The sequence below is a fragment of the Oncorhynchus kisutch genome, linkage group LG26 (genome assembly GCF_002021735.2).
Source record: "Oncorhynchus kisutch isolate 150728-3 linkage group LG26, Okis_V2, whole genome shotgun sequence".
Taxonomy (NCBI): domain Eukaryota; kingdom Metazoa; phylum Chordata; class Actinopteri; order Salmoniformes; family Salmonidae; genus Oncorhynchus; species Oncorhynchus kisutch.
Window position 1 is genome coordinate 19,223,703 of NC_034199.2, and position 141,954 is coordinate 19,365,656.

At 42.9% G+C, this 141,954-nt stretch overlaps 5 protein-coding genes across 10 annotated transcripts in view; 4 read left to right on the forward strand and 1 right to left on the reverse strand.

Moving 5' to 3' along the window:
* Nucleotides 1-2,140: 2,140 nt before the first annotated feature.
* On the forward strand, nucleotides 2,141-8,566 carry dipk2b (divergent protein kinase domain 2B). The gene is made up of 5 exons (XM_020461922.2): nucleotides 2,141-2,634; nucleotides 3,441-3,705; nucleotides 4,802-4,975; nucleotides 5,472-5,766; nucleotides 7,465-8,566. Exons 1-5 carry the CDS (start codon nucleotides 2,327-2,329, stop codon nucleotides 7,857-7,859), a joined length of 1,437 nt encoding a protein of 478 aa, XP_020317511.1. The 5' UTR covers nucleotides 2,141-2,326; the 3' UTR covers nucleotides 7,860-8,566.
* On the reverse strand, nucleotides 8,333-93,621 carry LOC109871091 (lysine (K)-specific demethylase 6A). Of its 4 annotated transcripts, none has more exons than XM_020461919.2 (31): nucleotides 93,115-93,621; nucleotides 92,918-92,981; nucleotides 79,965-80,073; nucleotides 78,516-78,565; nucleotides 75,147-75,205; nucleotides 66,541-66,606; nucleotides 61,853-61,973; nucleotides 42,136-42,190; nucleotides 41,259-41,293; nucleotides 29,328-29,421; nucleotides 27,855-27,981; nucleotides 26,881-26,979; nucleotides 25,910-26,129; nucleotides 25,205-25,375; nucleotides 24,270-24,392; nucleotides 22,899-22,976; nucleotides 22,547-22,654; nucleotides 22,007-22,447; nucleotides 19,067-19,962; nucleotides 17,856-17,985; nucleotides 17,537-17,642; nucleotides 16,669-16,874; nucleotides 16,357-16,409; nucleotides 16,196-16,270; nucleotides 15,765-15,913; nucleotides 15,511-15,625; nucleotides 15,009-15,196; nucleotides 11,299-11,440; nucleotides 11,065-11,191; nucleotides 10,162-10,332; nucleotides 8,333-9,269 (listed from the first exon to the last, which is right to left on the reverse strand). In XM_020461919.2, the coding sequence occupies exons 1-31, from the start codon at nucleotides 93,282-93,284 to the stop codon at nucleotides 9,243-9,245; spliced, it is 4,575 nt and encodes a 1,524-aa protein (XP_020317508.1). In that variant the 5' UTR covers nucleotides 93,285-93,621; the 3' UTR covers nucleotides 8,333-9,242. The 4 variants fall into 4 exon arrangements, with proteins under 4 accessions (XP_020317508.1, XP_020317509.1, XP_020317510.1 ...); XM_020461920.2 differs by having other exon boundaries at nucleotides 8,343-9,269; nucleotides 66,541-66,585; XM_020461921.2 differs by lacking the exon at nucleotides 66,541-66,606 and having other exon boundaries at nucleotides 8,343-9,269.
* Nucleotides 93,622-93,671: 50 nt separating this feature from the next.
* fundc1 (FUN14 domain containing 1) lies at nucleotides 93,672-98,339 on the forward strand. Of its 3 annotated transcripts, none has more exons than XM_020461933.2 (5): nucleotides 93,672-95,610; nucleotides 96,122-96,188; nucleotides 96,527-96,602; nucleotides 96,869-96,997; nucleotides 97,187-98,339. In XM_020461933.2, exons 1-5 carry the CDS (start codon nucleotides 95,514-95,516, stop codon nucleotides 97,262-97,264), a joined length of 447 nt encoding a protein of 148 aa, XP_020317522.2. In that variant the 5' UTR covers nucleotides 93,672-95,513; the 3' UTR covers nucleotides 97,265-98,339. The 3 variants fall into 3 exon arrangements, with proteins under 3 accessions (XP_020317522.2, XP_020317521.2, XP_020317520.1); XM_020461932.2 differs by having other exon boundaries at nucleotides 95,283-95,610; nucleotides 96,122-96,281; XM_020461931.1 differs by having other exon boundaries at nucleotides 95,577-95,610; nucleotides 96,098-96,281.
* Nucleotides 98,340-98,634: 295 nt separating this feature from the next.
* Nucleotides 98,635-121,553, forward strand: efhc2 (EF-hand domain (C-terminal) containing 2). Its single transcript, XM_031806135.1, has 15 exons — nucleotides 98,635-98,755; nucleotides 99,106-99,294; nucleotides 99,437-99,587; nucleotides 99,787-100,010; nucleotides 100,380-100,631; nucleotides 102,986-103,093; nucleotides 103,661-103,799; nucleotides 107,534-107,699; nucleotides 108,606-108,748; nucleotides 108,962-109,158; nucleotides 109,244-109,377; nucleotides 109,599-109,793; nucleotides 119,044-119,136; nucleotides 119,228-119,330; nucleotides 120,224-121,553. Exons 1-15 carry the CDS (start codon nucleotides 98,714-98,716, stop codon nucleotides 120,359-120,361), a joined length of 2,274 nt encoding a protein of 757 aa, XP_031661995.1. The 5' UTR covers nucleotides 98,635-98,713; the 3' UTR covers nucleotides 120,362-121,553.
* An 18,384-nt stretch (nucleotides 121,554-139,937) lies between these two features.
* Nucleotides 139,938-141,954, forward strand: part of ndp (norrin cystine knot growth factor NDP) — a 23,060-nt gene continuing 21,043 nt past the window's right edge. The window contains exon 1 of the mRNA XM_020461972.2: nucleotides 139,938-140,482. The gene's annotated coding sequence lies outside the window, so the exon portion shown is untranslated. The remainder of the gene's footprint in view (nucleotides 140,483-141,954) is intronic.

Sequence of the window (141,954 nt, forward strand, 5' to 3'; positions counted from 1 at the left end):
GGCGGTCCTCATGAGAGCCGGTTTCATCATAGCGCTTGATGGTTTTTGCGACTGCACATGAAGAAACTTTTTAAAGTTCTTGACATTTTCCAGATTGAAGTAATGACTTAAAGTAATGACCGACTGTCGTTTTTCTTTGCTTATTGGAGCTTTTCTTGCCCTAATATGGACTTGGTCTTTTACCTAGTAGGGCTATCTTCTGTATACCCACCTTGTCATAGCACAACTGATTAGGTCAAAAACATAAAGAAGGAAGGAAAATCCACAAATTAACTTTTAAGAAGGCAAACCTGTTAATTTAATTGCATTCCAGGTGACTACCTCATGAAGCTGGTTGAGAGAATGCCAAGAGTGCGCAAAGCTGTCATCAAGGCAAAGGGTGGCTACTTTGAATAATCTAAAATCTATTTTGATTTGTTTAACACTTTTGTTGTTACTACATGATTCAATATGTGTTATTTCCTAGTTTTGATGTCTTCACTATTATTCTACAATGTAGAAAATAGTACAAATAAAGAAAAACCCTTGAATGAGTAGGTGTGTCCAAACTCCCGAGTGGCGCAGCGGTCTAAGGCACTGCATCTCAGTGCTGGAGGTGTCACTACAGACACCCTGTTTTGATTCCAGGCTGTATCACAACCAGCTGTGATTGGGAGTCCCATAGGGCGGTACACAATCGGCCGGGGTAAGCTGTCATTGTTTATAAGAATTTGTTCTTAACTAACTTGCCTAGTTAAATACATTTAAAAAAAGAAAATCGGTGTGCACTGTGGTGGTCCTGATGGTACATAGCAGAAGTGATAAAGACTGCTGATCATCAACCAAAGATACAGCCTCTGCATTGCCTGAAGCGTTATATGATGTACTTTATAATATACATAATATATATAATATACACTTATTAGCTTATTCTGGTTGAGAAACAGAATATCCTACATGACACCAATTCTTGCTCTCTCTCCATCAATCCAATGAGCATGCTTCTAACCCAACAAACCTTGTCCGTCACATTTTTCACCAAACCATCACTTCCACTAATTACTGTGGTTCCATCTGGGCTGGTGTAAATAGAGATTTAGGATCTTAATTTGAGCCAGTTAACTACAGCAGGAAAATAATCCTGCAGCAACAGGAAATGTGGACTATAATTAATGGGCATTTTTTGTAAGGGTTGATCCATTTTTTTTGTATCGGCAAATCAACTCTGGAAATTACACGTTTTTTAAATCCTTGAATACACTACAAGATTGCATTTTCTGCTGCACAACAAAAATGTCAGCAACAAGGGACTGATCAAATGAAGATCTTACATCTGTACTTGAGCTCAGAAATATAATGCTACCCCCCCCTGTACATCCCATTTCCTCTCCCAAAACATTGACATGTGTGTTATGTGCTGAAGTGTGTGTGACTCACGGGATATAAGATTTAAAACAAAGTGGAATGGAACGCACATCAGCTGAGTCACTTTGTGAGTAACACACTTGTAATACACCTTCAGCATTTAATAACTGCTTTGAACTAAGGATCTGTGCTTTCTTGAATGGGTGGTGGGTGTGTGTGTGGGTGTGTCTGTGGGTGGGTGTCACCACATCAGACTCACCATTGGGCGACCTCTCTCAAGCTTAGCTAGTGACACCTTCTGGTTATGCATTGGTTCTGCAGCCTACAACTAAGCCCAGGATGTTCATACTTAACTAAAGGTTCATTTTAATATCCAATATCTACAAGTACAGCAATACAACAACGTGGACCTAAGTGAACCTGGGCTGCAACACTATAGAATTTTCAGATAGAAATAGATTGTGTAAAACAGATAGGACTGTCGGCCGTGCATAATAAGGATTTGTAATGGTTCACCTCTGTGAGCGCTATGCAGTAGAAGCCTCCGGACCACTGGATTTCTAGGCTGGTCCCAGATCTGTTTGTACTATCTTGGTCATTGTTAACACTCAGGGCATCTCACCCACTTAGGTGAGTGAGGCTACAAGGCCTCCGGGTGTCAGGTTTGGACTGCCAACATTATGGAGGTAAGAGTGGTATGGGTGGGGTTAGGGGTCACGTGTTACAGGCTAGCTCAGGGTTGTGGCCAAGGTTGGAGGAAGCGCATCCACGGCAACAGGGCTATCTGCATCCTCCATGTGTTTCCTGTTGAGGTGCTGCTATTCAGGGTGGGTCGGAGAGACAGAAAGAGAGAAAAAGAGAGGGACATAGAGAGAGAGCAAGGAGAGAGAAAGAAAAGACTGACGAGGCCAAAACTGAGTTGTTTGTATTAAGTTTCTGTCTGAGAACGTATCAGTGTGAGTGTGTGTCAGTATGTCTATGTATGTATGAACGTATTTGTGATACGTGTATGAGGGTGTGCATGCAGTGCGTGGTCCTTCTCTCCATTCATCCCATCATGCCCCTAAAGCGATGTGATCCGAGGGCCGTGGGTTTTGTGAGGTTGACAGTGTGTGTGTTGAGTTGGCTGCTATGTGTGTGTTGGGCTCCAACAGTAGTGGAGGCTGCTGGTACTCCCCCTGCTCCCCAGCAGAAAGCCCTCAGCCTGCAGAGAGCCTTCCTGGGGCTGGACAAGTGCAATGCCTGCGTGGGGACGTCCATCTGCAAGAAGCTCTTGAAGGACCAGATAAGGTAGGCATGTCTGTCTGTCTTACTAAGAATCAATAGCTGGGTACAATAGTGCTGATTTTGCTCTTGCCTCTCAACTATTAAATACTTGTAAGTCCCTTTACAGTGAGCTCAGAACACAAGGGATTGCATGTATGAATGTCACAGTCTTAGTGAATTGACGGTGTTATGACATAGACATCTGTAATAGTCTGTGACCTGCTGTCCCAGCTGAATGGTTGTCAATCAACACCGGTGGTCATGATTCTGGGGGAAATCACACACAAACATATTTCCTGTGCACGTAGTACTGTATATTCCTAACACACTTCAATGTTACAGTAATGTGTGGCAAGAGTCCCTGAGTGTAACGTCTTAAGGAATATTATGACAAAACATTTTCCACATACAGTAGTTAATGTTGATACACCCAAAACACACGGCACGCAATGTCCCAAGTCACCTGTCAAACTTCTGCCATCTGCCAGAGAAAATGGTTCAACTTCCATTGTTTCCAACGGATGCCGTGCAATGGCCAGGAAAGATCAACTGAGCCTCAACTGTGATCCAAGACTAACATAGACTAACAAGACGAACATAGAAAATATCAGGGTAATACATTTGTTTTCTGATGATGATTTTTACCTTATTCTTATGACAAGCCACCATATCGGCAACTGTTCAAGTGTCCAACTCAAGGTTTGGTTACATTCTACACACTGCTTTTCCTCTAACATACAGTATTTCAAAGTATACTTTGGGTGCATCTAAATTGTCTTGAATAGCTTCCCCACCGCAGCTTGAATCACCCCCTCATCTCCCCGCCTCAGGTTTGATTGGTGGATGTCCCCGGATACCACACTCCCATTGGCTGAGAAGCAGAGTTTCCCGGGGAACCTTACAGATGATTCATTAAGCTGGCGTCCTGTGGTCTTGTCGTTCCTCTCCTCCCCCCGTCTGCACTCGTCCTCCGACCGTTCAATCTGTCGCTCGGTGGGACGGCAGGGTCCCTGCAGCATCGAGGCCGTCCTCAGGGTCACACCCAGATTCCAGAGCTTGAACCAATCACATCTTTTGCTGCCCCATATTGTGAAGGTACACATAGGTAGAGCAATATATATAGAGATATGTACACTATATATACAAAAGTATGTGGACACCCCTTCAAATTAGTGGATTTGGCTATTTCAGCCACAGCAGTTGGTGACAGGTGTATAAAATAGAGCACACCGCCATGCTATCTCCATAGACAAACATTGGCAGTAGAATGGCTTTCTGAAGAGCTCCGTGACTTTCAACGTGGAACCATCATAGGATGCCACCTGTCCAACAAGTCCGTTTGTCAAATTTCAACTAAGTGCTGTTATTGTGATGTGGATCGTCTATGAGCAACAATGGCTCAGCCGCGAAGCGGTAGGCCACACAAGCTCACAGAACGGGACCGTGCTGTCCTTGAGTTCCAAACTGCCTCAACATCAGCACAATAACTAATAATTAGTCGGGAGCATGAAATGGGTTTCAATGGCCAAGCAGCCACACACAAGCCTGAGATCCTCATGCGTAATACCAAGCCCCTTAGTTCCAGTGAAAGGAAATATTAACGCATAGCATACAATGACATTCTAGATGATTCTGTGCTTCCAAATTTATGGCAGCAGTTTGGAGAAGGCCCTTTCCTGTATTAGCATGACAATGCTCCCATGCACAAAGCAAGGCCCATACAGAAATGGTTTGTCGAGTTCAGTGTGGAAGAACTTGACTGGCCTGCACAGAGCCCTGACCTCAACCCCATTGAACACCTTTGGGATGAATTGGAATGCCGACTGCGAGCCTGCCCAACATCAGTGCCCAACCTCTCTAATGCTCTTGTGGCTGAATGGAAGCACGTCCCCGCAGCAATGTTCCAACATTTAGTGGAAAGCCTTCCAAGAAGAGTTGAGGCTGTTGTAGCAGCAAAGGGGGGGACCAACTCCATATTAATGCCCATTATTTTGGAATGATGTTCGACAAGCAAATGTCCACATACTTTTGGTCATATAGTGTATACTGTAAATGACTTAGGGACTGGTAGGGGTGTGAATAGATGTTAACAGGTAGAGGTGTAGATGGGTACAGATGTGCAAACAGGTGAGTAAACTTCAATATTCTGTAATGTGGCACCCTCCTGAAACCTTGGCTGTACCCCATCCAGGGTTTGGCACCTCCCCTGCTGCGCTGTCCCTCCCAGAGACTGCTAGACCGCGTTGTGCGCCGCTATGCTGAGGTGGTGGACGTGGGCAGTATTCAGATGAAGCACTTCTCAGAGAGAGACAAACTACGGCTGCTCTACACGCTAGCTGTCAATCAACAGCCTCTCATACTGCAGGTGGTCCAGAGACATATATAGATACTCACAGCCAGTTTCCCTGACACAGATAAATCCTAGGACTAAAAAGCATGTTAAAATGTAGATTCTCCATTGAAAGTGTTTATTTTTGCAAGAACTAGGAATAATCTGTTTCCAGGAAACCAGCCCTTGAGTGCAGGCATAAGTTCACTCTAGCATTCTAAGTGGAAAACCAGGAAACTTGTGGACATCGTTCTGTAATGGCTTTGGACGGATTTGGATGACTGATGTAATCAAGGTTGTTGGTTCACCAGTTACTGTATATAGCTTTACTTGAACAATACTGACAATAGAAAGGTTATAGCTATTGGTATCCTATAAATACAGACCATGGAGATTCTGATACACAATAAAAGCAGCAAAGACCTCAGATGACTGTGTCTGAGAACAGAAGGAACAGTTCCCCCTGTAGGTGTAACCCAAACAAACAACCCAGCCCTCGGTTTGCTCACCATGTTCCCCTCCTCATCACCAGATGTTCCCAGGCACCGAGGGCTGGCCATTCCCCCGCTACCAGGGCTCGTGTGGCAGGCTGATGGTGTGGGCAAGCTCCAGGCCTCTGTGGGGCCTTTATGGTTCCTCCAGGGAGTTAATCCAGAGGGTAGACGTGGCCTACCAGCTACTCCAGATCACCCAGGGCCTGGGCCACAACAGTCTGGGTTTCCTGCTCTACTACACCAGGCTAGAGGAGGATATGTTCGGCCTGCTGGATGACCAGCGAGTGTTCATCACAGATGCCAGCAGCATAGGGGTCATTGACCTGGAGCAGGGTGAGTGGAACAAATGGGTACTGGCTCTGTCGTTATCAGAGGATAGGGGGACTCCGCAAATATGGATGATGAGGATTGTGTTGATGACGACAAGGGGTTTCACGTTCCCAAAGAATTCAAAGCTCTTTTACATGGGGTTGGGCTATAACAGTGAAAATACAGTATATGTTCATAGCTGGGAGAGTCCGAAATAGTCAGAGATGTGATCAGAATAAATATTCATTTGAATATTCCTTAGAAGTATCTATCATTATGAGCTTATTGTGTGGCTTACACAAGCACGTCTGTCTGATCCACTGCATAGAAACAAATCAAATCAAAGTATATTTGTCACGTGTGCCGAATACAACAGGTAAACCTTACAGTGAAATGCTTACTTACAGGCTCTAACCAATAGTGCAAAAGGGTATCAGGTGAACAATAGGTAACTAAAGAAATAAACAACAGTGAAAAACAGTAGTGAGGCTATAAAAGTAGCGAGGCTACATACAGACACCGGTTAGTCAGGCTGATTGAGGTAGTATGTACATGTAGATATTGTTAAAGTGACTGCATATATGATGAACTGAGAGTAACAGTAGTGTAAAGGGGGTGGCGGGACACAATGCAGATAGCCCGATTAGCCAACACACAAGCAGAGGGAGTTTTCCAGAAACATCACTGTACTATCAAGGTTCAGTCTTTTAATCATTACCAGCCAGATGTAGCAGATACAGGAAGGATATTTTTTTACCCTGTTCCTCTTTTTAGAAACGGTCAATTAACACACTTCCTTTTTTTCCGTTCTGCAAATCATTATATTGGGGTCACAAACAACAGTGCTCTTATCGGACAAGTTTAGGTAGAACCTCCGTTTCAAAACATTTTCTCCCTATTGAACACAACCCAGGTTTCTTTTGTGAGCAATGGTGTCTCTTTTAGCTCTTATACTGAGATGCTGTGTGCTGTAACAGAATTGTAATTACCTACAACAGACAAAAAAGCTCCCTGATAATGAGAGTAGTGGAGTTCCTTTCTTTATGAAACAAAGACAATATATTCCACTGTATCAGATATACAGAAGCTCAGTGGGGACATTTAATGATGTCAGTTATCTTTGTATTGGTCAGGGTCCTTGCTGTGGCATCATATAAAAGATTGGATTGGAATAATGTGGGCAATAGGCCCACACAGACTAGGGAAATGTATCCCTATAACGACTGTCATCTCAGCAGTAAAAGAGGACTCAGTTGTTGATATTACAAACTAGGAAATGGATGCAGAGAAATCATACAGTATATGTATTAAAACGTATACACGGAGTATACCAAACATTAGGAACACTTTCCTAATATTGAGCTGCACTCCGACACTCCTCATCTAAAACGTTTTATTTTGCACCTTCTTTAACTCTGCTTTGTTGGAAACGGTCCCATAATAGGTTAACATTTCACTGTTAAGCCATGTTCATATTGGCAGTTTGAAGAGACTCAAATCCAATTTTTGGCATATCTGATATAATTTGTTCTTCATCCTGCAGTCTGAACCGACAGGTTTGAAAAACAAAACTTATTTGAGCATTAAGGCCTGCAGTGTGAACAAGGCTTTAGTCTACATCCGCATGTGACTAATAACATTTGATATCACCTACACTTATCCAGTGTTTTTAGTAAGGGTCAAAGCATTTGGATACGGTCACACTTACCCTCTCTCTTCCAGGGTTCCCCCCAGACCCTCCCTCCCAAACAGGCTCTGGCGGGGACATCTTCTCCTGCCTGGGTCAGGGTGCATCCCCCTGCCTTCGCTCTCCTCCCTGCAGCTCTGTCCGCCCTACCCAGAGCCTCACTCTGCTCTGCACAGCACTCCTGCCCAGACTGTTGCTCACAGAGAGGGGGGCCCAGCCAACCAGGCTACCCATGGAGGGTGAGGCAGAGGCGGGGAGGTTGGCAAGAGACGTGCCCCTGTTGCTGGGTGTGTGTGCAGACCCTAGCCAGCCTGACTGGAGGATCATGGCAGCAGTAGGATCTCTGATGGACCTGCTAAAACCCATGAGGCCCTGCAACCCACGCTACACCTACAGGTACCCAGAGTGCAGATACAACCAAGACTACTGAGAGCTGACAGGACTACAATACCCATACTACCCTGCTACAGCCATAGACAATGTTAAGTCCAAAGGTTCCCAGAGTGCACATATGAACTGTGATCCAGACAGTTGGTGGGACTGCAGAGCTTTGATATTAGACTGACAAAGGGACTCTGTGGAGTGTTGTGTGCTGGAATGACTATGCACTGAGCTGAATTGACTACGCACACAAAGGGGGTGGTGGTTCTGCACGGGTAGTGTATGTGAAGTCTGTAGTACTTAGCAGCTTGTAGTGCTTGGCTGTAGTGTAGTGCTTGCCGGCTGCTTACCTGCTTTAGACCTCAGCTACTTTCAGGTAGTGAACCGGTCACAGCAGCTCTGTACATCATAGGAGAGATGAACATGTAAAGAAGAAACATGAGAAGTTCCACATGTAAATAAACAACTTCTGTTCAATGACACATAAAACATCTTTCAAACAATAAAAGCATGTCAAGGAGGGTCTCTGCACAATGCTTTGCTAAAGCACTTTTATTCATTTAGAAAACAGGAGGGGCCGTGTATAAAATGACATGACTCCTTCAAATTTAATGGCAGGAACTCTGAAGAAAAAAAATTACAGCATTCCAACAAAGATTTTCAAGCAATAAATATGCATTTTATAAATAAGGGAAATTTACAACAAGATTAGAAATAAAATGAAAATCACAAATTAAAGTTTATTCCTTAAAAGTCTATGTGCAACTCATTTCTCTTGGTGACTTGGCTGTTTTTATCTCTCATTTTATTCCTTTCTTTACCTACAGAACCAAAACATTATTATGGTTCCAAAATAACAATAAAAGCTGTAAAAAATAATAATAAATCGCTCTAACTCTTCACATTACAAAATGTTGTTTTCTTATTATTTTCTTGCCCAAAGTAGTATCTATCTAACATACAAAAGACCAGCTATGCTAGGACTCATCTCAAGGGAAACAAACTTAGAGAAGGTATATATCAGCCCACAAACAGAATTAAAAAAGGAACAATTCTGCAAGTCAGTAGTCTGTGTGACGTTGTTGCCAGTTATAACATAATATATACAAAAAGTTGCCAGTCACTATTTTTTGTCCATTTTTGTGTGTTTTTCTAGAGAAGTTACAGCTGAGCCAGGCAGCATTGGAACAGTCTGGTGGCAGTAGCTGGCAGGAGCAATGCCCTCCCCCTTCAGTCCTCTAGGGGGAGGACACCTCTGCTCTGGGCAGGTTGCATAGACACACAGCTTTTCACACAGCTGCCTTGTGGGATAGCTACAGAGAGCAGTGGAGGACTGCTGGCTTACTTCCTGAATATCAGAAAAGGGTATTCTGGTAGGTTTCGGGAGTCCAGGGAGGATTCTTATTGTCCTCAGAACAACAGAATGTTACCGTCAAGAGGAGGAAGGCAGAGGAGCGGCCTGTGGAGGGAGAGAGAGGGACGAGATTCATTTTGGCTATGTAAACAGTTAAACTCCTAAAGCCTTACTAGTGAACTAGTACACTTTTACAAAGTGTGCATGATCATATACTCTTACTTGAATTAATGTGAATTCTGACTCACGAGTGTGTAGACTTACTACTTTCAATACTATCACATTTTAAGAGTGAGTCTTCTCTTCAATGATACCATATGGCAGTGACTTCAGTAATTGTGCAAGGAGCCAACATTCACTTAGGCTATCATTCCTCTTCCTCGGTCCCTCTGGCTTGTCAATATGGTGTTTATGTCCATTTATTTTCCCACTTGTTTATGCCTCCATCCTTGGTACAGTAGCTAGTTAGCTAGCTTGATTTGCACTGTTTCAGCATTTCTAAGCACACCACTCGACCAGGTATTAGATTAGAGGAAGAGAGAAGCAACATTAAATACTCCTCCTTGGTGGACTTTTCGGGAGATTAATGTAGAAAAATGTCATAATACCCGAACACTTCCCCTCTACATGCCTGTCACAGACTCAATGGCAAGGGAAACTTTGTGGGCCGGAACCAGAATTGATATAATGTTGCAAATTTGCTAGTGAGATCTCAAGACAGGTAGAGTAGAAGCAGAGTAGAGAAACAATGCGATTGAAAGACAACCTGAACAAACCTTCATGCATAGCCAATATGATTTATATAGGACATGTATTTATCAGGATATTTTCTGCTGGACAATTTATCCAGCAGTTTTTATTTGTCTGCTTCTATATATTTGAATGAGCCAAGAGTCGGCAATTACCAGCTAATGGAAACACTGGTGTAAACTATTTATGTGACGTGGTCATTAGCCTATTGGTCATCATAAAATCACTAGTGTCCTTGCTGACTTACGAGTGTGAACTGGTCGTAGACCTGTGTGAGGTCGTCCATCTTGTACTGCTCCAGCACCACAAAGTTGTCCAGGTTAGAGCTCCCCCTACGGGCACAGTCCTGACAGTGCACCACGTATGTCTTCCTGCTGTTGCTCTCACTGGTTACAAACAGCAGGTCAAACACCTCCACCTGCAGATGGAGGGAGAGGTGAGATTGTGAAAGGAGGTAGGCGTGTGCGCGTGTTCACATGTGTGTATGTGAACGTTTAAAGGTTGAAATGTTAAATCACTAACCAAATATTTTTTTTCTCCCCAAAAATGTTTAAATCACAGTGCAGTTATCACAAAACTACCACTAACAGCTCCCGATCATCATCACAAAGGGAAAACATTTTACAAATAGGCCTACCTAATGCAACAATGGGAGTCTGGGTGCGCAGCACACGTGTTTAGATGGAGCGGTCGGATAGAAATTGAGTGAGACACGTAACAGAGAGAAAATAGAATGTAGGGAGAAGAAATGTGATTACTTGGCTAGGTTTATTTTTTTTGTGAGTCGCTAATGCTCATACAAGAGGCTTTTTGCTCCTTGCCAGATAGTGGCTATGAATAAAAATGTGTTCTTAATTGACTTGCCTGGTTAAATAAAAAGGTTAAATCAAAATAACAAATGGAAAGAACACTAGAGTCAATATGAATTAAAGGTTGCTTTCGGGACAACATTACAGCTGCCTGAAGCAGATTCCAGATGGCACCTACTGTATGACTGCGGTAGAACTTCATTGCCCCAGAGAGGTCATACCACACAATACGAATTGACGTGGAATTTTAAGTAAACGTTCTAACGGAAAAACACTTTTTTTTATTGTTGCAGTTTTAAATTGAAGAAAAATTGTCTCTGTCACATCCCTAGTGTGTGTACCTCGCAGATGCTGCAATAATGTGCGGGCTCGTCCCTGGTCCTGCCATGCCACACCAGCTCCTTGCCTGCCGCCTGCAGCAGCTCCCGCAGCATCTGACACTGCTTCAATGTCCGCAGCAGACAGTACCTAGCAGAGACAGACAGACACGTACAGGGGTGAGCTGTGTGTGTGGTGAGAGAGTCTGTGAGCGAGAGAGAGAACGAATGACGTGTGTGTGCGCATGTGTGACTCACTTGATCATCTGGAAGAGCTTGCTGTCGGACACTTTGATGTTCCTGGCCATGTTCCAGGAGAGGTGTATCATGGGGACGATGGACTTCACGCTTTGCAGCTTATTCCACTCATATCGCTCTACCGCCAGCTTATACTGGTATGCTGGAGAGAGGGAGACATGGAAGGAGAGGGAATGAGAGAAAATGGGATAAATGGGAAAGAGGAGCAGGAAGAAGAGAATCAAATGACAATTCAATTTCAAACTTCAATATGTCATTGGCACAAGTTGACACTGTCATGCGCCTAGATTCCTGAAACAAGTCACGTGTCGCGAATTCCTACCTCACAGGAGAGGCAGAAATACCTTCTGGAACACGTGAACTTTCATATACCTTAATAAAAAAACGTGTATGGCATCTATAAATATGAATACAATTGTTATATTACGAGCCTAGTTGGTTTAGCCACGGAAAAAGGTCATGGATGGGCTAGACATGCTGAGAGATGAGTTCAGATTGGTCTGCCATGCAACATGCTTCTGTCTATAACATGAGCTGCTCAGTATGTGGAGGTAATCCTTTCTAACATGGCTTTTTTGAAAGGTATCACAAAGAACTGTGATAATGTTGCCAATGCTCTCCACTCTCCACTTTTCACTTACTGGAGGACTGAGTTTTGAAATCAGTCGAATGCCCATTGGAAGTAGAGTATGATAGCTAAGGAGATATAAAACACCTGTCTCTGGATTACATCTTCAAACTAAGTCCAACCATGGCATCCGTGACAGAGAGGGAGAAGCGTTCATCCATGAATACGGGTAAGAGAGTCTAGCTACATTTTCAGATATATATACGTATATATACATGTTTCTAGTTTTGCCAAAGTAGTTTTCATTGCAAGTTAAAGCGTACTGTTAGCTAGCTTAACGTTTGCTGACTGGCTCGCTAGCTAACGTTACGTGTCTGATCTGTGTAGTAATATTAGTCATATCTCAGAGCCATTTGCATTGCTAGCTAGCTAACATTGAACCTATTTGGTTAGCTTTAGCTACCTGTAGATTCATGCAGGGTAGTAACGTTATGAGTTGGGATTATGGTTAATTGTTTAGCTAGCTAGCTACATGTCTAAACAAAAGACTCCACTATATAAGTAACCATTTCACTGTACCGTTTACACCTTCTGTATCCTGTGCATGTGACAAATAAACAGATTTTATTTTATTTGATATAGTGTGTGTTTAGAAGAGACAGTAATGTGAAGAACAACATGACCAGCAATAAAGTCAAATTATGATATAACATTGGGCCAACGAGACAATGTCCTAGTTAGAAAGAATTATCCGGTAGAATACCTTGCTTTTATTTTGTCACACTCACAACCGTAAGCTATTTTCTGTAATTAGCTCAACCATTAACTTGTAATTAATGATCTTGTTGTGGATTTATTTTCCTGTAATAATTCATACAAATTAGCTAAAGTTAAGATGTTGTCAGCTATATATGGTCAGTATTTGAACTAGATAGCCAGCTAGCTAACAAGTTTGAAACTAACCAAAACATTGTTTGGAAAGTTGCTTTTAGTTGCCGAATTTGCTACATTGACATATTCTACAGCATTTAGAAAGTATTCAGACTCCTTGACCTTTTCCACATTTTGTTACATTATAGACTTATTCAAAAAAAATATTAAACTGTTTTTCCCCCCTAATCAATCTACACACAATAACCCATAATAACAAAGCAAAACGGTTTTGTTGTTGTTGCAATTATTACATTTACATAAGTATTCAGGTCCTTTACTCGGTACTTTGTTAAAGCACCTTTGGCAGCAATTACAGCCTCGGGTTTTCTTGGGTATGACGCTACAAGCTTTGCACACCTGTATTTGGGGGGTTTCTCCCATTCTCCCATCCTCTGAAGCTCTGTCAGGTTGGATGGGGAGCATTGCTGCAAAGCTATTTTCAGGTCTTTCCAGAGATGTTCAATCGGGTTCAAGTCCGGGCTCTGGCTGGGCCACTCAAGGATATTCAGAGACTTGTTTCCGAAGTCACCCCTGCGTTGTCTTGGCTGTGTGCTTAGGGTCGTTGTCCTGTTGGAAGGTGAACCTTTGCCTCAGTCTGAGGTCCTGAGCGCTCTGGAGCACGTTTCATCAAGAATCTCTCTGTACTTTTCTCCTCATCCTTGTCTCAATCCTGACTAGTCTCCCAGTCCCTGCCACTGAAAAACATTCCCACAGCATGATGCTGCCACCACCATGCTTCACCGTAGGGATGGTGCCAGGTTTCCTCCAGACGTGACGCTTGGCATTCAGGCCAAATAGTTTGATCTTGGTTTCATCAGACCAGAGAATCTTGTTTCTCATGGTCTGAGTCCTTTAGGTGCCTTTTGGCAAACTCCAAGCGGGCTGTCATGTGCCTTTTTACTGAGGAATGGCTTCCTTCTGGCCACTCTACCATAAAGGCCTGATTGGTGGAGTGCTGCAGAGATGGTTGTCATTCTGGAGCGTTCTCCATCGCAGCAGAGAAACTCTGGAGCGCTGTCAGAGTGACCATCGGTTTCTTAGTCACCTCCCTGACCAAAGCCCTTTTCCCTTGATTGCTCAGTTTGGCTTCCCGCCCAGCCCTAGGAAGAGTCTTGGTGGTTCCAAACTTCTCCCATTTTAAGAATGATGGAGTCAACTGATTTCTTGGGGACCTTCAATGCTAGAGACATTTTTTGGTACCCTTCCCCAGATCTGTACCTTGACACAATCCTGTCTCGGAGCTCTATGGACAATTCCTTCAACCTCATGGCTTGTTTTTTTCTCTGACATGCACTGTCAACTGTGGGATCTTATATAGGCAGGTGTGTGCCTTTGCAAATCATGTCCAATCAATTGAAATTACCATAGGAGGTCTCCAATCAACTTGTTAAAACATCAAGGATGATCAATGGAAACAGGATGTACCTGAGCTCAATTTTGAGTCTCATAGCAAAGGGTCTGAATACTTATGTAAATAAGGTATCTTGTTTATTTTAAATTTGCAAACATTTCTAAAAAAACTGTTTTTGCTTTGTCATTATTGGGTATTGTGTGTAGATTGATGAGGAAAAAAGTAATTTAATCCATTTTAGAATAATGTGAGAAACGGGAAGGGTTCTGAATACTTTCCAAATCTACTTTCCAAATGACATTGGATGACAATAGAATGTTTGATGTCACTGCAACAACTGTATACAGACATGTCGATCGTAGTATAAACCAGCCTTTAGTCTTGAAATCTTTGGTTGTTTAGTACATAGCCTGACATGAATCCTTAAAGAGATGGGTGGGGCTAAGGCTTAAGAGGGTGTGAATGATGCTGAATACGTGTAGACAAAGAAGAGCGCTCCAGTTGGTGTACCAAAACATTCAAGGTCCATTTTCTCAAAAGTGGGGTTACAAGTTTATCAACTTTCAAAGCAGAATGACTTTCCCATTGTTTCTCAACTATAGTGAATTATATATAATTTTCTAGCTTGGAGTTTCTACTTTTATCCAATGTAAAAAAACAAACATTAAAAACGTTGCTTACATAAGACCGAATCAAGCCGGTCAGTCATAGATCTCAATGTGTCAGTCCACGCCTATCAGCATCCATCCTTCATCTTTTAATGATGTCCCAACAAATTCTACGTAAAACCCATAAAATAACCGTGTATTCCCATATTAAACATATCCCTTTGTTCTCCATGTCCCTTCCTGGTCTTACCGGTGAGAGGTCCTACGTTCCAGGCGATATTGTTGCACCAGCCGATGGCCTGGACCCAGTGGACGGTGCCCGTGTTGAGCCACACCAGGTCTCCGGGACGCTGGATGAAGCGGTAGACGGGGACATCTGCCTCGTACAGGTCCTCCAGGTTGGGCCACCATGACCCCATCAGGAAGTTGATGTTGTTCCTGCAGGAGACACACACACACGTCCGACATTAGAAACAGAGGATGCACATGGACACTCGCTCATTCTCTGAAGACCCCTACTCATACTCTGGGTAGTTCATGAATACAAAAATAAAAAAATACATTTTTACATCGGCAATGAATGAAAAGTCGAGATATTCCCTTTCCTTTAATTAGTACCAAGTATACCACTTAAATCTGAGTTAAACTTGAGTTAAGACATCTCTAACCTTAGACTGCACTGGCTGTAAAGAGACAGAGGTAGGATATCAACTTTGAGTTGGGTTAGAGGTAGGAGATTTTTGTTGACGTACTTTTCACAGAAGTCGTTGATGATTCCCCAGTAATGTTCGGGGACTGCGAACCACTCACAGTCCCCCGGGCCAATGTTGATGTTCACTGAACAGAAATTATTGTTCTCCTGGTGACCTAGAAGACAAGACACAAATACCTTGTTAAACAAAACACGCGACAGTTACCACTAACAAACAGCATTATGTGTGTGGACCCATGTGTGTGTGTGTGTGTGTCTCTGCGGCATGTGTGGCTCTCGCTGTGTGTGTCTAACCTGGCGTCCTGCTCCCAGGGACCTTCATGTAGAGCTGGACAGTGTTCATGCCCAGGATGGTGTGTCCTACGTGGCTGAGCAGGTTGCCAGCAGACACCACTCTGGCAAATGCTGGCAGTTTACTGAGCTCCTGCAGCTGCAGCTTCCACCTGAAAGGAGGTCACAGAGCAAGGGTCAGAGGTCAACACTACAGCACAGACACACACCGCTCCCAAACTGAGGGACCCTCTTTATGATACCAATGCCCAGTCCTACCTAGGCCATACCCTTTCTGTGTTTGTAAATCTGAAGGGACTGGATAGGGGAAAGGACAAGGGTTGTTTTGGGACCATAACCATAATCTGGTTCATATAAAAATTGTCAAATGAAATACAAAACATCAGTGATCTGTTTCATGAACAAAACCACATAGTATTTGGTGGAACACTTACTTCCTCTCGTCAGACAGGTCGATGTTGGTGCCAAACTTGATGTGTTTGAAGGGCCCTTTCCTCCGCCGTGTCGCACTGTGGGATCATGGGAGATGTAGTTTAGACAGAGCAGAGAGATATCACACAATGCATGCCGACAGACAGACAGACAGGCATCTTACCTCTCTGCATTGGCTGCCTCTGCCTCCTGCTCCTTCTTCTTCTCATTCTCCTCCTGGAAAATGCATTTAATATAGGTATATTTTGAGCATATCTGTTCATTGAGTGAGTTCAGTAAATGGAGTGCAACAAACATTCTAAGCTGGGAAGATATTCTCTTTAAGTGACAAAACTATGTCTGGAGTGACCATGTGAATATTCAGTGACAACATACCACTCAAAACTGTGTTTCTATTCAACAAGGCCTTGTACTGACTTTGTTTGGAGATGATGGTGGTGGATTTGTGTATGTATGTGCATCTCCCTCTACTAACCCGTAGTGACTCCTGGAAGGATGAGGCCTGGTACTGGGCATACTTGGCAATGGTGGTGTGTGATTGGCTGCTCTGGCAGCGCCACATCTTCCTTGTGCCACTTAGGTCCCAGTTCTCGTCGGTGGGCTGAGACAGCTGGGTCCGTACCTCCACCAGGTGGTCTGGGTTAGCCTCCACCAGGGTCTTAGTGGAGAACAGACCCAGGTCTGAGAGAGGCAGGGGGGAGAAGGATGGGATGGAGGAAGGAGTGGAGGGAGAGAAAGAAGGGTAGAGGGAGAAGGGACAGAGTTGGAGAGGAAAGAAAATAGGGAGACAGAGGATGGGGATTGAGGGAAAGGGAGAAAAAGTGGAGTGGAAAAATGTTCAGAAGAACTAGCTTAATGAACTAAAAGTTATCCATCCAGTTATTAAGAGTGAGTTTCTAGTCTGTGTGTGGTGTGCTACAGCACAGTGATGCAGTTGCGAGCTAGCTGATGAAGTGAGGGAGCCAATAGCTTTCCTTGGCAGCCGTTGGCTACTTTACTCCGGATGCTATACATGTAATGACACTCTCTGCTTGCAGGTGGTGCTGTTGTCATACATGTTAAGTTGTTCAACACACAAACACACACATCCCCACCCACCCAAGCCTGTGAGAGAGTGAATGAGTGCAAGCACACACACCCTGACACAAGCAAATGAGTGCGTACAGACACACAAAGCTTTTCTGTCCTTAGGGGAGAAACATTCAAGTAAAATTCAAATGAGATCCCAATCAGGACTAGAACGATGACTAATGTTTGTTTTGCGAGAGTGTGTAAGCAAAGTGTAATTCCCCCAGCAGTAGTGTGTAACGACGGTATAGGACTACCATCAGTGTGTAACTCACCCAGTTTGAGCGCCCCGGCCAGTCCTCTGATGACGGTGACAGGGTTGGAGGGGTTGGTACAGAACTGATGGAGCGGAGGGAAGAACGCATCCCTCTTATTCTCCAGCTACAGACCACGGGAGAGCAACACACACACATTAGACGTTTGACTTGCAAACTAGACCGTTCTGATGAAGTCTAAGACCTTTACCACAGGGGTTTTCCTGGGACAGCGACGGACGCAACAAAAAGCTTCAGGATGAAAACCACATTTACTGTTGCAAGTAAAAAGTACAAAGTAATGAAATCTCAACAAAAACCCCCGTGGCTGTATACTCACGTAGATGCTGGGTGTGGGGGGGTTGAGTTTGTCCTTTGGCAGTGAGGGCGAGGGGGGCGGAGGGGGTCTGGGAGGGGGACACTTTTCTAGGAGGACACTGCTGTTGGACAGGCCGTTCTTCCCCAGGTTCCTAAAGACGTAGGGGGGACAGAGAGAGAGAGAACACGTCTGGCTGCTCAATGACACTGAGATGAACCATGCTTCAGCTAATAGCAGCAGCACAAGGCAACATAATGAGTCTGGAATCTAGACAGACATGCATGCATTGTGCAGCACAATTAAAACAGACCAGTGTTAGAACAGAACTGGAACCTGTACTTTGAGGCTCAGTAAGAGAAAGAACCCTATGAGTAGCGGTTCACCAAAGCTATAGTCATACACAGAGCAGTATATGTGCAGTAGAATAACACCTATGGCTCAGGTTGTGTACACATGGCTTACTGGTCAGGATCTCTACAGCCCTGTCAGTTACTGGACACCCCCTGTACACACCATATATACCCCTTTCGGAAACATTAGCCACCTACCTAGCACCTCTCCAACCCACTGATAGCCTGACCTACATCAGAGCACACTCCCCACACTCAGTGGGCCCCAAATGAAGTATTTGGCTGCCCAGACCAGAACTGAAACAGGCGAGGCTAAGGGCTAACTGGCCAATACGGCCAGGCTGGGCTGCTACAGCACCAAGACCTTCAAGTTGCAACTCAAACCAAACAGTCAGCAGTGGCCCCCACAGTAAACTCTAAATGACAGAGACGGTGAGTGAATTCTAGTTGACTCTAGTTCAGGGTATTCAAGTTGGGGTCGCGGGGGAATTGCAGTGGGGTCGCCAAAATTGGAACATTATTGTATGGGACAATATACAAGAACGCTAATAAAAAAAATAATAAATTGTAAATGTTTTTTTTATAAATATATATTTTATAATTATTTTGATAGATGAAAAAAAAATCAATTGAAGGTTATTTGTTGATATGCAGATTTTAAGGTTGCGTCATTAGATTTGGAGTCAAAGAAAAAAACGAGGTCCCTGCTGAAAAAGTTTGAACACCACTGCTGTAGTTGGTATGGCCTTTACAAGAAAAAAACACGACATTGCATTAAAACATGCAGCATTTGAAACATCCATCCCATAGCCATTGAATTCTTTCAAAAAAGCACACCAAAGGTTACAAATTAAATGTGACTGATGTGATAGAAGGTCCTACCTGCATGCTTTGAGCACCTGGCTGGAGCTGGGGTAGATGGAGACTGAGGACCATGGGGCCAGGGCCGGCCTGCTGTGAGACACCCCAGTGGGCTCTACTCTCACTGGGCTCCGAGAGTCCTCTAGCCCCTTACCGTTGACCTGTGGGGTAGTGGTAGCGGTACCGGTGGTTCCGCTGTTGGACGGGCTGCTGATAAGGCTGTTGGCTGTGAAGGGGTGGTGGTCGGCGCAGCGCGGGGGGGAGGGGGTGGAGGTGGACATGGCTGAGAGGGGCGAGGAGACCACAGAGCGTTCCGACAGGGGTTTGGGACCTCCGAGGTGGACACCCGGGTGGATGTTGTTGACCTTGATGTTATTGTCCATGGTGGCTCCTTGATTAACACCACCGTGATTATTATTATTATTATCATCGTGGTTAGTAACATCCTTATTACTGGCTTTTCCCATGAGCAAGGCTGAGAGCTGAGGATTGTCTGAACTGAGCGTGCCCGGAGAAGGAGAGCCGGGCTGGGATTGGCTCCACGAGCTGTCTGTGGTCACCGCCCCCTGCTGGATGTGATTAGCCAATCCCTGCATAGGGGCAGTGGTACCGGGACTAAGCGGTGTCCCTGTGGTGGTAGCCAATCCACTGCTGCTTCCTGAAGGCGTGGTCTCTTTGGTTTGGGCCACTGAGGTAGTGGTGGCGGAGTGGAGGGGCAAGGAGGGGAGGTGGTTGGGGGCACCGGCCCTCTGTGGCAAAGAGGAGAAGGAGGAAGAGGAGGCAGGGCAGGGCCCGGTAGAATGTCCGACCTGATTTAGAATTTGAGCACCGGATCCAGCGGCCTGGGAGGAGGATGAAGAGAAAGGGTGTTCTCCATTGGGACCTGCCGAATGTGAACCTGGACCTTTGTGAAGCCCCTGGATAGAGGGGGAGAAAAACAGACTGATCAGCGATGAGGGTCAAGACAGTTAATGAGATGCAAAACAAGAAAACGGAGTGACAGACCAAGTCAGAGCAAAATAAAAGGAGGTTGAGTGAAAGAGTGAGCAATAGAGAATTCACAAGATAGTAGGAATATGAATCTTTCCCTTTCAAGATGATCAATACACATCTAGTTAGATGCATGGGCAATGATGCGTTTCAGTTTTAAATGATTCGGTATGATTTAGAAAATGAATCGATGCGATTTGGTTTGATAACAGCTTGATTCAATGCACTTTTGCTGAATAAATACATTCACTTTCCATTACAAATTCAAATCTGCTGCTAATGGAGCTCATGAGCTGTCTGAGCTGGGTCAGTCTGCGCTGGGTCTGTCTGCGTCTCCCTGAATGGATTTGACTTCACACACCCCCCCATCTCAAAATGTAATGGTTTTGACCGTTTGGAAGTTTAGTGAGCTTCTTTTCTCCTCCCGCTTTGCCATGCAGTGCGCCTCGCAAAAGTGATTGCTCTTTATGAAACTATCAACTTTACCCTGCATGTCAAAAAATGACCATATACACCTGCTCTTTCCATGACAGACTGACCAGGTGAATCCTGGTGAAAGCTATGATCCCTTGATGTCACTTGTTAAGTCCACTTCAGTCAGTGTAGATGAAGGGGAGGATATAGGTTAAAGAAGGATTTTTAAGCCCAGAAACAATTGAGAAATGGATTGTGTAGGTGTGCCATTCAGAGGGTGAATGGGACAAGACAAAAGATTTAAGTGCCTTTGAACAGGGTATGGTGGTACGTCCCAGGCACACCGGTTTGAGTGTGTCAAGAACTTCAATGCTGCTGGGTTTTTAACACTCAACAGTTTCCCGTGTGTATCAAGAATGGTCCACCACCCAAAGGACATCCAGCCAACTTAGCACAACTGTGGGAAGCATGAGTTGACATGTGCCAGCATCCCTATGGCATCCCAAGGTGTTCCTAATGTTTGGTGTACACTGATTGTTTAAAGCAAAACAACCAAAACTATTGCGGATGCTGAACCTGAACAATCAAAATCTAATTATTTGTAAGCCCGGTTCAGCAGGTATCGCCAGATGAAAGTTGTGCCTCCGGTAGCTTACAACTGTCAGCGCAATAACACCATTTTCAATTGAGCAACAAGGCCCGAGCAGGTGTGGTATATGGCCAATATACCACGGCTAAGGGCTGTTCTTATGAACGACGTAACGTGTAGTACCTGGACACAGCCCTTAGCCATGGTATATTGGCCATATACCACAAACCCCCAAGGTGCCTTATTGCTATTATAAACTGGTTACCAGTGAAATTAGATCAGTAAAAATAAATGTGTTGTCATATCCATGGAATACGGTCTGATATACCACGGCTATCAGCATTCAGGGCTCAAACCACACAGTTTATAATAATCCATTGGTAACAACAACCTAGCAAATTACATTAGCTGTCACTCAACTAATTAAGCTTAATATCAAAAGCTTAATATCAAGCTAACCATTTCAGCATTTGAATGCTTAAGATGCCGCACAGATGTGCAAGATCAGGAAGAGGATGCCTACCTCGCGTTGGTCAGTGCACGAATCTGGGAACAGTGAGCAGTTTGACTAGGCTACTGATATTACCTATGGTTATTTGGCATGCAAAAAATGACTTGTAGATCAATGACTTAACAGTTATATGCTTAGTTTGAGACTGAAGAGGAGGCTGCATCAATTGTCACAAAAGATTAGATATTTTCAAAACAATTTAGTGAATCGGTAATTAGTAACATTTGAATAGATTTTCGACCGATGCATACTACATTTGGATCGGTTTGGTATCGGCGGACTGATGCGGTATTATCTTTAACATTTGAACTGAGGGCCAATGTGTTATGGTGAAATGTTACATTCTTACAAGATAGATACAAACAGTTGGCAAACAAGATAGAACAAGAGTGAAAGTGAGAGAGAGACAAAGAACTCGTCAGAATTAAAGAGAGACTGAAATAAAAAAGATATGTACCTGAGTGGAGTTGGTACGTTGCTGGCTCTTCCAGGCCTCCTCTACATTACTGGTACTATTACTGCTGTGACTGGCGTTGTTGCTGGTGGGGGTACTGGGGTTACTGGTACTAGTGGCATTGCAGTTGTGAGGTAGACAGTTCTGCTGTAGGTAAGGCACGTTTCCATTACTCCCGCCACCTCCCGGTAACATCCCTGCACCCGGTAGACCGGGAGTGCGATTATTGCCCACAGTTCCCCCCTCTGGATTGCCTAGCTGCCCAAGGGGACTTGAAGATAAAGGTGTGTTGGCCATTGGCTGAGCAGTACAGGGGGGACGGGCTGTGGTTTGACTGACGGGTGAAGTCCGGGAGAGGGGGTGAGGGGAGGGGAGGGAGTTTGGGGACAGCGAGGGGCCGTTGGGTAGGGTGGGCCGCAACTGTCCTGCTGCCTGCTGTCTCACCTAGCCAATTAAAGGGGTGATGGGAGAGAGACAACAGTTTGAATACTGTTTATAATAAAAATGTGTGGTGTTTGCTTATATGTGTGTGTGTGTCTGTACCTGATGTTGATGCTGCTGCATGAGGGAGAACTGTTTTTCCAGCTGGTCCAGAATCTGCATCTGTGGTGGTTTCAGACTGGCCCGGTTGGTCCGGAGCTGATCCAGGAGCTAGAAGAGAATGGAAAGGTACAGGCATTTAGAACCATTGATAACGATTTACATTCTGAAGTGTTTTGCTTATGGCTTTTTATGCTTACTATTCAGTACGCAAGTTGCTTTATACTGCAAAGTTGCTTTGGAGAAGGGCTGTAGAGTCTGTAAAATGACTCACATGTAACAAATACAGTTCAGGTCTGACTCATTTGATTAGAATCAGACACTGGTATGGTTTGATTGGAAGAGCAGAACCCACCTGTAATTTCTGTGGTGTTAGGTACCAGCTGGGGATCTGGTGTTGTACCGGGTGGTTTGTCCACAGGTCCACAGCACTCTGTGGGATCAGAGAGAGATACTTGGCAATAAAGCTTGTAACAATTTAGGCATAATTCCTATTTGCATTCATAAAGCTGGTATAGGGTCAGTTGGTGTGACAGAGATTTGGTTCTGGGTTCTGACATTAGGCTAGGTTAAGGACCAATGTTACCTCTAAACTGCGCGCAGCTGCCCCAGGACTGCCGCGCAGAAGAAATATCAGCCCGCGCAGAGAAGCACAAGATTGAACTTGACCTAACTTTCTAGTTTTCCCCCTTAGTTAACACCATCAACGTTTCCCTTTACTGTGAAAATTCTGATCGAATCAACACAATGTTAGCCACGTTCAATGCAACATACCGAAGCAAAACAAACTATGCAAGAGATTTTCTTGTAGCCAGAGCGCATTGGAGTACAATTATATTGCATCGACTCAGGCCCATATACAGACCGGTGCGCCATAACCAAACAGAGCTGCAGAATCCCTATATGCAAATAGACCATTGCCACATATGGATCTGTGCCATTTACTTTGAACTGGACTGTGTTTACAGCATGAGTGGTCATGAATAAATGTGCTTGTTTCGAGATCAAAGCAATTGCTGCATGTAGCTAGGTGTGTACATTTGTTCATATTCTTTGCTAATAAGCAAGTTATTAGCCCAGATATAGCTAATTTCTAGACAGCACTGGGGGAGTGGTTGCTTGCTACAAGAGCATAAAACATGTGCATTTCTAGCCATCTTTGAAAAGCAAGTCAGGTAAAGAGCTTTTTTACTGTAAGGGGCAGTGTTGTATTTTGGGGCAGGCTTGAATAAGTTAAGTAGCCAAAAGGCAGAGGGTAGCATCATTTGTCAGATTATCTAATAATAGTATGGGAATAATAATGTATTTTATTTTGAAAAGTGGTTTCTTCAACAACATTTTCAGTCACCGCCTTGTCTGAATGACAAGTGGATAAACAGGTTAATGTCTATCCCTACATGTTTTTCCCCCAAAAGTCTCCCCACATATTGGCTGCTACTGTAGACTGAATGATAGAACGGCTATTTCCATGTTAATATGTTATGGGATGCATTTTCTCCATAGTTTTTTAATGGTAGGCCAGTGATAGGCCTACATTATGATCAAATAGCCACAGTGGCCTTCACTGTTATAACTATAACTTAAAGCGGGTACAGCCTCAGTGTTCACAGTAAACGTGCCAGAAGTTGCACAGAATTTTCAATGTTCAAGTTTGCGCTCAGCAGACCTGAAATTTGCTCAGTGGCAAAAACTGTTTGAGGGAACATTGTTAAGGACTGAACCATACCTTAGCCGGGCTCGCGGTGCGTTTTCTCTTGGCGGGGCTGGCCTGACCGTCAGTGTGGCTGGGATGGGGGGAGACGTGCATTTGGCCCTGGCCTCCCTCACCACTCTGGTGGGACTTAGACGCCTGGGGGAGAGGCAGGAGAGGAGGGTTATGGGGGCGAGAGGGAGGAGGATTATTGGGAGAGGCAGGAAAGGAGGGGGAGGATGGTTCTGTTATTATGTGTAGAGGGTTTGGACTAAGAACAGATACCAAAACCCTGACGACAACCTTATTGATACGTCTAATCAGATATCTCAGAGCCAACAGTGTGTGTGACAGTCTTGTCTTTTTTTCTTGGCAGGAGGAATGAGATGAATTTGATATGGAACGTAAGGAACTTAAATATTTGGGTTACCACCGTTTGCCATCAAACCTTTGGTGCCAAGGTAGTTTAAATGTCAAACGGTCATCCAAGAAAAACAAGACATGGCAGGCAAGTTGAGTATTCATCAGATATCATTCAGAGTCACTAACATATAACAATTCCATATCAGAAGTTTCCATTCATTCTGTGCATGTCATATCAAACAGAGTTGATGGGTGAGTGAGAGTAGTATTGACTGATGACTTGTTCTGTTGTATTAGGAACCACACAGAGAATTTCATCTACTAAATCTACTATATGTGAGGTTAGTGTTAGTGAGGGCGATTCTCGTCTCAACTCCTTCGCTTTTTCTGCACTGATGCAAACGCTTCTAGACAGATGAATGCAAATATTGCCTGTGGGCATCCACTGTTTTTCACCTATCCTGAGTTTTCCAATCAGTGCCAATGAGAGGAGAGGAAAGGAGAAGACTATTGAGATGCACCAGGACAGGACAGGTTAGGCAGTAGTAGTAGTAGTAGTAGTAGTAAGGGTTTGTTAGCTGGGTGTTATCGGTCTCTAGTGGTCTCACCTGCTGCTGCTGTGTCTGTGACCCTGGGCTGCCTGCTGCAGTGTTCAGGCCCCCCTGTCTGGAGGTGAGCTCAGCGGGGATGGGCAGGCTCCACGCCTCCTCAATACTAGGAAGCATTTTAGTACCCTTCCCCCCCGCAAGACTACCTGGCTGAGGGTTACACAACTGAGCCTATAGGAGGAGGAAATGGCGTAAAGACACATTTCAGTACTGGTTTACGGTATGGTAGGACAATCCAGTGGCACTACGTACTGAGCACTTTGTGGAGTATAGTACTTTAATACTTTCTACTAAGGCAATCACTTATAGTATAGGTACTTGTACAAGAAATACGGCCTCTTCAGAGATGATATAAAGTCAAATGAAAAGAATCACTCAAAGAATGGTCAATGCCATGAGATTGTCTTTACGATTACTGATGAGAATGTGTAGTATCGCATCAATATGAATCAGTGTTCATATATCAATGAGTCAAACCAAAAATCACAGAATTACGTCACAGTTCGTAAAATAAACAATAAATAATTGTACAAAATAGAGCTCTTAAAACACTTGCATGATACACCACAACACAACAAAGCACAAAACAACCCAACACACACCACAACATTTAACAGAAAAGGGCCAGCTGAAATCTTTGGTTACTGGTTGGTTGGTGTGCATGTGTGTACATCTCTGCATGTGTATCCCTCCCTCCCTGCCTACCTGCAGCAGCTTAATGCGGTGTGTGAGGGCGGCGGTGTTAGTGCAGGACTTGCTGCGGGTGGCGTTGATGTAACACTTGATGGCGTCGTGCGGCTGCCCGCAGGATTCATAGAGCGTGCCCAGGTCCATCCAGGCGGCTGCGTGGCTGTGGTCCAGCTGCACTGCACAAATGTAGGCCTGCAGTGCATCCATAGGCTGGTTCTGCTGCTGGTACAGCACACTAGGGGAGAGAGGGAGGGAGAGAGAGAAAGTGAGAAAGAATGAGTGACCGGGGAGAGGGGGGCAGGGTTTTTAGTGTACCCTCTCCCTCGGGTGGCCACACCCAAAGTCTATCCATACTTCAATTCCTAAGGACCTCTAACTCCCTCTCTGCCTCTCCTGTTGCAGTGTGGAGCTGCAGGGTCCCCTAGGGTCCAAACCAGCCCCTTAGAGGGCCCCTGAGCTGCAGTGTCCCTTGAGACGGTACAGCACCAAGACTGTAGATATAGGCTAATACTGCTGTTACAATCCTATTGCTATGGCCAACACCCACATCCTCTCCAGTGTTTCCCCGATATGCATTTAGCATGATGGTAAAAAGTTTCAGTGTAAACTTCAACGATTAAAACCTTGACAGACAGGAAGAATCTAAAATTCCATAAATGGCATGGCATGGGGCCCCCAGTGATTTATTTATACTGCTTGAAATCACTCAGATAACATAAGAACACGGCATAAGCCATGGGAAAATGTGTAGAATTTTAGGAAACTAGCTTTAAAACTGCAAAATTGGGTCTCTGCATCCAAGAGGGCTTCTAAAACTGTGCCATTGGCCATGCCCACAGCCGGCAAGCCCCCTCCCCAACTTTGCCACCGCTGCTGAAAAAACAACCTGTGAAACACTACACTCCATCAGATTATCCTTCATGACTTCTCCAAGGGTCCTACAGCCAGACAGTTGAGTACACGCTGGCTGCAGTGTCAGGTCTTACCCTATGGAGCACCAGGTGTCAGCGCTGGCCTCAGACTTGTCAATGGACTGTCTGTAGGAGATGAAGGCATCCTGGACTTTCCCAATACTGGAGTAGCACCTGGAGAGAAACACACAACATGCTTGGTTACTTATCAACATGAGCATGAATACAAAGATACAGTTAGCGACATCATGGCAGAGACATTTCTACGTTGTCCGCTTGATTTTCACTGGGTAACACAGCCACAAAGTCAGATGCCGCTCCAGTGGGAGAAATCAATATGGCAGGTAAGTAATACTGTGAAACCCTATCATTCCACAACTGCTGCATATATTATGGACATTTTCAGAAATTCCAATGAAAATAAAATAGATACAATTTCCACATGTAGCACCCTCCACATGTATTGGTTTGGTTAAGCAGTGTTGAAGAGAACCTCCCCCGACAGTTTTTTGTATTCTCGTCAAGACCAGTATGTAGGGGATCTAGGCATTTCTTCCACACATGCTACTTTAGGTTAGCACTAGCCCAACCATGTCAACTGTACCCTAATGATCCATAATCAAATGGATCAAATAAGTCTAAGTCATAATACAATTGTGTGGATTAGCAGAAAGGCAAACTGAAATAAAAAATAAATACAATTAGAGCTATTCATCTGTAGGTTTCTGTGTAACAAAAATGAGCTTCCCAGTGAGAAGTGAGAAAACTGATCAATAATCACTAATCACTAATCAGTGTGATCAGAAAAGTAGACAACGAAGCTCTGAAACAGCTACTGTCTAGGCCTGTAGAATGTAGAGAAACAGGTGAGACTGGGGCTGAACCCAGTAGGAGAGAACAGACAAGACTGGTGAGCTTTTCTGCCTTATGGGCAGAGTACTACTCAATACACTGCTGTTGAACCTTACACACCTACTGGAGAGTAACTAGAGCCAGTAGAAATTCACTATGAAAGAAAATGTCAACAAAAGAAAAGGAAAGCCTCTTACCTGCCGAGGAAGTACCAGGACTGTCCAGAATTGGGGTCTGCTTCTAGCGACTTCTGCAGACACTGGATGGCATAGCTGTCCTTGGAGCCTTTGTCCCCTAACAGCTCCACTGTGTGATGCATCCAGCCTGGAGGAGACCAGACCAGGGGAGTTAGGAGGGTGGAGGATCCAACAACTGCCACCACTAGTCTGGGTGCAGGGCTAGCCTTCTGCTAGCTGGTCAACAGCACCACTAGCTAGCAGCACCCTACACTTCACTGTCTGCAATAGTAACTCTCACCACCACTGATCCAGCAGGTCTTTCTGCTAGTCTATTACCAAGGCTAGCTAGATCGGATAACAATGGTACAGCTGGAGTGACTAATATTACACTAATATTCACTATACACTGGTATAGTACTACACTGTCAGGCTCAGAGATACTGCTCTGTCTGTCTGGTGTGTAAAAGCTCCAGTCTCATAAACGGACCAAATGGCTTGTCTGTCTAGAGCTTTCTAAAGAAGAGGGAGGGAGAGAGCAGAAAGTGGGAGGGAGGGAGGGAGAGAGAGAGAGAGGGAGATTCCTCCTCCATACACACACCAGCCATGTCTTCAAAGGTCTAAACAAGTCCCCAGGGGCTCCCTCCCCTCTCCACACACACACACACACACACTTCCCTAAGGACGGGCATACACACAGACATACACACACTTCCCACTCGCTCCCCTCAACACCTGTGGCGAGCCTTGCTGGGAGGTCACCATGACAACCCTGGCAGAGCCGCCGTCAGTGCAGAAAGAGAGAATGGCCATCAGGGCAGAAAGAGAGAATGGCTTTACGACCGAGGGAACATTCTTAACCAGGGAGGATGGCAAGAAAAAAGACAAGAGCTGTGTGTTTGGAGAGGACGACATTGGAGAGGTGTGTGTCTGTGGTTGTGTGTAGCATGGGGGTTGGGGTACACAAACTAACACCTCCATAATGAGCTGTTGCATCGGACACTGGAGGATTGGGAGAGACTTGGGAAAACAGGGAAGGGAGCAGAGAAGAAGTGGAGATCTGGGAAAACTGTCCAGCTGGGAATACCGTGCACAACATATCCCAGAACACAATGCATGATGCAACCCTGTGTTATCAACCTTATACACCTGGTTCATATTAGTACCATCAACAACAAATACAAAGTACTATATCTTTAGCAATGCATTGTACACGGTATTTAACCTAGGTTATTTTGAAGGGGCACAAATGTGGTCAGTAACTGACAACTAAATATATAAAACACACCACCTATATAAAATGTAAAAGACAGCACTTTTCATATCAAAACCTTCCAAAAACAAACTAGGATACGTTTTTCAACATATTCAACAAAATCCAAAGGAAATGATAGGTTGTTAAGAAAATGACATGATGGGAACAAGTAATGCATTTTTTTTCAACAAATGACAGTCTGACAAAGCACTATATACGAGAGAGACTGAAGGACTTACCCAGTTGTTGCAGTGTAGTAGCCTTCACCTGTGCAGGAAGATTCTCTGTCTGTAGTAAACTCTCATATGCTTCTTTTGCTGCTCTGAATTTCTTCTGCAGAATGACAAGGAGAGAGAGAGAGAGACAGAGAGAGACAGAGAGAAGGGTTGATTTAGCCAGAAAGAAGGGTCAGTATGTTTTATGGTCTCACTGGTCGGACACAAAGAAGTCTGGACACCTCCTCAGACCAATCCAACAATGTGAGGCCTTTCAGACTGACCACACACACACACACACGACAGGGGGAGGGTCAGTCTGGGACAGGACAGGCCAGACTTAACACGTCGGACAGGTTTTAAGTGGTGTGTGTGTGTATGCGTTAATCATCCCACCTTCAGTTTTTATCTGGGGAAACCTGAGAAGCCACACTGGACAAAGATGTGTTTATTTTTCTAACTGACCTCGAGTCTGATCTAGTTGTGTGTGTGTGTGTAGTCTGGAGGTCTCTGTTCTTATCTTCTTTTACGCCATCACTAGAGCGACCTGCCTCCATGTCTGCAGCCTCGAAAGCCCTCGACACACACACACACGCACAGCAGTCTGGCCCTGGGCTCTTCCTGTCTGGCCACCATAAAACCCATGTCAGGGTAAACAAAGTTACTATAGGGCAATACACCCAGCACCAGGTTCTAATCCACCAACCATTACCAACTCAACATGAGAGATACTGTGTACCCTTTAAGGATGAAACAGTTACCGGTTTCACAATAAACCACGGTAAATTTCCAGACGATTAGTATTACAGTTACAAATTGTAATTATCATTAAAACCGTGTTTGGTTACCACGGGTTTGAAAAGCGCACAGTAAATACTGTCCAGCATCAACCAAAGTCAGCAAGTCTGACGCAGGCGCAGCATGCAACATGGGTTTTGTTTCGTGTGAAAACATGGCGGAAGGCAGTGACATCGGCTCGGGAGATTTTTCAGCCTTCTAAGAGGATCAAATCTGAAGTGTGGTCGTATTTTGGGTTTTACAAGAGTGCTGAGGGAAACATAATCGAAGATGGTCACCCTGTCTGCAGAACATGCAAAAAAAAATATTGCTGCAAAGGGGGCAAAACTTCAAATCTCTTGACTCATCTTCGTGATCACCACCCACTACTTTATAGCGAATCGAAGGTAAGTTAACTTTTATCTCAATGCATGTGTGAACTTTGAAATGGCAGAAAATGTCATGGTTTGTCTGTCTAACTTGCTAATAGCATGACCATAATGTAAACTGAAGCTTTCAGTGTTACCTACTCTTGTAAAAACACTACAGGTTGTTCTGCTGCTGTATGTGTCGTGTGTCTGCAGACTCTATTCACCCATTGCACACGATAACACGTTATGTAGTTCAGTCACCCAAACAACATATTTTGTTCATTTAAAATCCATCAGACGTCGACTTGGTTGTAAAAGTGTTCCAACAGGAGAAACACTATAGACTCCTCCTCCTATACAAGACTCATGTATTTATGTTGATTGTTGGGATCATTGCAAATACTATCACTGTCTTCTTAAAGACTCATTTGTATTTATGTAAATTGTGCATGGGGTCATTGCATGTACTCAAATGCAGCACAGAATAATAATAATAATAATAATAATAATAATAATACATGTGCTATTCCCTTGTTTACAGAGTGGGTGTGCAGCAGGCAAACCCAGTGACGCTACTGGTCCCTCCTCATCTACAGTTGCGACAGACACTCCAGCAAGTATTTAAAAAGGCAGGCTGCTTAGGCACCCACATCAAAAAAATGCTCAAGACCTCAGTGCAGCCCTTTCATATTACATTGCAAAGGACATGATGCCATTTCAAATTGTTGAGAGAGCTGGCTTTCTGAGGCTGATGAAGATTGCCGTGCCTCACTACAATGTGAATGCTGCTAATTTTCCATGTTTTTTTTATTTGACTTGCTTTACTTAAACTATGTGAAATTCAAATTCAAAATATATTTTTTTAGCCTCATCTATTCTGTGGCTGCATGAAATAAAAAACATAACGTTAATCCAGCAATTTACGTTTGTTTACTTAATTTTTGTTCCCCGATGAAACGGTAACATCCATTACTGTAGGTAGTTAGTGTTGTCACGATACCAGAATTTTGACTTCGATACCAGGTTTAGTATCACAATACTCTATCATGATACGTGATACCAAAATGATACCATGGAAAAAAATAAGGCATATTAGCCAGTCACACAATGGCACTTGATCCAGACAGATTTTTTAAATATATATATATATATTTTTTTACATCCAACATTTTTCAGGTGCTGCTATGTATGCGTTAATGAATCAATTATACAATCTAATTACATTATTTGAATAGTAAATCTCTATTGATTAACTGGGTAAATCAAGATGTAGCCTTATCCACAATACAGTTGAATGCATATTCAATAGGAGTGTGTACATGCATTTAGTTATTGAGCTTGTTTTGGCTGATTTCATGGGGCTACATACGACAAACAATCAGTTTCCCTTCCATTTGGGACTTATTTTGTACTGTTCAATAACATTTGCAAAGAAGTAGCTTATTTAAAAATTAATTTTCCAAGTGAAAGTCTTTTAAGGGAGTTTACGAGCACACTCGTTCGGCTAGGCGCCAGACAAACTGAAGCATGCTGATGCCTTAAGTGGATCAGGCATAGTGTGGCTATAATAAGGGGTCGGCTCACTGGCGGACCGGACATCCCCACAGCCCCCCCAAGGGGTGGGGGGTACAAGCTCTGGAGGCTCATGCGCCTGTCACCAATGTATATTTTAAAATGTAGTAAATCATTTTGACAGTAACACTGTAAAAGTAATTTTATTCATAAACATCTTTAATTTCCATATGTACTAGAAAGCTAAGTGTTTGCTTCAGGAATGTGATAAAAACTGCCCCAGGCCTTGAAAAATAAATAACTAAACTGATAGAAATTATAAGGGGAATATCAGCGAACAAATGCTATGGTCAAGGTTACGTCGGCGCCAGTGCAATGAGTGGAGCTTACTCAGGTTTTCAAAAGCTCATATCAGACCTAGAGCCTAATGCTTCTTATGTAGTTCTTTATGAGTTTAAGTTTAGAAAACAATCACTCCACAGAAGCGATAGTTTCAGGGATGGAAAGAAACAGCTTGATTGCCATAGCAACAACAAGGAAACTGGGCAGAAGCGAGGAGTACTTCAAATACAGCAGTACTGCAACATCTGTAATTAAGCCTCATTCTCCTTAATTGCTGGCCTCAACACATTAAGAAAATAGATTAACTGTATAGGAAGCTCTGGGGACAGGTCGTCTTGATACTGGACAACCAATAAGATGCAGATGCAAACAGATTATCATATTTAGCGGACAGTTCTGGTTTGCTTGAACCTAAAAGCGATTTGGGATTTTTGTTCATACTGGTGAATCGGCGTTTGAGTTGTGTGGTTGCAATATCAACAGTCCATTATCTCTGGTGTATCTTGGCATGCATCATTCAAGACAAAGTTTAAAATGTGTGCAGCGCAATGGACGTATAATGCACAATGTCTCAGGAAAGACTGTCTGGGTTGGCAATACTCAGTATAATAAACAGTCGGGCCTGCAAACCTGGACCTACAGGCTGTGGTGAAAACATTTGCACACAAAAAAAGAGGACTTCAGGAGACCCGGGGAGTCTGGAGTTAAATCAAATTAAACTTTTTTCCCTCATTGTTAGGCTATTTGATGTGTAATGTTTATAAAAAGTCTAAATTTGGGTGGTATCGAGATTTTCATATCGTCATACCTTCTCTCATCCCTGGATTTATGGTATTACAGGTTTAGTACTCGGGGCGCCAGAAAACGAAGAAAAAAATCCCAATTGGGTGTCTATTACCAGAATGCTAACCATATTAGCAAAAGTAATCGCGTATTTCCATGGAGGCTGCTAGCTAAATATGCTAACGAGCGCAAACGTAAATTTAAAATAGCAAAGAAAGGCAATTCAGCTCACATATATAGGTAGGACTACTGAATGTCATTTTTGGTGAGTTTGGATGTTTTACAAGCAAATATGAATGAGAGACATTGTGCAAATGAACAAAGTTTTGATGCATGCTTGTCTGAAGGAAGAACTGTGTACAGGCTGTGTCTGTGTGGAGTCTGGAAGAGAATGGGGGGGAAGGAGCAGACTGGCCAAGAACAGAGAGGAGACAAAAGGATAGCAGTGGCAGCTGTGAACAGAGAACTCATCCAAAGCGCGTTGACTTCTCAAACACGGCAGAAAGGTAATACAATATGATGCTGCGTCACCTTATGAATTAATCCATTTTGATAACGCAACCCCTAAGTTTAACCTGCTAGTTAACGCAGAAGTCTGCGTTTTTTACACAGGAAAAAAATGATAACGCATATGATACCGCTTTGTAAACGCAGATCTAAAATGCTTCTGACAGTGTTCTGGCTGAAGTGTAGCTACTTTTCTACAGTACTTATCTAGGTGTAGCCAGCCTTAAAGATTAACTTTAAGCAAAACATTAGGAAATGTAGCTGGCTACATTCTTTCTATGATAGAAATAAGAAATATGATGGTCATGCATTGTTTTCGCAAAAAAGAACTTGCTCCCAAAAAAAGATTCCAGGTCGCACAGTTAAATATTTAGGAACATATGCAGGGAAAATGTAAAGCCCTGTATGAGTAAAAAACTATAGTGAACCAGCAATCGTAATGTTTTAATTCGTTTTCTTACCGATGCACGATCGGTATTCTAACATTTGAAAACGTTTTCCTATGAATTTTAAGATGTGTTTAGGCCAGAGTTGCAAAGCTTGGTGACCCTGGTGATATTTCAGATGTTTTTATGGGTGACCTGGTTGGTCATTGAAGTATCCAGCTGCACCCCGATAATTCCTGGCCTAAATGGATGTGGACATTGTGACCACGCTCCAGTCTAGATACATTTTTCCTTGTTGTTATTATTATGAAACATGAGCACCATCTGATGCAGCTTCATATGAAATGTAATCTCCTTGGTGTCCGCATCATATAAATTACAGCAGAGGAGATGTAGCATGTACACAGCCATCCCTGTTTGTTTTTATCACATATGTACACAGGTGAAGTCAGAAGTTGGCTGATTTATTTTGATTTTCCCATGATTTCAAGCAAAGAGGCACTGAGTTTGAAGGTAGACCTTGAAATACATCCACAGGTACACCTCCAATGGACTCAAATGATGTTAATTAGCCTATCATTTTCTGGAATTTTCCAAGCTGTTTCAAGTCAACTTAGTGTATGTAAACGTCTGACCCACTGGAATTGTGATACAGTGAATTATAAGTGAAATAATCTGTCTGTAAACAATTGTTGGAAGAATTACAAGTGTCCTGTGCAAAGTAGATGCCCTAACCGACTTGCCAAAACTATAATTTGATATTAATAAATTTGTGGAGTGAAAAACGCGTCTTAATGACTCCAACCTAAGTGTATGTAAACTTCCGACTTCAACTGTAACATGGGCAAAGCTTCATCTGTCTGTGCCATCGGTCGCTGGAGGTATTGATCCTCTGGGTTGAGAATTGTTTTTCAATCAGAGGTGTTGAAAGGGTACTAGAGATGAAACGGTATGAAAATTTCACATCACAATTATAGTGACCAAAATCAGCACGGTTATCAGTATTATCGCGGTATTGTTAAAATGTGCTGGAGATTTTCAAAAAGTACTGATACACACACAGTCGGTCGACCGATTAATCGGAATGGCCGATTAATTAGGGCCGATTTCAAGTTTTCATAATCGGAAATCGGTACTTTTTGGTGCCTATTTTTTTTTACCCTTACTTAACTAGGCAAGTCAGTTAAGAACACATTCTTATTTTCAATGACGGCCTAGGAACGGTGGGTTAACTGCTAAGTTCAGGGGCAGAATGACAGATTTTTACCTTGTCAGCTCTGGGATTCAATCTTGCAACCTTACGGTTAACTAGTCCAACGCTCTAACCACCTGCCTCATTGCACTACATGAGTAGCCTGCCTGTTACGCAAATGCAGTAGAAGCCAAGGTAAGTCGCTAGCAAGCATTAAACTTATCTTATAAAAAACAATCATAATCACTAGTTATAACACATGGTTGATGACATTACTCGTTTATCTAGCGTGTCCTGCGTTGCATATAATCGATTCAACACTGGGGGATGATTTAACAAAAGCGCATTTGCGAAAAAAGCACAATCGTTGGACGACTGAACCTAACCATAAACACCAATGCCTTTCTTAAAATCAATACACAGAAGTATATATTTTTAAGCCTGCATATTTAGCTAAAAGAAATCCAGGATAGCAGGCAATATTAACCAGGTGAAATTGTGTCATTTCTCTTGCGTTTCATTGCACGCAGAGTCAGGGTATATGCAACAGTTTGGGCAGCCTGGCTCATTGCGAACTAATTTGGCAGAATTGTACGTAATTATGACATAACATTGAAGGTTGTGCAATGTAACAAGAATATTTAGACTTAGGGATAAAATACGGAACGGTTCCATATATCACTGAAATAATAAATGTTTTGTTTTCGAAATGATAGTTTCCGGATTCGGCCATATTAATGACCAAAGGCTCGTATTTCTGTGTGTTATTATGTTATAACTAAGTCTATGATTTGATAGAGCAGTCTGACTGAGCGATGGTAGGCAGAAGCAGGCTCGTAAGCATTCATTCAAACAGCACTTTCGTGCGTTTTACCAGCAACTCTTCGCAAGCACAGCGCTGTTTATGACTTCAAGCCTATTAGCCTAATGGCTGGTGTAACCGATGTGAAATGGCTAGCTAGTTAGCTGGGTGTGCGCTAATAGCGTTTCAAACGTCACTCGCTCTGGGACTTGGAGTAGTTATTCCCCTTGCAAGGGCCGCGGCTTTTGTGGAGCGATAGGTAACGCTGCTTCGAGTGTGGCTGTTGTCAATGTGTTCCTGGTTAGAGCCCAGGTAGGGGCGAGGAGAGGGACGGAAGCTATACTGTTACACTGGCAATACTATATAGTGCCTATAAGAACATCCAATAGTCAAAAGGTATATGAGATACAAATGGTATAGAGAGAAATAGTCCTATAAATACTATATTAACTACAACCTAAAACCTCTTACCTTGGAATATTGAAGTCTCATGTTAAAAGGAACCACCAACTTTCATATGTTCTCATGTTCTGAGCAAGGAAGTTAAACGTTAGCTTTCTTACATGGCACATATTGCACCTTTACTTCTCCAACACTTTGCTTTTGTATTATTTAAACCATATTTATTTGAGGCTAAATTGATTTTTATTGATGTATTATATTAAGTTAAAATAAGTGTTCATTCAGTATTGTTGTAATTGTCATTATTACAAATAAATAAATAGTCCGATTAATCGGTATCGGCTTTTTTGGTCCGCCAATAAATCGGTATCGGCGTTGAAAAATCATAATCGGTTAACCTCTACCACACACTGAAATAATTTCACCAGGTTTTATACTGAAAACCAACAAACAAATAAAATGAGTAGCACTATGCACTTTTTGTGTGCATAAACATTAAAATAATAACATTAAAGATGGCACCATGTGGCCATGAGAGGTAGAAGTGTCCCTAGTGCAGGTTTAAATGAACACAACCGTAACAAGAAATTTGTTGAGTGGTTGAAAAACGAGTTTTAATGACTCCAACCTAAGTGTATGTAAACTTCCGACTTCAACTGTAGGTAGACGATGTAATGACGCCACGAAAAATACAGCGCTACACAGAACAAAAGCAGAAAAATACTAAGCACACACTTCCAACAACTAAACAAGTTAAAGTCGAGCAGTCATTTGAAAGAGTAAGAACATTTCAGCAAGACAACTAAAAGGCAAAATCCATTAACCTTTTCATGTGTGGGTTCCAAACCTCTCGAACGCATTTTTATTTTCTATGAACAGTTTGAATTGAGGTGTGTTCCGCCTCATTCATTCACATAAAAGTTGTCCTTTCTACATTCGCGCACAATACATTTTTTAGACATTTCTGACCCGGACAAAATTCCCCAAGCACTTTCCAATTGTTTGTGCAGATCAAGTCTGCAGACATTTGAGCATCTCTCATCAGAACAGGATCTGCACACGTGTTCACATTTTCCGTCTGTTGCCCGCATCAGTCATTGTGGTTTTCATTACCAATAACTTTGGAAATGTGTGTTTCTATCAAAATAAGTGCCTTATTACGTTATAATAGTTTCTGGATGTCGTGTTATGCCGTTTCTACCACAGCTCACTATGTATGGAGCATAATATATTTGTGTATATTCCTTATGACCGCGGACACGCGAGGTAACGTTACTCATTTCATAACCTTTATGGTGTTATATTAAATCGTGCTTATGTAGCTAGCTACATTCTTCTATTAGCTCTGGAAAACAATGCTAATTGCATCAGAGAAGTATTAGCTTGTGTTGTATTTTGAAGCTACCCTGGACTTATGACTCCCAAGTTGCGCAGCGGTCTAAGGCACAGCATCTCAGTGCTAGAGGCGTCACTACAGACACCCTGGTTCAAATCCAGGCTGTGTTTCTATGAAAGTAAGTGCATTATTATGTTAATAGTTTCTGTATGTGATTTGCATGTGAACTGTATGTCCAATTACAAAAAAAAACCTTGTTCAGTAATCATCTCACATGTTAGTTGGCAGTGAAATACATTCATCTGATTTCCATCGATCAGATGGAAAAATATCTTCTTATACCACTTGGTCGTTTTCCGAGTGCATTCCACAAAGCTGTTTATCATGTCCGCCTTATCCACTGCCCACATTTTGAGGTTATAGTCAAGCATGCAGTCTAGTTTGATTTCTCTCTCTCCCGTCAGGTGGTCCACCTTCCCTGTGGCCGACATGATTGCTGTATAGACAGTGGAGAGGACAAAGACGTCTCGTTTGTCATGCCACTTTACTGCCAGCTGTTGACCGTTCTCCTGGAACTCCACCTCCCCTCTCTGCATCTTCTTGCATCCAAATGCCGGCATCCTTTCCTGTTCGACCTGACTGTGCCACAGGCCCCTGTGCTGTTGGAGAGCAGATGCTGGAAGAGTGTGGGACTGCTGTAACAATTGTCCACATACAAAGTGTGTCCCTTGCTGAGATGAGGAGCCAGCATGGTCATCACCACGGACCCGGACACCCCAGGCCCCTAATAATGTTGGATGTCAGTGGTGGACCCTGTGTAAACTATAATGTCCTGGACAAATCCTGTCTTCATGTCGCACATGACAAAGAACATGTCCCCAAACCTGTGCCTTTTGGAGGGAATATATTGACAGAACGCCAGCCGACCCTTCCATAACATCAGGGACTCATCAATGCATAGGTCCTTGTATGGCACAAAGACTCGACCAAATGCTGATGTCAAGCTGGTAAGAACATTTCTTATTTTGTATAAATGGGGTCATTTAGGATGACAGGAGCATTGTTGACAAAATACAGGCTTCACAGCAGAACTAGGAAGCGGTCTTGGGGAAAGAGGGTGGCAAAGTATTATCCAGTATTCTCTTAAGGAGTTCTACTTTACTATCTCCATGAGGATGGTCACCAGGAAGGTATACATTTTACTAATTGTGCTTGTCAGCCATTTAGCGAGTTTCCCACACACGCCTGGCTCTCTCTTCTCTTGTAGCTCCAAGGCATAGCGATTGGTCTCCTCTACTATCTCTCCCACCAGCTCCACTGTCAGAAACAACTTGAAGCGCTCTGCCTCAGATGGAAATGGCAAGGGGCGTTGCACTCCAGACTGGGACTCAAAGCAAACAGCAGGGCCAGGAGGGGTGAAATGGCTGGCAGCCTTCCAGCTACCACAGAACTCCTGTACTTCATCCACTGTCGGTCTGCCTCCACCACCACCAGCATCTTCAAAGGGATCTGGGACTTCATCCGTGGACAAGGAGTCCTCAGATTCACGGTTCTCAATGGCTACAAGGTTGGGAGGCAGCTCCTCACTGTCAGAATCTGATTCCTGACTTTCATACCCATTGTCATTAAAAAATTCTCCAGAATTTCCGCATTTGTGAGTTGTCTCCTTTTGAAAAGACATTGCTGATGCTGCAGCTTATCTCACTAGCCTCATACATACAGTGGGGCAAAAAAGTATTTAGTCAGCCACCAATTGTGCAAGTTCTCCCACTTAAAAAGATGAGGCCTGTAATTTTCATCATAGGTACACTTCAACTATGACAGACAAAATGAGGGGGAAACAAATCCAGAAAATCACATAGGATTTTTTATGAATTTATTTGCAAATTATGATGGAAAATAAGTATTTGGTCAATAACAAAAGTTTCTCCATACTTTGTCATTGCCAACAAAGGGTATAACAGAGGTCAAACGTTTTCTGTAAGTCTTCACACGGTTTTCACACACTGTTGCTCGTATTTTGGCCCATTCCTCCATGCAGATCTCCTCTAGAGCAGTGATGTTTTGGGGCTGTTGCTGGGCAACACGGACTTTCAACTCCCTCCAAAGATTTTCTATGGGGTTGAGATCTGGAGACTGGTTAGGCCACTCCAGGACCTTGAAATGCTTCTTACGAAGCCACTCCTTCGTAGCCCGGGCGGTGTGTTTGGGATCATTGTCATGCTGAAAGACCCAGCCACGTTTCATCTTCAATGCCCTTGCTGATGGAAGGAGGTTTTCACTCAAAATCTCACGATACATGGCCCCATTCATTCCTTCCTTTACACGGATCAGTCATCCTGGTCCCTTTGCAGAAAAAGTTTCCACCCCCATGCTTCACAGTAGGTATGGTGTTCTTTGGATGCAACTTAGCATTCTTTGTCCTCCAAACACGACGAGTTGAGTTTTTACCAAAAAGTTATATTTTGGTTTCATCTGACCATATGACATTCTCCCAATCTTCTTCTGGATCATCCAAATGCTCTCTAGCAAACTTCAGACGGGCCTGGACATGTACTGGCTTAAGCAGGGGGACACGTCTGGCACTGCAGGATTTGAGTCCCTGGCGGCGTAGTGTGTTACTGATGGTAGGCTTTGTTACCTGCTCTCTGCAGGTCATTCACTAGGTCCCCCCGTGTGGTTCTGCAATTTTTGCTCACCGTTCTTGTGATCATTTTGACCCCACGGGGTGAGGTCTTGCGTGGAGCCCCAGATCGAGGGAGATTATCAGTGGTCTTGTATGTCTTCTATTTCCTAATAATTGCTCCCACAGTTGATTTCTTCAAACCAAGCTGCTTACCTATTGCAGATTCACTCTTCCCAGCCTGGTGTAGGTCTACAAATTTAAACCAATTTACATGGCACAGATTGCACTTTTACTTTCTTCTCCAACACTGTGTTTTTGCATTATTTAAACCAATTGAACATGTTTCATTATTTATTTGAGACTAAATTGATTTTATTAAGTTAAAATAAGTGTTCATTGTTCATTCAGTATTGTTGTAATTGTCATTATTAAAATTATATATATTAATCGTAATTGGCTTTTTTTGGTCCTCCAATCAGTATCGACATGGAAAAATCAGAGTCGGTCGACCTCTACAGCACAGCAAGTAAGTGAAATAAATAGGTTTAGATTATTTTTACTGGTAATGGGGACATACGTAAATGCCAACAAAATTACTTTTTTGGTCCGTGTGTGTGTGAACTATTTAACTGTACTAGAATGCTTAAAAGGCGCAACATTTTAAAATATCGGTATAGTTTTTTTGGGCAAGGGAAATATTGGGTATTTGTATCGGCCAAAAAAGTAATATCGGTGCATCCCTAATAGAAATATATAGATTTATAATTACTAAGGAGAAAGAAGCCATTCATTTTATGGGGCATACTCAACCGACCCACCACCAATATGTAGCACTTGAGGTAAAAACCTGGCTGCTACAGCAGTGCAGCCTTTACTACCAGCACTAGAGAAGAGGAGGGAATAAGGATGGATTTCTTACCTGAATCTCATATAAATGAGCGATGTGGAACTGAACTGTGAATAGAAAAAGAGAGAGCGAGAGATATAAACTGATACACAGGACAGGAGAATAATCACTTACATAGGGTGCTCTCTCACATTTTCCCTAGTGATGCAACCAAAACAGAAGCTACAGCAACAACTGGTAGAAATTCATGATTGAAGAAAAACATGTTTTTACAGAGAGCTATAGCAAATTAATCCATGTACTGTTTTCTGTATCCCTGTGGGGAAAAGATGGGTGCAGACCAAAGTAGTCTGCATGGTGTGTGGTTACAGATGGGAGAGGGGGAGGTTAGGTCCCCTGTGTGTGTGTGGTGTGTGTGTGTGTGTGTGTGTGTGTGTGTGTGTGTGTGTGTGTGTGTGTGTGTGTGTGTGTGTGTGTGTGTGTGTGTGTGTGTGTGTGTGTGTGAAACATGTAAGTGTGTGTCAGAGTCTCAGCTCTGCCGAGGTACTTTATGCCGATCCCCCCCTAATGCTGTCTCCTAGGCAACCCAGTCTTAGGCAGGCATTCGGAGTGTGTGTGAGTGCGTGCGCGTGTCTCCTTGACAACCCCCGGCTCAGGCAAACGGGCTGTGGGGAAATGGCATGACAACTGGGAGGAAATAATCAAATTATAAAAATATCCAGCCGGCATTCTGTGGCCTTTCCTTTATGTGGTTAATACTGAGAAATGGTCAACTTGACAATGTCATATTTAATAATCCAGCAACACATCAGCTCGCCTACCTAACTCAACATGCTGGGAGAGAACAGGAGAGAGAGGTAATGAATTGGGGTTTCAGTGATGGTACCAAACAGGAGAGGAATGCTGTTTGTGCATGCAGAGAGAGAAATGGGGGTGTAATGTTACTTACTTTCAGCTTTGGACAAAGTGCAGGGGTTGGAGTCAATCAAAGCCAGTTGAAAATGCTGCAGAGAGAGAGAGAGACAGAGAGAGTGACAGAGAGAGTGACATAGACAAGAGAGAGAAAAACAGAGAGAGAGAGACAGAGACAGAGAGACAGACAGAGAGAGAGACAGAGAGAGAGAGAGAGAGAGAGAGAGAGAGAGAGAGAGAGAGAGAGAGACACAGAGACACAGAGAGAGAGAGAGAGACACACAGAGAGAGACACAGAGAGACACACAGAGAGAGACACAGAGAGAGAGAGAGAGTCATGGTTGGAGGGTTTCCATGCAACTTTGTTCCTATATGACAAAGGTTCAGCATTTTACACGAAAGACACACACGTCTGGTTCCTCCAGGCTGACAAACGTCTGCTTAAAAAGTATAACGTGAAACTGATCCAATGGATGGTCTAACGGGGCAACAGACAGAGTGCATACACAAAGACAGGGTTGCCAATGGCAGTGGTTGTCAAACCTCTCCATGGGGACCCCCAGACATTTCACAATTTTGTTGAAGCCCTGAACTAATCAGCTTCACCTAGTCAAGGGCTTGATGATTAGTTGTGCTATAAAAATAAAAATAAAATCAGGTGTGCTATAGCTGTGGAATAGTTCAAATACATAGAACGGCTGAGGGTCCCACAAGGAGAGGTTTGAGAACCCCTGGCCTATGGGACTAGCCTCCAGGATCCTGCTGCAACGTCTCCTCAACTCTCTGTGGATGATATCATTTTCCCAACTCCCCCTAGTCTAGCGTTTGTAAATCTGAATGAGACTGGATAGGTGTAATCAATATTGCGATAGCCTCACCTAACCTTCCAGAGGGCTCCTCGACATATAATTTTTACCTATCCAGTCTCTTCAGATGTGCACCCACCAGGTGAAGGGGAGGCTAGTCACTCAGACAGACACACCAGCAGCAGACATAGCAGAGCAGCAGCCTTTCACTGCAGCAGAAAGCAGCCCTTTAAACACACACCACACATACCTCAACGACCCCATTACACTGCAGCAACATGACAGAGAAGGGGAGAGAAACAGGGAAGGGGAGGGGGATAACAGAGGCGACCTGCAGAATGTCCTCATCCTCCTCCAATCCTTCATCTCACCACATCATATGTCCATTCATCTTATCCAAGCAGACATTCCTTCTGTTCATCCTTAGAAGGACAGACTTAATCCTCCCTCTACCCACACTAGTAACTCTCTGTCTGTCACAGATGACAGAACTCAGGAGCAGCCTGGACACTAATGCTCACGCTTGGCGGATGGGAGTTTAGCCTGGATGCTACTGCAAATGTTAACTTGTGGCTAACCGTTAACCCCACCCAGGGTTCACAGAGAGATTAACCCAGAACACAGAGCCAGGTGGTAGGTCATGGCCACCAAGCTTTCCAGTAGGGAAGCCAAGTCTACACTCATTGCTTTGGGACAGGATGGAGATCTGAATCACTTTGATCCTCATCCTGCACTGTCGGGTGACACCTCAGCAACAAACGGCCCAATCCCAACTAATAATCCCTGCTAGTCAGCCAAGCAGAAAGCCATCTGCAGCAGACAGTCTAGTCAACCAGTCAGTCAGTCCAGCCAGCTGGTTAAGAGCAGTAGCTCCCCCTCCTGTACTTGGGGCAGGCAGCAGGCCCCAGTCTCAACATGTAGTCTATACTGGTTTCAGTTGCTTGTTCTGGTGGCTGCAGCTCTTAGAGCAATTTGCTAACCCTGATGTCCTTGCCGTGTCTGAATCCTGGCTCAGGAAGGCCACCAAAAATTCAGAGATTTCCATACCCAACTATAACATTTTCCATCAAGATAGAACTGCCAAAGGGGGAGAAGTTGCAGTCTACTGCAGCGATAGCCTGCAAAGTAATGTCATACTTTCCAGGTCCATACCCAAACAGTTCGAACTACTAATAAAAAAAAATACTCTCTCCAGAAATAAGCTACAGACCCCCCTCAGCTCCCAGCTGTGCCCTGGCCACCATTTGTGAATTGATCGCCCCCCATCTAGCTTCAGAGTTTGTTCTGTTAGGTGACCTAAACTGGGATATGCTTAACACCCCGGCAGTCCTACAATCTAAGATAGATGCCCTCAAGCTCACACAAATCATCAAGGAACCCACCAGGTACAACCCTAAATCTGTAAACAAGGGCACCCTCATAGACGTCATCCTGACCAACTGGCCCTCCAAATACACCTCCGCTGTCTTCAACCAGGATCTCAGTGATCACTGCCTCATTGCCTGTATCCGCTACGGATCCGCAGTCAAACGACCACCCCTCATCACTGTCAAACGCTCCCTAAAACATTTCTGTGAGCAGGCCTTTCTAATCGACCTGGCCCGGGTATCCTGGAAGGATATTGACCTCATCCCGTCAGTTGGATGCCTGGTCATTCTTTAAAAGTAACTTCCTCACCATTTTAGATAAGCATGCTCCGTTCAAAAAATGCAGAACTAAGAACAGATATAGCCCTTGGTTCACTCCAGACCTGACTGCCCTCGACCAGCACAAAAACATCCTGTGGCGGGCTGCAATAGCATCGAATAGTCCCCGCGATATGTAACTGTTCAGGGAAGTCAGGAACCAATACACGCAGTCAGTCAGGAAAGCAAAGGCCAGCTTCTTCAGGCAGAAATTTGCATCCTGTAGCTCTAACTCCAAAAGGTTCTGGGACACTGTAAAGTCCATGGAGAACAAGAGCACCTCCTCCCAGCTGCCCACTGCACTGAGGCTAGGTAACACGGTCACCACCAATAAATCCATGATTATCGAAAACTTCAACGGCTGGCCATGCCTTCCTCTTGGCTACTCCAACCTCGGCCAACAGCCCCCCCCCCCCCCCCCCCCCCCCGCAGCTACTCGCCCCTGCCTCTCCAGGTTCTCCTTTACCCAAATCCAGATAGCAGATGTTCTGAAAGAGCTGCAAAGCCTGGACCCGTACAAATCAGCTGGGCTTGACAATCTGGACCCTCTATTTCTGAAACTATCCGCCGCCATTGTCGCAACCCCTATTATCAACCTGTTCAACCTCTCTTTCATATCATCTGAGATCCCCAAGGATTGGAAAGCTGCCGCAGTCATCCCCCTCTTCAAAGGGGGTGACACTCTAGACCCAAACTGTTACAGACCTATATCCATCCTGCCCTACCTTTCTAAAGGCTTCGAAAGCCAAGTTAACAAACAGGTCACTGACCATCTCGAATCCCACCGTACCTTCTCCGCTGTGCAATCTGGTTTCCAAGCCGGTCACGGGTGCACCTCAGCCACGCTCAAGGTACTAAACGATATCATAACCGCCATCTATAAAAGACAGTACTGTGCAGCCGTCTTCATCGACCTTGCCAAGGCTTTCGACTCTGTCAATCACCATATTCTTATCGGCAGACTCAGTAGCATCGTTTTTTTTGATGACTGCCTTGCCTGGTTTACCAACTACTGTGCAGACAGAGTTCAGTGTGTCAAATCGGAGGGCATGCTGTCCGGTCCTCTGGCAGTCTCTATGGGGGTGCCACAGGGTTCAATTCTCGGGCCGACTCTTTTCTCTGTATATATTAATGATGTTGCTCTTGCTGCGGGCGATTCCCTGATCCACCTCTACGCAGACGACACCATTCTGTATACTTCCGGCCCGTCCTTGGACACTGTGCTATCTAACCTCCAAACAAGTTTCAATGCCATACAACACTCCTTCCGTGGCCTCAAACTGCTCTTAAATGCTAGTAAAAACCAAATGCATGCTTTTCAACCGTTCGCTGCCTGCACCCGCACGCCCGACTAGCATCACAACCCTGGATGGTTCCGACCTAGAATATGTGGACATCTATAAGTACATAGGTGTCTGGCTAAACTGTAAACTCTCCTTCCAGACTCATATCAAACATCTCCAATCTAAAATCAAATCTAGAGTAGGCTTTCTATTCCGCAACAAAGCCTCCTTCACTCACGCCGCCAAACTTACCCTAGTAAAACTGACTATCCTACCGATCCTCGACTTCGGCGATGTCATCTACAAAATAGATTCCAATACTCTACTCAGCAAACTGGATGCAGTTTATCACAGTGCCATCCGTTTTGTTACTAAAGCACCTTGTACCACCCACCACTGCGACCTGTATGCTCTAGTCGGCTGGCCCTCGCTACATATTCGTCGCCAGACCCACTGGCTCCAGGTCATCTACAAGTCCATGCTAGGTAAAGCTCTGCCTTATCTCAGTTCACTGGTCACGATGGCAACACCCACTTGTTAATTATTTACTCCATGTGTAACTCTGTTGTCTGTTCACACTGCTATGCTTTATCTTGGCCAGGTCGCAGTTGCAAATGAGAACTTGTTCTCAACTAGTCTACCTGGTTAAATAAAAGGTGAAATAAATAAATAAAAATTAGGAAGCATGTGAAGGAAGACATGATCTGGACCTCAAGCCATCAGCCCTGGTCTTGGGAGAGCTACAGGCTTTTGTTCCAGCCCAGCTTTAACTAACACACCTGATTCATCACAACCTTCATTAGGCATCAGGTGTTAGTTCTGGGTCCCCAACCGATTGTGTTTCTTTGTTCATGTATTTGCATAATTTTTTAAAACTTATTTTGTACAACTTTGCTGCTCCCGTCTCTTATGACCGAAAATAACTTCTGGACATCAGGACTGCGATTACTCACCACCGACTGGCAGAATCCTTTTTTTCCTTTAACGAGTCTGACGAGCCAGACACAAACAATATACTGCTTTCTCGAGAACAGGCCCAGATCCCTGTGATTTGCGTGGAGAGGAGGCGGAGAAAAGGGGGCCAAAGGGCAGGCTGCCTTCTGAGAATTCGTAGGCGATCGAATAAATGCCCACTTCCTTCCATTCTGCTAGAAAACGTGCAATCTTTGGAGAATAAAATAGAGGACCTACGCGTAAGATTAAGCTACCAACGGGACATTCAAAATTGTAACATCTTATGCCTCACGGAGTCGTGGCTGAACAAAGACACTATCAACATACAGCTGGGTGGTTATACGCTCTACAGGCAGGATAGAACAACGGCGTCTGGTAAGACAAGGGGCGGCGGATGATGTATTTTTGTAAATAACAACTGGTGCACTATATCTAAGGAAGTCTTGAGCTACTGACAATTTTAATTTTTTTATTTCACCTTTATTTAACCAGGCAAGCTAAATAAGAACAAGTTCTCATTTGCAACTGCGACCTGGCCAAGATGAAGCATAGCAGTTCGACACATACAACAACACAGAGTTACACATGGAATGAATGAACAAAACATACAGTCAATAATACAGTAGAACAAAAGGGAAAAAAGTCTATATACAGTGAGTGCAAATAAGGTCAAATAAGGGAGTTAAGGCAATAAATAGGCCATGGTGGCGAAGTAATTACAATATGGCAATTAAACACTGGATTGGTAGATGTGCAAAAGATGGATGTGCAAGTAGAGATAATGTGGTGCAAAAGGAGCTAAATAAATAAATACAGTATGGGAATGAGGTAGATAGATGGGCTGTATACAGATGGGCTATGAACAGGTGCAGTGATATGTGAGCTGCTCTGTTAGATGGTTCTTAAAGCTATTGAGGGAGATGGGAATCTCCAGCTTCAGTGATTTTTGCAGTTCGTTCCAGTCAGTGGCAGCAGAGAACTGGAAGGAAAGGCGAACAAAGGAGGAATTGGCTTTGGGGGTGACTAGTGAGATATACCTGTGTGCTACGAGTGGGTGCTGCTATGGTGACCAGCGAGCTGAGATAGGGCGGGGCTTTACCTAACAGAGACTTGTAGATAACCCGTAGCCAGTGGGTTTGGCGACGAGTATGAAGCGAGGGCCAGCCAACGAGAGCGTACCTGTTGCAGTGTTGGGTAGTATATGGGGCTTTGGTGACAAAACGGATGGCACTGTGATAGACTACATCCAGTTTGCTGAGTAGTGTTGGAGGCTATTTTATAGATGACATCGCCGAAGTAGAGGATCGGTAGGATGGTCAATTTTACGAGGGTATGTTTGGGAGCATGAGTGAAGGAAGCTTTGATTTTTGATTGGAGATGCTTAATGTGAGTCTGGAAGGAGAGTTTACAGTCTAGCCAGACACCTAGGTATTTGTAGTTATCCACGTATTCTAAGTCAGAGCCGTCCAGAGTAGTGATGCTGGATGGGCGGGCAGGTGCGGGCAATGATCGGTTGAATAGCATGCATTTAATTTTATTTGCGTTTAAGTGCCGTTGGAGGCCACAGAAGGAGAGTTGTATGGCATTGAAGCTCGTCTGGAGGTTTGTTAACACAGTGTCCAAAGAAGGGCCAGAAGTATACAGAATGTTGTCGTCTGTGTAGAAGTGGATTCGAGAATCACCAGCAGCAAGAGCGACATCATTGATGTATACAGAGAAGAGAGTCGGCCCGAGAATTGAACCCTGTGGCACACCCATAGAGACTGCCAGTGGACCGGACAACAGACCCTTCGATTTGACACACTGAGCTCTATCAGAGAAGTAGTTGGTGAACCAGGCGAGGCAATGATTTGCGAAACCAACGCTGTTGAGTCTGCCAATAAGAATGTGGTGATTGACAGAGTCGAAAGCCTTGGCCAGGTCGATGAATACAGCTGCACAGTAATGTCTCTTATCGATCGCGGTTATGATATCGTTAAGGACCTTGAGCGTGGCTGAGGTACACCCATGACCAGCTCGGAAACCAGATTGCATAGCGGAGAAGGTACGATGTGATTCAAAATGGCCAGTAATCTGTTTGTTAACTTGGCTTTCGAAGACCTTAGAGATGCAAGGTAGGATAGATATAGGTCTGTAGCAGTTTGGGTCTAGAGTGTATCCCCCTTTGAAGAGGGGGATGACCTTGGCAGGTTTCCAATCTTTGGGAATCTCAGACGATACAAAAGAGAGGTTGAACAGGCTAGTAATAGGGGTTGCAACAATTTCGGCAGATAATTTAAGAAAGAGAGGGTCCAGATTGTCTAGCCCGGCTGATTTGTAGGGGTCCAGATTTTGCAGCTCTTTCAGAACATCAGCTATCTGGATATGGGTGAAGGAGAAATGTTGGGGGTTTGGGCGGGTTGCTGTGGAGGGTGCCGGGCAGTTGACCGGGGTAGGGGTAGCCAGGTGGAAAGCATGGCCAGCCGTAGAGAAATGCTTATTGATATTCTCAATTATAGTGGATTTGTCGGTTGTAACAGTGTTTCCTAGCCTCAGAGCAGTGGGTAGCTGGAATGAGGTGCTCTTATTCTCCATGGACTTTACAGTGTCCCAGAACTTTTTTTGAGTTTGTACTGCAGGATGCAAATTTCTGTTTAAAAAAGCTAACCTTAGCTTTCCTAACTGCCTGTGTATATTGATTCCTAACTTCGCTGAAAAGGTGCATATCACGGGGGCTATTCGATGCTAATGCAGAACGCCACAGGATGTTTTTGTGCTGGTCAAGGGCAGACAAGTCTGGAGTGAACCAAGGGCTATATCTGTTCCTGGTTCTACATTTTTTTAAATGGGGCATGCCTATTTAAGATGGTGAGGAAGGCACTTTTAAAGAATAACCAGGCATCCTCTACTGTCGGGATGAGGTCAATGTCGTTCCAGGATACCCCGGCCAGGTTGATTAGAAAGGCCTGCTCACAGAAGTGTTTTAGGGAGCGTTTGACAGTGATGAGGGGTGGTCGTTTGCTCGCAGACCCATTACGGATGCAGGCAATGAGGCAGTGATCACTGAGCTCTTGGTTGAAAACAGCAGAGGTGTATTTGGAGGGTGAGTTAGTTAGGATGATATCTATGAGGGTGCTCGTGTTTACGGATTTGGGGTTATATCTGGTAGGTTCATTGATAAGTTGTGTGAGATTGAGGGCATCAAGCTTAGATTGAAGGATGGCCGGGGTGTTAAGCATGTCCCAGTTTAGGTCACCTAGCAGCACAAGCTCAGAAGATAGATGGGGGGCAATCAAATCACATATGGTGTCGAGGGCACAGCTGGAGGCAGAGGGTGGTCTATAACAAGCGGCAACGGTGAGAGACTTGTTTCTGGAAAGATACATTTTTTGAAATAGAAGCTCAAATTGTTTGGGTACAGACCTGGATAGTAAGACAGAACTCTGCAGGTTATCTTTGCAGTAAATTGCAACACCGCCCCCTTTGGCAGTTATATCTTGTCGGAAAATGTTATAGTTAGGAATGGAAATTTCAAGGTTTTTGGTGGTCTTCCTAAACCAGGATTCAGACACGGCTAGGACATCTGGATTTGTGGAGTGTGCTAGGGCAGTGAATAAAACAAACTTAGGGAGGAGGCTTCTAATGCTAACATGCATGAAACCAAGGCTTTTACAGTTGCAGAAGTAAAAAAATTAGAGAGCCTGGGGGAAGGAGTGGAGGTAGACACTGCAGGGCCTGGATTAACCTCTACATCACCGGAGGAACAGAGGAGGAGTAGGATAAGGGGACGGCTAAAGGCTAACAGAACTGGACGCCTAGTACGTTCAGAACAGAGAGTAAAAGGAGCAGATTTCTGGGCACGGTAGAATATATTCAATGCATAATGTACAGACAAAGGTATAGTAGGATGTGAATACAGTGGGGGTAAACCTGTGCATATAGTGATATTGAAAGAGATATTGTCTCTAGAAATAGCATTTAAACAAGGTGATGTCACTGCATGTGTGGGGGGTGGAACGAAATTGTTAGCCAAGGCGTGTTGAGCAGTGCTAGAGGCTCTACAGTGAAATAAAACAATAGTTACAAACCAGAACAGTAATCGACACGGCATGGTGACGTTAGGGAAAGGCATGCATAGCCGGGTGATCATACAAGTCCAGTGCGTGGCTTCAAGCAGCACAGGGCTAGCAGGCTAACAGAAAGGCCTTAGAGGGATGACGCGACGGAGGGAAGTCTGTTGTGCCCCCCTCATGCAGTTACATCAGTGGATGGATCAGCAGGGCTCCGTGTGGTAAACCAGGCCAATTGGCAAAATATGTATAGTGGCCTCTTAAATATGTCCGAAGGGCCTCTTAAATCAGCAGTCCAATGTGCTTAAGATAGCTAGCAGACTGCAGATTAGCGGCTGTGCGTTCAGGGGTCGTTAGCTGTTATAATTCCAGGTGGAAAAAAAATATGAAAAAATATCATAATAAAAATGTTTATAACAAAAAAAATTGGTTCAGAGCTTGCGGTAGGAATCCGGAGATATCGAGAAGAATAAGGCTGACTAGCTCTGGTTTGAGTCACGCTGTACAGACTGGCGAGAGTTGTCCGGGATAAAGGTAGCTGATGACCGCTAGCAAAGGATAGCTGACAGCTAGCTAGTGACTTCGGAATGTATTCGATGGGCCTCGTAAGCCAACAGTCCATTGTGCTCTAGACAGCTAGCATTCAGGGGGCGTTAGCTGCGAAGGTCGGAAGGTGAGAAGGTTCAGAGCTTGCGATAGGAATCCGGGGATATGGAGAGAAAAAATAGGTCCGGTATGCTCTGGTTGAATCGCATTGTACAAACTGGCGAGAGCTTTCCGAGCTAAGGTTAGCTGATGACCGTTAGCTGGCTAGTTTATGTTGGAGAGATTCCAGTAAGAGGGGAAGAAAAACTTTAGAGAAAAAGCAGGTCCACATCACATTGGGTGAGGCGGGTTGCAGGAGAGTATTTTGAAATAAGGGTTTAGAAAAATATAAAAAGATATGAGAAGAAAAATATATAAAAATATATATACATGGGACACGACAAGATGAAGCACAAATACGCCTGACTGCTACACCATCTGGATATTTAACAATTACAAATGACAATTACAACAATACTGAATGAACACTTATTTTAACTTAATATAATACATCAATAAAAGCAATTTAGCCTCAAATAAATAATGAAACATGTTCAATTTGGTTTAAATAATGCAAAAACAAAGTGTTGGAGAAGAAAGTAAAAGTGCAATATGTGCCATGTAAGAAAGCTAACGTTTAAGTTCCTTGCTCAGAACATGAGAACATATGAAAGTTGGTGGTTCCTTTTAACATGAGTCTTCAATATTCCCAGGTTATTAGTTATTACTAGTTATTATAGGAATTCTTGGACTATTTCTCTCTATACCCTTTGTATTTCATATACCTTTGTCTATTGGATGTTCTTATAGGGACTTTAGTATTGCCAGTGTAACAGTATAGCTTCCATCCCTCTCCTCGCCGCTACCTGGGCTCGAACCAGGAACACATCGACAACAGCCACCCTCGAAGCAGCGTTACCCATGCAGAGCAAGGGGAACAACTCCAAGTCTCAGAGCGAGTGACGTTTGAAACGCTATTAACGCGCACCCCGCTAACTAGGTAGCGATTTCACATCGGTTACACCAGCCTAATCTCAGGAGTTGATAAGCCTTTGGTCAGTAATATGGTCGAATCCGGAAACTATCATTTAGAAAACAAAACGTTTATTATTTTATTCCATCTAACGGATGGTATCCCTAAGTCTAAATATTGCTGTTACATTACACAACCTTCAATGTTATGTCATAATTACGTAAAACTCTGGGAAATGAGTTCGCAATGAGCCAGGTGGCCCAAACTGTTGCATATACCCTGACTCTGCGTGCAATGAACGCAAGAGAAGTGACACAATTTCACATGGTTAATATTGCCTGCTAACCTTTCTTTTAGCAAAATATGCAGGTTTAAAAATATATACTCCTGTGTATTGCTTTTAAGAAAGGAATGGATGTTTTTGGTTAGGTACACGTTGGAGCAACGACAGTCCTTTTTCACAAAAGCGCACCGCATCGATTTATGCAACGCAGGACACGCTAGATAAACGAGTAATATCATCAACCATGTGTAGTTATAACTAGTGATTATGATTGATTGATTGTTTTTTATAAGATAAGTTTAGTGCTAGCTAGCAACCTACCTTGGCTTCTTACTGCATTCACGTAACAGGCAGGCTCCTCGTGAGGCAGGTGGTTAAAGCATTGGACTAGATTGAATCCCTGAGCTGACAAGGTAAAAATCTGCCGTTCTGCCCCTGAACAAGGCAGTTAACCCACCGTTTCTAGGCAGTCATTGAAAATAAGAATGTGTTCTTAACTGACTTGCCTCATTAAATAAAGTTGTAAAAAATAATAATAATAAAATCTGCGTACAAAAGGCCCTTGAAATTATCGAAGACTCCATCCACCCTAGTCATAGACTGTTCTCTCTGCTACTGCACAGCAAGCGGCACCGGAGCACCAAGTCTAGGTCCAAGAGGCTTCTAAACAGCTTCTAACCCCAAGCCATAAGACTCCTGAACATCTAGTCAAATGGCTACCCAGACTATTTGCATTGCCCCCCCTCTTTTACACCACTGCTACTCTCGGTTATCATCATCTATGCATAGCCACTTTAATAACTCTACCTACATGTACATATAACCTTAAATAACCAGTGCCCCCGCACATTGATCCTGTACCGGTACCCCCTGTGTATAGTCTCGCTTTTGTTATTTTACTGCTGCTCTTTAATGATATGTTACTTTTATTTCTTATTCTTATCTGTATTTTTTAAAGCTGCTTGTTCGTTAGGGGCTACTAAGTAAGCATTTCACTGTAAGGTCTACACCGGTTGTATTCGGCACGTGACTACTATTTGATTTGCATCATGTTTTCTACAATGTCTTCTCGCCATCTCATCAGCCTGTAACTTGGACACACGTACAGAGCATAGCTTACTGCATTAGAAAGGACATACTGTACCATACGCAGACACTGACTTTTAGTCTCTACTGGTAACGCAACACTGGAAAATGGAGGCAAGAGAATGTAACCCAAATCAAAGCTCATGCAGCAAGACCAGGCACAACACCTCATCATAACATGGTGCTGCAGACAGAGGTGGCAGTCTAAAATAAACATAAGGTGTCACACACAGTTAAGAACCATCGGCCTTGCAGTAGAAGCGGTCAATGTCAGACATAAAAATCAGGGCAGCTCAGCCAACCTCCCTCCCTCTCACGCCTCAGTTAGGGCTGACAGGGAGTGAGCCACTGCTAACACACACAGTCATTACTGTCACACACACACACACCAACTGAGAAGTGGGAGATTTAACTGGGTCAAACACACACATATCTTCAAAGCCACACACACCTAATCAATAACATACACACTGGTCATCGAGAATATATCACCACATCAAACACAAATGTAATACATTACCATACATGCCAAGCCTTTTGTGCGGTTGCAGGAACTCCCTTAAACGCCATTACATCCTCCAGCAGCCCTCTTCTTCTCTCCCTTTCCCTCCCTCTATAGCTCTCTATCGCTCCACTACCAGGCAGATAATGCAGCAGGATTGTCAGCTTGCCTTTCCTCCCCCCTCTCTCTCTCTCTCCACTCTCTCCGTTCTCTGTGTCACTGATTCCTATTGAGCAGACGGCAGCACTAGAGAGGAGAGAGATGACAATAACTCCAGGCAGGCAGGCAGACACCCTCTCTCCTCTTCCTCCCCCTCTCTCTCGCTCTCCTCCAGCTGAGAATCTACTCTATGGTCACACAGGAAGGAGGATTCTCATCACCTGACTAATATACACCAGTCAATTACTCTCATCCTCCCTTTCACTCTCTGGGTTCTGCCTTTCTCACAGCTTACATTGTGGGGTAGGTGTGAGTTGTAGGTACAGTAACAGCTGTTGGTAACTGGCAAGACATAAATTCTATGCAAAATGGCTGAGTGTTTCCATAGGTTGGCTCATTGATTCCTTTTACATGAAAATACTAACAGCATTTCTAAACTGTTACTATGGCTAAGCCTTTTCTCCATCCAGAAAACGTACCACTGCCTTCCTCCCTCGTCCCCCCGCTCTGTCATGAAGGAGGAAAAGCAATTGTCGCTAAGGCCGTATGCTTTGAGGTCTCCACCCCTCCCTTCTCTCTCTCCTCCTTTACACGCTCATCACTCAGCCTCCCTTCTCATTCCTCTTTTCCCTCTACTCATACCCTCTCCATCTCTCCTCCCTACCCTATTATTTTCTCTCTCCCTCTCTCTGCTCACACCTCCTCCTCCTTCTCTCCATAGATAACTGGGCCAGTGTGTGTGTGTGCACGCCTGTGTGGCTGGCAGGGTGCCGTAGAGCTCAGTGGGGAGTGTATGTGACTAAGGCAAGGGAGGACGTGCAGCACGTGTGAAGCCTGTTCAGTTGAATACGGCTTCTTGTACACACACACAGTCAGCAGCCAATCAAGGGCAAAGCAGGGCAGGACCAAAAACACTAGACACCTGGCTCTTTCCCCTCCTCTCCCAGGGAAGGGTGTCCATCCTGGCCCATCTCACCAGTCTGAGAGAACCCATCCTGTGTACAATCTCCCCATGGCTCTTAGTCTCTCAAGACAAAAAGGGTTGCCTCCCACAATGTAGGAGCTTAACATGTCTGTATGTATACAACGTTACTTTGGAATAGAGGAAAGGGCACAAATAGGAGCTAGCAAGATTGAGATCACAGATGTTATATTTAATGAGTGCCTTTCGCAAGAGTCTAGTTTGCATGAGCTTCAGCAATATACCATATAACGACCGTATGATTTTAGATAGATAGATGTTATTGTGAAGTGTAAACGTCTAGGAGCAACAACGGCTCAGCCGCGAAGTGGTAGGCCACACAAGCTCACAGAATGGGACTGCCGAATGCTGAAGTGCATAACGTGTACAAATTGCCTGTCCTCAGTTGCAACACTCACTACAGAGTTCCAAACTGCCTCTGGAGACAATGTCCGCAAAATAACTGTTCGTCGGGAGTTTCATGAAATGGGTTTCCATGGCCGATCAGCCGCACACTAGCTTAAGATCACCATGCTCAATGCCAAGCGACAGCTGGAGTCTTGTAAAGCTCGCCGCCATTGGACTCTGGAGCAGTGGAAACGCGTTCTCTGGAGTGATGAATCACGCTTCTGCATCTGTCAGTCTGATGATGATGCCAACTGTAAAGTTTGGCGGAGGAGGAATAATGGTCTGGGGCTGTTTTTCCATGGTTCGGGATACGCCCCTTAGTTCCATTGTTGGGAAATCTTAATGCCACAGCATACAAGCATTTCGCTACACTCGCATTAACATCTGCTAACCATGTGTATGTGACCAATACAATGACATTCTAGATGATTCTGTGCTTCCAACTTTGTGGCCTGACTAATGTCAGGCCTGGCCATGCTGCTGCTCCAGTTTCAACTTCCACCTGACTGTGCTGCTGCTCCAGTTTCAACTGTTCTGCCTTATTATTATTCGACCATGCTGGTCATTTATGAACATTTGAACATCTTGGCCATGTTCTGTTATAATCTCCACCCGGCACAGCCAGAAGAGGACTGGCCACCCCACATAGCCTGGTTCCTCTCTAGGTTTCTTCCTAGGTATTGGCCTTTCTAGGGAGTTTTTCCTAGCCACCGTGCTTCTACACCTGCATTGCTTGCTGTTTGGGGTTTTAGGCTGGGTTTCTGTACAGCACTTTGAGATATCAGCTGATGTACGAAGGGCTATATAAATACATTTGATTTGATTTGATTTGTGGCAACAGTTTGGGGAAGGCCCTTTCCTGTTTCAGCATGACGTTGCTCCCGTGCACAAAGCGAGAACCCTACATCAATAGTTTGTCGAGATCCGTGTGGAAGGACTTGACTGGCCTGCACAGAGCCCTGACCTCAACCCCATCGAACACCTTTGGGATGAATTGGAACGTTGACTGCGAGCCATGCCTAAATCGGACAACATCAAAACGACCCTTGAATAATTAGCGTAAACAATAAATCAACCGTTCCATTTTGGCAATTGCATTCACAAATTCATGCAATTGTTTTTAGTCTTTGCTGTAATAAAGGTTTAACCAAAACAAACTAAAAACTATTGTACGCTGAATTTATTTAAATGTTGTTTACATTGTTCCAAATGGTCAGAGAAATTATATTGTAATCTATCAGCACCTGTTTGGGACACACAATATGCAAGCAGCTTCTTATCTTCTCTTACTTGATCTCCAGTATTTTCCACAACTAGTCAAATTTATTCTACACATATGACTCTCCCTTTAACTCCTGAGAAACCAGTAAACCAGCCCCGTTTCATGGTAAAAAAAGAATTCACGTCCTCTACATCCATTTTGCTGTCACGCGTTATGGTGTTCAGAGCTTGTTATAACCAATTTTTTTTATGTGATTATGATATGCTATAGGTCCGGCCCTATCGATGCATACACGTGTCACGTAAAGAGAGCAAAGGTCAAGGGAAAAGGGAATGTTTTTCCTTAACAAACGAGGCATTTTGGTAACAGAACTTTTCAGTCAGAAATTATTGTAATTGTGTTGCAGCTTCAGCAACACGATAAACATAATGTTCTGTGGTGGTCGCTGCAGCAGGTATGAGAGAGGGACAGGGCGATAAACACTGTTGATGTTCTGTGGTGGTCGCTGCAGCAGGTATGAGAGAGGGACAGGGCGATGAACACTTGATGTTCTGTGGTGGTCGCTGCAGCAGGTATGAGAGAGGGACAGGGCGATGAACACTTGATGTTCTGTGGTGGTCGCTGCAGCAGGTATGAGAGAGTGACAGGGTGATAAACACTGGTGATGTTCTGTGGTGGTCGCTGCAGCAGGTATGAGAGAGAGGGACAGGGCGATAAACACTGTTGATGTTCTGTGGTGGTCGCTGCAACAGGTATGAGAGAGTGACAGGGTGATAAACACTGTTGATGTTCTGTGGTGGTCGCTGCAGCAGGTATGAGAGAGGGACAGGGCGATGAACACTTGATGTTCTGTGGTGGTCGCTGCAGTAGGTATGAGAGAGGGACAGGGCGATGAACACTTGATGTTCTGTGGTGGTCGCTGCAGTAGGTAAGAGACGACGGGTGCTAGTCACAGTCACTCGCTGGTCATTTATTTTATTTTTCATTATTCTTTTTTTACACAACACAGCAAGTCTGTGATCGGCACAACCAAATCAATTGCAGTAGGACGCCATCTAGTTATTTGTGTCTCTTAATTATTTAATCAAACAGTGGGCTTATAGCATCAGACAAGCTCAGTGCATATAGTTGATTTGATTAAAACACATAGGATGCATCTATATATGGAAAAATACCTGTTTAAAATGTTCAATCAATCATTTGGTCGAGAGAACAGACCGTCACCAAAGATATTTTTTTAGTAAGGGACAGCTTAGTCCCCGAATAAATAAATAAAATCAATGTCAACTGAGTTGTTCTTTCGACCAATCGATTAGTCTACATTTTAAGACGTGTATTTTATATATACTGAACAAAAATATAAACGCAACATGTAAAGTGTTGGACCCATGTTTCATGAGCTGAAAAAAAAAAGATTACAGTAATGTTTCACACACACAAAAAGCTTATTTCACTGAACTTATGTGTACACATTTGTTTACATCCATGTTACTGAACATTTCTCATTTGCCAAGATAATCCATCCACTTGACAGGTGTGGCATATCAAGAAACTGAATAAACATTAGATTAACCTGTTGAGTGTAGGGGGCAGTACTTTGATGTTTGGATGAAAAGAACGTACCCAAATGAAACTGGCCCAGAATCTAGAATATGCATATAATTGTCAGATTAGGATAGAAAACACTCTAAAGTTTCCAAAACTGTTAAAATATTATCTGTGACTATAACAGAACCGATATTGCAGGAAATCCAACCCGGAAGTGCTGTTTTTCCTGAAAGCTCTCTGTTCCAATGCCTACTGTCTCTCTATTTCAAGGGATATCAACCAGATTCATTTTCCTATGGCTTCCCCATGGTGTGAACAGTCTTTAGACATAGTTTCAGGCTTTTATTTAGAAAAATGAGCGAGAAAGATCACATTGCGTCATTGGATGGCTGGGTGCCAGCAGCGTTTGCATGCTCGAGCAGCTTGGAGCAGACATTTTCTCGCTCTCTCCAATTGAAGAAGCTACAGTCCCAGTTGAAATATTATTGATGATATATTGTAAAAACAACCTGAGGATTGATTATAAAAAACGTTTGACATGTTTCTACGAACTTTACGGATACTATTTGGAATTTTCGTCTGCTCGGTCTTAAGCTCTCGAGCCTGTGGATTTCTGAACATAACCTACATTTGGTTGGCGCGTTTTTGGATATAAAAATAATCTTTATGGAACAAAAGGAACATTTATTGTGTAACTGGGAGTCTCGTGAGTGCAAACATCCGAAGATCATCAAAGGTAAGCGATTCATTTTATTGCTTTTCTGACTTTCGTGACCAATCTACTTGGCTGTTAGCAGTTTGTAATGTTTTGTCTACTGAGAGAGATGTCCTTACATAAACTCTTGGTATGCTTTCGCCAAAAAGCTTTTTTGAAATCTGACACGCCAGGTGGATTAACAACAGGCTAAGCTGTGTTTTGCTATATTGCACTTGTGATTTCATGAAAATTAAATATTTTTAGTAATTTAATTAGAATTTGGCGCTCTGCAACTCAGCGGATGTTAACGAAAATGAACCCGGTAACGGGATGGGTGCATCAAGAAGTTAAACAGCATGATAAAAACACAGGTGCATCTTGGGCTGGGGTCAATAAAAGGACTCTAAAATCTGTCATTTTGTCACACAACACAATGTCACAGTTGTCTCAAATTGAGGGAGCGTGCAATTGGCAGGAATGTCCACCAGAGTTTTTTCCAGAGAATTTCATGTTCATTTCCCTACCAACATCATTTTAGATAAGTTTTTCTGTCTGTAATAAAGCCTTTTTGTGGGGGGGAAACTCATTCTGATTGGCTGGGCCTGGCTCCCAAGTGGGTGGGCCTATGGCTGCGCCCCTGCCCAGTTATGTGAAATACATAGGGCCTAATTTATTTATTTCAATTGACTGATTTCCTTATATAGACTATAACTCAGTAAAAATGGTTGCGTTTATATTATTATCCAGTACACATAGTTAAATAGAACTATAAGAAATTTAAGATTTGTCCAATTCTATCCAGCTCATGGCTCCAGCTATGCATGTGTTTTGCTAACTTGCTAGATGTCAAGATCAAGGTTCTTTGGTTACAGCAGAGATATTCAGTCTCGTCCTGGATCAAGATGCCTGTTGCGTAAACAGTTTTGTGCATAAAAAAGTATATATTTTTGGAAATAGCACCCCTTGTGTGCACATTTAGTTATACAGCATACCCCTGTATGGTACAAAAACACCCAACCCTATTGTGGATAGCATTTTTGTGTCTCGGTGTCCAGTATAAGGAAGTTAGAGGTAGTTTTGCGAGCCAATGCTAGTCTATGGATATTTTCTAGCATGCTAACTTCCTTCATACTGGACACAGAGACATAACATTTTTATACACAAGTCGGACTTAGGGAAAGTAAAATCCCAAAGTATCCCTTTACTCCCAGACATAGTGCTGTTGCTGCCCTAGGTCTGGGACTTCAGAGAGAACATGGCTCCTCTGACCTCTTTCAGTAGCACATGAATCAGACACAAACATGTGTATCCATCCACAGCCAACCCAGCTATGTAGTGAAGCTACAACAGGTATTTACAGTAAGTCACAATCTAGTACTGGGAAGTATGGGAGCAAAGGAAACAAAACATGAGGCGGACTGTATTTCTTGAGGAAAACAGTCAAAATGTTGGAAAACAAAATGCCTTAGGTTGTCACCCAGAGTCACATTTGTTTCACTTGCAAGCTATTGCACATAATATTTTACAAAAGTACGATAAAGGGCCATAGAGAAAAGTCTGCTTCTTGTTTTCTTTATTGCCAAGGAAAATCTGGTATTGTAGTATCGCGATACGGGTATCGTGACAACACTACTGTCTAGGGTGATGGAATTCAACATGCTGGGAGGGAAAGCTGCAGCTGAAGTGGCCTTATTTGGACAGATCCCTCAGGACTATGACCATTAGCAAATATACTGCATGCAAACCATAGTTATAGCCTTGGCTGGCTGTAAAAGACTACTCAGAAACAGTCAAAAGCAGACAGACTACTACAGCTAACCCTTCTATGAGCTCTACTGGGAATAAGAGCACACCTATCAAATGCACACACCTAACACCTATCAAATGTATGGCAGCTCCAACACTGTCTGGGTCAGAAGCCCTCAGGTTGGTGTGTGCATTTCTCTGTCTGGTCTGGACAAAACAAAAGTATACATTCACAAGGGAATAGAAACAGAGAGCCACCCTGGCTTATAGTGTCAATGGCACAACACAGGTCTACACACCCACCAAACAACACACTATTCTTACACTTAATCCAGCAGGGAAGATAGCCTGTCTCATATTTTACCATAGGGTCATAGAGGACCTGCTTTGAACAGGTAGAAGAGAGGCTGCTAACCCCATTAGTTACAGAGGGCGGGGCCTGTTGATATTTACATGACATTTCAGTCATTTAGCAGACGCTCTTATCCAGAGTGACTTACAGTAGTGAGTGCAATGATTTTCCTACTTTATTCATACTGGTCCCACGTGGGAATCAAAACCACAACCCTGGCATTGCAAAGGCCATGCTCTACCAACTGAGCCGCAAGGGACTGGGGCACTAGGTCACTCCTGGTCCGGGAGGGCTGCTGTGTGTGCAGGCGATGTCCATAGGGGTGTGTACAGTGCTAGCTATGCTACATACCTAGGCTTATACTGTGCTGTAGCAGCAGTAGTACCAATAGTAGTAGTAGAAGCAGTTGTACTAATAATAGTAGTACTAATAGTAGTAGTATTAGCAGTACATACCTTTAGACTTGACTCATAATCGGTGTTGCCTTTAAACATGAGGCCCAGTCTCATGTGGATCTCCGTGGCTCGGGAGAAACTGGGGTCAACATAGAGCACTTCCTGAAACGCTTTTATCGCCCTGCACACACACAGAGACACAGGAGGAGAGGGTTAAACATAGGGTGGAACAAAACACGACACATAAAAAAAAGACTTTCATTCACAAAAGCAAAAATGTGTGGAAATAACCTAAGGGTGCTTTTTTTCATGGGATAAAAATAGAGCGAGTAGCTATGGCAAAGAACTAAAGGACTGTTGATTCTGAATGCTAGAGCATCCCTGAATTGTGTGGGTGTGTGTGAGTGAAAGAGCAAGCACCGCTGTCACCAAAATTACCCTCACCCACAACCACCCCGATATAAACCCAAAAAAATAAGACACCCCATATAGGCTACAAAACAAACATACTCCACTCTACTGCTCCACCCCTCTCCAATACAAATACACACATCTTACAAATAAACACCAACTATAACAACGTACACAAATAAATACACTCACAGTGCAGTTGTGAAAACAAAGGCTATCGTATGTCACCACGGAGGTCTGCCACAGCAAGAGAGACTACAGTAGAAACACTGATCTCACTGCTGAGGCTGCCTGTGCACTGCTCGCTCGCACGCACGCACACACGCATGCACACACACACGCTGCTGTGCTGAAGCAAAGCACTCTGAACCCATTGGCCTCTCTCCCCCTCCTATCCCTGTTCCAATCCTTCCTTCCTCCCGCTCTCGTTCATTTGTTCCCTCCAGAGAGCTAGGCGCTCCAGCTTCTCTAGGCTGGAACAGATTGGCAGAGACACAGAGCAAACGGCAGACAAGCTAACAGAGAATACCTTCTACAGGACAGACAGATAAGAGGCAGAACACTAAACAATACCAAGTGTTCTCTGACTGAACCCCAATTATACCAGAGTTAAGCTATTAGTGACAAAGTCGTGTTGTATTATGAATCTGACGTAGGCCATATAACCCACTGCTCTAGCCCTGTAGCTCTCCAGGAACAATGTTGGTGACTAGGACTGGGAATTCCCAGGGAACTAACGATAGATTATAACTATACTTTGGTGCCGATACGGCATGTATTGCCATACACGGGGCTGCGCACAATTGGCCCAGCGTCGTCTGGGTTTGGCAGGGGTAGGACATCGTTGTAAAAAAACATTTGTTCTTAACTGACTTGCCTAGTTAAAAAAATAATAATAATAATAATTGCAATTCGATACTGTGATGCTATTGCGATTTGATGTTCCAAACATATTGCTCACCATGTCTGCTGCAGAGAGATAAGAGAGAGAACTACTATTGATCAGTCATGGCAATAAAAAGGGCTGAAAACAAAAATGGTGCAGGTACAGTCAACTAGCGAAAAAATTATATCCCGATATGTAACTGTCAATTTTCCCCCCATCTCTATTGGTGACCACTTCTCTGGCCCGATGAGGTAACATTACATCTTTCAGCTCTGAATTCCTCGGAAGTCTCTATCTGGTGATGTAACATGTCCTACATTGAGGGAGAAACCCAAATGACCCACTTCTCTGTATCCCCTCCTCCCCCATGTGGAACTCCCTTCCCCTGGGAGTGAGAAGGGCTATACTATATACAGTACCAGTCAAAAGTTTGGACCCACCTACTCAGTCAAGTGTTCTTCTTTCTTTTTAGTACTTTCTACATTGTAGAACAATAGTGAAGACATCAAAACTATGAAATTACACAAAAAAGTGTTAAACAAATCAAAACATATTTTGTATTTTAGATTCTTCAAAGTAGCCACCCTATGCCTCTTGGCATTCTCTCAACCAGCTTCATGATGTCGTCACCTGGAACGCATTTCAATTAACAGGTGTGCCTTCTTAAAGTCAATTTGTGGAATTTCATTCCTTCTTAATGCATTTGAGCCATTCAGTTGTGTTGTGACAAAGTGGGTATACAGAAGATATCCCTATTTGTTAATAGACCAAGTCCGTATTATGTCAAGAACAGCTCAAATAAGCATAGAGAAATGACAGTCCATCACTATTTTAAGACATGAAGGTCAGTCAATCCGGAAAAGGTCAATAACTTTTAAAGTTTCTTCAAATGCAGTCGGACAAAACCATCAAGCGCCATGATGAAACTGGCTCTCATGCGGACCGCCACAGGACAGGAAAACCCAGAGTTACCTCTGCTGCAGAGGATAAGTTCATTAGAGTTACCAGCCTCAGATTGCAGCCCCAAAAAAGCTTTAGACTTCTCCACATCAACTGTTCAGAAGAGACTGCGTGAATCAGGTCTTCATAGTCAAATTGCTAGAAAGAAACCACTACTAAAAGGACACCAATAAGAAGAAGAGACTTGCTTGGGCCAAGAAACACAAGCAATGGGCATTAGAATGGTGGAAATCTGTCCTTTGGAGTCGAAATTTGCGACTTTTGGTTCCAACCGCCGTGTCTTTGTGAGACGCAGAGAGGTGAACGGATGATCTCTGCATGTGTGGTTCCCACCATGAAGGATGGAGGTGGTGGTGTGATGGTGTAGGGGTGATTTGTTGGTGACACCATCAGTGATTTATTTAGAATTCAAGGCACACTTAACCAGCATGGCTACCACAGCATTCTGCAGCAATACGCCATCCCATCTGGTTAACGCTAAGTGGGACTCATTTGTTTTTCAACAGGACAATGACCCAAAACACACCTACAGGTTGTAGGTGGGCTATTGACAAAGGAGAGTGATGGCATGCTGCAACAGATGACCTGGCCTCCACAATCCCCCGAGCTCAACCAATTTGAGATGGTTTGGGATGAGTCGGACCGCAGAGTGAAGGAAAAGCAGTGCTCAGCATGTGGGAACTCCTTCAAGACCGTTGGAAAAGCATTCCTCTTGAAGCTGGATGAGAAAATGCCAATTTTGTGCAAAGCTGTTATCAAGGCAAACTGTGGCTACTTTGAAAAAATGTTAAATATATTTGGATGTTTTTAACCATTTTGATTACTAAATGATTCAATGTAGAAAATAGTAAAAATAAAGAAAAACCCTTGAATGAGTAGGTGTGTCCAAATGTTTGACTGGTACTGCTCAGTGATTTCTAACAAGTCAATTCATAAAATTTCTCCCTGCTAGAGCAGCTGGTCAACTGTAAGTGCTGTTATTGTTAAGTGAAAATGTCTAGGAGCAACAACGGCTCAGACACGAAGTGGTAGGCCACACAAGCTCATGGAACGGTACCGCCAAATGCTGAACACGTAGCTCGTAAAAATCGCCTGTCCTCGGTTGCAACACTGGAAGCAACGTCAGTACAACTGTTTGTTGGGAGCTTCATGGTCAAGAAACCACATACAAGCCTGGGGAAGGCCTTTTTCTGTTTCAGCATGACCATTTTTTATTTATTTTACTTTTTTATTGTACCTTTATTTAACTAGGCAAGTCAGTTAAGAACAAATTCTTATTTTCAATGACGGCCTAGGAACAGTCGGTTAACTGCCTGTTCAGGGGCAGAACGACAGATTTATACCTTGTACAATGTTCCAATATCTACTGGAAAGCCTTCCAAGAAGGAATGGAGGCTGTTATAGCAGCAAAGGAGGGAACCAACTCTATATTAATGACCATGATTTTGGAATGTGATGTTTGACGAGCAGGTGTCCACATACTTTTGGTCATGCCGTGTATGTAAACTTGGCAGGCTGACAGCACTGGAGGCACTCAAGGTCAAGGCAGGGGAGAAGAAAGGGGGGGCAAGGACCAGAACTAGGGTTGGTGTTGGCTAGCTTGTGTACACCTATCCAAACTGAAAAAGATATCCTGGTCAAAAAAGTTGCACTTAAAACAATGGAGCACTCAAAAGTGTGCAAGTATCTATTTACTGTTATAGATTAATGCCTCACAAGCTAATGGAATGGCTGGAGTTGACCGATGCAAAACACATTTCTTTTTAATAAGGCCTAAGCATCTCATCATGCTCGTGGTATACATTGCTAATGGATGGGCTCCCCAATGCAATCATTAAATCAAGCTATATTTATATAGCACACTTCAGATGTAGAATGCAACGCAATGTGCTTTACAGGGGGAAAAAACATTTAAATAATGAAAATAAATGACATTTTTACTACGCAACAAACATAAGGGGGAAAAAAAGAGGGACAAACTAAAAAACACAAAGGAAAAGTAAAGCTAAAAAGATGTGTTTTAAGATCACAGTTTCAGCCCTGCTCAGGTTCTCTGGCAGGCTATGCCTCTCCATGCCTCTTAGTCCTAGGCTTTGGGATAGTTAAAAGGCCAGTGCCAGAGGACTTGAGGGACCTACTGGGTACATAACTTAAAAGCATGTCTGACTTGTATTTAAAAACCCAATAGAAGAACCTTAGATCTAAAACTCAGGCAGCCAGTGCATTACCCATTACCAATAACACTTTTTGGAGAAAAGCAAAACAAAAATAGCCTGATCGGATGGCTTGACTGTTGGCTTTATAACATTTAGATCCAATATGGCTCCTAATCATGGCAGTAACATTAGCTGCATTATTCTTGATAAAACAACTAACACGTAGATGCATAATGACTGCCTAGACAACATTTAGATTCAAGATGACAGCCAGTTGCATGAAAGACACATCCTCGCAGTATTACTCCCTATGGAAACTAATAGAGGGGGCCTACCTTCTCTGTCCTGCCTGGGCCTCTGAGGAGGGGGGCTGCACTGGCCTAGACAGGGAGAAAGGGGACCTACAGTAGTCAATATCAGGCAATGCCACAGACACCTAGCAGCACTACACAGCCTCAGCAAAGCACTTACTCAACAAGGACCCAAGTACAGTAATACATTCCCCATCACAGGTATATGGGGTAGGGAGGGTATTTAGTTACTACTCCTCTGGTGCAATGTAGGAAATAACTTTTGAGATTTGAATTATTCAGTTAGTAATTTATATAGTGGCACCTCTCCTACTAGCTGCTTGAAAATGGAAAAAAACAGTGTATATTCTCTCGCTCCAAAACCATCGTTTTAATTCCTTAGTCTAAGACGTTGGGGAGGGGGGTGCTAAACTGACATCTGGAATGGTTTTTAAAAAGGGTCATACTATGGATAATTTAGCTATCTGATTTGGAATTTTAAGTCAACTTTAAGTATAATAAAAAATTTAAAGATTGGGATAAAATGTAGATGTTTGGCCATTATTACTAAAGCCATAGAACGCATTGAATAACACATTCATAAATGGCAAAAAGGATAGCAAAAAAAAGGTTTTGAAATGTCTGTCATATATATATATATATGGGCTGGTTTGGGTGGCGCAGTGGTCTAAGGCACTGCATCTCAGTGCAAGAGGCATCACTACAGTCCCTGGTTCTGTATCACAATCACATCCGGCCGTGATTGAGAGTAAAATAGGGCGGGCACAATTTGCCCAGAGTCATCTGGGTTAGGCCGGGGTAGGCCGTCAATGTAAATAAGAATTTGTTCTTTTAACTGAATTGCCTAGTTAAATAAAAATTATATATATATATATATATATATATATATATATATATATATATATATATACATATATACACATACAGTGCCTTGCGAAAGTATTCGGCCCCCTTGAACTTTGCGACCTTTTGCCACATTTCAGGCTTCAAACATAAAGATATAAAACTGTATTTTTTTGTGAAGAATCAACAACAAGTGGGACACAATCATGAAGTGGAACGACATTTATTGGATATTTCAAACTTTAACAAATCAAAAACTGACAAATTGGGCGTGCAAAACTATTCAGCCCCCTTAAGTTAATTACTTTGTAGCGCCACCTTTTGCTGCGATTACAGCTGTAAGTCACTTGGGGTATGTCTCTATCAGTTTTACACATCGAGAGACTGACATTTTTTCCCATTCCTCCTTGCAAAACAGCTCGAGCTCAGTGAGGTTGGATAGAGAGCATTTGTGAACAGCAGTTTTCAGTTCTTTCCACAGATTCTCGATTGGATTCAGGTCTGGACTTTGACTTGGCCATTCTAACACCTGGATATGTTTATTTTCGAACCATTCCATTGTAGATTTTGCTTTATGTTTTGGATCATTGTCTTGTTGGAAGACAAATCTCCATCCCAGTCTCAGGTCTTTTGCAGACTCCATCAGGTTTTCTTCCAGAATGGTCCTGTATTTGGCTCCATCCATCTTCCCATCAATTTTAACCATCTTCACTGTCCCTGCTGAAGAAAAGCAGGCCCAAACCATGATGCTGCCACCACCATGTTTGACAGTGCGGATGGTGTGTTCAGGGTGATGAGCTGTGTTGCTTTTACGCCAAACATAACGTTTTGCATTGTTGCCAAAAAGTTCAATTTTGGTTTCATCAGACCAGAGCACCTTCTTCCACATGTTTGGTGTGTCTCCCAGGTGGCTTGTGGCAAACTTTAAACGACACTTTTTATGGATATCTTTAAGAAATGGCTTTCTTCTTGCCACTCTTCCATAAAAGGCCAGATTTGTGCAATATACGACTGATTGTTGTCCTATGGACAGAGTCTCCCACCTCAGCTGTAGATCTCTGCAGTTCATCCAGAGTGATCATGGGCCTCTTGGCTGCATCTCTGATCAGTCTTCTCCTTGTATGAGCTGAAAGTTTAGAGGGACGGCCAGGTCTTGGTAGATTTGCAGTGGTCTGATACTCCTTCCATTTCAATATTATCGCTTGCACAGTGCTCCTTGGGATGTTTAAAGCTTGGGAAATCTTTTTGTATCCAAATTCGGCTTTAAACTTCTTCACAACAGTATCTCGGACCTGCCTGGTGTGTTCCTTGTTCTTCATGATGCTCTCTGCGCTTTTAACGGACTTCTGAGACTATCACAGTGCCGGTGCATTTATACGGAGACTTGATTACACACAGGTGGATTGTATTTATCATCATTAGTCATTTAGGTCAACATTGGATCATTCAGAGATCCTCACTGAACTTCTGGAGAGAGTTTGCTGCACTGAAAGTAAAGGGGCTGAATAATTTTGCACGCCCAATTTTTCAGTTTTTGATTTGTAAAAAAAAGTTTGAAATATCCAATAAATGTCGTTCCACTTCATGATTGTGTCCCACTTGTTGTTGATTCTTCACAAAAAAATACAGTTTTATATCTGTATGTTTGAAGCCTGAAATGTGGCAAAAGGTTGCAAAGTTCAAGGGGGCCGAATACTTTCGCAAGGCACTAATATATATATATATATATATACACACACACACACACACACACACACATATATATACATACATACACACACTGTCACGCCCTGACCTTAGTTCCCTTTTTATGTCTCCGTTTTAGTTTGGTCAGTGCGTGAGTTGGAGTGGGCATTCTATGTTGTGTATTCTAGGTGTTGTATTTCTGTGTTTGGCCTGGTATGGTTCCCAATCAGAGGCAGCTGTCGATTGTTGTCTCTGATTGAGAACCATACTGTTTTCCCAATATGGTTTGTGGAAGTTGTTTTCTGTGTCTTACCATACAGAATTGTTTTCGGGGGTTCATTTATTTCTCTTGTTCTTTTGTGTCCGGTTATATTTAATTAAAATATGGACACTTACCACGTGTCCATATGCGCATTGGTCTGATCTTTCCTACTCCTCCTCAGAGGAAAACCGTTACACACACACACACACACACACACACACACTACAGTTAAGTTTTAGAACACCTACCCATTCAAGAGTTTTTATTTGTACTATTTTCTACATTTTATAATAGTGAAGACATCAAAACTATGAAATAACACATGGAATCATGTAGTAAACAAAAGTGTTAAAATCAAAATATATTTCAGATTCTTCAAAGTAGCCACCTTTTGCCTTGATAATAGCTTTGCACTATCTTGGCATTCTCTCAACCAAGCTTCATGAGGTAGTCACCTGAAATGCATTTAAATTAAAAAGGTGTGCCTGTTAAAAGTTCATTTGTGGAATGTCTTTCCTTCTTAATGCATTTGAGTCAATCTATTGTGTTGTGACAAGGTAAGGGTGGTATACAAAAGATAGCCCTATTTAATGGCAAGAACAACTCAAATAAGCAAAGAGAAACGACAGTCCATCATTACTTTAAGACATGAAGGTCAGTCAATCCAGAAAAGTGCGGTTGCAAAAATCATCATATGATGAAATTGGCTCTCGTGAGGACCATCACAGTAAAGGAACACCCAGAGGTCTCTGCTGCAGAGGATAACTTCATTGGAGATAACAGCCTCAGAAATTGCAGCCCAAATGAATGCTACACAGAGTTCAAGTAACAGACATCGCAACATCAACTGTTCAGAGAAACCATTACTAAAAGGCACCAATAAGAAGAAGAGACTTGCTTGGGCCAAGAAACACAAGCAATGGACATTAGACCAGAGGAAATGTGTCCTTTGGTCTATACTCCAAATTGGAGATTTTTGGTTCCAACCGCCGTGTCTTTGTGAGATGTGGTGTGGGTGAACGCATGATCTCTGCATGTGCATTTCTGTAACTCCTTCAAGACTGTTGGAAAAGCATCCAGGTGAAGCTGGTTGAGAAAATGCCAAGAATGTGCAAAGCTGTCAAGGCAAAGGGTGGCTATCTCAAATATAAAACATATTTTGATTGGTTTGACACTTTTCTGGTTACAACATGATTGCATTTGTGTTATTTCATAGTGTTGATGTCTTCACTATTATTCTACAATGTAGAAAATAGTAAAAATAAAGAGAACCCCTTCGGTAGGTGTCCAAACATTTGATCACACACACAGAGATAGAGAATGCATTCGTTAAGAATTCAGACCCCTTGACTTTTCTCACATTGTTACGTTACAGCCTTCTTCTAAAATTGACTAAATGTTTTTTCCCTAATCAATCTACACACAATACTAATAATAATTTATTCAAAACGAAACGACTGAAATCACATTTACATAAGTATTCAGACCCTTTACTTAGTACTTTGTCGAAGCACCTTTGGCAGCAATTACAGCCTAGAGTCTTCTTGGATAGAACGCTACAAGCTTGGCACACCTGTATTTGGAGAGTTTCTCCCATTCTTCTCTGCAGATCCTCTCAAGCCCTGGCAGGTTGGATGGAGACCGTCGCTGCACAGCTATTTTCAGCTCTCTCCAGAGATGTCCTGGCTCTGGCTTGGCCACTCAACAACATACAGAGACTTGTCCCGAAGCCACTCCTGCGTTGTCTTGGCTATGTGCTTAGGGTCGTTGTACTGTTGGAAGGTGAACCTTCACCCATGTCTGAGATCCTGAGAGCTTTAGAGCAGGTTTTTATCAAGGATCTCTGTACTTTGCTCCATTCATCTTTGCCTCAATTCTGACTAGTCTCCCAGTCCCTACCGCTGAAAAACATCCCCAAACCATGATGCTGCCACCATGTTTCACTGTAGGGATGGTGCCAGATTTCCTCCAGACGTGATGCTTGGCATTCAGACCAAAGTGTTCAGTCTTGCTTTTATCAGACCAGAGAATCTTGTTTCTCATGGTCTGAGAGTCTTTAGGTGCCCTTTGGCAAACTCCAAGCGTCTGTCATGTGCCTTTTACTGAGGATTGGCTTCTGTCTGGCCACTCTACAATAAATGCCTGATTGGTGGAGTGCTGCAGAGATGGTCGTCCTTCTGGAAGGTTCTCTCATCTCCACAGAAGTACTCTGGAGCTCTGTCAGAGTGACCATCAGGTTCTTGGTCACCTCCCTGATAAAAGCCCTTCTCCCCCGATTACTCAGTTTGGCCAGGCGGCCAGCTATAAGAAGAGTCTAAGTGGTGCCAAACTTCTTCCATTTAAGAATGGAGGAGGCCACTGTGTTCTTGGGGACCTTCAATGCTGCAGAAATGTTTGGGTACCCTTCCCCAGATCTGTGCCTCGACACAATCCTGTCTCAAGGGCTCTACGGATAATTCCTTCGACCTCATGACTTGGTTTTTGCTGACATGCACTGTCAACTGTGGGACCTTACATAGACAGGTGTGTGCCTTTCCAAATCATGTCCAATCAATTGAATTTACCACAGGTGTAGAAACATCAAGGATAATCAATGGAAACAGGATGCACCTGAGGTCAACTTCGAGTTTCATAGCAAAGGGTTTGAATACTTATGGAAATCTTTTTATTTTTACAATTTCTAAAAACATGTTTTCGCTTTGTCATTATGGGGTTTGCGTGTAGATTTATGAGGAACTTTTTTTATTTAATCAATTTAAGAATAAGGATGTAATGTAACAAAATGTGGAAAAACTCAAGGGGTTTGAATACTTTCCGAATGTACTGTATGTATGTATGTATGTATGTATGTATGTATGTATGTATGTATGTATGTATGTATGTATGTATGTATGTATGTATGTATGTATGTATGTATGTATGTATGTATGTATGCATGCATGCATGCATGTATGTATGTATTTTACACACACACACACAATTTTTTGGGGGTAGGCACAAAACTACACACACACACACATTAAACCTCTTTTTTGGGGGTAGGCACAAAACTACATTCATACATTCTTTTATTTTACCGGTAACCTTCAGACAAGTCCCGTGACTTCTGGGCGCAATAGAACAAAACGGAGAACACCATCATGTTTGTGTGAATCTCCCCGTTCCATAGAGTGGTTGTTCGTAGGTCAAACCATTTGGACGCTACAGACGTTTTCGTGAAAAGACCGTTCACCCGCAGATGCGAAGTGCGACACTGGCGGATTGAGACGCATCTAATGCCAAACTGATATCTCTAGCTTAAACTGAAATAATTTTATGGACATTTTCTTGTTATGAAACTTATAACAAATAACAACTTATAACAAATATTCGACTTTGGGGGGTTAAATACCAGCTTTAGCAGTGGGAGAAAACAGTGAGAGACAACGATGGCCGTGAACTGGATTACACACACAGAGCACCCACTGCAGTGTCAACAGCATCAAAACAAAACCACCCCTGTCAAGACTGTGTGCATGTGTGTGTGCACATGTGAGTGTGTTAGTTTGCAGAGAAATACACCCCGCCACACACAACAGAGCATATCACACTACATCCTCTTCCTCTCCCCACACTTTAACCTTTCATGACTATAACCTGAGCATGTACAGTCGTGGCCAAAAGTTTTGTGAATGACACAAATATTAATTTCCACAACGTTTGCTGCTTCAGTGTATTTAGATATTTTTGTCAGATGTTACTATGGAATACTGAAGTATAATTACAAGCATTTCATAAGTGTCAAAGGCTTTGATTAACAATTACATGAAGTTGATTCAAAGAGTCAATATTTGCAATATTTTTCAAGACCTCTGCAATCCGCCCTGGCATCCTGTCAATTAACTTCTGGGCCACATCCTGACTGATGGCAGCCCAGTCTTGCATAATCAATGCTTGGAGTTTGTCAGAATTGGTGGGTTTTTGTTTGTCCACCTGCCTCTTGAGGCTTGAACACAAGTTCTCACTGGGATTAAGGTCTGGCCATGGTTTCCTGGCCATGGCCCCAAAATATCGATGTTTTGTTCCCCGAGCCACTTAGTTATCACTTTTGCCTTATGGCAAGGTGCTCCATCATGCTGGAAAAGGCATTATTCATCACCAAAATCTGGATGCCCCAAACAATCGGAAAGGGGATTCAGAGAAAATTGCTTTACCCCAGTCCTCAGCGGTCCAATCCCTGTACCTTTTGCAGAATATCAGTCTGTCCCTGATGTTTTTCCTGGAGAGAAGTGGCTTCTTTGCTGCCCTTCTTGATACCAGGCCGTCCTCCAAAAGTCTTCGCCTCAGTGTGTGCAGATGCACTCACACCTACCTGTAGCTATTCCTGAGCAAGCTCTGTACTGGTGGTGCCCCGATCCCGCAGCTGAATCAACTTTAGGAGACGGTCCTGGCGCTTGCTGGACTTTCTTGGATGCCGTGAAGCTTTCTTCACAACGATTGAACCGCTCTCCATGAAGTTCTTGATGATCCGATAAATGGTTGATGTTGGTGCAATCTTACTATCAGCAATATCCTTGCCTGTGAAGCCCTTTTTGTGGAAAGCAATGATGATGGTACGTGTTTCCCTTGCAGGTAACCATGGTTGACAAAGGAAGAACAATGATTCCAAGCACCACCCTCCTTTTGAAGCTTCCAGTCTGTTATTCGTACTCAATCAGCATGACAGAGTGATCTTGTCCTCGTCAACACTCACACCTGTGTTAACGAGAGAGTCACTGACATGATGTCAGCTGGTCCTTTTGTGGCAGGGCTGAAATGCAGTGGACATGTTTTTTGGGGGATTCAGTTCATTTGCAAAGAGGGACTTTGCAATTAATGTGATCACTCTTCATAACATTCTGGAGTATATGCAAATTGTCATCATACAAACTGAGGCAGCAGACTTTGTGAAAATGTATATTTGTGTCATTCAAAACTTTTGGCCACGACTGTATACAGTGAAGGATTTCCTTTCCCTGAACTGTCACCAAAGTTCGTCATCCTAAATCCCCAGAAGCACCAACAGGCTCTAGTCTCACTGCATATAACATTTTCAAAGTTGGCTCATTCTATATTTGCTGTCAGCAGTGTTCAAGGCTATATTTGCTGTCAGCAGTGTTCGAGGCTATATTTGCTGTCAGCAGTGTTCGAGGCTATATTTGCTGTCAGCAGTGTTCTAGGCTATATTTGCTGTCAGCAGTGTTCTAGGCTATATTTGCTGTCAGCAGTGTTCTAGGCTATATTTGCTGTCAGCAGTGTTCTAGGCTATATTTGCTGTCAGCAGTGTTCTAGGCTATATTTGCTGTCCGCAGTGTTCTAGGCTATATTTGCTGTCAGCACTGCTCTAGGCTATATTTGCCGTCAGCACTGTTCGAGGCTATATTTGCTGTCAGCAGTGTTCTAGGCTATATTTGCTGTCAGCAGTGTTCTAGGCTATATTTGCTATAAGCACTGTTCTAGGCTATATTTGGCCTAAAAGTGGCAGAAGCAGTAAATGGCAACATTCTTCAAAAAACAAAACGTCATATAAAAACCATGACAGTACTGATAGGCTGAATGCTTGACTGACACAGTAATTCCGACAAGATAACAGGTAGCCTATTCCTCAACAGTCACTCCCACCCACAAGGGTTAAATGCAAACACACAGTAAAGAACATACAATAGCTAGACAAATGTATTGTATTACCACACAATTTCAGGACTAATTTCCACGAGGTCATTAAATGCTGAAATAGTGAAGCAAATATAAGTCTCTGGTCTCTAGCCAAAAAAATGCACTAGAGTGCAATGGAAAATACTCAGGATGTGCAGCTACTTACCACTGAAATGCGTTGTAATGGAAGTAAACCATACCAAGGCCATATAAAAAGGCAGCATTCTGAAAGAGGGGGAGAAAACAATGAGTGCAGAAACAGCACCAGAGCACTTATTTCTCAAACATCAATGTTTTTTTGGTTTTTTAAAGATGCCGTGACTGAACAACACTGATTACACACTCAAGTTTAAACAACATAGACCATGAAACCAACCAGAACCCTAATAACATTAAGTCCTGGTTGAGCAATCTCACTGGAAAGTATCAGAGGCTCAAAGGTCAATGGCTAACACGTAAACATCTCTCTGTGCCAGTTCCCTGTGGGGAGTCTGCGGGGGGTAAATCTGCTGCTCCAGTAAAACCTGCCCAGGTAGAGAAACATACCCGGTGAAACAAACCTACACACCTCAACACTGTCACTATATTACTGCACCAGATATGGTTTAGTTAACAGAGACAGAAACAGTAGCCCCCTCATCCCTGAAAGGATTCAAGTGCATTCTACTGTATGTCCATAGGGTAACTGGTAGAGTAGAAGCCCAAATACATACTTTGGTTAATTTCAAATGAGTCTGAAATTCACCTTTCAGGGGTAACTGTTGTGGCCCAGTTTCATATAACAAACTGTAGTAATAGTCAGAACTGAAACCGGTAGAGGTGTTAAATCTCTAACCACATCACCTCCTACTCAGACAAACACACAAATCAAGTGGAAAACCAATTGCACGTTCAATACCAATCAGAGGTAAATACTGCACATAACAACGCCATTCAGAGCGCTTCACTACCAAAACACGAGAGAGACCGTGAGAAGACTCACTGCACCATCTATGAAGCTTGGACTGAGGAGAGAGCAGGACAGGAAGGAAGGAACAAACTAATTCTGCTTCCACCAGCCATCAAAAGTGTTAAGTCTAGAAAAAGCTGAGAACAGCTGGGTTTTAGAAAACCCAGTTTTCTAAAACGCAGCTATTCTCAGCTCTTTCTAGACTTAAAGGGTGAGAGTGAGACAATCAGTGAGTTGAGAAACAGAGAGGAAGCATAAGTCAGAGTAAGGATGTTTCTGACAGCATGTTAGTCTATGCTACATATTCATTCATCTCATGTGCAGTTTGAAGTCGGTAGTTTACGTACACTTAGGTTGGAGTCATGAAAACTCGTTTTTCAACCACTCCACAAATTTCTTGTTAACAAACTATAGTTTTGGCAAGTCGGTTAGGACATCTACTTTGTGCATGACACAAGTCATTTTTCCAAAAATTGTTTACAGACAGAATATATTTCACTTATAATTCGCTGTATCACAATTCCAGTGGGTCAGAAGTTTACAGAAGATGGCTGCCTTTAAACAGCCTGGAAAATTCAAGAAAATTATGTCATGACTTTAGAAGCTTCTGATATCATTTGAGTCAATTGGAGGTATACCTGTGGATGTATTTCAAGGAATACCTTCAAACTCAGTGCCTCTATTCTTGACATCATTTGAAAATAAAAAGAAATCAGCCCAGACATCAGAAAAAAAATTGAAGACTCCACAAGTCTGGTTCATCTTTGGGAGCAATTTCCAAATGCCAAAAAGGTACCACGTTCATCTGTACAAACAATAGTACGCCAGTATAAACACCATGGGACCATGCAGCCACCATACCGCTGAGGAAGGAGATGCGTTCTGTCTCCTAGAGATGAACATACTTTGATGCGAAAAGTGCAAATCAATCCCAGCAGCAAAGGACCTTGTGAAGATGCTGGCGGAAACAGGTACAAAAGTATCTATATCCACAGTAAAATTAGTCCTATATCGACATATCCTGAAAGGCCGCTCAGCAAGGAAGAAGCCACTGCTCCAAACCCGCCATAAAAAAGCCAGACTACGGTTTGCAACTGCACATGGGAACAAAGATCGTACTTTTGAAGAAATGTCCTCTGGTCTGATGAAACAAAAATAGAACTGTTTGGCCATAATGACCATCGTTACATTTGGAGGAAAAAGGGGGAGGCTTGCAAGCTGAAGAAGACCATCCCAACTGTGAAGGACAGGGTAGCAGCATCATATTGTGGGGCTGCTTTGCTGTAGGAGTGACTGGTGCACTTCACAAAATAGATGACATCATGAGAAAGTAAAATTATGTGGATATATTGAAGCAACATCTCAAGACATTAGTCAGGAAGTTAAAGCTTGGTCGCAAATGGGTCTTCCAAATGGACAATGACCCCAAGCATACTTCCAAGGTGGTGGCAAAATGGCTTAGGACAACAAAGTCACGGTGTTAGAGTGGCCATCACAAAGCCCTGACATCAATCCCATAGAAAATTTGTGGGCAGAACTGAAAAAGCATGTGCGAGCAAGGAGGCCTACAAACCTGGCTCAGTCACACCAGCTCTGTCCGGAGGATTGGGCCAAAATTCACCCAACTTACTGTGGGAAGCTTGTGGAAGGCTACTAACGTTTGACCCAAGTTAAACAATTTAAAGGCAATGCTACCAAATACTAATTGAGTTAATGTAAACTTCTGGCCAACTGGGAATGTGATGAAAGAAATACAAGCTGAAATAAATCATTCTCTTCTATTATTATTGTGACAGTTCACATTCTTAAAATAAAAGTGGTGATCCTTACTGTCCTAAGACAGGGAATTTTTTACTAGGATTAAATGTTAGGAATTGTGAAAAACTACGTTTAAATGTGTGTGGCTAAGGTGTATGTAAACTTCCGACTTCAACTGTATCTGAGAGACCATGAGAGACAGAGAGACCCAGTTAAGTTCAGTCAATGTTTTAACCATTTCTTCCAGACTGCTCTCCCTCTTAGTTCAACCTGCCATCCTGCTCCGGTTTCAGCCCTTCCTTATGCTGGTCTCAAGCCCCAGCCCTCTCTCCCAGGCAGCTCCCTAACCCCAGCCCTCTCTCCCAGGCAGCCCCTGCCCCAGCTCCCTAACCCCAGCCCTCTCTCCCAGGCAGCCCCTGTCCCAGCTCCCTAACCCCAGCCCGGGATAGATCCCCCAACTCTCTCCCAACTCTGCAGCAGTGAAACCCAACACTGTCTGCCCCCATCACTGTCAAACCCCCAACACATCATTTCACCCTCCAATGGGCACCACTGCAGAGTGAAACTTTAACATCCATCCATCTCTTATCCACCCACACTGGGAACAGGGAGAAGCCACACCACCAGAGAACTGGTGGCTGGCCTGGCCAGGTCAAAATGTCTCACCAAGTTTGACCTATGAGGTGACCCAGCTACTGGAGAACAGCTGCCCTTGTCTAACTCCATTCTTTATTATCATCACAGTTGTTTTATGCCAAGAGAACCAGGGGTCATCAGCAGTCAACAGCTAGACGTACTTGGATACATGCTGTTTAAGTAGCAACTCACCTTCCAGTAGTCCGACTGTAAACTGTAGTATCTCTGGTATGCAGATAATGCTGAGAGAGAAAGAGAACAGTTACTGAAAACAAATACAATGGGGTTACAATAAGTTTACATTTCACCATCTCCATAACATAGATTCTTTCCATTCAATCTTGTGGTGCCACTACCTCAAGCAATATTGGACTGAATTTCTGCCCAGGGCATTAAAATAAACTGTTATTTGAGGTTAACACTCCCAATAAACACGCATTCCAAAAAACACACAAATGAAATGTTAAGAATACTAGAGAGACATCTTCAGGCAACTCCGTCAGACTTTTAGTCATAGAAAGCCTCGAGCCATCTACAGACAATGGCAGTGGAATTGCATAACGGAAGAGGAGAGAATGCTCAGACAATCAAGTGTGATAACAGAGAGAGCAGACCCCTCCACATTAGGTGCGTGAACATTTAAATGAAATTGAGATCTTTAACGCTAAGAAAAACCCATAACTGAAAGAAAAAAAAATTGTGTTTGTTTTTTCACAAAATTAAAATCACAGTGCACTGGTCACAAAACATATTTCCTGTGTTATAACCTAACTAGACGATAGGCTATGAAGGCCTGGAGTCAACACCGGGAGTCGACGTGCCAGGAGTGGAGGAATCAATTTTTTTGGAGTCGACGCTCCACCACTACGTTAAAAGTTGGAAAAATGGAAAAGAAAGGCAAGCAACAGCAGCAAAGTCCTGTATGGCAATACTTTGAGAAGTTAAATGAAGAGGAAATGCAAACTTTGAGATGTGGAAGTGAGGTACAGTAAAAGGTAGTACATGTGCAATGCTTAACCATCTGAAAGGGACCGTGAGACCTAAACCGTTGCTGACAGCAGTGCAGAAGCATTGTGAATTCACGTGGAATTTTATGGATTTCTCTTATCGTTTTAACCAGAAAACCAATAAGTAAATGGCTGTTTAAACATTAAGAACATTTTTACATTTCTTACATCCCTACTCCACATGCAAACATGACAGTCTAGTATATCAGTCTTTTTGTACGTGGTTTGTGGAGAGTAAGAGCGAAGGCGTGTAGTCTGGCTGGCGGATGCTGCTGCTTTAAATCCCAATGTCAAAATACTACATTCTGCCAAACATACAATTACAAAAGCATTGCTGTTACATTAAGGACAAAACTAAAAGGGCTGCAGTAGCCTAAATTGATTCGCTGAATGTCAGCTGCAATTCAGACATTTACAGCAAATTGGTACAGCTTAAATTCAGGATGTGATCAGTCAATCAACTCAAATGTCTGGTGTGGACCCTGTGTGTGTGTGTGTGTGTGTGTGTGTGTGTGTGTGTGTGTGTGTGTGTGTGTGTGTGTGTGTGTGTGTGTGTGTGTGTGTGTGTGTGTGTGTGTGTGTGTGTGTGTGTGTGTGTGTGTGTGTGTGTGTGTGTGTGTGCATGCATGTTCACCTTTTGGATAGTCCTGCAGGAGGAGGTTGAAGTGGCCCAGCTGGCAGAACATCTCTGGCTCTACCTTCCCTTCTGCCTTCAGGATGGCAGAGTCATAGCAGCTTACAGCCTGGAGAGAGATGGGAGAGGAAGGTTACATTTGAATCATTTCAACACCCCTTAGCCTATTAGACAGTGGCCTAAGGAAGGTCCACAACTTTCAGAAATCCACACCTAAATCTAGGCCTAAGTCTCCACAAAAAAAAAAAAACTTCTGTAATGCCAAGAAATAGTGATGATTGCAAGAGGAACTTCAAAACAATAACAGCCATCCAATCATTTACAAAGAGCAACACGCAAGTCCATCGCCTAACTTGAATATCACTGAACCATATGATTGATCCTCTCATAGAATAGATACAGGTATATGGCAGAGGATGACCCAGACACATACCAAACGAATGTCCTTTTCAGCGGCCAAACAAATCTTCCAGATAGTTAGAACCACAGTAAATCAAAAGAGGGAAGTGAGTGTGTTTGTACCCAGTTTTGCCGAGTGTCAAATGAGAGAGTAGCTCCTAGAAAACGGCCAGTGTGCTAGAGGCTGGAGCCTCACTGGGTGAATAGGAAGGACGCGCAACACAAGCTTGTCATCATCACCAGGACATAGCCTCGCCACTCAGCCCAAAGCATGTCATAGAACGAGAGCAGTCTGCCTAAGCCATTTCAAATCATTCAAATCCTCCAACTTGATATGAAAACGACATTTGCATTCATTAGATTTGTTATCCCAGTGCAGGAGCAATTGTATTCCAGGAACCTAGAGTAAAGCTGTGTTTATGTGCTCCTCCTTTAACCCAACATGTCCAGCGTCCACTGACACTGCAGAGCAGGTACTGTATTGACTACGGAGTAGAGGTCGACCGATTAACCTGTTGAGTGTAGGTGGCAGTATTTTGACGTTTGGATGAAAAATGAAACTGCCTATTTCTCAGGCCCAGAATATAGAATATGCATATAATTGTCAGATTAGGATAGAAAACACTCAAGTTTCCAAAACTGTCAAAATATTGTCTGTGAGTATAACAGAACTGATATTGCAGGCGAAAAACTGAGGAAGATCCAACCCGGAAGTGCTGTTTTTCCTGAAACCTCTCTATTCCATTGCATGCCTTCCCTCCATTTAAAAGGGATATCAACCTCCTTTCCCTATGGCTTCCACATGGTGTGAACAGTCTTTAGACATAGTTTCAGGCTTTTATTCTGAAAAATGAGCGAGAACGATCACTTTGCGTCAGTGGATGGCTGGGTGCCAGCAGAGTTTTGCATGCGCAACAGCTTGGAGCAGACATTTTCTCTCTCTCTCTATTGAAAAAGCTACGGTCCGGTTGAAATATTATCGATTATTTATTGTAAAAACAACCTGAGGATTGATTATTTAAAAAAGTTTGACATGTTTCTACAAATTTTACAGATACTATTTGGAATTTTCGTCTTCCCGTCATGACCTGCACGAGCCTGTGGATTTCTGAAAAATAAACGCATAGAGGTTTTTGGATATAAAAATAATCTTTATCGAACAAAAGGAACATTTATTGTGTAACTGGGAGTCTTGTGAGTGCAAACATCCAAAGATCATCAAAGGTAAGCGATCCCTTTTATTGCATTTCTGACTTTCGTGACAAATCTACTTTGCTGCTAGCTGTTTGTAATGTTTTGTCTGCTGAGAGAGATGTCCTAACATAAACGCTTGGATAGCTTTTGCTGTAAAGCTTTTTTGAAATCTGACACGCCAGGTGGATTAACAGGCTATGCTGTGTTTTGCTATATTGCACTTGTAATTTCATGAAAATTTTATATTTTTAGAAATTTAATTTAGCGCTCTGCAACTCAGCGGATGTTGACGAAAATGATCCCTCTAACGGGATGGGTGCGCCAAGAAGTTAATCGGAATGGCCGATTAATTAGGGTCGATTTCAAGTTTTCATAACAATCAGAAATCAGTATTTTTGGACACCGATTTTGCAGATTGTTTATTATTATATTTACACCTTTATTTAACTAGGCAAGTCAGTTAAGAACACATTCTTATTTTCAATGATGGCCTAGGAACGGTGTGTTAACTGCCTTGTTCAGGGGCAGAACGACAGATTTTTACCTTGTCAGCTCTGGGATTCAATCTTGCAACCTTACGGTTAACTAGTCCAACGCTCTAAGCACCTGCCTCTCATTGCACTCCACGAGGAGCCTGCCTGTTACGCGAATGCAGTAGAAGCCAAGGTAAGTTGCTAGCTAGCATTAAACTTATCTTATAAAAAACAATCAATCATAATCACTAGTTATAACACATGGTTGATGATATTACTCGTTTATCTAGCGTGTCCTGCGTTGCATATAATCGATGCAACGCAGGGGGATGATTTAACAAAAGTGCATTTGCGAAAAAAAGCACAATCGTTGCACGACTGTACCTAACCCTAAACACCAATGCCTTTCTTAAAATAAATACAGAGGTATATATTTTTAAATCTGCATATTTTGGCTAAAAGAAATCCAGGTTAGCATGCATTATTAACCAGGTGAAATTGTGTCACTTCTCTTGCGTTCATTGCACGCAGAGTCAGGGTATATGCAACAGTTTGGGCAGCCTGGCTCATTGCGAACTGATTTGCCAGAAACGTATGTAATTATGACATAACATTGAAGGTTGTACAATGTAACAGGAATATTTAGACTTAGGGATGCCACCCGTTAGATAAAATACAGAACGGTTCCCTATTTCACTGAAATAATAAATGTTATGTTTTTGAAATTATAGTTTCCGGATTCGACCATATTAATGACCAATGGCTCGTATTTCTGTGTGTTATTATGCTATAACTAAGTCTATGATTTGATAGAGCAGTCTGACTGAGCATTCAAACAGCACTTTCGTGCGTTTTGCCAGCAGCTCTTTGCAAGCACAGCGCTGTTTATGACTTCAAGCCTATCACCCTAATGGCTGGTGTAACCGATGTGAAATGGCTAGCTAGTTAGCAGGGTGCGCGCTAATAGCGTTTCAAACGTCACTCGCTCTGAGACTTGGAGTGGTTGTTCCCCTTGCTCTGCATGGGTAACGCTGCTTCGAGTGTGGCTGTTGTCGATGTGTTCCTGTTTCGAGCCCAGGTAGAGGCGAGGAGAGGGATGGAAGCTATACTGTTACACTGGCAATACTAAAGTACCTATAAGAACATCCAATAGTCAAAGGTACAGTGGGGAGAACATGTATTTGATAACCTGCCAAATCGGCAGTGTTTCCTACTTACAAAGCATGTAGAGGTCTGTAATTTTTATCATAGGTACACTTCAACTGTGAGAGACGGAATCTAAAACAAAAATCCAGAAAATCACATTGTATGATTTTTTTGTAATTAATAGAATTCTGTGAATAACACTTGTATCTTTTATCAATGTTTATTATGAGTATTTCTGCAAAATCACCGGATGTGTTGGAATCAAAACATTACTGCACGTAACGCGCCAATGTACACTGAGATTTTTGGATATAAATATGCACATTATCGAACAAAACATACATGTATTGTGTAACATGATGTCCTATGAGTGTCATCTGATAAAGATCACCAAAGGTTAGTGATTCATTTTATTGTAACGGTTTTCGTCGTCTGAAGAGGAATCAGACCAAAGCGTAGCGTGGTAAGTGTTCATGATTTTTATTTACACTGAACACTAAACAAAAATAACAAAGCGAATAACCGAAATAGTCCTGTAAGATGCAAAACACCTAGCTCTAAGGTCAGGGCGTGACATTTATCTATATTTCTGTATTTCTGTGACTCCTATCTTTGGCTGGAAAAATGGCTGTGTTTTTTTGACTTGGCGGTGACCTAATCATATGTTGTGCTTTCGCTGTAAAGCATTTTTCAAATCAGATACGATGGGTAGATTAACAAGAAGTTTCTTTCATTTGCTGTTTTGGACTTGTTAACGTGTAAAAGTTACATATTTCAAAAAAATATTTTTGAATTTCGCACGCTGCCTTTTCAACGGAATGTTGTCGAGGGGCTCCGCTAGCGGAACGCCTGCCCTAAAAAAGGTTCAAAGTAGAGGTTGACCGATTAAGATTTTTCAGCGCAGATACAGATTATTGAAGGATCAAAAAAGCAGATACCGATTAAATCGGACAATTTTAAAAAATGTATTTGTAATAATGACAATTTCAACAATACTGAACACTTATTTTAACTTAATATAATACATAAATAAAATCAATTTAGCCTCAAGTAAATAATGAAACATGTTCAATTTGGTTTAAATAATGCAAAAACAAAGTGTTGGAGAAGAAAGCAAAAGTGCAATATGTGCTAACGTTTCAGTTCCTTGCTCAGAACATGAGAACATATGAAAGCTGGTGGTTCCTTTTAACAGGAGTCTTCAATATTCCCAGGTAAGAAGTTTTAGGTTGTAGGAATTATAGGACTATTTCTCTCTATACCATTTGTATTTCATTAACCTTTGACTATTGGATGTTCTTATAGGCACTTTAGTATTTCCAGTGTAACAGTATAGCTTCCGTCCCTCTCCTTGCCCCTACCTGGGCTCGAACCAGCAACACAACGACAATTAGCGCGCGCTAACTAGCTAGCCATTTCACTTCGGTTACACAAGCCTCATCTCGGGAGTTGATCGACTTGAAGTCATAAACAGCGCAATGCTTGACGCACAACGAAGAGCTGCTGTCAAAACGCACAAAAGTGCTGATGGAATTCATATTTACGCGCCTGCTTCTGCCTACCACTGCTCAATCAGATACTTAGATACTCAGTCAGATATGCAACGCAGGACATGCTAGATAATATCTAGTAATATCATCAACCATGTATAGTGAACTAGTGATTATGATTGATTGTTTTTTATAAGATAAATGTAATGCTAGCTAGCAACTTACCTTGGTTTACTGCATTCGCTTAACAGGCAGTCTCCTTGTGGAGTGCAACGAGAGAGAGGCAGGCCGTTATTGCGTTGGACGAGTTAACTGTAAGGTTGCAAGATTGGATCCCCCGAGCTGACAAGGTGAAAATCTGTCGTTCTGCCCCTAAACAAGGCAGTTAACCCACCATTCCTATAGACTCCTTTTGCAAAGAGAGTCCTACTGGATATTCCGATTGGAAACCATGTCTCCAAAGGGGCATAATGAGGACTTTCCCAATAGCCATTTCCTGGGAACACCATCTGATTCATGTATCATTATTACAACCACTGTTGGGTATTGCAACATACGTTTTGTTTACGTGATTTGAATGGTTATACAGGTATAATATTCACACAATCAATGTCTCAATTATTTCAAGGTTTAAAAACCTGTCTTTAACCTGTATCCTCCACTTAATCTACACTGATTGAAGTGGATTTAACAAGTAACATGATTAAGGGATCATAGCTTTCACCTGGATTCACCTGGTCAGTCTCACGGAAAGAGCTTGTTTTGTACACTACATGTATATTGTATTTGCGTTGCCCCTTTCAACTTAAATATGTTTAAAAAACGCCCTAATTCGTGCTTGTCTTATGTCTATAAATATGGGTGTGGTAAACTTCCTGTGAAATGACCTGACAAAGATCCTAGCAGGGTGGAAACGTTTATTCATAAAAGGTACGTGGTGGAGCTTATGAGTGTGCAGGCTTCATTTCTTTTACAATGAACAAAAATATAGATATGCAACCATTTCAAATATTTTACTGAGTTACAATTCATAGAAAATCAGTCAAATTTAATTAATTAATTAGGCCCTCATCTATGGATTTCACATTACTGGGAATACAGATATGCATCTATTGGTCACAGATACCTTAATAAAAAAGGTAGGGGCGTGGATCAGAAAACCAGTCAGTATCTGGTGTGACCACCATTTACCTCATACAGCGCGACATCTCCTTCGCATAGAGTTGATCAGGCTGTTGATTGTGGCCTGTGGAATGTTGTCCCACACAATGGCTGTGCGAAGTTGCTGGATTTTGGAGGGAACTGGAGCCGTCTGTCGTAAACGTTGATCCAGAGCATCCCAAACAGGCTCAAGGGGTGACATGTCTTGTCAGTAAGAACTGGGACATTTTCAGCTTCCAGGAATTGTGTACAGATCCTTGCGACATGGGGCTGTGCATTATCATGAAACATGAGGTGATGGCGGCAGATGAATGGCACAACAATGGGCCTCGGGATCTCGTCACGGAATCTCTGTGCATTCAAATTTCCATCGATAAAATGCAATTGTGTACGTTGTCCCGTAATGCCTGCCATACCATAACCCCACCATGGGTCACTCTGTTCACAATGTTGACATCAGCAAACCGCTGATTATTTTGACCACGTGTCTGCCTGCAAGCGGAACATCTTTGCAAGTGTGTGAGTGTTTAGGCTACCTGCCCCTTCCAAGCATAGGCTACTGTACTGACGTTACAAAGTGATTCAGAAGACGGGGAGAGAGATTTTTTTAATTAGCTAGAGAAGAATGAACTTATTCAATGCTAATTAATGATACTGTAGGCCTAGTTGTCACACGTGTCACTTTAGACTCATTAACTACAAAAACCTTGTTATCTAGCTAGCTTAAAGGACATTCAAAGTTCTTCCATAGAAGTTGCTCCTCCTAGGTATAATTATGTGGGCCTAATTCAGATAATCTGTCAGAACAAAATGCCCAGCGCTTCAAGCCTCTTCCTCAACCCTCGCTCGCCCTCTTCCCACCTGCAACATTTTTGTCACATTTTGCGCAATAGGCTAGTGTAGCCTATCACGCATGTAAACAACTAGCTTGCCTACTCTATCCACACTGATTGGTGAAGTAATTGAATTAGTTAATGTAAAAAAATATATATATATATATAATAAATTAAAAACCTGGTGGATTTCACAGGTTAAAAAAGGAACCGAAAGAAGAAAAAAAGTTGTTTTATATTTTGGGGGTTCGAACCGGTTCAGCACTTTATTTTGCTGGTACGAACAGTGGAGTGGAACAAAACAAAAAACAATTAGTGGTTATGTTAAGATCTAAACCATTGTGAAATAATTTAGGTTCCAACCTCTGCTTTAAACACAGTGGTCCCCCAGCCAACCCTGGTCCTGGAGAGCTATGTGGTGGCAGGCTTTTGTTCGAGCCCAATAATAAACACACACCCAGGTTTAGTATTCAAACATCTGCCAAATGACCAAACAAAGAGAGTGTTAGTACAGTACTAGGGTTGAATGGCGGGAACCCGGTTACCGAGATTTACCGCCCAAAACGACTCCCTTTTCCCAGGATAAATAACAGCGAGAAACTGGTCAATTCTAATAAATTATTTATATGAACAGCATTGCGTGAAATGGAACTGTTAAATTACATGCCATGTCTAAATCTGGCTTCTCTATGGCCTCTGCATAATGAATCACCACTCAGGGTGGGGACAAAGAGACCATCTCAGAATGGAGCGCAATTCACACTTCATGTGTAGACCTAGGATCTCATCATGACAACTTTTTCTTGTGACAGGTAGGCCTACATTCGCTGCAACAGTCTACGATACAGTAATATAAAGACTGAATCGTCTAGATTAGACTGAAGCGTCTAATTTACCCATCTCCATCTGGCTTTTTGGGGTCACCTTGTTTTGTAATTAAGGAATTATATTTTTTGTATTGCAACTGCAGTTTTAGAAAAGCCTGTCACTTGAATATCGTTGTTTTAATATCAGTGCACGCGTGAGCACTCTCTCACAGCCTGTCTCTCCATCAACTCCTTTGAAATTTCATCCAGAGTTTCAAGTTCCTTAACAAACTATCATTGTCCAAACACACCAAGACAGTCATGAAGAGGGTACAATGCATTTAGCCCCTCAGGAGACTGAAAATATGTGTCAGGGGTCCCAGATCGTCAAAACGTTCTACAGCTGCACCATCGATACCATACTGACCGGTTGCATCACCGCCTGATATGGCAACTGCATCTGACCGTAAGGCGCTACAGAGGGAAGTGCGTACAGCCCAACACATTACTGGGCCCAAGCCTCCTGCCACCCAGGACCTATATACTAGGAGGTGTCAGAGGAAGGTCCAAAAAAAGAGTCTCCAGTCGACCAAGTCATAGATTGTTCACTCTGCTACTGAACGGCAAGCGATATCGGAGTTCCAAGTCTAGGTCCAAAAGGCTTCTACCCCCAAGCCATAAGACTGCTTAACAATAAATTAAATGGCCACCTGGACTATTTACATTGATGACACCCCCCTTTGTTTTTACACTGCTGCTACTCGCTGTTTATTATATATGCATAGTCACTTTACCCCTACCAACATGTACAAATTACCTCAACTAACCTGTACCCCCGCACATTGACTCAGTACCAGTACCCCCTGTTTATAGCCTCATTATTGTTATTTTATTGTGTTACTTTTTTTTATTACTTTAGTTTATTTAGTAAATATTTTTTTACTCTATTTCTTGAACTGTATTGTTGGTTGTTTCTTGTGCAATACGCTGGACTCTCCTTTAAAAAAAACGCTCCTTAGATATTGGAGTCCCATGCAGTAAAAGCGAGACAGGAATAGCTTGCTGGACATAATTTTCTTACCATTTCTTATAGAAATAGACTATTCAAAGTTAAATACAGCAGCCAATAGATCTCACAGGTAGTTTGAAAGAAGGCCTGGGAGGGGGCTTAGGGGCCATAGGTGCCTTGTACCGTACTGGCCTGAAGTCCTCGGAGAGAGAGGACAAAGAAATAAAAATATATACACACGTCACGGTTTGGATACACCTACTCATTCAAGGGTTATTCTATATTTTTACTATTTTATACATTGTAGAATAATAGTGAATCAAATCAAACTTTATTTGTCACATGCTCCGCATACAAGAAGTGGATACTTTTATTAGATTTATTTCACCAGGTAGGCCAGTTGAGAACAAGTTCTCATTTAAAACTGTGATCTGGCCAAGATAAAGCAAAGCAGTGCAACAAAAACAACAACACAGAGTTACACATGGGATAAATAAGTTTAGGCTTCACTGTGAAATGCTTACTTACAAGCCCTTAACCAACATTGCAGTTCAAGAAGAAAATATTTACCAATCAGGCTAAAATAAAAAGTAATAGTAAAAGGTAACACAATAAGAATAACGAGGCTATATACAGGGGGCACCGGTATCGAGTCAGTGTGCAGGGCAGGGGTACAGGCTAGTTGAGGTAATCTGTACATGTATGCGGGGGCGAAGTGACTGCATAGGTAACAAACAAACAGCAAGTAGCAGCAGTGTACAAAGGGGGGGGGGGGGGGGGGGGGGTTCTAAGCTGCCGGCTTGGGGGTAGATGCTGCAGTCTCTGAAAATTGTATGGGCTTTCCTCAGACACCGCCTATTATATAGGTCCTGGATGGCAGGATGCTTGGCCCCAGTGATGTACTGGGCCATTCGCACTACCCTCTGTAGCGCCTTACGGTCAGATGCTGAGCAGTTGCCAAACCAGGCAGTGATGCAACCGGTCAGGATACTCTCGATGGTGCAGCTGTAGAACCTTTTGAGGATCTGGGGGCCCATGCCAAATCTTTTCAGTCTCCTGAGGGGGAAAAGGTTTTGTCGTCCCCTCTTCATGACTGTCTTGGTATGTTTGGACCATGATCGTTTGTTGGTGATGTGGACACCAAGGAACTTAAAACTCTCAACCCACTCCACTACAGCCCCGCCGATGTTAACGGGGGGCCTGTTCGGCCCACCTTTTCCTGTAGTCCACGATCAGCTCCTTTGTCTTGCTCACATTGAGGGAGAGGTTGTTATTCTGGCACCACACTTGACAGTTCTCTGACCTCCTCCCTATAGGCCGTCTCATCGTTGTCAGTGATCAGGCCTACCACTGTTGTGACGTCAGCAAACTTAATGACGGTGTTGGAGTCGTGTTTGGCCACCGTTGTGAGTGGAATACAGGAGGGGACTACAGGGAATACAGGAGGGGACTAAGTACACACCCCTGAGGGGTCCCAGTGTTGAGGATCAGCATGGCAGACGTGTTTTTGCCTACTCTTACCACCTGGGGCGGCCCGTCAGGAAGTCCAGGATCCAGTTGCAGAGGGAGGTGTTTAGTCCCAGGGTCTTAGTTTAGTGATGAGTTTCGTGGGCACTACAGTACCTCCAACCACCTCCCCAAATATGCCCTAATAAAGGCTAGCCTACATGAAGCTTACCCTTTCTGCCTGTCCATCCATTGGCATGAAGAATCTAAAAAAATTAAAGAGTTCCTCTCTATAATAGGAACTAGTGCATACATGGTACGGTACAGTAACCAAACAAATCTTTCCAATTTAAGGCAACCCTTTTCTTCTCTACCTCTCTTTATGGAGCGGGTCCAGAGCAAACACTAGCGCTCTGTTTTCTCTCCTTAATTATCAGCTAAAAGCATGCCATGTGTCGAAGCCAAGAGGAGAGGGTTTAAATAAAAGTGGAAAAAGAGGAAGGTACCGTGTCGTGCTGGCTGGATCCCCAGTGGTCCGAATCCCATTAAGTGACATGTTTTTAGTTTCAGCAGCAGCAGAAGCATAGCTCTCTCTGCTCTGCATCAGCAACATTTCTACTCATTATATCAGACATTATTCATAACATCAAAGTCTCACAGAGTGACTCATTACCTAACCAGTCAAATAAATATGATTGTACCAGTGTTGCATTATGAAGATGACAGAGTTAGGTTAATGGTTTTCAACTTGGTTAATTGACTAAACAAAATCTCAGAATACATATACAAAAAGGAGAAGTACACCAGAAAGTAACAGGCCTACACAGGCGTAGTGTCTTTACCTGTATGTGTATGTTACCTGTGTCTTTCATCAGCCATGCGTCTATACATAGTAGTGTGGGGTAAACCGGTGGTCCACAAACCTCCCTTCCCCCCGACTATCTGTGACCACACTGGATATTATTTGAGCTTTTCGCAGTTGTATGATGGTGCAAGTCCAAAGTTAATGGGACATGTTCATATATATATCTATCACAAACACACAAACATGACTGCAAAGAGTAGTTCATATAAAGACGCCTCTTTTCAAAACAAAGTGCTTAGCGCGTGTATAGTCGGAGCGTGAGCTAGCTGGCCCCAAGTGTCCCACCAGTAAGAGGCCGAGCTCTGACATAATACTCATCTGCTGCAGAACTAATCTTGGATTTGTTTCTTAAAATGTATGACATAATATGGTGGCGACTGGAGAATCAAAAGAGTAAAAAAATTACTAGACAATCGGCAAACTACTTTGGTTGGGGTTGTGGTTATAGCCACATGTTGATGACACACTGGAGACATAGCTAGCTACAACCTTATCTAGCCTGTTTAGCCAGATACCTACTGATCCCTAGTGCAGTGGTGTAAAGTACTTAAGGAAAAATACTTGGAAGTACTATTTAAGTAGTTTTTGGGGTTGTTGGTATCTGTACTTTACTATTCCTTTACTACATTCCTAAAGAAAATAATTTACTTTCTACTCCATACATTTTCCCTGACACCCAAAAGTATGTTACATTTTGAATGCTTAGCAGGACAGGAAAATTGTCCAATTCACACACTTATCAAGAGAACATCCCTGGTCGGCCCTACTGCAGCTGATCTGGCAGACTCACTAAACATAAATGCCTCATTTGTAAATGATGCCTGAGTGTCTAAGTGTGTCCCTGGCTACCTGTAAATTAAAAGAAAAATGGTGCCGTCTGGCTTGCTTAATGTAAGGAATTTGAAATGTATACTTTTGATACTTACGTATATTTTAGCAATTACATTTACTTTTGATACTTAAGTATATTTTAAACCGAATACTTTTAGACTTTTACTCAAGTGAACGTTATTATATTACTGGGTGACTTTCAATTTTACGTGAACCATTTTCTATTAAGTTAACGTTCTTTACTTTTACTCAAGTATGACAATTGGTACTTTTTCCACCACTGGTGGCTAACGTTAGTTAATGTTACATTACACAAACTACCGACGGATAATCAAAACAGCAGCGAAAAACAAAACGTTTTTTGTTACTCATCTTGCTCCGATGCTTAGCAGTTAAATAATATCATGCTAATATATTAAATGTAGTTATATATATTAAATGTAGTTATATATATATATAAATAAATATAGTAGACAACGTAGCTTGCTAGCTTTATATGGACTAGCTAGCTAACGTTAGTTAGCCAACTCCTCTCCCACCGACCCCGCCATCTTGGGCTGATCCGCAGCTATTACTAGTGACTTATTACGTTAAATTAACAAAACAACATACCATTCGAGCAAACCGGACACCAATGACCTGGCAATATATGAGACAGGACATGTACGGTATGCTAACAGCAGCTAGCTAAGTATACACGGGTTATTCAGCTACACCGGACAGGACGCTCCTAACTTGGGCCGTGAAAACGTTCATGGTCGCGAGCTGTCCATCGTTGATTGCAGCGCGTGCATAATGTTACAACTTGCCAGGGCCACTATTTCAGCACCAAGTGAAGTTGGTGACATTGGGACGGACTTAGAATGATGATTTCCTGACCAACTTATTGCCTTCCAGTTAGAACCAGTCTTGTTTGTTCAGCTGTCAAAAGTGTGCAGCCACCGGCCAGCAATGCCCCCCAAGAATTAACATAGCCAGCAACATAAATTGTGGTAATAATATTAAGTGGCTTGCTACCATGTAATTCCAAAGCCAGGTCTGTGCTATTGTGATATACTATAAGTGCATGACTGGTGATAGTCAACATAAAACTATTCACACTTGATAGGGCATGATGTAATCTTCACTCACTTGCTAAATCCGCCTGGCCCCTTGCTAATGAAATGGGATTTTAGTTAAGTTTAGTAAATATCCAGCTTTCAAGCAGGGGTTTGTGAGGTCCCTGGCACTTATTCCAGATGATATGCAGGGATCAAGAGTGCTAGCGGAGACGGGCGAACTGGTCCTATCTGTGACATACCTTTAACAGTAAGGCCTTCGTTCTGGCGCCATCTTCATGAAGCCTCTGAAATCCAAACAGTGAACTGCAAAGTATAGGACAACACAGGCGGTTCCGTATTACTTTGGGGATATATACGTCGTTTTTTAAGAATTGAATGCACGAAAACTCAGCACAGAAAAACATATACAAAAGAAGTGCATTGTTAATTCGCGAACCTGTCAATTTTGACCAAGCTTTCTCTCTCCTGCGATGTTAGCTTCGGAAAGTCCTCTTCTATTTCATTCGCTTTTCCCGCCGCCATTTTATTTTCCTCATCACCAGCAGCGCCGAGACTTCGAGCAGTAGCAGAGGCAGCAACGTCGAGCGACACTCCGCACGATTTCATGAAAAAGCAACAGGGAAGCGGCGACAAACTCCACCAAAATATAATAAGAACGAAAGTACACCACCTTATCCAGCACTGAAAACGTAGCTTAGCCGAGTGATTGCCAAATCCTCAAGAAAAACAAGACCCGTCCAAAAAAGCCTTCTTCTCGCATGGTTGTACACAAAATACTACATGTATTAATTGCCAATTAATGCATGGAGTAGAGTTGATGCCGGATTTTACGATATGGCGTTATTTGGTAATATCATAAACTTCCCCCCACAGAACAGCTCAAAGTTGTTGTAATTGTCACACAGGCGAACGCACGCCGCCACCGTAAGAACGCCCTCTCCTCTCCGTAACCAATGAATGTATCTGTGTGTAATCATGTGACCTGATCAGACACACTTTTATAACAAACCATCAACTTCACGCATCTCCTCAGCTTCTTTGTATTGGTTTCCCGTGTTGTATTATGATTACTTTAACTGTACTTTGAAGTATATTATTGGTTAAGGTATCTGAGTGTTTCTAGTGCGAGACGGGGTACAGGTCAGCAAATTCAGTTGCCAAGGATCACGCTAAAGTGTTGCTATTTGATGGGATTGAGTTGTTATCAGCTTGTTATAACAGTGTAATAAGTGATTTACAAAATTATAGCACTATTCACTATTAGTATGGCTGTCATAGTTGTATCCCATTGTCTATTATCACTGTATGTATGGGTTCTGTTCCTATATTTATATCAAACAGATCCCTAATATATAGACTTACACTAAAATGTGTTATACTCACGTATAAACCTCTTATCTTAAAGTGTAATATACATTTTTATAAACATACCTATCCTATTCACTATGACTGCTTGATGCTAATAGGTTCACTTTAGTTTACCTTAACTGACAGCAAGCAATCTCTCATAATCAGCCCAAGACATTCCCCACTATCCGTTACCTAAAGTTTTTATGCATAGACAAGTATGTCTTCGCAAAATGCCATTGTAGGCAAGATATCTTCAGACATATGCCAATGGCCTAATGCTGGAATACTCATATGGGAGCTGACAAAACATGCCCATCACAACACAACAGGCCTTGGGGATTTCGGGCTGTTTTCAATGTTCAACTCATATGGCATAAGGTGAAGGATTGGGTATTGGAGGAAGAGCTGATCTTTGATCTGGTATATGGGGAGTCTTGATCCTGCTGTTCTTGTCTCCTCCAGAAGATATGGCTTCGTCAATCAGACATGATAACTCAGAGCATAGGTCACTTTCCAGTTTGATTGGAATATCCACAACTCTGCTGCCACAGATTGGCTGGGCTGTAAATATGTCATCACTGTCATGGTGGCAGAGATAGATGGCCACCTGTCACTGTGTTGGAACAGGAAGCAGTGAATTATGAGGGACAAAGGAAGGGGTCAAATCAAACTCCTGGTTTCAATTAAGCATAGTGGTTATCAAACACATAGGCAGCAAGCCCAATATTCATAAGCCTACCAAATCTGCTTATTATTTTACCCAAGATTCAACTCTACATAATTTAGCATTGTAGAAACACAAGAGAACTTTTGCACTTGGAGTCAGTCTGATAAAATGTGTCAGTTAAATTGTTTGGCTGCCGAAGGGATGAAACACAGACTCTGGATTTTGGCTTTTAATAAAAAATGAAATGATAACCGATCATGCAGTCATAGAATAGGCCTAGTTACATAAAGCTCACCCTTACAGAAAATCACATGATTTCAAGCGAAATTCCTCATGTGAAAATGTATTTTTGGATTACAACATGTGATGACGTTTTCACATGTGTAGTTTAATGTTACCACATTAACTTTACATTAAGTACCAAAGGCTATATTATTCATAAATGACTTAGATGATTGTAAATGTGAATGACAAAAAAATAAACATTAAAACATTCATCAGAGTAATTTAGGCTACAGACATCACTCAGCTATTATAGCTAGGGAACCGAATCTGCTCCTCAATCGCAGACTGAAGTAGCCTATTCTGCAGTGGCTTTCACTCTGTGCATATGTATAATTTGTATTCAAATGGGCACATTTTTGGTTAAAAGTTACCCTTTTTTTTTAAGTCAGTTTTGTTTTGTGAGGAAACCTAAATTCATGACAACTGCATTGAATGATAAACTGCATTGAGACTTTCCAATAAGGTTATTTAAGTAAGCATGATATTTTTATAATCAATGCATGAAATTAAAATGTTTGACTGTCTGACAAACTATGCAAACGACGTATCCCATGACCATCCTATCATGCCTGGGACAGCATTTGTCAACATACAAGTCAGAGCACTCCAAAATGGCGGATCGTGAAGAGGGTAAGTGGCCGCACTCAAACCAAAAACGACCTTTATGTTTCGATGTTTGGACAAATGATTGCATCTTAAATGTACTTAATCGAGCATTAAATCATATCCAAACGTACTCGCAAAAAAAACTGTTTGACCTATTCTCTCGGTCTCTGATCGCACTCCGGCGGTGTGTTTCCATGTATCAACGTCATAGGTTCTATGAAGATGATTATGATTGGCTAGTGGCTACAATAACGCTTTGCTACTTTACATTTTAGAATTATATTTCCCCACATACGCGGATTGATTCTTATGTCCAAATATGTCTAGAAATGTTAGATTCTATCCTCTTTTCCTCCTACATGATTTACATTAGGCGACTTTTTTGTAGACTCCTACTTAAGAAAACGAAACAGAATTGGCAATGGCATATGGCCAAATTAACCACATTTCTGATAAGGATAACAAAAAAATACTTGTACAGCTGCTAATTATTCTCCCTTTGTACATCAAGCTCAACTTTGTTTGTCTCCCCAAGACCCAGAGAATGAAGACGACACATGCGATGTGATCTACCTGACAGAATATGCCAGACGTCAACAATGGTGGGGCCGCCTATTTGGTGGGAACAATTCGGGTCCTATGTCTGAGAAGTATTCGGTGGCCACACAAATAGCACTGGGGGGAGTGAGTGGCTGGTATGTCATGCAGGCCCGGCCAGGGTTAATTGATTATGCTAAGCATCCTCAGGACTGTTCTTTAGTATCATGTGATTTCTCTCACACATGTTATTCAATGCTACTGTGCTTTCTGCATGGTATGGTCAAAATACAATGGTATGGTCAAAATACAAAGGCTTCTTCTGTAGATTATGCTTTTTTCCATGTATAGTGCAGAGCACTTTAGGGTGTCATTTGAATTTTGCATTGTCTCTCACTGGCAGGTGTGCAGGATATCTTTTCCAGAAGGTGGGGAAGATTGCAGCCACCGCTGTAGGAGGAGGATTCCTGTTATTACAGGTAGGAACTCAACACAAGGTTTTGATTTATAGTGTAAAAGTCTAAATGAGTTCTGTCAGCTGGCCACCCACTGCAAAGAGGAGCTTGGACTTGGATGCATCAATGAATAACACATCTGAATGTTTCATAAAGACATTTCATAGGACTGTCTGAATAACATTATTAACCACAATACTTATTGTCATGGATTACAGTACATTATGTTTTTGTTCTGGGTCTTTGTCATCCTGAAAATATAAACTTTATATTCCTATTCTAATCTCCAGATAGCCAACCACAGTGGCTATGTGCAGGTGGACTGGAAGAGAGTGGAAAAGGATGTCAACAAAGCCAAGAGACACCTGAAGAAGAATGCTGACAGGGCTGTACCAGAGTTTAACTCACTTATTGACCAGGTAGCCCACTGTAGCTGGTAATCATAACATGTCTAACATTTAATAATGCAGAATTTTATTCATCCTACAAGGGGCAAAGCAATGTGAATTTAACTACACCTATCAACATAATATTGACTCTGCTTACTTGTACATACTACTAATTCAATTGATGAAATGTGCATATTTATTTGTCTTTCTCTCTTGCAGTCCACAGAGTTCGTGAAGACAAACGTAATCATCACCAGTGGATTCTTTGGAGGCTTTTTGCTTGGTCTGGCATCCTAAGATATAAAAATAGAGACCTGCAGTTTATTAAGGCTTTTTTTTTGAGAGGTCTTGTCTGTCGTGCCCTTCTTAAATGGTGGTGGGAAAAACAAGAACAGATGCACAATATATCAAAATGAGCCAAAGTGTAATTACACAAACCACAAAAGGGTAGTGCACTTGTAAATACTCTGTCATGTGTACCTACAGTTACACAATACCTACCCATGTATCTACCATGTAAATGCTAAATGCTTGGTTTTAGTGCCACTTGAAACTGTAACCAAGATTTTTCTGCTTCTCTACCGAATAAACAAAACCATGTTTCTAGTCAGGCTTCAGCTCTGATTCAAGAAAATCGGGCATGACCTAAAAGGAGTCAGTGGGTCTTGTGGGAAATACTGGTCTACAAAACAGTTCATCAACACTCTGTAAGAGCACACAGGTGTTGTGATCCTGTACATGGGATCTAGTGGTCCTGCCCCACTCAGACTCATGTATTCATCATATGAAAAGATAGAAATATACACTCATTCAATTGCTTTGAGCGGGTGCTGGAGATCAAAGTGTGTACGTACATGTATGTAAAACGGATAGGAAGACGCCACACATTGCAATCTAAGCTGTATTTATTGAGATCGACCTTGTGGTCCATCAGACTCCCATGCATCCCGTAGAAGTATACGTACAGTGTACTGTTGCATTGGTTACAGGTACACACCTTATTGGGCTGTAATTCTGGACCTTATTGATTACATTTGGGTCCAGTTCTTTTCCAGTTCATTTGTTTATATTGTTATTTTTGTCAATAGTCCTACACCGCTAGTATACTCAAGTCATGCAGTGCATTATGTTGCTCAGGAAACTATGCATGACATGTCATTTTCATTGTATGCATTAATTCTTCAGTCACGTTATATTGAGTGATTTAGGATTACTATGACAATATATTATTTTGTCTTTACAAGCAGTGCAATATTTGCTTAGAGGTAGTGTAGCCTCTTCTCTTTCACAGAAAAGCTATTTACCTTTGTTATTGAATGACAGTGTTGTTGTACTTTGTGTATATATCCTTAATAAAAGACAATGCAGCAATCATGGTTTTCATTTTTAATTTCAGATGAAAGAATGTCTGTGTCCTTTCTACAGCTATGAATTTAGGGTGCAGTTAATTGCCTGTCCTACTATTTGAGTAAAATGACCTTAATCAGCCAGATTTCATCTTTCAAGTTAGTCATCATTATTATGTCTAGCTTGTGTATTATACATAAAATGTTACAATGTAGCAAAATGTTTCTGCAATATTACAATTTTCTTAGAATGTTGCAACCCTGGATTCTGACGCTGCACTGTTGCCGGGCAACGCAAGATAACAGCACGCTCCATGGCAACCTCAAACGGGAAGGACGAAAGAACTTCTCACGAGTTGGACGGAGGGAAAAGTATATTTATATCCCAATTTATGCCGCTATGGCACTGCCGATGCTGCCTGGAAATTCTCTCAACAAAAACGTAAGTTTTGTGCAATGTTTCCTGTTAAATTAGTGGATACATTTGAGATGATTTGGATTATTGACCCCAGTTAGCCTATTTTGCGAATTGAGACGAATAGAACAACGCATAGCTATGCTAGCATGCTCCCTAGCAGCATCGTCCATAGATTGTGCAAGTTCATTGCATTAAAATGCATTCCTGTTTGCTGCAAGAACCTTAAGAAAACACATGATGAATTTCTGCTTTTCTGACATTATCCTCTAAACTTAAAGGTTAAATAAAAAATAAATAAAGTCACAAACCATAATATTTTCTCTGAATATGGCTCTAGTCTTTACTTGACTGACTTGTGACATCCTTTCATCCAGTTGGGGAAAGACAAATTCCACAAGTCCCAGCATTTTGACTATTCCAACGGGGTCCGTATGATGGTGGGCTCAGGGAAGCCAGGAATTGGAGGGGAGTTGCTGTTGGGCCAGAAGTCTCAACCAAACTATTCTGTCTTCCCCAATGGAGAGGGCAGTGACACTCCATCATGGGTGGCCTTTGACAAGCAGGTCTGTCATTGAATGTTTGTTGTGCTTTCCAAATAATCTTTGAAAGGTGCAGTAGATTACAGACACAGACTGACAGACAGACAGACAGACAGACTGAGTTGGACAGACTGCTCCGTTCTCACCATCCCTCCCTCTCCCTCAGGTGCTGAGCTTCAATGCTTTCTTCCAGGAGGCTGTGCCTCAGAAGCGAGAGGAGAAATACCGCGTCAGGAAGTGTAAGATCTATTTCTACCTGGAAGACGACACCATCCAGGTGGTAGAGCCTGAATTAAAGAACAGCGGAATACCACAAGGTGAGGTATTTTAACCTAGGTCTTGAGCAGGTAAATTGCCGATTGAGATCTACCTGAATTTCTACCCCCTATTCAAACAGAAACCAGTACCTGCAAAAAGACGGATGATTACAGGAAAAGCCCTCTATGTTAAAGAGGTTTAACTATGACAAGATCTAAAAAATAAATAAAAAATGTAATAGTTTTTTCCTATTTTCAGGAACGCTGATTCGTCGGCACCGCATCCCACTGCCCCCTCCAGATGATGAGTGCTTCTACACGGTGCACGACTTCAACATCAACCAGCAGATGGTGCTGTACTCACGCACTTTCATGGTCACCGACTGTGACCCCTTCACCAGAAACTTCCTCAGGAAGATGGGGGTACGGCTCAACCCCCCCACCTCCATTCCCCTGGACCCCTACAGCAACCTACGACAAGAGGTGGGATTAGAGAGGAGGGGGAATAAGGGAGGGTGAGAGGGAGGAAAAGAAGGATAACAGAGAAGGTGACATTATGGATTTAGTGGTACCATCTTCTGTGTTGAACATAGTGCTTTGCTATTGATCTAATGCCAAGGTGCCAGCCTGAGAAACATGTCACACTGAGCAGAAACTACTCAGAAACTACAGCTCGCTACACAGATGCCACCTGTCAGAAAACAATGACTGACATCTATTTATCGGATATTATCATAATTACATGACGTCTATACATACAGACACTATCTGTAGCTACCAAGCTGTATACTGTAGACTTTATGTATTGATAAAATATACAGTATTATCAATAATCTGTCTGTGTATCCACAGATGGAGAAGAGTATGAAGCCGCTTCGTCCATACGAGAGGCTGGACACGCTCAAGCAGTTCCTGGACCACGACCGCAATGTGCTGCGGTTCTTCTGCCACTGGGACGACTCAGAGAACATGTTTGGGGACCCGCGCGAGCTTACCCTGCACTACTTCTTGGCCGATGACACCATAGAGATCAGGGAGGTCATCTACCCCAACTCAGGCCGGGATGCCACCCCCAAGTTTCTGCACCGTAGCAAGCTGCCCAAGGTTAGATGGGAAATGTGTGTACAAAGCAATGGTTCCCAAACTTTTTCACTCGGGTCGCCTTTTCCATAATTGGGGTGCATCCAGCACGAGGTGTTTTTTGTTGTTGCCATTGTAAAGCAAAGTTCCTGCTTTCTACACATTTTGTCATATCCTATGTGTGTTCATGTGATATCTGAGTGACTCAGACATTATAACAAAATCAATGGGCTACAAAACCTAGCAAAAAATGTTTTACTTGACATGGGCTAGTTGATCTGAACATTCCTGACAACTTACTGTATAAATAGCTCTCTAACGTCTGCAATGACAAGAGGAAAACTGCTGATGCACTACCGAATTTCGAAATTGCACCTTTAGCATTCTACTATTACAACTTTCAAGAGTAAGTTGAATGCCCGATTGAGTTTAAAAAAAAAACATTTTTTTAAGTAATAAAAAAAAAAAATCGTGCTCCCCACAGTTTGGGAACCACTGCCTTATTGGAGCAGAAAGCTTACAGACACTTTCCACTACCACACTGTCAGCAGAGTTGACTTTCAGTGTCAAGTTTCACACCCCTCATTGGCATAGGGACTGGCGTGTCACATTTTCTGGCCTATCCAGACAAATGATTGATTTGCTCTGCCTCTGAGCAATGGAACTCAGCCTGGGAGACTGCATAGGAGAGGGGACAGTCTAGCGAATCCAGCAGCTGAGTTTTTTTTATCTTGCTGTGATATTCTCAGACGGATTTAGAGCTCTCAACATGAAAAAAGGCTAAATTATTTTGTAGAATTGAAACACGACCACTTTGTTTTGGTCACAGAGGTACGAAATCACATTGTGCGAAAAGCTGAAGTTGTAACGAGTCTTCAAATATTTGAATGTTGTCTCTGTGTCGCTCAGAGGATGCTTGGCAGAAAATGCTCTGTTGTCAGTTATATGAAACGGGGCCAAATTTGTAGTCACTTAATATTCTAATATTTATTTTACAGTTATAATAAAGGTGAAATATTATATTAAGTTGTTTATAATTTGATTGTTACTCTTTTTAGAAAACGTGTCAGTAATTTCAAGCCTTATATTCATATGATTTTCTATATTTTTATAATATTAGTGTTATGTACTTGAGCTTGTGTCCTCAAAAGTGATTCATTTGAAACTATTTATACCATAAAGGTTAGTTACAAACCTTTCTAAAACTCTGCAGCATTACAAGTTAGTGTTTATGGCCATCCCATTAAAAATAATTACTTTTGGGTATGTCTATTTAGGCAGAAATCTACATTTTGCCTTAACGTTCAAGGGGAAATTAAAGGAAGGGCAGAAGATAGGAAATCTAAACTACCATTGTTTCGCTGCTTTGAAGCATTTGTATCAGGGGAGTGATATGTTTTGGTTGAAGTATAGTCATAAGAGGCAAGGTGCCTCTCTTCCTCTTCTGCTTGAATGGCTTTGGCCTCCGCCCCTCACAGAGCTCTCGTCCACTCTGACATGTCTGCAGTAACATCTAGCCTCCCTGAAGCATCTTTCCTCATCTCTTCTCTAGTCACTGTTCAGACACTAACTCATCGTTCCTTTCCAGTTGTTTTCCAGTGATTGTCATGCTGTTTGCCTTTCTATAAATGTCATCCTGAAAGGTTGCATCTGAACCTCCTAGCCAGTTGGACATAACGATTCTCCCCAGATACAAATTAAATCTGTCCCTCAAGACAAATGATGATGATTTGGTCAGTCTATGTTCTTTCTCTTTCTCCATGTTATGTTGCTTCCATGACCAAGAACCAGGAGGCAAGTACCAGCCAATCTGTGTGCTGTGGTTATGGTGGTGATTTGGTGTAGTGTGGTTTGGTTTGGTGTAGAGTGGTTTGGTGTAGTGTGGTGTGGTTGGTGTAGTGTGGTTGGTGTAGTGTTCGGTGTTGTGTGGTTTGGTGTAGTGCATGTGTGGTTGATGTAGTGTTTGGTGTTGTGTGGTTTGGTGTAGTGTGGTGTGGTTGGTGTAGTGTGGTTTGGTGTAGTGTGGTGTGGTTTGGTGTAGTGTGGTTGGTGTAGTGTTCGGTGTTGTGTGGTTTGGTGTAGTGTGGTGAGGTTGGTGTAGTGTTTGGTGTTGTTTGGTGTAGTGTGGTGTGGTTGGTGTAGTGTGGTGAGGTGAGGTTGGTGTAGTGTTTGGTGTTGTGTGGTTGGTGTAGTGTGGTGTGGTTTGGTGTAGTGTGGTGTGGTTGGTGTAGTGTTTGGTGTTGTGTGGTTTGCTGTAGTGCGTGTGTATGTGTGTTTTAGCTTGGCATGCGTGTTTCTATACCGTGTAAGTGTGTGTGTGCGTGTGTGTTTCTGACTCTTCTCCATTGGTGTGTTTTCTCCTCTGTTCTCTCCTGCAGCATTCTCCCAACCCCAAGCGTCAGCCCGGAGATATCACAGACCGTACGGTGCTCAACGTCTTTGGTCCAATGGGCCAGGGAGGACGCTACATCCTGGACAGCCTCAAAGTAGGTGCTGTTGATATTGAATGCTATACGGAAAATAAGCCTAGGGTTTATGTGACTGTAAGGGATGTTGTAGAAACAGCTGTTTGTTTCCAAAAGTTTTATCTCTGTTTCTTTGAGTGTACAGGATCAGTTTGATCCAGCATATTTTACTGCAACATGGGAGCTTACTCTCTCTCTCTCTCTCTCTCTCTCTCTCTCTCTCTCTCTCTCTCTCTCTCTCTCTCTCTCTCTCTCTCTCTCTCTCTCTCTCTCTCTCTCTCTCTCTCTCTCTCCCTCTCTCTCTCTCTCTCTCTCTCTCTCTCTCTCTCTCCTCTCTCTCTCTCTCTCTCTCTCTCTCTCTCTCTCTCTCTCTCTCTCTCTCTCTCTCTCCCTCTCTCTCTCTCTCTCTTTCTCTCTCTCTCTCTCTCTCTCTCTCTCTCTCTCTCTCTCTCTTTCTCTCTCTCTCTCTCTCTCTCTCTCTTTCTCTCTCTCTCTCTCTCTCTTTCTCTCTCTCTCTCTCTCTCTCTCTCTCTCTCTCTCTCTCTCTCTCTCTCTCTCTCTCTCTCTCTCTCTCTCTCTCTCTCTCAGACAGGTGCTGTCCATGAGCAGTTCTATAAGGACAGTGACCTGACTCTGGGGGGCATGGTCAACGTGTGGGGACGCAGGGTGGTCATCTGTGACTGTGACAACTTCACCAAAGAGTTCTACCGCTCCAAATACGGCATTGGTGAGACACACACACACACACGATGCCATATCCCACACCCAAGTCCATCACCTGCGGTTCTGGTGTATAACCACAGGGTGTCAGTATAACTATAATAAACTGTAAGTTTCGCTACCTTGACCATTCAAACTCAAGTACCCCTGTTTTGCAATGTCAATGTTATTTAGCTGTTTTCAGTGCCACTGTCAAGTATTTCCCATAATCTGAAAATGTTGTACATTTACCCTTAAATGCTCTCCATATCCCTAATTCAGATTGTGTCATTCAGATTTAGTGAAGGCTCCATTTGTGACCTGTTGGAGATTAAAATAACATCGTTATAATCATTTTATTATTATTATTATTATTACATTTTTTTATGCAATTCTCTCCATTGTATCAAAACCATGTGAGCCCTACAATAATCCCTGACAATCAATCAAATTGTGTTTATATACTTGTATGAAACACAACATTTACAACATTTGTCTCAAAGTGCTTTACAGTAACCAGGTCTGGATCAACAATGGTGGACTTGGGTGACAGAGTGGCGTTTGCAGCACTGACCTTATAGTTAACAAAGTTTTGGAATTATAGATTTCAGATGTATAACATTTTCCAGGTGCTCAAAGTGAGGATAACAGCCCCAGGCCTAACTGTCTCCCTGGTCCTGACCAACACTAGATACCAGTGATCGCCCCACCGCCACCAGCCATTTGGCCTCCTTGAGCGAGAAGCTTTCAAATGAAGCTGATATCAGCATGATTCATGCACTTGTGTTTTCGGCCACATATCTGACGCTTTGTACCATCAAAATGGTGTCCGCTATCTGTAGATGGGAGGGTTTGGGGGGGGTTTCAACCAGTCTGCAGTAACCAAACTCTTGTCTGTGGGCGTTAGACTGCCAGTCCACCCCACCCTGCCCCCCACCCCCCCCCCCCATGTGTTTTTAGGCTAGGTTAGGTTAGGCTGGCTATGGAGGGGTTCTCTGTATTAGTCACAGCCGATCAATGATGGAGAGGCCTGTTGGGGACCTCAGGGGGTCAAAGGTTATATAGGTTACTGTTACCCCTGTTGCCTTCTCTTTCCATCTCTACTCTTTCTCCTTCTTGCTCTTCTCTTCCTTCAACTGTTGTTGTCTCTCTCTATTGATCTATTTATCTGCCCCCCCCCCCCCCCCCCCCCTGTCTCTCCTTGTCTATATATACAGTGCCTTGCGAAAGTATTCGGCCCCCTTGAACTTTGCAACCTTTTGCCACATTTCAGGCTTCAAACATAATGATATAAAACTGTATTTTTTTGTGAAGAATCAACAACTAGTGGGACACAATCATGAAGTGGAACGACATTTATTGGATATTTCAAACTTTTTTAACAAATCAAAAACAGAAAAATTGGGTGTGCAAAATTATTCAGCCCCCTTAAGTTAATTACTTTGTAGCGCCACCTTTTGCTGCGATTACAGCTGTAAGTCGCTTGGGGTATGTGTCTATCAGTTTTGCACATCGAGAGACTGAAATGTTTTCCCATTCCTCCTTGCAAAACAGCTCGAGCTCAGTGAGGTTGGATGGAGAGCATTTGTGAACAGCAGTTTTCAGTTCTTTCCACAGATTCTCGATTGGATTCAGGTCTGGACTTTGACTTGGCCATTCTAACACCTGGATATGTTTATTTTTGAACCATTCCATTGTAGATTTTGCTTTATGTTTTGGATCATTGTCTTGTTGGAAGACAAATCTCCATCCCAGTCTCAGGTCTTTTGCAGACTCCATCAGGTTTTCTTCCAGAATGGTCCTGTATTTGGCTCCATCCATCTTCCCATCAATTTTAACCATCTTCCCTGTCCCTGCTGAAGAAAAGCAGGCCCAAACCATGATGCTGCCACTACCATGTTTGACAGTGGGGATGGTGTGTTCAGGGTGATGAGCTGTGTTGCTTTTACCCCAAACATAACATTTTGCATTGTTGCCAAAAAGTTTAAATTTGGTTTCATCTGACCAGAGCACCTTCTTCCACATGTTTGGTGTGTCTCCCAGGTGGCTTGTGGCAAACTTTAAACAACACTTTTTATGGATATCTTTAAGAAATGGCTTTCTTCTTGCCACTCTTCCATAAAGGCCAGATTTGTGCAATATACGACTGATTGTTGTCCTATGGACAGAGTCTCCCACCTCAGCTGTAGATCTCTGCAGTTCCTCCAGAGTGATCATGGGCCTCTTGGCTGCATCTCTGATCAGTCTTCGCCTTGTATGAGCTGAAAGTTTAGAGGGACGGCCAGGTCTTGGTAGATTTGCAGTGGTCTGATACTCCTTCCATTTCAATATTATCGCTTGCACAGTGCTCCTTGGGATGTTTAAAGCTTGGGAAATCTTTTTGTATCCAAATCCGGCTTTAAACTTCTTCACAACAGTATCTCGGACCTGCCTGGTGTGTTCCTTGTTCTTCATGATGCTCTCTGCGCTTTTAACGGACCTCTGAGACTATCACAGTGCAGGTGCATTTATACGGAGACTTGATTACACACAGGTGGATTGTATTTATCATCATTAGTCATTTAGGTCAACATTGGATCATTCAGAGATCCTCACTGAACTTGCTGCACTGAAAGTAAAGGGGCTGAATAATTTTGCACGCCCAATTTTTCAGTTTTTGATTTGTTAAAAAAGTTTTAAATATCCAATAAATGTCGTTCCACTTCATAATTGTGTCCCACTTGTTGTTGATTCTTCACAAAAAAATACAGTTTTATATCTTTATGTTTGAAATGACTGAAATGTGGCAAAAGGTCGCAAAGTTCAAGGGGGCCGAATACTTTCGCAAGGCACTGTATTTTCATTTGTTTAACACTTTTTTGTTTACTACATGATTCCATATGTGTTATTTCATAATTTTGATGTTTTCACTATCATTCTACAATCTAGAAAATAGTACAAATAAAGAAAAACCCTTGAATGAGTAGGTGTGTCCAAACTTTTGACTGGTACTGTATATACATACACTACCGTTCAAAAGTTTGGGGTCACTTAGAAATGTTCTTGTTTTTTTTTTTTGTCCGTTAGAATAACATCAAATTGATCAGAAAATACAGTGTAGACATTAATGTTGTAAATGACTATTGTAGCTGGAAACGGCAGTTTCTTTATGGAATATCTACATAGCCATACAGAGGCCCATTATCAGCAACCATCACTCCTGTGTTCCAATGGCACGTTGTGTTATCCAATCCAAGTTTATCATTTGAAAAGGCTAATTGAGCGTTAGAAAACCCTTTTGCAATTATGTTAGCACAGCTTGAAAACTGTTGTGCTGATTTTAAAGAAGCAATAAAACTAGCCTTCTTTAGACTAGTTGAGTATCTGGAGCATCAGAATTTGTTGGTTCGATTACAGGCTCAAAATGACCAGAAACAAATAACTTTCTTCTGAAACTCGTCAGTCTATTCTTGTTCTGAGAAATTAAGGCTATTCCATGTGAGAAATTGCAATGAAACCCTTCACAGAACAGCGCAAACTTTCTCTAACCAGAATAGAAAGAGAAGTGGGTGGCCCCGGTGCACAACTGAGCAAGAGGACAAGTACATTAGAGTGTCTAGTTTGAGAAACAGACGCCTCACAAGTCCTCAACTGGCAGCTTCATTAAATAGTACCCGCAAAACACGTTTCAACGTCAACAGTGAAGAGGCGACTCCGGGATGCTGGCCTTGTATATATAGTGTATATATATCTCTTTATCCATTTCTTTGTCCTCTCTCTCAGAGGACTTCAGCCCAGTACAGTACAAGGCACCTCTGGCCCCTAAGCCCCCCAGGCCTGTACCTCCCTACAATGGCTTTGGCTCTGAAGAGGACTCTCTGTGCTCCTGCCAGGGCCTGCTGCCCAAACCCCCACAGAAAGACTTCCGCAAGCTCATGGAGAAAGACAGGTGAGAGTCAAGAAAGCACCACTCAGGAGATACTACTTAGGATAGGTCACTACAGTTCAAGTCAAAACGCTGTAAGACATTGTCGTTTGTAACTTACCTCTCATAAGTTTTACTCTTTAAAAAAAATAACTTGATTCACTCCCCTCTGTATTTTATTTGGACAATAATGCTAAAATGTATAAATTAGGCTCTATACTCCAGCATTTTGGATTTGATATCAAATGTTTTATGAGGTGACAGTACATATCTGTTTTACCATTTAGAAAGGAATGCACTTTATGTGTCTAGTCCCCCCATTTGAAGAAGTCAGTATTTTGACAAATTCACTAATAGTGTATTAATATTGTCCAAAGTTTAGTATTTGCTCCCATATTCCTAGCACACAATGATTACATCAAGCTTGTGACTACAAACCTTTTGCAAATAAGAATAGAGGATGCTTCTGAACACTTCTACATTAATGTGGATGCTGCCATGATGATGGACAGTTGTGAATAATGATGAGTGAGAAAGATCATACCACACCAAAAAATGCTAACCTCCCCTGTTATTGGTAATGGTGAGAGGTAAGCTTTTTCCCTGTAACTTCAGTCAAATTGACAGATTACAAAACCAAATTTACACATTTCAGCTTCACTTCACTGCCTTACAGCCTAAATGGGAGAATTACATTGTAGACACTTGACAGTAATATGTATGCTTCTTAGATGCTGTATCTACTGTAAGTGTTTAGATATATGTTAACTCCTCCCGCTGTGTGTGTGTGTGTGTGTGTGTGTGTGTGTGTGTGTGTGTGTGTGTGTGTGTGTGTGTGTGTGTGTGTGTGTGTGTGTGTGTGTGTGTGTGAGAGAGTGCCTGCCTGCTTGTCTGCATGCGTGCGTGCGTGTGTGTGTTTCCCCCTACCAGACAGGGCCTTGAGAGCAATGTGCTGAGGTTTATGGGCAAGATGGTGACTGAAAATCCCATCGACAGAGATAGACTCTTCATAATCTCCTTCTACCTCAGTGACGACACCATCTGTGTGTACGAACCGCCTCAGAGGAACACCGGTAGGGACCGTTTGGCTAGCTAGGACCAGGCTATTAGTCGACACTTCTAGAATACCCATAAGAGACAAGTAGACATATTACTTTATTTAGTTTCTCTCCTCCTCCTCTCTTCTGCAGTACTTTGACAGGTTGAGATGACTTCTTCCACATATTCCACACATAAACATCCCCCTCTTTGCCCCCCCCCCCCCCCCCCCCCCCCCCACGCTCCAGGTGTGTTGGCGGGTAAGTTCCTTGAGCGTGGCAGAGTGAAGAAGCCTGGTCAGGAGCTGTTTAAGAGTGAGATGTCCCAGTATTTCAGTGCCCAGGACCTGTATGTAGGAGCCAGGATCAACCTCAACAACCAGGGCTTCCAGCTGATCGACGCTGATGAGTACGCCTTCAACTACATGGAGCAACACGCTGAGGAGGTGGGATGCACTTTCTCCTCTTCTTTTCTTGTTTCTTCTCTTTTTCTCTCTCCTCTCCTCATCTCGTCCTCTCCTCTCTATCCAGTTCCCAAGGGCTAACATGGGCTCCATTATCAGTAAGATCCGCTCCATCCCTGAGGACAAACAGAATGAGATTAAACAGTTCCTCACCCTCAGTGACCCTGGAAACACTGGACTGATCCCCTACGAACCCTTCAGGTAGTACACTCCTCTTTCTTCTCTCTCTAGACAGCCATTTACAGTATGTTTGGGTGTTTTCTGATTCAGATCTTCAAATCCAAAACAAATCCAGATCCAAATGAGATTGAGGCCAGGAACTAGAGCCCCAGTACCAAGATTTAGTAGTCATCAAACTATGGTGTTCATAAGCAGTTTATAAGCAGACCCTTGAAGCAAATGTTTGTGTGTGTGTTTGCCAGGGGCCTGCTGGTGGGTCTGGAGTGTGGTCTGTCCGAGCACGAGGTGATGATGCTCGGTCGTTGTTTCTGTGAGCGCCAGCAGCCCGAGGCAGAGGTGGGTCTCATGCTGGCTGTGGCTCAGGACCACCTACGCAAGAAACACTTTGAGAGCTTCTCCGACATGACCAGAGCCTTCACACACGAGGACCGACACAGGTAGGGAGTCATACACACACTCAGGCACAGACATACAGGGACGTGGACACACAGGTACACACACATGTACACGATTGGGGAGTAACGGATCACATGTTTACAGATACATGTTTACACATAATTTAGAAAAACTAGATGATTACTTCTAGGATTACTTTTAAAATCAGAAAGGATGTTTGCGTGAGTGTTTTCTGACACCTTTCTGTTTTCTCAAGTGCATTCGAATCAGCATAGAAAAAATTTGCAATTTTAAGTTGGTTCTGCCTGAGCAAGTCTGAACACAAATCAGAGACCACTATGAAGAACCACCAGGAGCAGGAATAGGCATTTGTAGGCTACAGTCAAAGCTATGCCTTCCAATGGTGCGACTGCTGTCAGCATTCAAAGATTATCCAACTTGAATAAACGCTCGGAGGTAAGGATGACATCAGTGTTGTAGTCTACGGCGATACGGATATCACTTGTTATTGATATCTAGATAGTGCATTGATGTGAATCACCATGCTGCTCTCTCATTTAGCTATTTGCACCTTACGGATTGTGGTTGTTGTGGATGGATGTTCATAAATCTAAACGTGTATTTGAACCCAATAATGGTTGAATTCAAGACATTTAAGTGGCCTATTAATCATTGTTTTTGTGACCAGGGGACAGCCAGCGAAAAATGCATTCTTGCTGCAGTGCGGTTCCCAGCCATATGGAATAAAAGTTTAAGAGAGTTCCTCCCTTCTAAACTCGCTCGTGTTGTGCTCCATACTGTCAAAAACAACTTTAATTTAAGAAGACCACGATTAGGGCTTTTATTGCTCAATCTAATTAGTGCTGATTCAGAAATAATTATTCCATAGGCCTACCACCTAGATCTGCTCATGCTCAAACTCGCACACTTATGATAGACTTCAACAGATGCAAATTACACTACCTGACCAAAAGTATGTGAACACCTGCTCGTCGAACATCTCTTTACAAAATCCATTAATATGGAGTTGGTCCCCCTTTGCTTCTATATCAACCTTCAGTCTTCTGGGAAGGCTTTCCACTAGATGTTGGAACATTGCTGCAGGGGCTTCCATTCAGCCACGAGCATTAGTGAAGTCGGGCACTGATGTTGGGCGATTAGGCCTGGCTCGCAGACAGCATTCCAATTCATCCCAAAGGTGTTTGATGGGGTTGAGGTCAGTGCTCTGTGCAGGTCAGTCAAGTTCTTCCACAGCGATCTCAACAAACCATTTTTGTATGGACCTCGCTTTGTGCACGGGGGCATTAAATGTGAAGCGCTCCAAAAACGCTTTTACTCATGTGAAATATCACTGTGATTATTATTATCTGACCCTGCTGGTCATCTATGAACGTTTGAACATCTTGGCTATGTTTTGTTATAATCTCCACCCGGCACAGCCAGAAGAGGACTGGCCACCCCACATAGCCTGGTTCCTCTCTAGGTTTCTTCCTAGGTTCTGGCCTTTCTAGGGAGTTTTTTCTAGCCACCGTGCTTCTACACCTGCATTTCTTGCTGTTTGGGGTTTTAGGCTGGGTTTCTGTACAGCACTTTGAGATATCGGCTGATGTAAAAAGGGCTTCATAAATACATTTGATTGATGGAAGTGTTCCAAAAACACATTTTCACATTATTTCACATGTGAAATGTCACATTTGAAGTGTTCCAAAACCAAGTTTTCACATGATTTCACATGTAATATCACGATAAGATTTCCAAAAACAAGTTTTCAAATGTGAAATGTTACATGTCAATTGTTCCCCAAAAACATTTTCACATGTGAAATGTTCCAAAAACACATGTTTTCACATGATATCACATGTGAAATTTCACATTCAACGTGTGAAATCATGGGATTTTCCACATGTGAAATCATGTAACATGAAATTACACTGTTAGCAATTGCTGTTCGTTTTGTGGGAAATATTTGTCATTGTGTTGTACATTTATACAGTAATATGATACTGTATTAGTGTTTTGCTATAGACAGTGCCTTCGGAAAGTATTCAGACCCCTTGACTTTTTCCACATTTTGTTAGGTTACAGCCTTTAAAAAAAATGGATACAAAAAAAATATATATCCTCATCAATCTACACACATCACCCCAAATGTCAAAGCAAAAACAAAAACATGCTAATTTATTCTAAATAAACAACTGAAGTATCACAAGGTAATCAGACCTTTTACTTTGGCAGCGATTACAGCCTTTGGCAGCGATTACAGCCTTTGAGTCTTCTTAGGTATGACGCTACAAGTTTGGCACACCTGTATTTGGGGAGTTTCTTCCATTTTTCTCTGTAGATCCTCTCAAGCTCTATCAGGTTAGATGGGGAGCGTTGCTGCACAGCTATTTTCAGGTCTTTCCAGAGATGTTCAAGTCCTGGCTCTGGCTGGGCCACTCAAGGACATTCGGAGACTTGTTTCCCGAAGCCATTCCTGCATTGTCTTGGCTGTGTGCTTAGGGTCGTTGTCCTCTTGGAAGGTGACCCTTCGCTCTGTCTGAGGTCCTGAGCGCTCAGGAGCAGGTTTTCATCAAGGATCTCTCTGTACTTTGCTCCGTTCATCTTTCTCTCTGAGAGTCTTTAGGTGCCTTTTGGCAAACTCCAAGCAGGCTGTCATGTGCTTTTTACTGAGGAGTGGCTTCCATCTGGCCACTCTACCATAAAGGCCTGATTGGTGGAGTGCTGCAGAGATGATTGTCCTTCAGGAAGGTTCTCCCATCTCCACAGAAGAACTCTAGAGCTCTGTCAGAGTGGCCATCAGGTTATTGGTCACCTCCCTGACCAAGGCCCTTCTCCCCCGATTGCTCAGTTTGGTGAGGAGGCCAGCTCTAGGAAGTCTTGGTGGTTCCGAACTTCCACTGTGTTCATGGGACAACCTTCAATGCTGCAGACATTTTTTGGTACCCTTCCCCAGATCTGTACTTCGACACAATCCTGTCTCTGAGCTCTATGGACAATTCCTTCGACCTCATGGCTTGGTTTTTGCTCTGACATGCACTGTCAACTGTGGGACCTTATATAGACCTTATATAGACAGGTGTGTGTCTTTCCAAATCATGTCCAATCAATTGAATATGAAAAAGAAAAGGAGAGCCACACACTCTAGGAGCTCAGATGCAATAATTGAATAACCTAATAACCAATGTTTCGACAGACAAGCTGTCTACATCAGGGTACAATCAATTGAATTTACCACAGGTGGACTCCAATCAAGTTGTAGAAACATCTCAAGGATGATCAATGGAATCAGGATGCACCCGAGATCAATTTATAGTTTCATAGCAAAGGGTCTGAATAGTTATGTAAATAAGGTATTTGTGTTTTTATGTTTAATACATTTGCAAAATATCTAAAAACCTGTTTTCGCTTTGTCATTATGGGATATTGTGTGTAGATTGATGAGGATATTTTTATTTTAATCAATTTTATAATAAGGCTGTAACGTAACAAAATTTGGAGAAAGTCAATGGGTCTGAATACTTTCCGAAGGCACTGTAAATACTGTCAATCGCAATGCACTTGGAGGTACGCTACTTTTTGGCCTGTCCTGCAATTCAACTTGGCATGCCTCACTTGCAATTACATTTAAACTTATAGGATACTTTAGATGGACTTATTATTTTATAGTAAGTTACCGGCTACTGGGTTACGGTGAAATGAGTGGAAACAACTTTTTTTTTCTCCCCAATTTCGTGGTATCCAATTGTTAGTCGTTATTGTCTTGTCTCATCGCTACAACTCCCGTACGGGCTCGGGAGAGACGAAGGTCGAAAGCCATGCGTCCTCCGAAACACAACCCAACTAAGCCGCACTGCTTCTTAACACAGCCCGCGTCCAACCCGGAAGCCAGCCGCACCAAAGTGTCAGAGAAAACACCGTAGGCCTAGCGACCTGGCCAGTACACCCTGCGCCCGGCCTGCCACAGGAGTCGCTAGTGCGCGATGAAACAAGGATATCCCTACCGGCCAAACCCTCCCTAACCCGGGCGACGCTAGGCCAATTGTGCGTCGCCCCATTGACCTCCCGGCCTGGGGGAAACAACTTTTAATGTAATTTCTAACTCTATTTTGTCAGTAAAATAACAACAACAAACTGTACTCAGAAATTCCAATTATGTTCAATGCTGTAAAACCAGGAATTTGTTTTCCTTATTGAATTGACTGGAACTTAAATGGAATTGACCTCAACATTGGTTAGCACACTTGGGACACAGCCACACTTGGGATTTGAACTCACAACTTCTTAGATGACAGCAAACTGAATTCCCTTCTTTGTCACCAGGTCTGTGACAATGACAGCGATCGACCACAGATTTATTGGCAAGAATACATTCCTCCACTTTGCTAAAAGTTTCCCGGGATCAAGTCAATAATTGTGTGATTATCCAACAACACCAAAGAAAGAAATAGCAGTGTTCAGGGACACATGACATAATTAAAAATAAAAATACTAGGCAAGTCAGGTAAGAACAAATTCTTATTTACAATGACGGCCTACCCCAGATTACGCTACGCCAGTTGTGCGCTATGGGACTCCCAATCACGGCCGGATGTGAGTCAGACTGGATTCGAACCAGGGACTGTAGTGATGCCTCTTGCACTGAGATGCAGTGCCTTAGACCACTGCGCCACTCGGGAGCAAAAGGCCTAGATTTAAGCATAAAAAGGCAATAGCCGACACCTACATAGCTGGTCCTTTGGCAGTGTCGGAGCTATAACTACGTTACGGTACCGTGTTGTTCCCTGGTGTACAAAAAGGTCAAGGATACAGAGGTACAAATAGGAACTCACATGGTATCGGTCGGTACCTTTTAGAGTACATGTGCAGATAATCTAGTATAATGGTACATTTTTCTACCCAATATTTTACATTTTAATGCTGCGTTCATAACCATGTGGGAGGTGGTCCTTTACCAGTTGTGAAGTCGTAAATACCAGTTGGATGCTTTCAACTTGTTGAGAAACACTGATTGGCTAATGGCCAACAAGCTGCGTAAACCATAAACTAAAAGTACAGGTATCATGCTTGTAAACAAATTATAGTGTTCAAAAACCATATTAATAAATCACTTTTTATTAATAATGTTTTGTTGTTGCATTTAACTGGCAAAAATACTGTTATAAAGGTAATTTCCTTAGTAGGTCATGTCAGAGGTCAGCATGTGAGAGAACGGGGAGCTCAGGATGACGGGCGAGTTTCCCACCAGCAATTACCAGTTTGAGGGCTGTTCAAGTGTATTTTTCCTAGTCATATGTGGTAAATTCCCACTTTCCACTTGGTTACAAATGCAGCATTAAGCTAGGAAACCATCACCAACTGGTTGTAGTTGATCACGTGCGGCATTCAACCAATTAACGAATTGATCATTTCAGTGTTCCAACTAGCATGTGAACGAGGCTATACTGTACTTTGAAACGTTGGTGGGGCAATGTGCTTGTGGGGGCTCATTAGCATATTTAAGGGCATGGTCTAAAATATGATGTATTTGTGCCAACCGTCAGTCCGAATGATGTACCAGTTTAAGTGGTTTTATCATTGTGTTTAAGGTTGAGTACCTTCTATGACATTTTTGTTAGAGCTTGTGCCAATCAAGAGCTGAGCTGTGAGTACTTGAATGGCAGCTGGTTCACAGGAAGTTCATGTTTAATTTTGACCTCAATGTCAAGTTGTTGTAAGTGGGTAATTGTAAAAAGAACAGTAACTTACTGTAACTAATCATCACACTGACTGCCCTGGTGGTATGGTAAGTATGCAAGTAATACAATAATATGGAGACTAGCTATTAAATATTGAGTGGCTCTTCTGTAGTGTGTGCACTTATTTCAGCCTTTAACAAGGCTACATAATTAACAGCTTTGCTTATGAACAGACTTCAACAGAACATATTAACAGAATACAACACAGCAGATTAACTGGGATGACATTCCCTTCCATGGGAGACCAAAAAGAGCTGGCTGAAAGCCACACCTCCAATAAGCTACACCTGCACTCTTCTGATAGGCTTCCCCTGCTACAGTATGCTGCCAATCAGAAAGTGATGCCCATGTTGTCAACAGAAGAGTCCGTGAATGCACAGTAGATCACTGGCATGGATTGCTAGTGGCAGCAAGTGTCCTGTGAGTTACTGGTAAAATTACTGTAAATATTACAATAACTTACTAAATAGTAATTTCCAGGTAAGAAATGAGAAATTCACATCAACAAGTTGCCAGGTCGCAGTTGTAAATGAGAACTTGTTCTCAACTGGCCTACCTGGTTAAATAAAGGTGAAATACTGGAAAATGCACAATAAACTATTTGCAGTGCAGCTCATTACTGACACGTTCTCTTACAAAGTTTGAAACATTGCTGCACTCCCAACCATGAGGTTGCAAGTTCAAATCCCCAAAGAATTCATGTGTATTTCACAATGTCGTGTCGTTGAGCACTGCTACTTTTACATTGGTGGAGATAATTGGACAATTATTTACTTGATTCTGGACAGCTTTAAGCAAAGTGCAGAAATGCATTCTTGCCAATAAGTCTGTGGCCCATATCTCTTTCATGCTCACAGATCTGGTGGTGTAGCTGCACTGTAGCAGGACATTTCAGGTTATTAGCAACCGAGAGGGTATGAGTTTCAATCCCATTTTGGCTAAGTCCCAATTGTGGTCACAGTACCAGATTTTACAGTAATTGAAATAAGAATACAGCAGAATACTGTCCTTTAGAAGTTTTTATATATATTTACTTCATTTTTTCTGCAACTTTAGGCAAAATGCAGAAGTGTATTCTTGGCAATAAATATATACCATATTTCCACAATGTCCACATTGCAGCATTTTACAGCATCATATTCATTTAGCTGTAAAATGCTGCTGTAAAAATACAGCATCGTATTCATGGTATCACATGTTTCACATGAAATCATGTTTTAACATGCTCACATGTTATCATGTGTAGTTCCATTTTATCGCATTGAGATTTTGCCTCCCCATGTTGTCCCATTTATTTCACATGAGATTGGGTTTTAACGTGCTCACATGTAGTTTTACGTTATCACATGTTGCTTTACATGTTGACACATGTTGTCACATGTTATCACATGAACTTCACATTATCATGATCAACATGAGATCACACAAGAAGAACGCTAACCTCCCCTGTTATTGTAATGGTGAGAGGTTAGCGTGTTTTGGGGGTATGATATTTGTGCATCTGTGACTTTCTCACTCATCATTATTTATGATTCATTCAGGACTATCCGTAATCAGGGTAGCATCCACATTAACTATAAGTGTTTAGAAGCATATTCTATTTTTATTTACAAAAAAAGTGACTCCAAAATGACACAATACATTATTTACCATTCATTTCTATTGGCACAAAATAATCAGAAAAACAGCCAAAACAAACAGCAAATGCATCCAACAAGTTGTAGAGTCACAAGCTTGATGTCATCATTGTGTGATAGGAATATGGGACCAAATAATAAAGTTTAAAAGTGAATGTACAAAAAGTTTACCTGATATAGATGAAAATTCCCTCAAATTAAAGCTGACAGTCTGCACTTTAACCTCATAGTCATTGTATAATTTCAAATCCAAAGTGCTGGAATAGAACAAATGTGTCACTGTCTCCATACTTATGGAGCTCACTGTACATGTATGGGTGTGCACACACACACACACACACACACACACACACACACACACACACACACAGTTCTTCCACACCGATCTCGACAAGCCATTCCTGTATGGACCTTGCTTTGTTCACGGGGGCATTGTCATTCTGAAACAAGAAAGGGCCTTCCCCAAACTGTTGTCACAAATTTGGAAGCACAGAATCGTCTAGAATGTCATTGTATGCTGTACCATTAAGATTTCCCTTCACTGGAACTAAGGGACGTATCCCGAACCATGAAAAACAGCCCCAGACCATTATTCCTCTTCCACCAAACTTAAAAGTTGGCATTATGCAATTGGATTGGTAGTGTTTTCCTGGCATCGGCAAAACCCAGATTCGTCCGTTGGTCTGCCAGTCTGCGTGATTCATCACTCCAGAGAACTCGTTTCCACTGCTCCAGAGTCCAATGGCAGCGAGTTTTAAACCACTTCAGCCAACGCTTGGCATTGCGCATTGTGATCTTAGGCTTGTGTGCTGCTGTCGGCCATGGAAACCCATTTAATGAAGCTCCCGACGCTCCAAAGGCAGTTTGGAACTCGGTAATGAGTGTTACAACCGAGGGACAAGACGATTTTTACGCGCTACGCGCTTCATCACTCGCCGGTCCCATTCTGTGAGCTTGTGTGGCCTACCACTTCGCAGCTGAGCCGTTGTTTCTCCTAGACATTTCTACCTCACAATAACAACACTTCCAGTTGACTGGGTCAGCTCTAGCAGGGCTGAAATTTGACGAACTGACTTTTTGGAAATGTGACATCCTATGACAGTGCCACGTTGAAAGTCACTGAGTGCTTCAGTAAGGCCATTCTACTACCAATGTTTGTCAATGGAGATTGCATGGCTGTGTGCTCGATTTTATACACTTGTCAGCAATCGATGTGGCTGAAATAGCCAAATCCACTAATTTGAAGGGTTGTCCACAAACTTTTGTATATATAGTGTATATACCCCATACCCACACACACAGAGCCACACAGGCAGGTACCGTCACGGCCCGCCATCAATCAGTTGGCCAGCGGCCCCAGATCCTTAGCTGCTTGAGTAGCAGCAATTAGTTCCAGCAGTGTGTGAGTGGAGCATTGGAACCAGATGATCCCCACAGACCTGCATATTATGTAGCAGTCACACACACACACACACACACACACACACACACACACACACACACACACACATACACACACACACACACACACACACACACACACAACACACACACGCACAGTAGAAATGTGGCATAAAGGAAATTGATAGCTAGCCACGCCACAGGGTCAATCAGCATAGCTTGTTTATGTGGCCATGTAGTTACCCTGGGTTAGTTTCAGATTTGTCTAAAATGTCCTCCCTACCCAATGCCCCTGTAATGAAGACGGTATGTCATAATGTCAAGGACTGGCTCCAGACTACTCAAAAGCACAGGGAAAACAACTGTGGCCTCTCTCACACACACACACACACACGCACATGCATATGCATACACGTGCACACACAGACACACACACTCAAGCCTTTCATCAATGATGATTTCTCATCTGTGCTTGCCTAATATCTGTGCTCGTCCGGTCTGGTCTGTGTATCCAGGACTGGTCATCTCTCCACCAAGGAGGCCAGGACCATCTGTAAGGCCTTCCAGCTGCCACTGGCTGAGGACCTGTTGAGGGCCCTCCTCAAGAAGTAAGAAATTAGATCTGAAAGAAAGAGGAGTAGCACTGGGAGTGGAATTGTGCTTATACATCAGTTCATCAGAGTCCTGTGGTGTGTCCAGGTTTGATGCAGGCTCTGAGGAGATGGACTACCATGCCTTTCTGGCAGGGATCAACTGGAGAGAGAACCCTGCTCCCCCTGTCCTGCCTGACGACGCCCTGAAGGTGAGAGACTCAGTGGGTCATTTAGCATGAGAGAGATTTAGCGTATGGCACAGAGCCAGCTAAAAAGATCCATCTGCACTTTTTATTGTTTATTTCACATTTCACTTGCTTTGGCAATGTAAACATATTTTTCCCATGCCTATAATGCCTCTTGAATTGAGAGAGAGAGAGCACTGTTTGTGAATCAGTCTCTTCGCGTGTGTGTGCATGCCCGTGAGCTTGTATGTGCGTGTGTGTGTGAGAGCCTGTGCGTCTGTATTGTCTCTGTCATTCTCTCTTTGTTCTCTAGCAGTGTACTTTCACTGGTTCCCACCTCCTCTCTTCCTCTTGCAGTCTAAAGCCCAAACTAGTCAGGGATCCTCTGGTGGGGTAAACTGCCTTTCTAAACCTGCTCCACAGACCCACGTGAGAGGAGTGACAATGGCTGCCGTGACTTTGCCTCTTCACGTCCTCACATTTTTTCTCACTCTGATAACATCAGAAGAGTTGCCTATTTCTGCTTAAGGACTTGCTTTGTGTTGATTGGCCCATCATCCAGGCTCTGTTATTTTCCTGATTGTCTTCTGCTGATGCCTGGGATTTACCTGTTTCTGCCTGGGACTCTTGTCTCTGTGGAGCTAACACACTGTTTGAACAATAATGCACATGCTTTGCACTATTTTAATGGCAATGCTGTAATGTTTTGTGAATGTATTTGGCGTGCATAGCCCTTGTCTACCTCCACATTCAGGGACGTTACTAGTGTGCCAGTGATTTCATTTTGTACATAACCTTTATTTAACCAAGCAAGTCAACTGTCATCCCCAATGAGGGCCTAGTCCAGTGTCTTGTCTTGTCTTCAGCCCTTTGTCTTGCTGTTGTTGAATTGAATCAACTTTATTGATTGTCCACAGGTCAACGTGGACTGGAGCAGGGAAGCCAGAGACCCAGAGGTGAAGAGCATCAACTACTCTGTCCTTCTGGAAGACGTGTTCGGTAGTGTCAACACCAACTCTAACCAACCCAACACTCTAACCAACCCAACACTCTAACCAACCCGACACTCTAACCAACCCGACACTCTAACCAACCCAGCACTCTAACCAACCTGACACTCTAACCAACCCAACACTCTAACCAACACTCTAACCAACCCAACACTCTAACCAACCCGACACTCTAACCAACCCAACACTCTAACCAACCCAACACTCTAACCAACCCGACACTCTAACCAACACTCTAACCAACGCTCTAACCAACACTCTAACCAACACTCTAACCAACCCGACACTCTAACCAACCCAACACTCTAACCAACCCGACACTCTAACCAACCCAACACTCTAACCAACCCAACACTCTAACCAACACTCTAACCAACCCGACACTCTAACCAACCCGACACTCTAACCAACCCAGCACTCTAACCAACCTGACACTCTAACCAACCCAACACTCTAACCAACACTCTAACCAACCCAACACTCTAACCAACCCGACACTCTAACCAACCCAACACTCTAACCAACCCAACACTCTAACCAACCCGACACTCTAACCAACACTCTAACCAACGCTCTAACCAACACTCTAACCAACACTCTAACCAACCCGACACTCTAACCAACCCGACACTCTAACCAACCCAACACTCTAACCAACCCGACACTCTAACCAACCCAACACTCTAACCAACCCAACACTCTAACCAACACTCTAACCAACCCGACACTCTAACCAACGCTCTAACCAACACTCTAACCAACCCAACACTCTAACCAACCCAACACTCTAACCAACACTCTAACCAACCCAACACTCTAACCAACCCAACACTCTAACCAACCCGACACTCTAACCAACCCAACACTCTAACCAACCCAACACTCTAACCAACACTCTAACCAACCCGACACTCTAACCAACGCTCTAACCAACACTCTAACCAACACTCTAACCAACCCAACACTCTAACCAACCCAACACTCTAACCAACACTCTAACCAACCCAACACTCTAACCAACGCTCTAACCAACACTCTAACCAACCCGACACTCTAACCAACCCGACACTCTAACCAACCCAACACTCTAACCAACCCAACACTCTAACCAACCCAACACTCTAACCAACCCAGCACAAGGACAGAGAGATAGCAAGGAGTACCAGCAGATCATCATCCTATGAACTCAATCACCTCTGTGTATATTTTCACTTTCAATTAAAGAACATGGATTACATTTGCAACCAATCATCTGCCCTTTTAACATGTGTGGGAAACGGTGTGTACACTTGAATTGTGTTATGTGTAAAACAAAGACCCTTAAAAACAGTATACTGTGTGTGTGTGTGTAGGTGTATGTGTGTGTGTGTGTGTGTGTGTGTGTGTGTGTGTGTGTGTGTGTGTGTGTGTGTGTGTGTGTGTGTGTGTGTGTGTGTGTGTGTGTGTGTGTGTGTGTGTGTGTGTGTGTGTGCACGTTTTACTATACTTGTGAGTACCAGAAGTCCTCATAAGAATAGTAAACCAACAAAAATTCTGAGAAGTGAGGAAATTTTGCCAGAACTCACTTGTAAAAATGCCATGTTAGGTTTAGGGGCTAGGGTTAGAATTATGGTTAAGGTTAGTGATTAGGTTTAGGGTTAAGAGTTAGGGTTAGGGGTTAGAGAAAATAGAATTTTGAATGGGAATCAATTGTTGGTCGCCAAAAAGTCCTCACAAGTATAGTAAGACAGCGTTTGTGTGTGTTAGGGAGAGGGCCTCAGAGACACTGTAAAAGATATGAGGCGTTAAACCAGAACCATATTTCTTCCGCAGGCAGACAGGCACACGCATTCATTATGATTACACTGGATCCTCTGTATCCCCTCTAAAGTGCTGAGTTGATAAGAGGGGAAATGGCCTGAGAAGGGATCCACCATGCTTAGGTTAAGCTTCTGGCAGGGCAGAGGCATCCACACTTAGCCTACAACCAGGAAGGCTACATTGCCTTGAGAAAGTATTCATGTTGTGCCACTGGCCTACACACAATACCCCATAATGTCAAAGTGGAATGATGTTTTTAGACATTTTTTTTTTATATTCATCAAAAACTAAAAGCTGAAATGTCTTGATTCAATAATTATTCAGCCTCTTTGTTATGGCAAGACTAAATAAGTTCAGGAGTGAACATGTGCTTAACAAGTCATAACAAGTCACATAATGAGTTGCATGGACACACTCTGTGTAATAACAGTGTTTAACATTTATGAACGATTCCTCATCTCTGTACCCCACACATACAATACGGTCTCTCAGTCAAGCGGTACATGTCAAACAGATTCAACCACAAAAACCAGAGGTTTTCCAATGCTTCACAAAGGGCAACTATCGGTAGATGTGTAAAAATAAAAAGCAGGGAATATCCCTTTGAGCATAGTGAAGTTATTCACTACACTGTGTATGTTTTCTCAATACACCCAGTCACTACAAAGATGCAGGCAATCTTCCTAACTTATTTGCCGTTGTGGAGGTAACCACTCAGAGATTTTACCATGAGGCCAATGGTGACTTTAAAAAAAGTTTCAGAGTTTAATGGCTCTGAAAGGAGAAAACTGAGGATGGATCAACATTGTAGTTAGTCCACAATACTAACCTAAATGACGGAGTGAAACAAAGGATGTGTACAGAATAAAAATATTCCAAAACATCCTGTTTGCAATAAGGCACTAAAGTAAAATTGCAAAAAAATGTGGCAAAGAAATGAACTTTATGTCCTGAATACAAAGCTTTATGTTTGGGGCAAAACCAACACATCACTAAGTACTACTCTTCATATTTTCAAGCATGGTGGTGCCTACATCATGTTATTGGTATGCTTATCATTGACAAGGACTAGGGAGTTTTTTAGGATAAAAAGAAACAGAATAGAGTTAAGTGTAACCGGTGTGAAATGGCTAGCTAGTTAGAGGGTTGCGCACTAATAGCTTTTCAATCGGTGACGTCACTGCTCTGCAAGCGCCGGCCGCAGCTTCTGTGGAGCGATGGGTAAATGTGGGAGGCACTTGTTGATGTGGTCAGTGTGTCCCTGGCTCTAACCTGGTTCGAGCCTAGGTTGGGGTGAGGAGTGGGACAGAAGCAATACTGTTACATAAGCACAGGATAAATATACACTAGGGTTGCTTAGATGACATTGAGTGGCCTAGTTACAGTTTTGACTTAAATCGGCTTGAAAATCTATGGCAAGACTTGAAAATGGCTATCTATCAATCAAGCAATCCAATTTATTTATAAAGGCCTTCTTATATCAGCTTATGTCACAAAGTGCTGTACAGAAACCCAGCCTAAAACCCCAAACAGCAAACAATGCAGGTGTAGAAGCACTGTGGTTAGGAAAAACTCCCTAGAAAGGCAAGAACCTAGGAAGAAACCTAGAAAGGAACCAGGCTATGAAGGGTGGCCAGTCCTCTTCTGGCTGTGCCGGGTGGAGATTATAACAGAACATGGCCAAGATGTTCAAATGTTCATAGATGACCAGCAGGGTCAAATAATAATAATCACAGTGGTTGTAGAGGGTGCAACAGGTCAGCACCTCAGGAGTAAATGCCAGTTGGCTTTTCATAGCCGATCATTCAGAGTATCTCTACCGCTCCTGCTGTCTCTAGAGAGTTGAAAACAGCAGGTCTGGGACAGGTAGCACGTCCTGTGAACAGGTCAGGGTTCCATAGCCGCAGGCAGAACAGTTGAAACTGGAGCAGCAGCACGACCAGGTGGACTGGGGACAGCGAGGAGTCATCAGGCCAGGTAGTCCTGAGGCATGGTCCTAGGGCTGGGGATATGTCTGGGGATACCCACAGACAGGGCCAAACAGGCAGGATATAACCCCACCCACTTTGCCAAAGCACAGCCCCCACACCATTAGAGGGATATCTCCAACCACCAACTTACCATCCTGAGACAAGGCCGAGTATAACCCACAAAGATCTCCCCCATGGCACAACCCAAGGGGGGGCGCCAACCCAGACAGAAAGATCACGTCAGTGACTCAACCCACTCAAGTGACGCACCCCTCCTGGGAACGGCATGGAAGAGCACCAGTAAGCCAGTGACTCAGCCCCTGTAATAGGGTTAGAGGCAGAGAATCCCAGTGGAGAGAGGGGAACCGGCCAGGCAGAGACAGCAAGGGTGGTTCGTTGCTCCAGTGCCTTTCCGTTCACCTTCACACTCCTGGGCCAGACTACACTCAATCATATGACCTACTGAAGAGATGAGTCTTCAATAAAGACTTAAAGGTTGAGACCGAGTCTGCATCTCTCACATGGATAGGCAGACCATTCCATTAAAATGGAGCTCTAAAGGAGAAAGCCCTGCCCTCCAGCTGTTTTCTTGTGACCGTAGCATACTTGTAGGTATGTACAGCAGGACCAAATCTGAGAGATAGGTAGTAGCAAGCCCATGTAATGCTTTGTAGGTTAGCAGTAAAACCTTGAAATAGGCCCTTGCCTTAACAGGAAGCCAGTGTAGAGAGGCTAGCACTAGCACTAATATGATACATTTTTGGGGTTCTAGTCAAAATTCTAGCAGCCGTGTTTAGCACTACCTGACGTTTATTTATTGCTAGCAATGATCAACAACCAACTTGACAGAGCTTGAATAATTTAAAAGAAATAATGTGCAAATATTGTACAATCCAGGTGTGCAAAGCTCTTAGAGACTTACCCAGAAAGACTCACAGCTGTAATTGCTGCCAAAGGTGACTGTATTGACTCAGGGGTGTGAATACTGATGTAAATGAGATATTATTGTATTTCATTTTCAATAAATGTGCAAGATTTATGGCGTACTGTGTGTAGATGGGTGAGAAGAAGAAAAATATTTTGAATTCAGGCTGTAACAACAATAAGTCAAGGGGCACTTTCTGAAGGCGCTGTATAGCCCTGCTGACTGTACCATTCTCTAACCCCAAGTGTTTCTTTCACTCCTGCTCAAGGATTTAAAAGTGTTGGGTTGTTGTAACCATGGCTGAGGTTTTCTGGATTTTCCACCATATTTCTCACACCTGTCCACCCTTACGGGAAAAACCACATGAATTTGTGATCATGTGATCCTATGTGAAGTTAATGTGATAACATGTGTAAACATGTAAAAACAACATGTCATAACATGAAGCTGCACATGTGAAAACATGATCTCATGTGAAATAAATGTGACAACATGGGGATACAACATTTCAACATGTGATATCATGAAACTACATGGGAAAAACTGACCTCTTCTGTCTCTTCTGTTTTCACATGTAAAGAAAACTGCACATGTGAAACAGTATATTTCAGGTGTTTTTTTGTAAGGGAAGTAATTAAATGGTGTGGGATTTTTAAGGTTAGTGGTAAATTTCACATGATTACTTTGTGCTGACATTCAATATGACCACACCTGGGATTTCAAGTCACAACCTCTGGATTGAGGGGTATACAGATCTTTCTGCAGTGCCACGAAGTCTGTAGCATTCACAGAAGTCACCTACAGATTCATGACCTATAATACATCTCCGCACTTAGTTAGTCTAATAGAGTTCAGCTGTTGAAATACATTAAACGTTGTTTCCACTCAGTAGCCGGTAACTTACTATAAAATAATAAACACATCTAAAGTATCCTATAAGTTTAAATGTAATTGCAAGTGATGCATGCCAAGTTGAATAGCAGGATGGGCCAAAAAAGTAGCCCACCCAAGTGCATTGTGATTGACACACGTTAAAATAAAAAACAGAAACAGCTTATTTACATAAGTAATCAGACCCTTCGCTATGAGACTCGAAATAGAGCTCAGGTGCATCCGGTATCCATTGATCATCCTTGAGATGTTTCTACAACTTGATTGGAGTCCACCTGAGGTAAATTCAATTGATTAGACATGATTTGGAAAGGCACACACCTGTCTATATAAGGTCCCATAGTTGACAGTACATGTCAGATCAAAAACCAAGCCGTGAGGTCGAAGGAATTTTCCATAGAGCTCTGAGACAGGATTGTGTCGAGGCACATTTCCGGGGAAGGGTACCAAAAAATTATGCAGCATTGAAGATCCCCAAGAACACAGTGGCGTCCGTCATTCTTAAATGGAAGAAGTTTGGAACCACCAAGACACTTCCTAGAGCTGGCAGCCCGGCCAAACTAAGCAATCGGGGGAGAAGGGCCTTGGTCAGGGAGATGACCAAGAACCCGATGGTCACTCTGACAGAGCTCCAGAGTTCCTCTGTGGAGATGAGAGAACCTTCCAGAAGGACAACCTCTGCAACACTCCACCAATCAGTGGACGGAAGCCACTCCTCATTAAAAGGAACATGACAGCCCTCTTGGAGTTTGCCAAAAGGCAACTAAAGGACTCTCAATATTTTCCGGTCTGATGAACCCAGAGTGAATTCTTTGGCCTGAATGCCAAGCGTCGTGTCTGGAGGAAACATGGCACCATCCCTACGGTGAAGCATGGTGGTGGCAGCATCATGCTGTGGGGATGTTTTTCAGCTGCAGGGACTGGGAGACTAGTCAGGATCGAGGGAAAGATGAACGGAGAAAAGTACAGAGAGATCCTTGATGAAAACCTGCTCCTGAGCGTGCAGGACCTCAGACTGGGGTGAAAGGTCTCCTTCCAACAGGACAACAACCCTAAGCACACAGCCAAGACAACACAGAAGAGGCTTCGGAACAAGTCTCTGAATGTCCTTGAATGGCCCAGCCAGAGCCCGGACTTGAACCCGATCGAACATCTCTGAAGAGAACTGAAAATAGCTGTGCAGCGACGCTCTCCATCCAACCTGACAAAACTTGAGAGGATCTGCAGAGAAGAATTGGAGAAACTTCCCAAATAGAGGTGTGCCAAGCTTGTAGCGTCATAACCGAGAAGACTTGAGGCTGTAATCGCTACCAAAGGTGCTTCAACTAAGTACTGAGTAAAGGGTCTAAATACTTACATAAATGTGATATTTCCGTTTTTTTATTTTGAATACATTTGAAGAAGACTCAAGGCTGTAATCGCTGTGTAAATGTGATATTTCAGTTTTAAATTTGAATACATTTGCAAGAAAATCTAAAAACCTGTTTTGCTTTGTCATTATCTATGTATTGTGTGTAGATTGATGAGGAAAAAACAACAACAATTGAATCAATTTTATAATAAGGCTATAAAGTAACAAAATGTGTAAAAAGTCAAGGGGTCTGAATACTTTCTGAATGTACTGTATATAGCAAAAAATGAATACAGTATCGTATTACTGTGGAAATGTACAGTAAAATGAAAAATATTTCCCCCAAAATGAACAGCAATTCCTAACAGTGAAATTTTATGTTATCACATGTTGAACCACAGGATTTCACAAATCATGTGAAAACGTGTTTTTGGAACACTTCTCACGTGAAAACGTGTTTTTGGAACACTTCTCATGTGAAAACGAGTTTTTGGAACACTTCTCATGTGAAAACGTGTTTTTGGAACACTTCTCATGTGAAAACGTGTTTTTGGAACACTTCTCATGTGAAAACGTGTTTTTGGAACACTTCTCATGTGAAAACGTGTTTTTGCAACACTTCTCATGTGAAAACGAGTTTTTGGAACACTTCTCATGTGAAAACGAGTTTTAGGAACACTTCTCATGTGAAAACGTGTTTTTGGAACACTTCTCACGTGAAAACGTGTTTTTGGAACACTTCTCATGTGAAAACGAGTTTTTGGAACACTTCTCATGTGAAAATGTGTTTTTGGAACACTTCTCATGTGAAAACGTGTTTTTGGAACACTTTATGTGACATTTTACACGTGAAATAAAGTGTTTTTGGAGCACTTCACATTTTTTTTTAAGTGTTTTTTTAAACTACACATGGTCACGTTTTTCACATATGCAATTTCGTGTGTTATCGCTGTTCAGCTAAAGTATGACCCCACCTGGGACTCAAACTCATAACCTCTGGGTTTGAGTTACACTGACATTTCTGCTGCACAACAGAGTCTGAAGCGTTCCCATACACATTCATTACCTATAATACATCGCTGCACTTAGAAAATGAGTACCATCTGTACTGCTAAAAATCAAATCTAAGTTTATTTGTCACATACTCATGGTTAGCAGATGTGAATGCGAGTGTAGCGAAATGCTTGTGCTTCTAGTTCCGACAATGCAGTAATAACCAACAAGTAATCTAACCTAACAATTCCACAACAACTACCTTATACATACCAGTGTAAAGGGATGAAGAATATGTACATAAAAATATATGAATGGGTGATGGTACAGAACGGCATAGGCAAGATGCAGTAGATGGTATCGAGTACAGTATATACATATGAGATGAGTAATGTAGGGTATGTAAACATTATATTAAGTGGCATTGTTTAAAGTGGCTAGTGATAAATTTTTACATAAATGATTCCATGATTAAAGTGGCTGGAGTTGAGTCAGTATGTTGGCAGCAGCCACTCAATGTTAGTGTTGGCTGTTTAACAGTCTGATAGCCTTGAGATAGAAGCTGTTTTTCAGTCTCTCGGTCCCTGCTTTGATGCACCTGTACTGACTTCGCCTTCTGGATGATAGCAGTGAACAGGCAGTGGCTCGGGTGGTTGTTGTCCTTGATGATCTTTATGGCCTTCCTGTGACATCGGGTGGTGTAGGTGTCCTGGAGGGCAGGTAGTTTGCCCCTGGTGATGCATTGTGCAGCCCTCATACCCTCTGGAGAGCCTTATGGTTGTGGGCGGAGCAGTTGCCGTACCAGGCGGTGATACAGCCCGACAGGATGCTCTCGATTGTGCATCTGTAAAAGTTTGTGAGTGCTTTTGGTGACAAGCCAAATTTCTTCAGCCTCCTGAGGTTGAAGAGGCGCTGCTGCGCCTTCTTCACAACGCTGTCTGTGTGGGTGGACCAATTCAGTTTGTCCGTGATGTGTACACAGAGGAACTTAAAACTTACTACCCTCTCCACTACTGTCCCATTGATGTGGATAGGGGGGTGCTCCTTCTGCTGTTTCCTGAAGTCCACAATCATCTCCTTAGTTTTGTTGATGTTGAGTGTGAGGTTATTTTCCTGACACTACACTCCGAGGGCCCTCACCTCCTCCCTGTAGGCCGTCTTGTCGTTGTTGGTAATCAAGCCTACCACTGTAGTGTCGTCTGCAAACTTGATGATTATGTTGGAGGCGTGCATGGCCACGCAGTCGTGGGTGAACAGGGAGTACAGGAGAGGGCTCAGAACGCACCCTTGTGGGGCCCCAGTGTTGAGGATCAGCGGGGTGGTGATGTTGTTTCCTACCCTCACCACCTGGGGGTGGCCCGTCAGGAATTCCAGTACCCAGTTGCACAGGGCGGGGTCGAGACCCAGGGTGATGATGAGTTTGGAGGGTACTATGGTGTTAAATGCTGAGCTGTAGTCGATGAACAGCATTCTCACATAGGTATTCCTCTTGTCCAGATGGGTTAGGGCAGTGTGCAGTTTAGTTGCGATTGCGTCGTCTGTGGACCTATTTGGGCGGTAAGCAAATTGGAGTGGGTCTAGGGTGGGTCTAGCTATTTTAGTTATGATTTATTCTGACTATTCTCTCATAATTAATTACATTGACTTATTTCAGCAATTTGAGTGTTTTTCTGTCTAATGTTGTTGGGGCATATTATTCTGCTTTAATGTTACACCTGAACCACTATGATAAATATACTTGTTATTCTTGAGCGTATTTTTGACAAAGCTGAGATTTTATGTCCAAAGTGTTGGAATACAGGCGAAAACAGACATGGTGGCATAGCAGGAAGGTTGGAAGGATGTGAGTTTATATCCCAGGCAAGGATATGTTGAATCATAATTACTGTATAAATAAACATACACAACGTAATCATGTATGTCAATTGAAAACACTGTGTGATGTTCTAGGGACATCTTAATTACTCATCTTCGTTTGCAGGGCATCACCTGTGAAATATCATCACGTGTGAAGAGTTCCAAAACCACACGATTTGTCTTGTGAAATCAAATGTATTGATTTTCCACATGTGAATTTCATGTGTTTTTTTCGTACGGGCAAATCCATGAAGGGGGAATAAACGAGTACACATTTTGAGTAGAAGGGAGAGGTTCTCTCCACTTCTCTTCTCAGTTTCAGTGCACTACCCTCTTTGTCCCATGCCATTCCAATGCTACAAATGAACAACAGACTTTCAGCTTATAGAGAAGGGCACTCAACATGTACAGCACTGACACAAATGACAGATGATTGGTTGAAAGAAATTAAGAAAAAGATTGTGGGATTTGTACTGTTAGATTTCAGTACAGCCTGTGATATTAATCCCCATAGCCTGTTGTTGAGAAAACATACATGTTATGGCTTTTCAACCTCTGCCATATCATGGATTCAGAGCTACAGTTGAAGTCGGATGTTTACATACACTTTAACCAAGTACATTTAAACTAAATGTTTCACAATTCCTGACATTTAATCAGAGTAAAAATTCCCAGTCTTAGGCCAGTTAGGATCCCCACTTTATTTTGAGAATGTGAAATGTCAGAATAATAGTAGAAATAATGATTTATTTAAGCTTTTACTTCTTTCATCACATTCCCAGTGGGTCAGAAGTTAACATACACTCAATTAGTATTTGGTAACATTGCCTTCAAATTATTTAACTTGGGTCAAACATTTTCATGTAGCCTTCCACAAGCTTCCCACAATAAGTTGGGTGAATTTTGGCCCATTCCTCCTGACAGAGCTGGTGGAACTGAGTCAGGTTTGAAGGCCTCCTTATTCGCACACACTTTTTCAGTTCTGCTCACAAATTTTCTATGGGTTTGAGGTCAGGGCTTTGTGATGGCCACTCCAATACCTTGACTTTGTTGTCCTTAGGCCATTTTGCTAAAACTTTGGAAGTATGCTTGGGGTCATTGTCCATTTGGAAGACCCATTTGCGACCAAGCTTTAACTTCCTGACTGATGTCTTGAGATGTTGCCTCAATATATACACATAATTTTCCTCCCTCATGAAGCCATCTATTTTGTGAAGTGCACCAGTCCCTCCTGCAGTAAAGCACCCCCACAACATGGTGCTCCCACCCCCGTGCTACATGGTTGGGATGGTGTTCTTCGGCTTGCAAGCCTCCCCCTTTTTCCTCCAAACATAACGATGGTCACTATGGCCAAACAGTTCTATTTTTATTTCATCAGACCAGACATTTCTCCAAAAAGTATGATCTTTGTCCCCATGTGCAGTTGCAAACCGTAGTCTGGCTTTTTTATGGTGTTTTTTTTATGGCAATTTTTTTTCTGAGGTCTTGACTGATTTCTTTTGATTTTACCATGATGTCAAGCAAAGAGGCGCTGAGTTTGAAGGTAGGCCTTGAAATACATCCACAGGTACAATTAGCCTATCAGAAGCATTTTCTGAAATCTTCCAAGCTGTTTAAAGGCACAGTCAACATAGTGTACATAAACTTCTGACGCACTGGAATTGTGATAGAGTGAATTACAAATGAAATAACCTTTCTGTAAACAATTGTTAGAAAAATTACTTAGTAGATGTCATAACCGACTTGCCAAAACTTTAGTTTTTGAAATTTGTGGAGCGGTTGAAATGCGAGTTTTAATGTCTCCAAGATAAGTGTATGTAAACTTTCAACTTCAACTGTATATATCTAATGGAAGCTTCTCTAATGTTAAACCTGTAAAGTGTGGTGTCCCGCAGGGCAGCTCTTTAGGCCCTCTACTCTTTTCAATTTTTTACCAATGACCTGCCACTGGCATTAAACAAAGCATGTGTGTCCATGTATGCTGATGGTTCAACCATATACACATCAGCAACCACAACTAATGAAGTCACTGAAACCCTTAACAAAGAGTTGCAGTCTGTTTTGGAATGGGTGGCCATTAATAAACTGGTCCTGAACATCTCTAAAACTAAGAGCATTGTATTTGTTACAAATCATTCCCTAAGTTATAGACTTCAGCTGAATCTGGTAAAGAATGGTGTGGTTGTTGAACAAGTTGAAGAGACTAAATTACTTGGTGTTATGGTCAAAACACATAGATTCAATGGTTGTACAGATGGGGAGAGGTCTGTCCATAATAAAGAGATGCTCTGCTTTTTTGACACCACACTCCACAAAGCAAGTCCTGCAGGCTAGTTTTATCTTATCTTGATTAATGTTCAGTCATATGGTCAAGTGCTGCAAAGAAAGATGTAGTTAAGCTGCAGCTGGCCCAGAACAGAGCGGCACGTCCTGCTCTTCATTGTAATCAGAGGGCTAATGGTAATACTATGCATGCCAGTCTCTCTTGGCTGAGAGTTGAGGAAAGACTGACTGCATCACTTCTTGTTTTTATAAGAAACATTAATGTGTTGGAAATTCCAAATTGTTTGCATAGTCAACTTACACACACATTTACCCCACCAGACATGGCACCAGGGGTCTTTTCACAGTCTCCAGGTTCGGAACAAATTCAAGGAAGCATGAAGTATTATACAGAGCCATGAGTGCATGGAAATCCCTTCCATCTTATATAGCACAAGTGAACGCAAACCTAGTTTAAAAAAAACAAATAAAGCAACACCTTACGGCACAAGGCCTCTCCCCCATGTGACCTACTTGTTGTGTGTATGTAATGACATGCATGTGTAACTGATAGACACACACACACACACACGCACGCACGCACGCACGCACACGCACACACACACACACACACACACACACACACACACACACACACACACACACACACACACACACACACACACACACACTACATGTTCATGTTTTTCAATGTATGTCAATTGTAAAGTATTTAGTCTGTAATGATTTTTTTGTTATGTGTCAGACCCCAGTAAGACTAGCTGTAGCCATTGGCGTCAGCTAATGGAGATCCTAATAAAAACACATCAAATTACCATGACATTCTTAGGGTCTGGGGCAGCCTGTTTGCTGGTCGTCAATGGGGAATTGTGTGTGGTGTTGGGTGTGGTGTTGGGGGGGGGGGGGGAAATCAGAGCCTTCATCTATGTCACTGATCAATTTCCCTTGTCCGGGGGATAACTGAACAATTCGCTAATTAACCAACCATTCCCCCGCCTCTTAAACAGGGAACAAAGAGATCCCAATCCATCCCTCTTACACACACACACACAAGCTCACACACACACATATGCGCAGCAAACAAACACACAAATCTCCCTCTGTAACACGGGCACATGACATCACCCAGGGCATTATCGGGTCTTCACTGTCTGCTTTCACACCTACTAAAATATTAGCCTTCCCGAGTCACACACACAATCCTGCCCGCTGCCGCCAAACGCCACCCCCTAAAACAAAGGCTGACGTTGCTGGGAGGGAGGGGGTGAAAAGGGGGAGGAAGGGAGAAGGGGAGGATTGAGCGCATACTTGGCCTTTTATGCCTCCCGAAGCAGAGTGTGAGGAGGGACAATACTCCTCACCCCCTCTCTCCCATCGCACCATGTAATGCAGTAACCGGACCAAAGACAATGTACCAGGACATAGAAAATAGCGAGAGAGAGAGAGAAAGAGAGAGCAAGAGAGAGAGGGGAGAAAGACAATGAAGGGAAGTGAGAAAGAAAGAAAGAAAGAAAGAAAGAAAGAAAGAATGAAAGAAAGAAAGAAAGAAAGAAAGAAAGAAAGAAAGAAAGAAAGAAAGAAAGAAAGAAAGAAAGAAAGAAAGAAAGAAAGAAAGAAAGAAAGAAAGAAAGAAAGAAAGAAAGAAAAACAGGGAAGAGAGAGAGGACGGTGAGAGAAAGAGAAAGAGAAAAAACAAGGAGAAATGGGAATAAAGAGAGGGAGTAAGAGAGAGAAAGACACACACACAGAGAGAGAGAGACAGAGAGAGAGAGAGAGAGAGAGAGAGAGAGAGAGACAGAGAGAGAGAGAGAGAGAGAGAGAGAGAGAGAGAGAGAAGACGGAGAAAGAGAGAGAGAGACACATACACACACACAGAGAGAGAGAGAGATACAGAGAGAGAGAGAGAGAGACAGAGAGAGAGAAGATGGAGAAAGAGAGAGAGTCTATAGGACCTGTGACTCAGATGTCAGTATAGCTGCTATGTGACCCTGACCTAATAATCCAGTTAAGTGCGGTGATGAGACAAGAAGACCTCCCCCACACCCACACACCCCTGGCCCCTCAACCCCTACCCCTCTCTCTTCATCTCCCAGTAGCCTGTGACAACATGCTCATTGCCACCCAACTTTATCCATCTATTTCATCTCTCGAAACACTGTGAGGAGGGACAATACTCCTCACCCCTCTCTCCCATTGCACCAGGTAATGCAGTCCCTGGACCAAAGACAAAGTTACCAGGACATAAAAAAGGCCTAGGCCATAGTCTAGGTTTAGACCCTAGAAATTATCAGGACACAGCAGGTTACTCTTTGGTGTGACCTGAGAAGTAGGGATGGAAAAGACAGGAGAAGACAACTGGGTGGCGAGTCTTTCCTCGTTCTACTAAATTGTTACAGACCCCAGTGAACGATAGGGAAAAGTATCCTAGTATGTGTGTTTAATGACAGACTCTTTAACAGGAGATATGCGACAAGCACAAGGACATTCTGTGTTCAAGCTGATTCCTACTGACACCTTGCCCTCTAACAGTGGATAGGTCAAAGGTCGAGGCATAGGCTAATCTATCTGACATATAATCTGACATACAGCCATGCATGTAAAATATGCAGGTAACTAGTTACAAAAAAATTAGATTACAACCTGATGAAGACATTTTCTTTGTGGTGGCTATTAAAAAACAATGAGGTTTCAACCAGCATTCAACCTGACCATGGTATCACAAAACAACAAATGTTGCCCTTAGGGTAACTGCATTAACATTCAATACAACAGGCCCCTGCTGGACAAGAGATGACGATGCTTTTAGTTTAATGCAGATGAAGAGAAAGTTGAAGAGACTTTAGGAGACTGGTTTTGGCTGCTTCATAATCCCTTCATTCCTGTGATTCCTCAGTACCTATAGGTGTTGGCACGCAGAGCAAGGCGGGAGGGATAGGAAGGGGTGGAGGGGTCGGATAAAAAGCTGACTTTCAAATGGTCAACCGATGACCCAGGTGCACATGGGGAAATAGTTACTCTCTCTCTCTCTCTGTCTCTGAATCTCTCTCCCTCCCTCCTCTTTTTCAGAATATCTCTTTCTTCTTCGTTGTCTCGCTCTGAATAGCTCATCTCTCGGGACATCTGCATGAACTGCTGTGTGGAGATAAGGACTGATGTGTGCGTGGGCCTGTGTGTTTGTGTGCATCAATGATAATCAGCTCAACTCAGAGAAAAGGCACAAAAGAAAATAAGTCAAAATTCCATACTTCTTCGGACAATTCTACATTTCTTTGATGTCATCCATTTACTACCTCCGCCTAAAAGGTTCTGAACACTTGTTCAGCAGAAGTCTATTCCCCAACTCTCAGCCAAACCTGGTACAGTCATCAAACATACACACATGCATGCACACACACATGCACATGCACACACTCACACACAGGTTGTCTTTGGCAGGGAACATACATTATTCTAACTGCTAAAATGAAGAGAAGTTATTCTACACCGGCTGTAAATTAGTTCTAGGGGACTATTTTCATTCGGACTTTAATTCCCGGCGGAACTCATTTTGGAGGCAAACAGGTCTGTTTTTCTGTTGCGCACCGGTCTACATAAATCTCCCAAAATTATGGGGCCTTTCCCTTTTTCATGTAGCTTGAAACAAGGCTGGAAATTAATCTCCTAAATGAAGACTGAATGTGTTTCTCATGCAATAACACCAAGAGGCTCTGGACAAACCTCCGGGCCTACTGCTGCTGCTGCTGGGAGTTGAGATAAGAGAAGAACAGACAGATCCAGTGAAGAGAGAGAGAGAGAGAGAGAGAGAGGGAGGGAGGGAGGGAGGGAGGGAGGGAGGGAGGGAGGGAGGGAGGGAGGGAGGGAGGGAGGGAGGGAGGGAGGGAGGGAGGGAGGGAGGGAGGGAGAAAACACAGAGAGAGTTGGTAAGTCCTCAGGATCTGTGAATCAAGTGTCAGTATAGCTGCTATGTGACCCTGACCATATAATCCAGTTATGAGAGGTGATGAGTCAAAAAGCCCTCCTCAACACCCCCCCCCCCCCCCAACCCACCCATCTTTACTGCTTTCCAACAGGAATGAAACACTTTGGAGTACAATGCCTCTATTCAATGTGGCACTGAGATTGAAATGGATTGAAATTTTAGGTTGAAGGGAAATAATTTCCAGAGAATAAAAGTCCCCTATGGTACATCAACCAGCCCAAGTCCATCCATAGTGTGTCCATTCAAGGCCACCGTAGACCTGCTGACCACTGCCATTCCCCCCGTCACCATTGGAAGACCGGAGGCAAACATGAAATTGTATTCTGGTTTTAGTGGAGGCCATGTTGGGACGATTTCAGTGCTGAGATGGTTTTCCAGTTAGTGTGTTGTCAGAGAGCAGCTGTCAGCTTCAACACATATAGGATGCACACGGACACACACACACACACACACACACACACTAATCCACAAAGTAACACACACAAGCGCACAAACATACAGAAGTTCACACACACACACACACACTAATCCATCCTCATCCTCCTCCTCTTCCATCCTCCTCCTCCTCCTCCATCCTCCTCCATCCTCCTCCTCCATCCTCCTCCTCCCTGTTCTAACATACCATCCACAGTACTACACACTCTCTCAGAGTTAAATAACTTCATGTGTGATTTACATTGTCTTTTCGCCGTAATGGAACAACATGACGTATATTTTGATATATCAGCTCGACTCATTTAATCTATGTCACCACCTCTCGCTAACACAAGCCTCTAATGCCAAAAAGTGACACTCAGATTTCCCTCCAGTGAATAATTTGTATTCTGTTTTCCACTGAGAATTACTGAGGTGATCCTTTAAAACCACAGAAACCATTACAAACTGTTTTTCAAATATAAGTACACTTGCTTGGATCTCGCCAAGGTGTCGGTTGGTGAGGTGTAACATTCCACTCCAAATCACTCCTGTCAGAGAGAGGTGACGGGATGTTTGTGTGTGTGTGTGTGTGTGTGTGCGTGTGTTTTTGTGCGTTTGTGTGTGAAGAGGACAGAAGGTGAGACATTTTTGGCATTAGGTCTTTCAGGTATAATTGTGTTTCTTATTAAACGATTGACCCCCCCAAACCCTACTTAGTGTGCCCTACTTAGTGTGCCCTACTTAGTGAGCGAGGCTCGCCCCCTTATTTCCCCCGAGAGTTTAGACTCTGCATACCAGGCTGTCTGTCTGTGATATGAATGATTATCTCAGCATATGTTATTAGACACACACAGCTTGTATTATAATACTCACTCAGTCATCCTTGACTAGGCTTGGTTGTTATTCTCAGATTGTCTCAGGCGCCTATTGTTTAAAACACGTTGAATACCTTTTGTTACAGCATGTTGTTTCTCTTCATCTTCGGTGTCAAGAAAGAATGAAAGAATGCGTCTCTAACACAAGTCCCTAAAGACACTGGAATCCAAAGATGACATATTTCTCTCTCTCTCTCTCGCTCTCTCAATTGAATTCAAGGGGGCATTTTTGGCATGTGTTTACATTGTCAAAGCAAGTTAAATAAAGAATACACAAAAGTGAGAAGACACAAAACAACATCAACAAAAAACTAACAGTAAATATTGCACTCAAAAAGGTTTAAAAAAGTATATTTCTCTCTCTCTTTATCTCTCTCTCTTTATCTCTCTCTCTCTCTCTCTCTCTCTCTCTCTCTCTTTATCTCTCTCTCTTTATCTCTCTCTCTTTATCTCTCTCCCTTTATCTCTCTCTCTCTCTTTATATCTCTCTCTTTATCTCTCTTTATCTCTCTCTCTCTCTCTCTCTCTCTCTCTCTCTCTCCTCCTCTCTCTCTCTCTCTCTTCTCTCTCCTCTCTCTCTCTCTCTCTCTCCTCTCTCTACTCTCTCTCTCTCTTATCTCTTCTCTCCTCTTATTCCTCTCCTCTCTTATCTCTCTTCTCTCTTATCTCTCTCTCTCCTCTCTCTCTCTCATCTCTCGCTCTCTCTCTCTCTCTCTCTTTATCTCTCCTCTTTATCTCTCTCTTCTTTATCTACTCTCTCTTTATCTCTCTCCTTATCTCTCCTTTTATCTCATCCTCTTATCTCTCTCTCTCTCTTCTCTCTCTCTCATCTCTCATCTCTCTTCTCTCTCTCTCTCTCGCTCTCTCTCTCTCTCTTCTTCTCTCTCTCTCTCTACTTTATCTCTCATCTCTCTCCTTTATCTCATCTCCTCTCTCTCTTATTCTCTCTTTCTCTCTCTCTTTATCTCTCTCTACTCTACTTTATCTCTCTCTCTCTCTCCTCTTTTTCTCTCCTTTTCTCTTTATCTCTTCTCTTTGAATCTTCTCTCTCCTCTCTCCTTCTCTCTCTCTCCTCTCTCTCTCTTCTCTCTCTCTCTCTCTTTATCTCTCTCTCTCTCTCTCTCTCTTTATCTCTCTCTCTCTCTCTCTCTTTCTCTTTCTCTTTCTCTTTCTCTTTCTCTTTCTCTTTCTCTTTCTCTTTCTCTTTCTCTTTCTCTTTCTCTTTCTCTTTCTCTTTCTCTTTCTCTTTCTCTCTCTCTCTCTCTCTCTCTCTCTCTCTCTCTCTCTCTGCTGCCTCTCTCTCTGCTGTCTCTCTCTCTGTGTCTCTCTCTCTCTCTGTGTCTCTCTCTCTCTCTCTCTGTGTCTCTCTCTCTCTCTCTCTGTGTCTCTCTCTCTCTCTCTCTCCTGTGTCTCTCTCTCTCTGTGTCTCTCTCTCTCTGTGTCTCTCTCTGTCTCTCTCTCTCTCTCTGTCTCTCTTGCTCTACTCTAAACTTGGTCTTTGTTGATGAGATCCATACCTCATTTAGCAGATTATATTCTCAACGCTGATGCCAGTATTCCTTGTCATATCATATTGATCTTCTCTTTGTGTCTCAAATTGTGTAAAAATGTCACAAATGCCTTCAGAAAAGAGACATGAAAGATGTAATATTTTTGGCAGCGTCTGTGTCCGCCTTGGGAGAAGGTATGACTACTACTGTTTCTCACTAACGATGGTCTCTGCTTCAAAACGGCTCATTACATTTTATCATCTATCATTACTCATCCTGCATCTGTCACCCATCTTATGTTATTGTCTTATTGTCTTCAGGCTGTCTATCTCCCTGTCAAAACAGTTTAGGACAGGACAATCCACAATAAATGATCTTTACAATAACAACCTGGTAAAATTGCAGGGGGGATATTGACATAGCAAACACAAGAAACCTACTGTTGTTTCACTTTTTTCAGTTGTTTGTCAAATTAGAGGATGATCCTATTCTTCATTTCACTCTGACTTGTGACCAGAGGCTTCTACCGGTAAAGCCAGCAGAGGTAAGTTACAGTACACCCCCCCAGCCCCGCTTCGCTCCCTCCCCCTCCCCCTCCTCACCCCAACCCCCTGGTGTCTTACAGAGGGTGGAAGCCTGTGAAGAGGAAGGCCGAGGACCAGTAGTTTTTAAATAAGCTAATTCTGCTAACAGTTTTATAACCCCAGCTTCGTAAAACTGGCCCAGGCTTTTGGTCAGCTCTCTGATGACGCAAGCAGAGCACAGCAGTCCGGACCTGGAATACCAATTTGCCTTGCAGGAGCGTGTCGGTGTGTCAGCTGGTGTATGTGTGTGTTTGTGTGTGATGTATGTTTGCTGTGTCACGTTCCACATCTGACCACCATCCTCCAACGCATAGCATCCAACCCATTCGCTTTCCGTTTCCCCTGTCATATAGGGAGAGTGTGAGAAAGACAGAGACAGGCATAGAGATAAAGAGAGAGAGAGAGAAATAGAAAGAAAGAGAGAGGTAGAGAGAATAACAGAGAAGGGGTTCGAGAGAGAGAGAGAGAGAGAGGGAGAGAGAGAATGAGTGAGTGACTGAGTGAGCAGAACGAGAGGGAGGGAGAGCAGAGAGAGACAGAGTGAGCGAATGAAAGAGCGAGGGGGAGAGCAGAGCTCACACGATCAGCCAGCGCAAGTCTGTGTGAGAGAGACGAAGAGAGAAGGGGAGCAAGTGAACGGGGGGACAGAGGTATTGAAAAGAGATTGTGGAAGGGAGACTCCACTGGCTGTGTCCGATCAGCCGCAGCTGTTGGATATTCCTGTCTTTCTGTCTGCGGTGGCCGGTTGAAGGTAAGACCACCATGGACCACTAGAGATCTGGAGGTGACCCAGGACTCCTCTCGCTCGCAACCCAGGATCTGTTCACCTTCTCTGGATTTGAGGCTTACGATCACTGGGTGTCCTCCACACTTTGGTTTATTGTTAAAAACTGTAATTCCATGGTAATCTGCATGTATGGGGCGATAAGCAGTGTAATGAATGTAGGCTGGTTGATACCTTGGTTTATGTATTTTCTATTTGTGAAGTTAAGCATGGGGGCTCCACTTAGCCATTTCCTATGCAGATAGACAGAATAAGTATGCTATCATATTTTCCATGGAAAAGGTATATTACCAGTAACCGGTTCATGTTCAAACTGAAAGTAGCATAATTACAAAAACAGCATTGTTTAACTGATTGCCTCAGGTTATAATGTACTACACAGGTACATAAATGAATGTACTGTCATACCATCCATCAATAGGTAGACTATATATAATAGCAGTATGTTCAGAACCAATAAAGGGTGGTTGAGGAATTGGATTAGATGCTGCCTGGCTGCGTCAGCTCATTGCCTAGTCATCCAGCCATGTACTATCTCAGGTATGTATTCTCTCCACCTCTGCTGAGGTATTTCTATCCTATGTGCTCAGGCACTGTTCTGGTTAAAAACATACTGGGGCTGAGGATCGACGCATCAACCAAAAGGAAATGTTTTTAAACTATACATTGTGTGTTTCCAAAGACTTATTACACAAAATGAAGCCCTGCGTTTTGGGTAATGATATAGCATTTACATTCTTCAAGAATCAATGGTTGTATATGACTCATAAAAATGACCAGAAATCAGATTTAGCCTTTAAGGACTGTGATGATGACATAGTGGACTGGTATGTGGTATACTACAACCACTCACATGGGTAGATATTGTAATACAAACTATGTCATGTTGTTGGAAGTATTTATTACTCAATATGAAGGTAGACATATACATCAGAATGTCACTGTAGGGCAGAGAGGGAGGGAGGGAGGGAGGGAGGGAGGGAGGGAGGGAGGGAGGGAGGGAGGGAGGGAGGGAGGGAGGGAGGGAGGGAGGGAGGGAGGGAGGGAGGGAGGGAGGGAGGGAGGGAGGGAGGGAGGGAGGGAGGGAGGGAGGGAGGGAGGGAGGGAGAAAGAGAGTTGACGATGCCGCAGAATTTAGAGAGGGAGAGAAGGATATAAAGAGGGAGAAGAGAGAGAAGACAGGACAGACAGACAGACAGACAGACAGACAGACAGACAGACAGACAGACAGACAGGACAGACAGACAGACAGACAGACAGACAGACAGACAGACAGACAGACAGACAGACAGACAGACAGACAGACAGACAGACAGACAGACAGACAGACAGACAGACAGACAGACAGACAGACAGACAGACAGACAGACAGACAGACAGACAGACAGACAGATAGAAGATGACATAACTAGAAGGTGTGCATGTGGACGTTTGTACAA

What these genes read in the sequence shown, in the direction of transcription:
- dipk2b (XM_020461922.2), top strand. Translation starts at nt 2,327, where the DNA reads ATGTATGAACGTATTTGTGATACGTGTATGAGGGTGTGCATGCAGTGC. An exon ending in TGCTGCCCCATATTGTGAAG is followed by an intron (nt 3,706 to 4,801) that starts GTACACATAGGT and finishes TACCCCATCCAG; the next exon opens with GGTTTGGCACCTCCCCTGCT. An exon ending in GGTCATTGACCTGGAGCAGG is followed by an intron (nt 5,767 to 7,464) that starts GTGAGTGGAACA and finishes TCTCTCTTCCAG; the next exon opens with GGTTCCCCCCAGACCCTCCC.
- efhc2 (XM_031806135.1), top strand. Translation starts at nt 98,714, where the DNA reads ATGGCACTGCCGATGCTGCCTGGAAATTCTCTCAACAAAAAC. An exon ending in ACACACGAGGACCGACACAG is followed by an intron (nt 109,794 to 119,043) that starts GTAGGGAGTCAT and finishes CTGTGTATCCAG; the next exon opens with GACTGGTCATCTCTCCACCA. An exon ending in TGCCTGACGACGCCCTGAAG is followed by an intron (nt 119,331 to 120,223) that starts GTGAGAGACTCA and finishes GATTGTCCACAG; the next exon opens with GTCAACGTGGACTGGAGCAG.
- fundc1 (XM_020461932.2), top strand. Translation starts at nt 95,514, where the DNA reads ATGCAAACGACGTATCCCATGACCATCCTATCATGCCTGGGACAGCAT. An exon ending in CTGGGGGGAGTGAGTGGCTG is followed by an intron (nt 96,282 to 96,526) that starts GTATGTCATGCA and finishes TCTCACTGGCAG; the next exon opens with GTGTGCAGGATATCTTTTCC. An exon ending in TTAACTCACTTATTGACCAG is followed by an intron (nt 96,998 to 97,186) that starts GTAGCCCACTGT and finishes TCTCTCTTGCAG; the next exon opens with TCCACAGAGTTCGTGAAGAC.
- LOC109871091 (XM_020461919.2), bottom strand. Translation starts at nt 93,284, where the DNA reads ATGAAATCGTGCGGAGTGTCGCTCGACGTTGCTGCCTCTGCTACTGCT. An exon ending in GCCCAGGCAGGACAGAGAAG is followed by an intron (nt 61,974 to 66,540) that starts GTAGGCCCCCTC and finishes GTGTGTGTGCAG; the next exon opens with GGCGATAAAAGCGTTTCAGG. An exon ending in CACAGACACAGCAGCAGCAG is followed by an intron (nt 24,393 to 25,204) that starts GTGAGACCACTA and finishes CCTCTCCCCCAG; the next exon opens with GCGTCTAAGTCCCACCAGAG.